Genomic DNA, 117,897 nt, shown 5'->3' with positions numbered 1-117,897 from the left:
GCTCTTTACTGGCCTCTCCACCAGGGAGGGCAAAGAGGGAAGGTGCTGGAAGAGAAGCCAATCTCTTTGTATTTGCTGGGTGCTATTTATCTTCTCTCTTGGCTAAAGACGCCCTTATGTGTAGCAGATACTCCACTGCCAGCTTTGCATTGGGTGCCTTAGAGTCCCAACTGTCCTCCATATCATAGAGTCCCTAAGTAGCGCATGGACTCTCTGGCTGACCTCTTGCCCGCCCCCAGCTCACTCTCACAGGGTACATTTGCAGCCTGTGGCTGCTGAGGTCCCCTCCCTTCTGCAGTGAGGTCCCATGATGCAGCTTATGTCTAATCCCTTCAGGATGGCCACCCAGCCCTCAGGAGACTCATATCCTGGTACTGCACCCCACTCTGGCCATGCCGACTGCCCTCTGCTGTCCCCACCATCACAGCTGCTCCCCCAAATCCAGGGACACGTTTCCAGCAGGTGTATAACATGTTGGTCCGGAGTACAGTCTTCTGAAGGTTTGGGTCTCAGCTCTAATACACTCCTCTGGAACCTAGAGCAAATTACACAACTTGTCTGTGCCTCTCTTACTCTATTGTAATACGAGAACAGTATTAATTTCGATTCCATGGGATGACTGAGAATGTTTTTTGTTCATAGGTGAAAAGCTCTTAGAACAACTGAGTCCATAACTATCAAGCTCTATAAAGTATGTGATAAATATGCAAATGGCACAGTCCTCCTCAGCACTGTCCAACCCACCTGGACTCTTGGCCCGAGAAGGAGACGCCATTCTCCCCTCCTTTTTTTTTAAAGTTTGTTTATTTTGAGGTGGGGAGGAGCAGAGAGAGAATCCCAAGCAGGCTCTGAACCATCAGCACACAGTCGGACGCGGGGACTCAAAACCACAAACAGTGAGATCACCACCTGAGCCGAAATCAAGAGTCAAACACTCAACCCACTGAGCCACCCAGGGACCCCAACAGGTATCCAACTTTCACACCTTGGGTCTTCTGGACCCTCCTCACTTAGCGCTCTGAGATGGAGAGTTCCTCCTGCCTTCCCCAGGGAAGGAGAGCGAATCACGATGGAAATCCTCACCAAGCAACAGCCCTCTTGCTACCTTAAAGCTCCTTGATAGTCAGTGAACACCCACATACCTTCCCCTAGGACCTTGGATAGCTAACATTTGCCATATCTACTGTCTCTCCTCTCTATATGCATACACCCAGAGACATACATTTTTTCCCATTTTCTTTTTAATGTTTATTTCTTTATTTTGAGAGAGATACTGCATAAACAGGGGAGGGGCAGAGAGACGATCCCAAGCAGACTCCTTGATGTGAACACAGAGCTCAAGGTGGGGTTCAGTCCCACAAACCATGTGAGATCATGACCTAAGCCAAAATCAAGAGTTGGAAACTTAACCGACTGAGCCACCCAGAGGCCCCTTAGACATTTTTTAACAGAATTATTTAAAAGTTGAAAAAATCAGGGGCGCCTGGGTGGTTCAGTTGGTTAAGTGTCTGACTTGACCTTAGGTCATGGTCTCAAGGCTTGTGAGTTTGAGCGCCACATCGGGCTCTGTGCTGACAGCTCAAAGCCTGGAGCCTGCTTCGGATTCTGTGTCTCCTTCTCTCTCTGCCCCTCCCCGACTTGTGCTCTGTCTCTCTATATCAAAAATAAATGTTAAAAAAAAAGTTTGGGGCGCCTGGGTGGCTCAGTCGGTTGAGCGGCCGACTTCGGCTCAGGTCATGATCTCACGGTCCGTGAGTTCAAGCCCTGCGTCGGGCTCTGTGCTGACAGCTCGGAGCCTGGAGCCTGTTTCAGATTCTGTGTCTCCCTCCCTCTGACCCTCCCCCGTTCATGCTCTGTCTCTGTCTCAAAAATAAATAAACGTTAAAAAAATTATTTAAAAAAAAATGTTTTAAGTTGCAAAAATCATGACACTTCACCCCCAAACACCATAACATTAATCTCTTAAGAAAATTTCCTACAATACCCTGCCACATAACCACGATGCTACATTCACACCTAAGAAAATTAACGTTGATTCCTTAATATCTTCTAATCTCCAATCTATGTTCATGTGCCTCCGGTTGTCCCAAAAATGTCTTCTGTAGCTTTAAAAAATTTTTTCTTGGAGCGCCTGTGTAGCTCAGACGGTTGAGTGTCTGACTCTTGATTTCTGCTTGGGTCATGATCCCAGGGTCATGGGATCGAGCCCCCCATCAGGCTTTGCACTGAAGTGGAGCCGGAACGTGGAGCCTGTTTGGATTCTCTCTCTCTCTCTCTCTCTCTCTCTCTCTCTCTCTCTCTCTTTCCCTCTGCCCCTCTTCCCAACTCACACACTCTCTGTAAAATTTTTAAAAAATGTTTTTTTCCTTTAAATCCAGGGTCCAGTGAAATTTTACATATTGCATTTTTTTTGTTTTTTAAAAAAGTATTTATTTACTTTTGAGAAAGCACAAGTGGGGGAAGCGCAGAGAGAGGGGGACAGAAGATCCAAAGCAGGTTCTACACTGACAGGCTGACAACAGTGAGCCCAATGTGGGGTTCAAACTCATGAACCGCAAGATCATGACCTGAACTGAAGTTGGACACTCAACCAACTGAGCCGCCCAGATGCCCCTACATATTGAATTTGGTTGCTTTGTCTCTTCAGGTTCTTCACTCTAGAAAAGGACCTTTTTTTTAAATGGCGTTGACTGTTTTGAAGCCAGTTGCCATGAGGAACTGCCCACAGCATGGATATTCTTCATTTGATTTTAAATTTCTTATCATCTCTTACCAGGAGGGAGGAGGGCAAAGGGGTCACCCTTCAGAATGCAGGGTCCTAAATGTTTTTCAGATTAAAGATTTGGGCTGAAACTCGGAGTTGGCCGGAACACGGCCATTTCTTACGGGGTTTTGCAGCTTGTTGGAAGGGTGCTACAGATCACCATTCCTGAGAAGAGCAGATCAGCCTGGACCAAGTGCCCAGGCAGGGTGCCTCCTCATGGGTGCAGTGGGAGAGGAGACTGAAACAGCCCAGGGGTCTTTTGCTCCTAGACCCTGACCTGCCCTTGAGAGAAAAAAGCGTTTTGACCCTGGAGCCTGAAAAGAGCTGGACATTCCACCCCAGGGACATGACAAGACCTGCCTTGGGCCCTGGGTAGTCGGTGCAGCTGAGGGATCCTTGCCCAAGGTCAAGGGCTGACCGTTCTGACTTCATTTGATGACATTGATATCAGGTGACCAGGATGGCCAGGCCAATCTGACAGAGGGTGATGTTTATAAAAGGCCCTTCACCCAGAGACAGAAGCTCCGTGCCAGACTCCATAACCCTGCTGATCTCAAGCACCTGCCTCTACAGGTACCTTTCTTGGGCTCATTTCTCAGTTCCTGGGAAATATCTTGGGAATGAATGGAGAGGAATAGACCCTGAGTTAGGTGTAGGAGGCCTGAGTTCTGGTCCACCCTGACCAGTTCCAGACCTCAGTTTCCACTTATTTATTTATTTATCTTTAGAGAGAGAGAGAGAGTGGGGGAGAGGTACAGAGGAAGAGAGAGAGAGAGAGAGAGAGAGAGAGAATCCAAAGCAGACTCCATTCTCAGTGTGGAGTCCAACACGGGGCTCAATCCCACGACCCTGGGATCATGAGCTGAGCTGAAATCAAGAGTTGGAAGCTTAACCAACTGAGCCACCCAAAAGCCCCTCTCCATTTTTATTTTTAAATTTTCTTTCTGTCTCCATTTTTAAATTAGCAACTTGGACTGGGCCATCTCTGATTAGAATGGAGAGATGGGGAGGGGTCCCCACCTGGCACGAGGGCAGCCCTGGCTGTGGCTTGGTTGCAGCCCAATCTCAGTCTCCAAGACTGTGAGAGGGTGGGGACTCATCCTCAGAGGAAGGACTCTCCTTGATCTGGTAAAGAATGCCCCAGGGGAGGAAGCATCACCAGTCATTTGCATGAGCCCTGGGACCCTGGCCCCCTCAGTGTTTGTTGCTGGGTGGGAGCTGTTCCCCTTTCCCTGGGTAGGAGGAGGTATTGGCAGGAAGTCAGCATCGGCAGGGACCCTTTGGCATAATGTCCAGCATAACCTTGAACTGGGGGCTGGCAAGGGTGCTTCCCTGTTTTGAAGTCGTCAATTGCCTCCACTCCAGCCTCAGAATTGGAAATTGAGGTGATGGGCAGATGGGAGCATCAGGGGTAAGAGTTCAGACACTTAGGTTGGGAATTTTGAGTCTCCTTTCCAGGCCTCAGATTCGGTGATGCTCTAAGAGTGAGCTCTTGGGACACGGGACCTACGGTGGATACACTTAAGTCTTTCTGGCATCTAGCTAGGAGCCAAGTACCAATCATGTGCCAGTGTTTATTGACTGAGTGAGTGAATGAACGAGTGAATGGCTCCATCTTGATGCTCAACCTGGCGCCTCCTTCTTCCCCAGTAGTTGATACAGATGGCAATATCCCCAATGGCCACAGAGCTTCTCCTGGCCTCCTTTGTCTTCTGCCTGGTGTTCTGGGTGGTCAGGGCCTGGCAGCCTCGGGTTCCCAAAGGCCTGAAGAGTCCACCAGGGCCCTGGGGCTGGCCTCTGCTCGGGCACATGCTGACCTTGCGGAAGAACCCACATCTGGTGCTGGCAAGGCTGAGCCAGCGTTACGGGGACGTGCTGCAAATCCGCATTGGCTCCACACCCGTGCTGGTGCTCAGCGGCCTGGACACCATCCGGCAGGCCCTGGTGCAGCAGGGTGATGACTTCAAGGGCCGGCCCGACCTCTACACCTTCAGTCTGGTCACTGATGGCCACAGCATGACCTTCAGCCCAGACTCTGGACCGGTGTGGGCCGCCCGCAAGCGCCTGGCCCAGAACGCTCTCAACACCTTCTCCATTGCCTCAGACCCGGCTTCTGCATCCTCCTGCTACCTGGAAGACCACGTGAGCAAGGAGGCCGAGGCCCTCCTCAGCAGGTTGCAGGAACAGATGGCAGAGGTCGGGAGCTTCGATCCCCATAGCCAAGTGGTGCTGTCAGTGGCCAATGTCATTGGTGCCATGTGCTTTAGGCAGCACTTTCCTCAGGACAGTGAGGAGAAGCTCAGCCTCATACACAGCAGCAATATATTCGTGGAGAATGCGTCCTTTGGGAACCCTGTGGACTTCTTCCCCATCCTTCAATATATCCCCATCCCTGGCCTGCAGAGATTCAAGGCCTTCAACCAGAAGTTGGTACAGTTCCTGCAGAAAATTATCCAGGAGCACTACCAGGACTTTGACGAGGTGAGCCCAGGGTTTTGGAGCTGCAGGGCCTGGGTGCCGTCCCTCTCACTCAGCTTCAAGGTACACACGCGGCTGATATGCTGCTGCCAAGGCCTAGGAAGGCTCTGGAACACCCTGGACTAGCTGTGGGACCTGGAAACAATCCCTTTCCCTCTCTGGCCTCAGTTTCCTCATCCCTCCTGCCTCTCTTTCAGGGTGGCTTGAAGCCCCAGAGATATTTGGCTGTGAATGGGCCCCTGGCAGAGTCCTGCAATGTGGGGGGTTGTTGTCTTAAGAAGGCTTTTGTTCTGCAGGAATCTGAACGCTGACAGAGGCTAATCCCCAGCTCAGGTGGCACTTTGCTTCCCAGTACTCACCCCAGCCTCCTCCTTGGAAACTGGACCCTTGGGGTTATTGGGAGGAAGGGTCCCCAGGGCTGCCACCAGCTCCCACTGTAAGCCCAGCTTACTGCCTAGAGGCCGGGGGAGGAGGTGCCATGTGGGATGGGGCAAGGTTCAGTGGTTGGCCCTGGAAATGCCAGGGTTGTCCCTACGCTTGTGTCCTCACAGAACAACATCCAGGACATCGCAGGCGCCCTGTTGAAGCACTGTAAGAAGGGCTCCAGAGCTAATGGTGGCCGCATCCCTCACGAGAAGATTGTCAGCCTTATCAACGACATTTTTGGGGCTGGTAGGAGTCAGACCCTTGCTCCTCCATCCATCACTGCCTGCTGTCCACCCACAGACTTGTTCAGCCCCTGAGTCCATCAGATAACTTGCCAACCACATACCAGATGGGTGCAGGACACGCAGACACCTGGCCCATGTTCAGGGTCTGAGTCCAGGCCATGCCAACAACTGTCAGTGGAAATTCAACCAAACCCCTCTCTGCCTCTGGGCCTCAGTTTCCCTACCTGAATAATAAAGGGTTCTCTAGCCTGGAAGTCTGGGCCCCTGTAATTCCAGAAACGAATTCTAAAACCAGTGACCAAATTTGCGGTGAGAAGATCTGTCTCTGCCCTCAGAAAACTCATGGAGGGGGTGGAGAAGGTAGGGGGGAAGAAGGCAGAGAAAGCAATGCTTGGTACATTCATGCTGGGTGTTTGGGGAATGCCGGTTTCTTGTTCTTGGCTTTCTTACTTCCTTACCTTGCACCATGCTGCCCAGGATTTGACACTGTCACAGCAGCCATCTCCTGGAGCCTTATGTACCTTGTGAGAAATCCTGAGACACAGAGAAAGATCCAGGAGGAGCTGGGTACGTGGCAGAGATGCATTGGCTGAGAGAAGCCTTGGGATCCCCAGATGATTTGTTCGATCTACACGTGGCCGTTATGGGCCTAACAGGGGATGTAACAGGGGACATAATAGGGGACGCAGATGCTATGGAGCAATCAGGACGGCCCTAAGCCCTGTTTTGTCTTCCGTGTTCTACAGACACAGTGGTTGGCAGGGCACGGTGGCCCCGGTTGTCTGACAGACTCCAGCTGCCCTACCTGGAGGCCTCCATCTTGGAGGTCTTCCGACACTCCTCCTTCATCCCCTTCACTGTCCCCCACAGGTAAGATCTGTTTATTCTGCCCTGCCGCCTTTGAAGTCCTCACCATGTCTCTTCTTCCCATCTTCTCAGCCCTGGCCCTGGCTCAGATCTCGGCATCTCATTTCTGGCCATGTCACCAGTTCCTCACAGACCCTCAGCCTCTAGTCTGTCCCCCAGCCAGTCCAAGCCGGATCAAACTACCCCACTTTCAGGAGAAAGTCACATTCTTGACCTCAGCTCTCACTCACCTCTGCTCACATTCCCTCCCTGCAAGTCCTCTCAGCCCAGCCAGGCTGGCCTCACTGTACCTCACCAGCACAATGAAGCCAACCTCCAATCCTGCTGATGCTGGACCTTCTGCCGGGAATGCCATCTACCCTCTTCTCTGGCTACCAGAATCCTGTGCTTGCCCCAGGTCCATCCTGACACAAACTTCCCCTTCGCTAGCAGGCTTTCTTGACTCAACTGGCTGGCACAGATTCATTCTCTGATATCTTGCAGAACTTTCAGCCGTTTGTCTTTGATAATGTCCTGGGATTTTTCACAATGTCAAGAGAGTTAGTGAACATTTACTTCTACCCATATATTGGTCTAGTCATTCCTGGAGCAAGAGGTCTGACTCCTCAGCCAAGCTGGGAACTCCCACAGGGCTGGCCCAGACTGCCTTCTTCTTGGCTCCAGAGGATGGCCAAGTGCACAGCCAGATGCACAAAAAAGTTTAGTAAACACTTGCTCGGCTGAAGGTGAAAAACAGGCGCTGAGGAAGGGGAAGGATAACTTCACCGCTTCCCTGCACCCGACATTCCCTCCCAGTGTGGGGTATGGAGACTGTGGCGAGCAAGCTATTGGGCTGGGGCGGAAGTAGGAGAGAATAGTTCCCAAAGACATGCCCCAGTTTTCCTGCCCTGAGCCTGTCTGCCCCCTCTTCCTTCCTCAGCACAACGAGGGACACGACACTGAATGGCTTCTACATCCCAGAGAAACACCTTGTCTTCATAAACCAGTGGCAGGTCAATCATGACCAGTGAGTATACATCTCCCACTAAAAGATACGTGAGGCTCAGCAGTCAGGAAGGCTGTCTGTCTCCCTGGGAACTGGTTATATAATAGAGGAATGGGGCCTTGATTGCTATACATAGTCTGTTCTAAGTAACAGACTTTAGGTCCATGTTTCTCAAACTATAGTGCACATAGGAAATGACCAGCAGGTTGGTTAGATTAGGGTGCCTCATCCCCCAAGATTCCACTTTGGTAGGTAAAATGAAGTACCTCAGGTGATTCTGATGGCAATGGCCTGGTGACCTCTCTTTAGAAAATCCCACTCTAGCCTGTAGGTAGGGGGACCATATAATTTACCATCTAAACGGGGGGGGGCGCTCCTGAGTGTGAAAAGGGATACTGCCAACAATTCCTCCAAAGCAATAAGCATAAACCAGGATGTACTGTTGATTCCCCTTATATATTGAGTAGGATGGAGACAACATTTTCCTTCTTTTAATTTCTTGTAATTGAAGCATTATTTCTTTAAAATAACAAACTAATATTAAAAAGCACCATTTGCAAGGCCAATCATTTTAGAGAGAGATTTGTAAAAGAAATGAGCATCAAAATACGGTTTGGCCGCTTTCTCCACTCTCTTCTCATTACTTTCAACCTATTCTAACACTTGTACCATCAACAGAAGTCTCCCCCAGGTCTTTCCTCCCAGGGTCTCCCCCACCCAGAAATCCCATCTCCTCTGTTCCTCTTGCAGAAAGGTGTGGGGAGATCCATTTGAGTTCCGGCCAGAACGATTCCTCACTGCTGATGGCACTGCCATCAACAAGATCTTAAGTGAGAAGGTGATGATCTTTGGCCTGGGCAAGCGCCGGTGTATAGGGGAGGTCCTGGCCAAGTGGGAGGTCTTCCTCTTCCTAGCCATCTTGCTGCAGCAGCTGGAGTTCAGCGTGCCAGCGGGTGTGAAAGTAGACCTAACTCCCATCTATGGACTGATCATGAGGCACGTCCGTTGTGAGCACATCCAGGCCCGGCCACGTTTCTCCATCAAGTGAAGACACCAGCATGCCAAGGCAGAGGGAGGGGTGAGGATCACCCATGGGTCCCCAAGCCCTTGTTTTTTGCCTTTTTCTTAAATGAAAGCTTTATTGAGGTATAATATACATACCATACAATTCACTTTCTTAAAAGTAGACAATCCAATGGCTTTTAGTATATTCACAGATCTCAGGGCGTTCCTGGATCCAGTTTCAACATGGGGGGTCCCCACACATCCAACACCAAGCAATTCTTGGACACCAACAGGGTGTCCAAGAATTCAACTCAATTCTAACACTGTCTACCCAGAGATAGCATTACACTTCACAGGTTAAGGGCTCAATCCTACAGGACTGCCCCCCACCCCCCACTCCTGACTTTAGTTGCTAGTCACAAGCCCCAGGCTGCTACTTGTGCTTCTGACCAACCAGCTTCAGACTGGGGGTTCCAATGACCTCCCCCTCCTTAGGTTCTTTAATTTGCTAGAGTGGCCCACAGAACTCAGGGAGACACTTACTTATGTTTACCAGTTTATTAAAAGATATGATGAGGGGCGCCTGGGTGGCGCAGTCGGTTAAGCGTCCGACTTCAGCCAGGTCACGATCTCGCGGTCCGTGAGTTCGAGCCCCGCGTCGGGCTCTGGGCTGATGGCTTGGAGCCTGGAGCCTGTTTCCGATTCTGTGTCTGCCTCTCTCTCTGCCCCTCCCCCGTTCATGCTCTGTCTCTCTCTGTCCCAAAAATAAATAAACGTTGAAAAAAAAAAAAAAAAAAAGATATGATGAAAGATAGGAATCAGCAGCCAGACAAAGAGATATACAGGGCAAGGTCTGGGGAAGGGGTATAGAACTTCCATGCCCTCTCCAGGCACATCATTCTCCCCAATCTCTGGGTGTTCACCAACATGGAAGCTTTTGATCCCAGTCCTTTTGGGATTTTATGGAAGTTTCATTGCATACTCAGGACTGACTAAGTCCTTGACCACTGTCTCATTGAACCATCAGCCCCTTTCCCCTCCCCAGAGATCAGGGAGTGAGACTGATCCAACACTCTAATCACATGGTTGGACCTCCTGGAAACCATCTCCCAAAGTTACCTTCATGAATGCAACAAAAGATGGAGTGCCTGGGTAGCTCAGTCGGCTCAGGTCACGATCCCAGGGTTGAGCCCACACTGAGCACGGAGCCTGCTTAAGATTCTCCCTCTCTTGGGGCGCCTGGGTGGCGCAGTCGGTTAAGCGTCCGACTTCAGCCAGGTCACGATCTCGCGGTCCGTGAGTTCGAGCCCCGCGTTGGGCTCTGGGCTGATGGCTCAGAGCCTGGAGCCTGTTTCCGATTCTGTGTCTCCCTCTCTCTCTGCCCCTCCCCCGTTCATGCTCTGTCTCTCTCTGTCCCAAAAATAAATAAACGTTGAAAAAAAAAATTAAAAAAAAAAAGATTCTCCCTCTCTCTCTCTCTCTCTCTGCCCCTCTCCCCTACTCACTCACTCTCTCTAAAATACATATATACTGGGGCGCCTGGGTGGCGCAGTCGGTTAAGCGTCCGACTTCAGCCAGGTCACGATCTCACGGTCCGTGAGTTCGAGCCCCGCGTCGGGCTCTGGGCTGATGGCTCAGAGCCTGGAGCCTGTTTCCGATGCTGTGTCTCCCTCTCTCTCTGCCCCTCCCCCGTTCATGCTCTGTATCTCTCTGTCCCAAAAATAAATAAACGTTGAAAAAAAAATATATAAAATACATATATACTTTTTATATATATTAAATATATATTAATATATATTATATATAATAATAATATATATATACATTTAATATATACATATATATAAACAAAAGACACCTTCATCACTCTCAACACTTAGGAAATTCCAAGGGTTTGAGAAGCTGTGAGCCAGGATCTGTGGACAAAGACCAAATATATATGAGAAATATGTTTGGTCATTCATATGACCAACATCTATTTCTCATAAACCACAAATTGCAACAGAGTTGTACTACCATACCATAATCAATTTTAGAAACTTCTTATTGACTGGAAAAGAAAGCTCATACCCACTGGCAGTCACTCCCCATTTTCCCCAACCCTCCTCCGAGTCCCACCAGTTCTAGGCAAATACTAATCTACTTTCTGTCTCTATAGATTTTCCTACTTTGCACATTTCATATAAATGCAATTATACAACAAGAGGTCTTTTGTGACTTTTGTGACAAGTGGTCTTTTGTGACTGGCTTCTTCACTTTACTATGCATTACTAGTGTAATGTTTTCAAGGTTCATCCATGTTATAGCATGTATCAGTATCAAATGTCTTGAGTACTATGAGTAGGCCCAGGTTTGTTTCCTCCATCATTGAGGGTACATTGTTCACTGCTCTCTTCTCTCCTTTCCTGTTTGACCCAAGTCTTTGAACACTTGAAGGGAATATGAAGGAAGGGACCCAGGTTTGTGGACCAAACCCAGATGGCTGAATGGGGGGAACTTCATGTCCCATCCTCAAAACATCTGACTTCTCACAAGACCTTCATTTGTTCATCTACAGCTAGGGGAGGACAAGTTCCCCAGAAGTCCTCAGGTTATCTGCAAGAGCCCAGGTCTCATCAAAGGGAATTATCAAAGAGTAAAAACATAAGCCATAGAATGGGAAAAAAGATTTGCAAATCACATTTGCAAATCATATATCTGATAAGGGATTAATATCCAGAATACACAAGGAAATCCTACAAATCAACAAGAAAACAAACAACCCAATTTAAAAATGGGAGAAAGACTGGAATAAAGGTCTCTAAAGCAAACATGCAAATGAACAATAGGTACATGAAAAGATGCTGAACATCATTAATTATTACAGAAATGCAAATCAAAGCCACAGTGAGATACCACTTCATACATACTAGAAGGGCTATAATAATGATTTTTAAAAACCTAGATGGTTATAAAAATAATTTGTTATATAAATATAAATGGTCATTCCATTGTAACCATAAAGCAAAACCCTATGGTAGATACACAAAAGATAAAGAGAAAGGAATCTAAACACTCCACAACCAGATGCACACACATACAACATACATTTTTTATAAGTAAAAAAAAAAAATACAGAAAATGAGTAATTGTGGTAAGTACTACAAACAAGACTGTCCACTCACTGTTAGCTGTGTTAATACCTATAAATGGATAAATAATTGAAAGGAACTTCACATGGTAGGCATTTTTGTTGCAATTTATCTAGTATCAGATGTGGTACTGGTCTCACACTGTTTAATTTTGTTAATATATAAATTCTGCCAGTAATATATCTTGGTCCAAATCTGTAATGATAGAATATAGAGTTTGGAGAGTAGCAGACATTCGAATGTTTGTCCACAAGTACATTAGTAAGACCAGACAATAGAAAGGTACAGGCTGGGGCACCTCAATGGCTCAGTAGGTTAAGTGTCCAACTTCAGCTCATGCTGTGACCTCCCAGTTCACGAGTTCCAGCCCCATGTCAAGCTCTAGGCTGATAGCTCAGAGCCTGGAGCCTGCTTCAGATTCTGCATCTCCCTCTTTTTCTGCCCCTTCCCTGCTCACACTCTGTCTCTCTCTGTCTCTCAAAAGTAAATTTAAAAAAACATTTAAAAAAAGAAAGGTACAGGCCAATTTCTTTTCATACAATCTAGTTTAATGGGGGTATTGAGCCCTTAAAATGTGGCTAATCCAAATTGATATGTGCTGTCAGTGTAAGATACACTCAAGATTTTGAAGATGTACAAAAAATGTAAAATATCTCAATTTTGTATATTGGTGAAATTATATTTTTGGTGTAGCGTGTTAAATAAAATGTTATATTCAAAATTAAAACAAAAACAAAAACAAAAGGGGCACCAGTAGAACATCCAACTCTTGATCTCAGGTCTTAATCTCAGGATTGTGAGTTCAAGCCCCATGTTAGGTGTGGAACCTATTTAAAAACAAAACAAAAACAAAAATAAATACACCACTACAGAAAATAATCAAATCACAAAGGAAGAGAGCAAAAGAAGAAGAGGAGCAGGAGAAATACAAAAGAGACACAAAACAATTAACAAAATGGCAATCACTACATATCAATAATTATTTTAAATGTAAATGGACTAAATTCTCCTATCAAAAAACATAGAGTGGATGAACAGATTAAAAAAAAAAACAATAACTATCTATATGCTGCCTCCAAGAAACTCATTTCAGATGTAAGGACACACAGACTGAAAGTGAAGGGATGAAAAAAAGATATTCCATACAAATGGAAACCAAAAGAAAGTTGGGATCACATCAGACAAAAAAGAGCTTAAAACAAAGACCATAATGAGACAAAGAAGGTCATTACATAATGATAAAGAAGTCAATCCGACAAAAGGATATGACACTTGTAAATATTTATGCAGCCAACATAGAGACCCCTAAATATATAAATACTAACAGACCTAAAGAGAAAAATAGACAGTAATACAATACTAGGGGACTTTAATTTTTTTTAAATGTTTTATTTATTTTTAAGAAAGAGAGAGAGGCAGAGAGAGACAGAGCACAAGCAGGGGAGGAGCAGAGAGAGAGGGAGACACAGAACTCGAAGCAGGCTCCAGGTTCTGTGCTGACAGCACGTGGGGCTCAAACTCAGGAACCATGAGATCATGACCTGAGCTGAAGTTGGACACTTAACCGACTGAGCCACCCAGGCACTCCTACCACAATTTTTCTAAAAAGCAAGTAACACAATGAAATATTGCGTGCAGTAAAAAGAAATAAGCTACCAAAGTGACAAAAAGACAGGGAGGAAGCTTAAATGCCTATCACTAAGAGAGAGAAGCAAATCTGAAAAGGTGACCTACTTTATGATTCCAATTGTATGATATCCTGGGAAAGGAAAAATGGTGGAGACAGAGAAAAGATCCGTGGTTTCCAGGAGTTTAGGGATGAGGTGTGGGGGTGGGGGAGAGATGAACAGGTAGAACACAGCACTTTTAGGGCAGTGAAGCTATTCCATGTGATACTATGATGGCGGATACATGGCATTATACATTTGTCAAAACTCACAGAATGTACAACATAAAGTGAATCCTAATGTAAACTATGGACTTTAGTTAATAATAAGAATCAATACTGGTTCATTAATTGCAAAATATGTGCCTACTCATGCAAGATGTTAATAATAGGGAAACTGGAAGCAGGGCAAGCAGGTATGTGGGAACTCTCCATGCTTTCTGCTCATTTTCTAAACCTAAAACTGCTTTAATCAATTAATTAATTAATTAAAGCCTATCTGGGGCGCGCCTGGGTGGCTCAATTGGTTGGGCTTCCAACCTTGATTTCAGCTCAGGTCATGATCCCAGGCTTATCCCAGATTGAGCCCTGCGTTGGGCTCAGTGCAGAGCATGGAGCCTGGTTAAGATTCTCTCTCTCTCTCTCTCTCTCTCTCTCTCTCTCTTTCTCTCTCTCTCTCTCTCTCCTCTCTCTCGGCGCCTGGCTGGCTCGGTCGGTTAAGCGTCCGACTTTGGCTCAGGTCATAATCTCATGGTTTGTGAGTTCAAGCCCCGTGGCTGGCTCTGTGCTGACAGCTCAGAGCCTGGAGCCTGCTCCAGATTCTGTCTCCCCCTCTCTCTCCCCTCCCCTACTCATGTTCTGTCTTTCTCTCTCAAAAATAAACATTTAAAGAAAAAAAAAAGATTCTCTGCCCCTCTCAGCTCTCTCTCTGAAATAAAAAAATGAAAGTTTATCAATTAAAAAAAGACAACACAATAATATATTGCCAGAACATTAAACAAAGGTCCAGGCCTTTCCATCTCTCCACATAGCTCTGGGGGTGGAGCCCCCATTTTCCACTCCGGTGCCCCCTGATTTCACCACCAGTGTTTCCACCTGCAGAATGGAGGCAGCGTTGGATTAGTTGATCTCATAAGAGCCCTAGGTTCTAAGTGTATAAGAAGTTTGCTTTGTTCTTTACAAAAAGAGAAAGCTGTTGATCATCTCTTATCCCCTCCCCATTGAAAAACAGAAACAGGAAACTAGGGGATGCTGAGATTTGGGCTTCCCCCCTTCCCCCACACACCTGAATGGCCACCTGACTCTTTAATGCCCCTCTGGCCCCAGGCTCTTTCCAGGGACACGCCTTTATGCCTGAAGGGACCAACTGACTCCAGAGTACCCACCCAGGTGTGAGTGGGATGGAAGAGAGAAAATCATGGAGGAATCCTCAGGGCGGGCCCTTGAAGGAGGTCGGACACAGAAAGAATGGCTGTGCCCCTCCAGCTATTATGACCCCCTGCTTTCTGGAATAAACTCAGCCTCATCTGTCCTACAAATTACAATTCTCCGAGATGAGACGAAATGAAAATGAGCCAGACCTTCATTTCTGAAGTGTTCATCCAATGGCACAACGGCCCCCAACGTTCTGGAAACAATTGTGGTCATCTGTAGCTTTGAAAAGGTTAATACATTTTAAGAAGGAAAATCAGCTGGAGTCTGTGCTAAAAGCCTGAAGGGAGGATGCACCCCACCTGGGTTCCAGCCAACTGTGCCCACACCTGTCCTCAAACCTAAAGCAAACTCTCCAAGGAACCTCCATCTGAGAGAAAACTCAGTTCACCTATCAGATGGAAGAGGCACAGCTCTGCCCTAGGGAACACCAGCCTGAGGAGGACTACAAAGTCCTGCCCTGGGGACTTGAGACTTTTCTGGACATCCCAAACTGAGGGGAGAAGACACAGCCCTGGGGGGGGGGCAGGGGTGGGGGGGGCGCTCCACTCTGAGGGGGAAATGAGCCTGCCCTGAGAGTCCAGGTCTGAGGATGGGGGTGGAGCCCAGCCCTGGAATCTCAAGAAGCATGGCTTTGTCTGAAGAAGGAAACATTGCCTTGTTCTGGGAGCCCCAGTCTGAGGGGAACATGGTCCAATCCTTCAGATCCTCTCCCTCGTGGAAAACTCCATGGATGCACCCTTGTGGCACACATGAAGACCCCATCAAGCAACAAACAGTGCCATACTTTGCCAATCTGAGACTCCAGCCAGGTCCCAGCTGACTTTCAGGTTCACAGGTCACTCAGCGGTCACCACCCTGTCCTGCTCCCTGTGGTCAGGAGTTGGCCTGAGCTTCTCACGCATGCCTGGCCAATCTTTAACTCACCCAGGCTGGCCTAGGGCTCACCTCTGGCCAGAGCCAAAGTTGGAGGAATTAGACATAGAGACTCCACAACCCCTCACCCCTGCTAATCATCCCTGCCCCCCACAGCAGGCTGGAGGCCGATTGGAACAGTCATGTCCTGCCCCTTCCTGGGCAGGTGTGGGACACACATCACCGCAGGGTGTTCTCTCAACCCTAGGAGGTAGGCACCATTATACCCTGCTTGGAGACAAGGAGTCCACGCCTGGGAAAGCATGTGCTGGAACCGGTGGGGGAGGAACTCAGGGCTGTGTCACCTGTGCAGAGCCTCTTTCCCTGCCTGCTCCTCCCCCCCCCCCCCCCCCCCACTTAGCCAGGACTGTCTGGCTGGAACAGGGTGGCTCTCGAAATGCAGTTTGATCAGTGAACCCCGTGGAGAGTTGGAAAGGGCACTCAGTGGGACGGTTGGGAGCCCTGAGCTCAGGTTCCAGGTGTGGGTGACCTTGGGCACGTCCCTCCCCATCTCTGGGCCTCAGACCCCTGTCTTCAACCACCTCTGATGTCTTCTCCAGCACCGTAAACCTGAAGCCAGGGCCAAGAACAATATCCCTGCTCTGCCAGCCTCACTTCAGGCTGTGGGCAAAATCCCATGAGGCTCCGGCACACCTGGAGGGGCAGTGCACAGGGGAGGGCTAATTCTGGTGAACACAGTGGGAACACCGCCTCTGCCTCAGGGGGAAAATGAAATGACTCCTCGGCCTCCCAGCATGTCCAGTCAGATCCCCAACTCCTTTTATCTCAAGTATCATCCACCTACTAGGTCTTAGTTCATGTTCTTGGAGAGGAATGTGATGGGCTCAAGCCATCTTTTCCACCGAGGCCTTATGGGTGAGAGGTCACAGGTTAGCCAGTGACTGGGTCACCTTGGAGCAATTGCTCACGTCTGATCCAAGTGGTCACAGCACGCTGGAGAGACGATGGCACAAGAACTCCCATCTGTCACTTTCCTGCCTGGCCCACCCCTCCTCACACCCTCAGTGCAGAACAACCATATTCTCCTTGATACTCCAAGACTGGGCCTTCTGATTAGGAAAGGAGAAGGACCATCCCTGTTCTTACTCCAAGGCAGCTCAACCCATCTCTGAAGGGGCTATAGTGATGCTGAGCCAGGTGGTCCTACCTTGATCCTTTTGTCAGCAGGGTGACCTCTCTCCCAGGATCCCCTCCGTCCCGATGCAAATGAACCCAGATCTGCCCAGATAAGTCTCAGTCCTAAGGCAACTTGCTCCCCAAGGAAAGATTTTCCAGTTGACAAAGAAATCTGAGGGACAGGGCACACTGAAACCAGGGTGGTGGGTGCGCGTCTGGGAAACCAAGCAGAGGCTAGATTTTCCTACTCCAAAGTTTATCTGGCTCAGAAAGTCAGTCCCTGAGTCTGTCCTCTGCCTCATCCTTGCTATTGGCTCTTGTGCCCGAGAGGGGGCTGCCAGCAGAGTTCATCACACCCTCACCTGAGTGCCCCACCTTGCAATGATGCCCTCCCTCAAAATTAGCCCCCAAGCCCCTGCACTTTTGTTATGCCTCTACCATGACATAACACCAGGTTCGCAGGGTCCCCCCGGAGTTGGGGCCAAAATTCAAAGATGTGCAAGGGTAGGAGAACTTTGGGGGAAGGAGACTGCCCTGTGCAAAGCCCTCACCTTGCACTAACGAGGGGGGCCATCTCTGGTCCTCTCTGAGGCCACCTGCACTCTCCCTGGGGGCCCTGGGGGCCAGCAGATTTCTCTGGTTTTAGAAGGATAACACAGTGATACTCGATACGTTTCCCCACACTGCCCCTTCATGTCTGCACCTCCCACTTCCTTCTGGGCAGGTAATTGACGATGGGAGTCCAATCCCCAGCAGGGCCTGGGAAAGGGAAAGGAGATAAGGCAGGAGGCTGGCTCACAAGGAGAGGTCCAAATCCCAGCTCACCCCTGGGCCAGTTGTATAACCTTTCTGAGTGTAGCTTTTCCCATGGTGCGACTGGGGATGACAATCCTACCCCACAGGGCTGCTGGGAGGCTTGATGAGATACAGTGGGTAAAGTGCCAGGTATTATTTAGGTCAATGCTCAGCACACACACACACACACACACACACACCAGGAATGCTGGGAAGTGAGGTCTCGGGGCAAGACCAAAACCATGACACGCATGCTGCATTTGCAGCTGTGCGTATGCCAGGCACACGTGTGAGCCAGCGTTCCCGGGACCCTACACCCTCTCACTGGGGTCTTGCCAGGGTCTGGGCTCAGCCCACTTCCTTCCATTGCTCCCCCCCCTCCCCGCCCAGAAGCTGGGAAGGGCTGGGGGTGCTGGCGTGCCAGGGAACAATAGGCCCCCAACCCCTTCCGGCCCATTGCGTGAGAAGGAGCTGCCGGAAGGAAACTCACCTCCCGGTGGGACAAGCCGCCACCACCCTGACGCCTGCTCCAGGGAAGCCTGGAGACCCCCGTGCTGCTCAAGGGGAGGGCCTCTGTGTGCTCCAGGCCTCTTCCTCTGGGTGCATTCTGTCCCTACCACCTGGACTGGCTTCCTGTACTGCTCTGGCCAAGGCATCCCTGCCCCCCTCCACAGGAGCCCAGGACTCCGTTGTCATTCATCCCTGTGTCCCTTAGTGTGTGGCCCGGCTGGAGCAGTCTCCATGAGTGTTGACCAACTAAGTGAGCGACCGAGTGCAGGAAGCCAGTCCAGGGACAGTTGGGGGCCCAGGGCTGAGCCAGGAAAGATGAGAGAGAGAAGGATCCAGCTCGGCCAGAACTTACACTGCAGATAGCGATGAGGCCAGGGCCCCAGAAATCCCTCGAGAGAGCATAGGGCCCACTGCTGGGGGCCAAGGGTGCTCTCGCTCTCCCTCAAAAGTCCTTCCACCATACAGGGTTTCATTTGTAGAGCAGTTCCTTCACCTACAACCCCAACTTTCTCACGCACATCCCCCTCATTCCGGGCGGGTCCAGTGCCTCCTCCTTCAGACTAGGGGCTCTCTAAGGCCAGGGAGGAGGGTGGAGGGAAGGGGGGCGCTCTTCTCCCACTCTGCCTGTCCATACCCAGCATACCCTCTGGTGTCAGAGGGTTCACACCAGGGGGGCTAGCCACCTGAGGCTCTGGACAGCACCCCCATCTAGGCACCGGTTTCCCCACCGAGAAGCCGTGTGTGCATGAGGTGTGGACTGGATGAGACCATCCCTGCGGCGGGGCCCTCCTGGCCTGGGTGTGCGGATGCTGCGGCCCAGAGCGCAGCCTTGTCTGATGTGCGATGGAACCTGGATCTCGCCCCAGCTACTTGTTTTCCCCATGTCGCCCCCGCCCAGAGCTCTGGGCAGGGTCTCAGCTCCCCTGGCCAACAGGTCCAGGTCTCCAGGTTCTCAGGTGCGACCACTGCCTGTGAGCAGGAGGAGCAAACACATACTTCCCAAACCTGCCTAATTACCCTGCCAGCCACCTCCCCACGGCCACCCCCCCTGCGGAGGAAGCGCTAATCTGGGGACTGAGAGATTCCGGATTCTCACGATTCTCAAGGCAAGGACTCAGGCACGCGAGCGGGCAGCTCCCGTGGCCCGGAGGGCACAGGAGATGGCAGGCACACCTGCGAACACACGCCTGGCTGCAAGCACGCACACACTTGGCTGGTGTGCAGATTCACCTGAACACACACCTGGCAAACTCACGCACGCAAATCTACCTGGCCACTCCAGGCCCACACTCGCCCGCGTGCACCCACCCACCGAGAGCAGGTGCCCCCCACCCCATCCGCAGCCTCTTACACACCCCCCCAGGACTAGCGCTCGATAGGCGTGCCCACGCCTACCGCCACTCCCCACTGGCCCACTGGTGCTCTTGGGCCACCCCCGGATCTACATCTTCTTGTGGACCCCACACTATGTCCACTTTGAAGGTTCAGAGGACACTAGGGGCGTAAAAGGGCTTTGGAGATGAACCCCAGACAGAGCCAAGGGATAATGGCGGAGGTCTAGCGCTGTGTAGCAAGTGATATACAACAATGAGTTTTTGCTTTCAGCAATACTACCGATTCACTCATTCATACAAGTTATTACAAAGCATCGTTTCCAACCAGTGTGGGAATCAATGGTTCAACCATTGAATCAATGATGTTGAAAAAAACCAGATACCTCCCTCTGTCCTAACACCAAAATAAATTCAAACGGATCAAAAATTTACATGTTGGTAATAAAACCGTAAAAGGCCGAAAGAAAATGGAATTAATGGATTCTTGAAAATAATCTGAGAGTGGAAAAAGCCTTTCTAAATTTGACACAAGTCCAAAAGCTCTAAAAGATTGATTCTGCTACAATAAAGATAAATCATTTCTTTTTAAAAATTTTTTTTAATGTTTATTTATTTTTGACAGAGAGAGGGAGACAGAACGTGAGCGGAGGAGGGGCAGAGAGAGAGCGAGGGAGGCGCAGAATCCAAAGCAGGCTCCAGGCTCCGAGCTGTCAGCACAGAGCCCGATGCGGGGCTCGAACCCATGAACTGTGAGGTCGTGACCTGAGCCGAAGTCAGACGCTTCACTGAATGAGCCACCCAGGCGCCCCCAAAGTAAATCATTTCTGCATGTAAATGAATCATAAAGTCAAAAGACATGCAATGAATGTGTCTTCCATTTTGCCCCTGCAGATCCCCCTCTCTACCTTTCTCTATGCTGCTCTTTGTCATGGGAAGGCGACCTGCAGGAGCCTCCCCCACAGGCTCTCTTGCCCTCTACTTTCTAGCTGCATACATGGAAATTAAGCTCTAATGGAAGGTGGGGAATGTGTCCTCTCAGACCTCCCTCCCCATGCAGCTCTCTCCCTGGGGCTCAGCTGTTCCCTCCAGCAGCGTCCTTCAGACAACTGAACTATCCCTCTAGCTCCTCCCTATTCCCTGCCTATGCCCTTGTAAATAATCCCTGTATTAAACCTTCCTCAAATTAAACTTATTTAAGAATGCCATCTGGGGGCATCTGGGTGGCTCAGTCAGTTAAGCGTCTAATGCCCGATTTCAGCTCAGGTCATGATCTCACCGTTTGTGAGTTCAAGCCCCACATCAGGCTCCACCCTGACAGTGTGGAGCTTGCTTGGGGTTCTCTCTCTCCCTATCTGCCCCTCCGCCCTCCCTCCCTGTCTCTCTCTGTCTCTCTCTCTTTATATATATATATAGATCTATAGATATCTATTTATATAAATAAAAAAAAAGAATGCCATCTGTTTCCTGTCGGAACCCTGCATGATACATAGGTACATGATACCTAGGTACATACATGATACATAGGTAAAAGGTTAATTTCCTTAATATGCAAAGAGTTCCTACAGAAAAACAACAATCTAATAAAAATGGACAAAGAACATGAAATGTTAACAGAACAGGAAAATACAAATGAATTTTAAACTATAAAGAGATACTTGGCCTCACTTGTAATATAACTTTTTTTTTACTTGAGAGAGAGAAAAAATGCAAGCGGGAGACAGGGGTTGAGGGAAAGAGAGAGAATCTCAAGCAGGCTCTATGATCAGCACAGAGCCCACTGCGGGGCTTGATCCCACAACCCTGGGATCGTGACTTGAGCCAAAATCAAGAGGTGGACGCTAACTGACTTGGCTACCCAGGTGCCCCCAAAAATATAACTTAAAACAAAAATGACAGAGGGGCACGTGGCTGGTTCAGTCGGAAGAGTATGTGACTCTTGATCTTTGGGTTGTGAATTTGAGCCCCACATTGAAGGCAGAGATTACTTAAGTAAATAAAACTTCAAAAAAACCCTAAAATGACAGACATTTTTTCCCCAATCATATTGGCAAACATGAAATATTTGATAACACTGTGTTGGCCACGGGATTAAAAACCAGTCACTCATATTCATTACTGGTGAAAGTGAATTTTAGTTAAAAAATAAATCTCCAAAAATGAATTTTGACAGTATTTGTCAAAAATTTTAAAGCATAAGGCCACCTGGCTGGCTCAGTTGGTGGAACATGCAACTCTTGATCTCAGGGTTGTAAATTCGAGCCCCACATTGGGCGGAGAGATTACAAAAAAAAAAAGTCTTAAAAAAAATTTTTAAGTATATACTTTTGGAGGTACCTGGCTAGCTCAGTCAACAGAGCAAGCAACTCTTGATCTTGGGGTTGTAAGTCTGAGCCCCACATTGGGTGTAGAGATAACTTAAAAAATAAATTAAAACAAATTAAATTAAATTAAAATAAAGTAAAATCTTTAGGGAAAAAAGTGTATACCTTTGACCCAGAAATGCCACTTCTAGAAACTCATGCTTCAGTTAAGCTGACACAAATGACAGTATGTTCAGTGATTTTTTTTGCAGCATCTCATTAATCCCAATAACCTGGAAATGACTACATAAATTATAATAGACCCATACAAGACAATATGCATGATATGGAAGATTCTCCAAGACAGAATATCTAGTTTTGTTATCATTTATGTTTTTAAAAACCATATACGGGGGCGCCTGGGTGGCTCAGTCGGTTGAGCGTCCGACTTCGGCTCAGGTCACGATCTCGCGGTCCGTGAGTTCGAGCCCCGCGTCAGGCTCTGGGCTGATGGCTCAGAGCCTGGAGCCTGTTTCCACTTCTGTGTCTCCCTCTCTCTGCCCCTCCCCCGTTCATGATCTGTCTCTGTCTCAAAAATAAATAAAACGTTAAAAAAAATTTAAAAAAAAAACACGTATACTGGGGTGCCTGGGTGGCTCAGTCAGTTGAGCATCCAACTTCAGCTCAGGTCATGATTTCACAGTTCATGAGCTCGAGCCCCACATCGGGCTCTGTGCTGGCAGCCTGGAGCCTCCTTTGGATTCTGTGTGTCCCTCTCTCTCTGCCCCTCTCCCTCTTGCTCTCTGTCTCCCTCTCAAAAAAAATAAATTAAAATAAAAAAAATAAACTAAAATAATTTAAAAAATTAAAATAAATAAAATAAAAACCGTCTACTAATATGTGCAGAGAGTGTCCTGCAAAGATGTAAAAGAACAAGTAAGGCTCTTCTCTAAAGAAGGTAACACACATCTAGAGGACATGGGTTTGAGAGATTTCATCCTTTTGTAACTTTTGATTTCGTACCATGTATATAGATTTCCTATTTCAAAAAAAAGGAATTTATGTTATATTGATTGAACGTCTATTATGTACTACTAGGTGCTGTGCTGGCTGGTAGAGAGACCACAATAGACGAGATTAGCATGGTTATCTTCTGCTTTCATGGAATTTATTATCTACTAAAAAGGCAGATACTAAAAAAGGAAACATACAAATAAATACCCAGTTATAAATTATAATGAGTGTTATGAAGAAGCAAGCGTGCTATAAAAAGACAAACAGGGATGACTTTTTTTGTTTATGTATTTATTTTCAAGAAAGAGAAAGAAAGAGTAGGAGAGGGACAGAGGGAGAGAAAGAGAGAGAGAGAGAGAGAGAGAGAGAGAGAGAGAGAGAGAGTCCCAAGCAGGCTCTGTGCTGTCAGTGTAGAGCCCGAATCCACAAACTGTGAGATCATGACCTGAGCCGAAATCAGGAGTCAGATGCTTAACCGACTGAGCCACCCAGGTGCCCCCAGGGATGATGACTTTAGATGGATTGATCAAGGCAGGCTTCTCAGAGGAGGTAGGTAGAGTAAAATAGGAAGAGCTGAGGAAAGACGTTGTGGGCCGAGGGACCAATGTGTGCAAAAGTCCTGAGGCAGGAAAGGGTTTACTCTATTCCTATGGGCAAATTACGCTACCACTCCTCTCAGAAAAGGCATAGTGTGACCCGTAGACTATCATTTTAGAGATGGAGAGACAGAGGCTCAGAGAGGGGAAAACAGCTTCCCCCGAAAAGTTGATGAGCAGAACTAGCACCTAGATGTTTGAGTCCATAAACTCAGTACTATTCTGGCCATGCATTTGAGGACCTTTTGCAGGATCACAGAACCAGGAGCAGAGATCAAGAGGGGAAGAAGTTTGCCACTCCCCTGGCTCTGCCCTGCCTTCCCACCGCCACCCTGGACCATCCCAGGGACTGAGGGAGGAACAATGACAGGCATGTATGCACAAGCATATATACGCATGTCATGAGCACTGACCACAGCCCTCAGACAGCTAAGCTGCTGACTTACTATGGCCATCTTAGGCCCGGAGTTGGATCCTCCCCCACTTTGCCCCAGTCTCTGAAATGTGCCTCTATTAAAATGCTGCCTGGGGCACCCGGGGGGTTCAGTCGGTTAAGCCTCCGACTTCAGCTCAGGTCATGACCTGAGTTCCAGTCCCGCGTCAGGGTCTGTGCTGACAGCTCAGAGCCTGGAGCCTGCTTCAGATTCTGCATCTCCCTCTCTCTCTGCCCCTTCCCCACTCTATCTTTCTCTGTCTCTATCTCTCAAAAATAAGTAGATGAAAAAAAAAATTTTAGGTGTTGCTTATTTTGTACATAAACCTCAGTTCACATGAGTGATCGCTATGCAAATTCATGTGCACAGCCCTCTGTATTTATACTGAGGACAGCAACCAGTCCCCATTTTTCTCATTGGCTAATAATAATCCTATGAGGCACACACTATTATTTACCCCTTTTTACAGATGAGGAAACTGAGGCCCAGGAGACATCACATAAATTGCCCAGCAAGTAAAGCGGCAAAGGAAAGAGTCAAACAGAGGGAGGTAGGATGGCAAATCCCCTGTCCTTAATTGAACATTAAATAAACGTGCCATGAATAAGTTAAGGCACAGATAAGGAAACAGATAAGGAAACTGAGGTCTAGATAGGCACCCAGGAAGCTGGCGTTTGGGCAAGGTTTAAAACCTGGATTTTAATCGGCCCAGCATAGCCCCCTCTCAGCGCCGGCGATGCCAGCTCCGGTCCTGCTCCTGCCAGTCTCCCCCAGCTGGGACTGGGCAAGTTCTCCTATTTGCCATCCTGGGGTCTGGCTGGACTCTTTGGCCCCTGCCCTGCACCCCCAACTTGGAGCCCAAGAAGGTCCTGGCCCTCTCTGACCTATACTTGGTGAATCTGACAAGGAGCTGCCTTCTCCTCAAGCTACTCACCGCCCCCCCTGCCCCGCCACCTCCTTTCCCAGAGAGGGTCCCAGCCCCACCCTCAGGGGGAGGTGGAATCCTGAGGCCTTACCCACTGCTGTGCCTGTGCTAATAGGGGAGGAGCGCCCTGGGAAGACCAGTCCCGCACACCAGCACCGCTTCCAGCCTCCTTTCTCTGCAAGGTGTCTGCAAGCCAGATATGCAAGCCCGGGAGACTGGAAAGCCAGCACCATGGTCTGCCCACCCAGGGGATGATGAGAGGCACTCCAGGCACTCCCCACCAGCTCACCACTGTGCCTGCTGTCCCCCTCCTCTATGCTTCCCACCTGGGTGTGGGCACTGCCCTGGTTGGGGGGGGGGTCCTCTCCTCCTGTGCCCCACTCCCAGCAGCCACACTCTCCTGTTCTCCCTGCCACACAGGAAGGGTAATCCATTCCTAGATGCCCAGGCTTCCTTGAAGCTTGCCACAACAGTGGTCTTCAAAATTTGTTAACTTTTTCCAGCACTAGGGCTCATTGTTCAAAGATCTTCCCACCTGCCCCGCCCCCAAAAGTCAGCCTTGTGAGCTGCGGGAAGGCGAGTGGCCCTTTCTTGCACCCCCGCATAGGCAGCTGTCCAACTCTGTAGCCCTCTTCCTGCCCCCAGCCAGGTTCTCAGCTCTCAGGCTTCGATCCGACCCCCTCACCCCTGCCGGGAGCTGCCGCAGCGAGAATGCAGTCTGGGCCGCCCCCTCGTGGCCACTCGGAGAAGAACAGGCGTCCCGAAGCCGCGGAAGGTAGGGGGCAGCCCTGCCGACCCCGTCCGGGATGGACAAGCGAAGGAAAAGCAAGTTTATATTGCAAACGCAGCCTCAAGACAAGTCTCAAGCGCTTCCCACTCAGAAATTCTGGAGAAGCCACTAAGAATGGCCAGAGGCAAACGGATGGTTGCCAGAGGGGGAGATGGATGGGCAAAATGGGTGAGGTTTGGGAACGGGAGATACAGACCTACAGGCAGGGAGTAAGTCACGAGAATAAAATACATGGCATGAGGAATATAGTCAGTGATATCGTAGTCGTGTTGTAGGTGACATTTGTGAGCACAGCATAATGTATGAACTTGTCAAATCACCATGCTGTACACCTGAAACTAACGTAGCATTGTTTGTCAGCAATACTCAAATTTAGAAATTTTTTCTAGAAAAAAAGAATGGTCAGAGGATGCTCTCCCCCTACCCCCCTCCTCCATCATTCCTGGCACGATCTACATAGATCTGCCTGAAGTAGAAATTCCTCGTCCAACTCCCTGCCAGGAGTTCAATTCTGTTCTCTTCCAGGTTCGGGGAATCATTACCCCCAAGGCTGACCCATCATCTTTCCCGTGCTGGGGACACCAGGAACACTGATGGTGTAGACCCTTCCTGACTTCCAGGGACTCACACTGCTACTTACTGGAGCAACAGGTGAGCAAATGAGGGTTACAGGTGCACTGACAGGCCCAGAGACGGGAGCGGCCTGTTCTACAGGGACCTACACCTTCACCTACCTCTTCTCAGAGATCTTCTATCCAAAGGGGTTAAATGCTAGAATCTGGAAGATGTCCAGATGCTCCCCTGATTCTGCTTGAGAATCCGCCTGAGTTTCCTGAGCACTTGTTTTCTGCCAGGTCCCTCCTGCTGCTTTCTTTGCCCACTTGGTCCTCACGGCACTCTGTGAGGGCAGGGTGCTCATGCCCGCTGGGTGCAGAAGAGGAGATCCCTTGCCCAGGATGACACCACTAGCCATCTACAGAGTCAGACTTGACCTCAGCTTTGCTTGTGACTCTTGCAGCTCCTGCAGAAGTCCTTGCACCAAAGCATGCCCCCGGGGCCCACGCCAGGCATGCTAAGAAAGCTCACGAGTGACCCCCGTCTGCCCCCTCATGCCCTCCATCCCAGCCCTGCCTCCACCAGTGTCCCAGCTCTGCCTCCCATCTCGGGGTCCAGGACCATTCAACCCAGACACTCCTACCTGGACTGTTTCTGGCAGGAGATGGCTCTGAAGCGGCAGCTTCCCCTCTTCCTCAAGGGAGGCCTGGCAGGCGGGTGCAAACATCTCCCCCAGCTCACTGCCAAACAAACCTAGGACGTGGGGCCGGCCTCTGGAACCGCTGTCTGAGAGCCTCTCATGGGGTAGAAGAGAGAGCCCAGGCTTTAGGATGGTTCTGCAAATCACCTCTGTGAGCCTCTCTTTTGCTGTACAGGTAACATCGAGATGCTACTATTTCCCTTGAGGGGAAATGAGATCGCGTGTACAAACACCCAGCACACGATAGGTGTTCCAGAAACGGTGCCTTCCTTCTGTCTCACCCTCCCTTGCTCCTGTTTTGTTTTGTTTTTTAAGATTTTATTTTTAAGTCATCTCTATCCTCAACGTGGGGCTCGAACTCACAACCCCGAGATCAAGAGTCGCATGCTCTTCCGACTGAGCCAGCCAGGCACCCCTGCTCCTGTTATTCAGGAGAATTCCAGTGATGTCAGCAATGCTGAGGCCAGGCCAGATGCCCTGAGAGCCAGTGTGGTGGTGGCCTTGGAATCAGACAGCAGCCCGAGGTCGGGGACCCTGGGGAGTCCTAGCAGCCTGGTGCTGATCTGGCTGTCCTTCACTAGCACCCCATCTGGAAAAAGGCCTTCCAGAGCCAGATGGAGAACGGCTAGGAGTGGTTCTCTGAAGGGCTGACTTCTGCCTCTCTGTGAAGGGATGACCAACCCACCCATGTTTTCCGGAAGTCACCTTATCTCTTCCCCTTCCGGCTGCCCTTGGTTCCCTTCCCTCATCTACACGGGCCAGCCTTGCCCAGAACCTGCCTTGCAACACTCCCAATTGGAGAGGGTCAGCTCTGGCTCTGGCCCTAGTTGAGTCCGGGACAGGGTCCTCTCCAGGCTTCTAGCACACAACTATTTCCAGACATGCACCTGCTCTCCAGACGTGGCTCTGGGGCTGCTGGCCAGAGCCCTGTGACTCTGCCCTGCCCCTCCAGCCCCTCCACCTTCCCCTTCCCTTGGGATCTCCTCTCTGGCCGCCAGGAGGCGCTGTTCCCTCTCAGACCTGATGAGACCACAGGCCAGCACCATCAGAGACCAAACTCATTCTAAAAGAGAACAGAAGGCAAGTCATTGTGAGGAGTGCAAGGGGAAGAAAATGACCTTTGTCTGATTACTGTTATGAATCTGACACTTCCCACACAGGACCTTACCTCATACTCCTGCCACAACAACGGGTATGGGCTCAGGGTGACTGCGGAGGGTTCTAGGTGACAAACGGAAACTGACCTCTGGCTCACATAAGCAAAAAATAAACGTACTGTTCACAAAAGTAGCAGAAGAGACAGAACACGCAGGGGAAATGGCAGTCATCCAAGGAAGACGGCCACAAGGAGACAGCTAAGATCAGGCTCTCAGTGCGGTTTGAACAGGATGCTGCCCCCGGCCTCTCGGCTCCCAGCTGCCACTGAAAATAATCTCCAAGGGTTGCTGGTGTTTGTGGCACTGCATCCTTCTGTCACACACCCTCACCCTAGCTGACATGAGGTCTGGTGTTCTCTGCACCACAGCTCAGGGGAGCAACCAGCTCCTGCCAAGCTTTGGTCACTTTCACCCCAAGCTTAATCCTTCACTCATTCAACCACCACTAGGTCCCTTGTCAACATCAAGCACCAAGGACCTTGGCTCCCAGACTCAGGCAGGCCTGACTTCTCTCTAAAGCTGCCACTCTCACTGCTGACTGGCCAGTGGAGCTGGGGATTGAGGTCTGGAGACACCCTAGCTGCTGAGGAACTGGAGTCGCATGGCCCCCTGGGGCGGGGGGAGGTCTTTGGGGAATAAGAGGGCCATCTTTCCAACCAGAACTGGCCTGCCATGGGCCCTGTGGCCCCCCCCGCCATGGACAGACAGAGGGAAAGAAGCCAGCCCCTGTCCTCAGAGAGCTCACCCGTCCCCAAGACACCCACAACCCAGAACTCAACTCTGGGGGGCTTAACAACCAGAGGGAAGGAATACTTTCCTCCGGGCTCCCTGAAGCCCACTGAAGAAGGGCCCTCCAGGCCTCATTCCTGACTCAGGTGGCTTCTAGAGCCTCCTTCAGCTCAAGGAGGGTCCCCTCCCTGCCCAGCTCCACTCCACTCCCAACCAAAAGAGGGGTCTTTTCAAAGCTCCCCTAATCTCCCACAGGGACAGGTGTTGACACACAGGTGTATTCACAGTTGCAACAGGGCAGGAGGATTTGCATGTGATTTGCAAAACCTTGACCCCCAGCTGCTCTCACCTTGCTGCCCAAGCCAGGCAAACCTCCTGCTCCTTCTCCTTGCCAGTCCCCACCCTGGGCGTTTCCAACCTTTGCACCTCAGAGAACCCCAGGATGCTTTTTCTTGCTTTCCCCCAAACAGTTCCCATGAAGAAGCCCCAACAGCACCAACTGGGGCTTCCAATCTGCGAGGCAGAGCCTGGGCACTTCTGGGTGGGGGTTGGTTCAGCTCAAAGATGACCCCTGGCAGGTGAAGCTCTCTGGGCAGCACTGAGGGCAGGCATCAACCTGTAAGAGGGTTTGTGAGGTCAGCACTCCAGGAAGCTTTGGCCCTGCCCAACCCCAGGGGCTCCAGGGCCTGGAGAGGAGTAAATACACCCTCAATATTTGGTGAATGGATGAAGGAGGGTTTGAATGTATCAGCCACTCTGTAGCCAACCGTAGGGACAGGCACAGACAAAAGCCTCAGGGAGGTGCACTGAATACTCACAGGACAACAGGACAACAGGAGAGGGCCAGGACTACACAGCCTGTTTTGGGACTCAGAGCAAAAACTCTCTTCTGCCTGCCAGTGAGCGAAAGCATGTTTTGTGCCAAAGCACTGTGCTAAATGATCAGCTTTACATCGTCTCCCGTTAGCATCACAAGTACCCTGTGAGGTGGGCCTCTCATCCCCATTTTAGAGATGAGGAAACTGAGGCTAGGAAAGGTTAAGTGACCTTTACTTACAGTCACACAGCTGGGCAGGAGTGAGGCCAGGACTCTAACCCAGACTTGTTAAAATAAATTGGGTGATAATGATGCGGTGGCATTCTGGGTCCTTCCTCCCCTACCCAGGATCTGGTGACTGAGTTCCCTGACAGAATCCCTCTTAAGTTTCTGTATCTGCAAAACAGAGATAATGATGATACTTACTTCAAGAGTATATTGCAAGGATTAAATGACTATTAGGACACGTAAAGTGCTTAGGATATTGTCTGGCACATTGTCAGCCCCATATTAGTGTTGCCTCATTATTGTTTTTTTTAATTATTATTGATTGAAATTCACGTTATTCATCCCACCAACATCTGAGAACACTGCATTTCAGCCTCCAAGAGCAGATCAGGAAATCCCCACCGAGGGGCAGTCAGTGAGTGCTGACAGGGCCTGTTGAGGGGCCCAGCAGAGGGGAGTGGTCTAGCCTCGGGATCTGGAGAAGGTCATTGCAGGACAGAAAGCAAATTCTCCACCTATAAGCAGGAGTATCTCTATCTTTTTTTTTTTAAGTTTATTTACTTACTTATTTGGAGAGATCAAGAGTGCACGTGAGAGCAGGGGAGGGGGCAGAGAGAGAGGGAGAAAGAGAGAATCCCAAGTAAACTCTACACTGTCAGTGCAGATGTGTGGTTTGAACTCACGAACCATGAACCATGAGATCACAACATGAGCCGAAACCAAGAGTCAGAAGTTTAACTGACTGAGCCACCCAGGCACCCCAGGAGTGTCGTTTAAAAATTCAAATGCAGGGGTGCCTGGGTGGCTCAGTGGGTTGAGCGTCTGACTTTGGTTCGAGTCATGATCTCGTGGCTCGTGGGTTCCAACCCCGCATCGGGCTCTGCTGACAGCTCGGAGCCTGGCGCCTACTTTGGATTCTGTGTCTCCTTCTCTCTCTCCACCTCTCCCCTGCTCATGCTCTCTCTAGACTTCAAAAATAAGTAAACATTTAAAAAATGTAATAAGTAAATTTTAAAAAATTCAAAGGCAGAGAGGCGCCTGGGTGGCTCAGTGGGCTAAGTGCCCGACTCTTGATCTCTGCTCAGGTCTTGATCTCAGGGTTGGGAGTTCGAGCCCCACACTGGGCTCCGCACTGGGCCTGAAGTCTACTTAAAAATAATAATAATAGGGGCGCCTGGGTGGCTCAGTCAGTTAAGCGTCCGACTTCGGCTCAGGTCATGATCTCACGCTCCGTGAGTTCGAGCCCCGCGTCGGGCTCTGTGCTGACAGCTCAGAGCCTGGAGCCTGTTTCAGATTCTGTGTCTCCCTCTCTCTGACCCTCCCCCGTTCATGCTCTGTCTCTCCCTGTCTCAAAAATAAATAAAACGTTAAAAAAATTTAAAAAAAAAAATAATAATAATAGGGGCACCTGGGTGGCTCGGTTGAGTGTCCGACTTCAGCTCAGGTCACGATCTCACAGCTCCTGGGTTCGAGCCCTGAGTCAGGCTCTGTGCTGACAGCTGACAGCTCAGAGCCTGGAGCCTGCTTCGGATCTGTGTCTCCTTCTCTCTCTGCCCCTCCCATGCTCACACTCTATCACTCTCTCTCTCTCTCAAAAATAAACATTAAAAAAAAATTTTTTTAAGAACAATAAATAAATAAATAAATAATAAAATATTCAGAAACACACAAATGCACAGCTGGACCATGGTAAAACCCTCAAAGAGCCCAGTGTCTCTACCTGGGGAGGAGCTGCACAGACTCTCAAGGTCTGCTCTGCTTCAGGGCTCGGCCACCCTGCCCTGCCCCTCACGCCATCCTGGCCTCCTTCCCCTCCTCTCAAGTTCAATTCCTTCCAGCTCCAGTGCCTTTGCTCCTGTCATCCCCTCTGTCTCCCCCCAGGCTGGGTCTGAACACAGGTGAGGAGGGCTCCTCTGCGCTGAACCCACGGCACACCTGCACATCCTCTTGGTAACGCTCATCACCTTGCTCAACATGTGTGCCCCCCCAACCAGAACATTCCAAGAAGACAGGGACCGAGGAGGAGAGAAATCTGTGCCATGAGGGCGGCACCAAGACGGCTTGCAGGGATGACAGGTATCTTGACCAGTTCATGTCATGGACTTAGCTCTGCATTCTCCCACTTCAGGGAGGTTCTAAATCAGGCAGCCCAGGGGCGCCTGGGTGGCTCAGTCGGTTGAGCATCTGACTTCAGCTCAGGTCACGATCTCGCGGTCCGTGAGTTCGAGCCCCGCGTCGGGCTCTGGGCTGATGGCTCGGAGCCTGGAGCCTGCTTCCGATTCTGTGTCTCCCTCTCTCTCTGCCCCTGCCCCGTTCATGCTCTGTCTCTCTCTGTCTCAAAAATAAATAAAACGTTAAAAAAAATTTTTTAAATCAGGCAGCCCAGTACCTGTGACCTTTGCGGTCAGGGGACTGGCCAGTTAAGCCCTGTATAGCGGGGGAGGACCTGTGTGTGGGTGGACTCAGGTCACAAGAGTGGGGTCCTCCAACTCCCCAGCGGCCTTTCAGTTGGCCAAAGCCACAAAGCCACCAAACTGCCACCACCAAGACTTCTACCACCATCATGTCAGAAACAAAGACTAACTTCCTAGGACATTTCCCTTGAGCAAACTGGTGCCGTGAAAGGAAGAGACCTTAATCTGACATCAGTAATGCTTGTGCATAGTAAGTGCTCAGTAAATTTTAGCTGTCATCATCAGTAATGATAATGAAGTGCCTGGCACATAGTAGGTGCTCGGTAGTTCTCTGGTCCCAGGGAGTCACCAGTTGGAGGCAATCGGCAGCCACCTCCCCTCATCCTCAGGGCCTACACTTTTGCACAAGGAGTCAGACCTGTAGGAGACCCCCAAATGTAGCCCTTCAGCACATAGGTGGGGAAACTGAGGCCTAGACAGGGAGGACTTGCCCAAAGTCGCAAGCAAGATCTGTCCCTAGAGCTTGGGTTTCCCAGGCTAGCACCTCATCCTCATGATAAACTCTGCAGCCCAAGGATGGAGGTTTTCAACGTGTGACACCTCTAGATTCAAGTGGACACTGCTTACTCTCAAGGACAGCTTTGTAAGGGTGGGAATTCAGGTTCAGGCACAAGGGCTTATCTGGAAAGCCAAGGCTTCAGGCCTACATGAGGCAGGTGCAGCTTTGTGACTTGATGGAGCCCATGGAAGCCTGCTCCCCTGTGGGTCAGGAAGGGAAAGAGGCCACAGGAGAGGCGCATCCTGGTCCCTGGTTCCCTGAGCTTCTAGCAGCTATGGATATCAGCTTCGCCATCTGGCCAAGCAGCCCCTGGCTTTGAGATATCAGAGGCCACTGTGGCTTCTTGCTTTCTCCTGGTTTCTGCCCTTCTCTAGGTACTCCCAGCCGCTGCCATTGGTCTGGTCTCCCTGGTCACTTTCCCTCAAGCCCCCCTGTCTACTGCTTCCACCCCTCAACCCAGCCCTCGGGTCTGCGAGACCCTGCAGCAGGGCAGTGGCATTCACACCAGGCCTGAGTGACCCCAAAGCCATGCCTTTTCCACCTGGTCTCATTGCTGCCCAGGTGTCCCCAGGTGCTATTTCCTGTTGGTGCCACTCGGCCTCTTTCCCAGTGACCTCCCCTTCCACCTTCCACAGCCTCCTTCTGGAGGAGGCTCATTCCCCAAGGGCCTAGCAGGACCTCCCCAGTGGGGGTGGTGATGACAAGGCCGAAGCATATTCCCGAAGCAGGAGGCCACCTGAGGTGCTGTCAAGCAAGGGCAGCTGCTCACAGTCAGCTTGGCCTGAGCACCTGCTCCGCAGGAAGTGCAAGGGGACTTTGCTGGAAATCTGCCTTTAATCTTGGCTTCCTGTTTTCTGCCCTGTGGGACCGCCCAGAAGTTCTGAGTTTCAAACTATTTCACACCAGCTTCTCTAAACTGTCATCTCAGAGCAAAGAGGCTGGGGGAGGGGAGGAGGCAGGACGGAGGGAAGAGAGACCCTTCCCTTCCCAAGGGACCGACCCTGGGAACACAGCGAAGTCCGCCCATAAAGGTGGTTAAGCTCTGGACTTCTGGCAACCAATGACCTACCCATCTGTGCATAGCGCTGGTCTAGCTCATACTGTTCAGTGCAGCCCAAAGTCCTGACCTCCATCCTCCACATCCAGGAGTCTCCAGCCTCTCTTCTCTGGACTCCCTCCAGGGTGGCGACAAGTAGCCCATCCTGGGACAGCTAGCAGGAGCCTCCCTGGCTATTTGCCCAGATGCTCCAGCCACACCCAAAGATCAGGCCTGCTTTCTCCTGTGGCCTTACTCCCCACAAACAGCACCTAAACAAGAGCTGTCCCATGGCTCACCTTTGTCCACAGGAGCCCAAGCCCATCACCACTGGCTCCCCATTGGCCATATAGTAAAATCCAAACTCATGTCATAAAACACCTGGCCCCCAAGGGCCCCCAGGATCTGACCCCTTCCCTGAATACCTCCCTCCCCGACCTGCAGGCCTCACCACCTTGGCCTCCTGACTGTTCCTGAAGCTGCCGGGCCTGTGTGCCTGGCTCCCGTAGCCTGCTCTCCTCCATCCAGAATTCACTGCCTTCCTGCCACAGTGTCTGATCGCCCTGTTTGTTTATCCTGCTGGGCAAGAACCGCGGTGGCCTTGCCTACACCTTCATCTCCAGCATCCAGGACGGCGGCTAGCACTTAGTAGGTGCTCAATAAGTGTTTGTTGAGTGAGTCTGTGAATGAATAAGTGACTGAACATTGACTGGCTCTTCCACTAGAGAGGACACCTAGTAGGGCAGAGTACTTATTGATCTGCCTCCTGGGCCTAGGGTTCAGGGAAGTTAAAACACGTATTTCACTGTGCTATGGAGAGGTGGAGCCAGGATTCAAATGCAACTCTGTTTGACTCCAAAGTTCACACTCCTTGCCACAGCAAACCAGGGGAAGAAGTCAAATGTGTTGGAGGCAAAGGAAGATGGGTCGGTAACCAGACTGGGACAGGAATCAGAGCATTTCCCCCAAATGCCCACAGTCCCTTCCCCTTTTGCCAGCCGACTCCATCAGAGGAGGGGAGATGTCAACTTCTCCCTTTCAGAAGCCTTTGCAGAGCTATTGAAGGGCCTTCCTTTAGGCTGAGAGAAGGCCCCATCAGGCACTATTTTATCATTCCATCTTGACCTCAGAGGAAAGAAAGGGAAACCAACTGAGCTGAGAACCCTCCCCAACCCCACCCCTAGAGCTGTTATCTTGCTGAATCTGCAGCATCTCTCATGAGCAGAAGTATATTTTGAGCCTGATCTTACAAAAGAGGAAACTGAGCTCAGAGACCTTAAGTAACTAGCCCAAGGTCACACAGCTAGTAAGTGGCCCAGCTGAGATTGAACTTTGAGATCTGAACCCCCAATCCATGCTTTTTTTGCATTACACCATAGCAATCCCTGGGACCTGATGTCTCCTCAAAGGGTAGGAGTGGGACTACTTCTTCCCTCCTTTGAGGAGCTAGTCCCTCACTGGGAAGCTGGCCCAGGGGTGCACTGCGTCACAGAGCCAGCCTGTGGTTTGTCTGGGGAGTCACACCCAACTCCTGCTCCTGACATTTGAGGCTCTATGCAAACTGCAGCCACACTCTCTCCAGCCCACTCTCCGACGGGCCCGTTACTGTCCCTCCCATTCCGTAGGTCTGGGTGGACTAGCCTTTGTCAGTATACCTCATTTCCCCCACCAGACAGTGCCCCTCCTCTCTGCCCACCCAGCCCCGTCCCTAAGAAGTGCCTTGATGCCTCCGACCTACACCGAGTCTCTGGTCTCTCCTCCATCACTAACCTCCCCCCACACCACCGCCACACACACACACACACACACACACACACACACACACACACACACACACACACGGTCTGCTCCTGCAGCTGAGAGCAGACCACTTCCCTGCTCCTCATTAACCATGATATGTAACAGTGATACTTAACTGAGGGCTGATCAGGTGCCAGCCGCTGCATACTAAGCACCTTAGATGAATTAACTCATTTCCTCACCACAGAACCTTAAGAAATTGGTGCTATTATTTTCCCCATTTGGTAACCATAGGACAGAGTTTAAATAGCTTTCCCAAGGTCACAAAGCTACTGACGACTTCCTCATTGCCTCCAGGCTGAAAACAAAGCACAAGAAAGTCCCACAAAGTTCTTTGGATCTCTCTCGTCCCTGCACCTTGCAGGGACCCCGTCTCCCACCACTCTCCTGAGGCCACACCGCAATTTGCAGCCATACTGAGCTATTTTCAGTTCCCAGAGCCGTCAAGGCTCTCACCATTCTCTGCCTTTGTTCATGCAGTTCTCCTGCCTGGGGTCCCAGTTCTATGAAGTCTTCCCATTAGCCCTCTCCTCTTTTCTGCTTTCTGTGGACCTTGTACACCACGTCTCCACGTTTATCAGTTGTTTCTTTGCACTTGTGTGTTGGCCTGTGAGTTATCCCACGGAGAACTCCCTGACAGTAACCAAGTGGCCCAACTCGTAGACTTCAGAGCCCGTCACGCTGTCAGAGCCAGGAAATGTTTTTGAATGAATGCTTACTGCTGCGAAGGAGGCCCACTCTCCACAAAGAGATCCGAGGAGACAGGCCCAGGTCAGGCCTCAATTGCTGCTACATCGGGGGAGTCTGCGCCCAGAGAAAGCTCGGAGCAGGCTCCACGGCGGCCGGGTCAGCCCTCTGGGAGGGACCTTGGGGAGACTTGAGCGCTGGCCGGCAGGTGGGGGCAGGGCGTGGGCGCGGACACACCCCCCGCAGTGCCCCCGGCGCCCGGCAGGGGGCGCCGCTCCTCCGGCCCACGCCCCGCCGCGCGCCGGGCAGGCCCCCTCGCGCAGGCGCGCTGCCGCGGGCGGAGGATCCGGGCCGCGCTTCCTCTCGCCAGGCCTGCGAGCTTCCTCCCAGCGGAGCCCCGGGCAAACGGAGCTTGGCCGCCGCCGCAGACACCGCCGCCGTCCTCCCGCTCCCGCCCCACCCCGCACCCTGCCCGGGGGGCCTGCCGGGGTGGGGTCCGAGCGGGGCGACCGCCCGGCCGCGCCGCCGTCGGGGCCGTCCCCCGGCCAGCCGTCCCTCCCGCCCCAGCCAGCCTGTGGCCGCCAGAGCCTCCGGGGCGTGGAGCTCGGGGAGCCCCCGCGGCCCCCGATCCAGCGTCCGGGGCAGCCCCCCGGCAGCCGGCGCGACGTTCCAAACTCGAACCTCGGTGGCGGCGTTCGGAAGCGGAACTCTGCCGGGGCCGCGCCGGCTACATTGTTTCCTCCCCCCGACTCCCTCCCGCCCCCCTTCCCCCGCCTTTCTTCCCTCCCCGACCCGGGCCGCGCGGCCATCCCCCTGCCTCTGTCTGGCCGTCCCTCCTCCCCCTCTTTTCGCACCAATACCTCTTTGTACCGCACCCCCCGGGGACCCCTGCGCCCCTCCCCTCCCCCCTGGCCGCATGGACCGTCCCGCAGGCCGCTGATGCTGCCCGCAGCGAGGTGGCCCGGACCGCAGTGCCCCGAGAGAGGTGAGTGCCTGGAGGGCCTGGAGGAGGTGGGCGTCCAAGTGCTTCTCGAGGGGATGAGGGTGGAGGTCGCGCGTCCCGCTTCTGTTGCTTCCGTTGCAGCTGCGGTCACGTCCACTCCCATCCCCCACCTCCCTTACCCCCTCCTTCCCGGGTTCGAATTCTCCCGGGAGTCGATGTCAGCCCGACTGGGAGGGGAGCTCACCAGGGAGGTACTGCCCTGTGAGCCCCACAGACTTGTCTCAGGCCACTCCGAGTCTGTCCCCTCCTTTCCCCGCCGTGTTGGGGCTGGCTGGAGCCTGGAAGGAGGGGCAGCATGGGCCAGGGCCCTGGAGAGTGGGCACTTTGCCATTCCCTGCCCGGGCCCTCCCTGCAGGTTCCCTGGCCTGCCTTATCCTGCACCTTCCCTCATCCCCCTACTGAGAGGAGCCGGCTGGCTCTATGAAGTCCAGGGCCCAGCCACCTCCCTGGAGCCAGCCAGAGGTTGAGCCTGTCTGCCTCCCAGAAGACAAGGCCTAAGCCAAGGGACCTGTGACCCTTGGGTGGGGAGACTGGGCAGGGCCTCTGTGTGGGTGGACGTGACACTGGGCATCAGGACCATGCTCCCACCTCCTGGCAGCCTAGTCAACTCATTCTCCCAGGCTTCTCAGGGCCCAGGCCAGGTGTCAGGAAGAGGCGTGTCCAGCCACCAGATCCTTGGAGCTTAACTGGGGGTTCACCTCCCCTCCCATTTTGTGGACCAGGGTACTGAAGCTCAAAGGGGGAAGTTGCTACCTTAGGCCTCTAGCAGGGCCGGGCTGTCTGTCCTCTGCTGTACAGAGCTGGACTCCTGTGGATGGAGGGAAACCAGGCAGGGACCTTCACCCACCAAGGACCCAGGCCCCCAGCCTGACCCAAGGGACTTTGTGGGGTGAACACGTGCTTCCCTGCAGAGGGCTTCCGGCCCCAGCTCTGCCTGGGTCTGGGCTCAGGCAGCATCAGCACTGTCCATGGGATTTCCCCTTGGTGCCTGAGGCTGGGTCCCACTGACAGGATGTGGTGGGAGAGGGGCACCTTGTCTGGTGTGGCCCTGGCGCTAAGTTGAAACAACCTGGTAGTCAGTCCTGACCCAAGCCTCCCACACATGTGGTCTAGCTGGCACAGAAGCAGCCAAGTTCAGAACATGAATGGGATCCAGATGGGGAAGGTGAGAGCCCTGTTTCCACAGCCTTGGCATAGGAGCATTGTCAGAGTGGGGACACCCAGGGGGCCTGTTTGAGCCCCCCACACTTTGGTGATCCCAGTGTCTTTTCTTGGAGGGGCCCCGGCAGGAACAGGGCAAAGGCAGCAGGAGGAAGGTTGGGAGTGTGGCAGGATCCTCTTGCTCCCTGGAGGGATAGGAGGTTCCTTGGAGGATGCTGAGCTGTGTCTGGGCCCCCTTGGGGCTGCCGGTGGTTTCGTCCTGTTCAGGACGCTGCTCTTGATGTAGGGTTTTTTAACGGTTACCCCAACATGCTTGGTGGAAGGGACCCAGATGTGGTGGGCCTGAGAGACTCCCGTCACCCAGCCCCCCACCCAGCCCTAACTTCCTTTGCAGCCTGAGGGCCTGGGGCTGAGGCCTGACTGTTGGGCACTTTATACCAACCGTGAGCTGTGTGGGTGCAGCTCCAGGGTCCCAAGGCCTTTGTAGAAAAGGGTTCTGGCTTCAGGCTAGCACATGTGCAGAGATGTGTTTTTTATCTGGTGAGCCTAGTGCCTTCCTCCCTCTCAGAAGTGGCTGCTCTTTTCTCTGTGTTGGGTCAGGGGCAAGGAAGGACCAGATGACAGTCTCTGGGGCCACTGCCGAGGGCGCCAGGCCCCAAGAGGTTGAGCTACCATTGAGCAGCCCAGAGTACAGGCAGGGGCTGAGGCCCAGGATACACAGTGTGATCCAGCCACCCAAACAAGCTGCCAGCTGGCCTGATTGGGCAGAACGGCCTGCGTCCAGTTCTGGGCCCTACCTTTTGAGGCATTTGAAAGCCTTGACACATAGTCCCCAAAGAAAGAGGTGTTCGGTCTGGGAAAGAGAAGGTAGGGAGAGACCCTGAGGTGCCTGAGGGGCTGTTCCATATCAGAAAGGCCATCCCACGGTAGATGATGTTCCAGACATCAGGGCCAGAGCTGGGGGCCAGATGGGTCCCAGGGAACCAAGTCTGATCTCATGGGAAAACTACATACGGATTACTTTCTTAATGCATAAAGTAACAAAGCAGCACTATAGGAAGACTTAGAAAACAAAACAGAAATCACAATTTCTTCACCAGCAGTGACCGTTTGCATTTTAGAGTTCCCTGCCTGTCTCTTCCTGATTCCACCCCCCCCCCCCACTTCATCTCTGTTGTCATTTGAGTATGCGCGCCATGACACCTTTTTTCGCTTCATTCTGTGTTTCTGGGCATTTTCTCAGTCTGTGTAACTTCACCTCTAAGAAGCTACACCGCATTCCAAGTAGCTCTGCTGCAGCAGCGTCGCCCAAACCCTCGTACTAAGCGCGCGCATTGTTGTTCCCATCTGTCGCTGGTATAGCTGTTGTTACTACAGGCCCCAAAGCAGCCTGGGGTATTGGAAAGAGTGGGCAGCTTGGCACCCATCCGATGTTCCCCGCCCAGTTGCGCGATTTAGGCCAGCACGGAGGGGCCTTGGACAGGTCACCCTCTGAGATGGGGTTCTTTTATGTACACAAAAGGATGGCTTTACCTGGGCCAGACAGGAATCTGAGGAGAGTGTGCATGAACTAACCGAAGTACTTAGAACGTACCTGGTGCAGCCCCGGGCCCCCAATAAGCACTTTGTAAGGGAAGGTTAGCGTTCACAGGGGACCCAAGTGCAGGCTGCCTTAACGTGTGGGGATGACACCTGGGCCAGAGTTGGCTGGTAGGTCCACCCAGCAGGGCGAGGCTTTGCCCATGGAACCCTTCTGAAACTCTCTGTTCCTGAGGTACTGGGCTATGGTTGGGCATGGACCTGACCCTGGGAAGATGGGCTGCTGGTTGGTTTCTGGGGCCTGACCCTCCCCATCCCCCTTTGCCAGCACCAGAGCTGACCGGACAAGGTCTATCCTCTGAGAAACCGGCCGCTGCCTGCCCCTGGTTTCGGCTGCTTCCTAGGCCACCCCTGAATTCCCCCCAGTGGAGACAGAGGCCTACTTTCCCTGGGAAAACCAAAACTTGGGCAAGGAGCCCAGGCATCCTGAGCCCCAACCCAGGGACAGCATGCCAGCCTCGTCTCCCTACCCTTTCCCAGTGGTGGGGGGAAGGGAAGAAAACTGGAGGTGGGGGTAGGGCAGGGATTCCAGTCTCCCAGATGGGAGTTGGAAGGGAACCTGGATGGTCCACAAATCACTGGGAAAGTTTCGTGCATTAGCGGCCTCCTCTTCGGCAGGTGTTCCGGGTCTGACCTGAGCACACCCCCTGCTTCCCCTTGTTCTGCTTCTGTGGAGACCAGAGTAACTGGGAATACCCTCCTGGGGCCACCCCATGGGCAGTAGGAGGAAATCAGTCTCAACCTGGCACTCCTGGGCCTAAGAGACCATAGCTCCAGATGACCCTAAGGCAGCCCGATACTCACGGGAGGCCCTCCCCCAGGTGAGCCATTCAATACAGAGATCCCCAGGCACATGACCTCAGATTCTAGCCACTAGACTTTTGCCTGTGGAATGTCTCCCTCCACCCCGGTCTTGGCTCAGGGGAAGTGGGCATTACAACTGCCCTCCTGTCCCACAGTTTGGGCTGGGATGAGGTCACAGGGTGGGGTCCCCTGCAAGATGCTGGCCTGGCTGGGGCAAACCCTTTGGGTGTTTCTCATTCCCCCCTGCCTTGGTTGGGGACAGGATGGGTGGAGGAACAGGCTGCCCCCCATGCCAGGCAGGGAGCACTGCCTCCCTTCCTCCTCTCCTGTGGGTCCCTTCATTCGAGGGCTGGAAATAGAATCCGCTAAGTAATGATTAAAGTCAAATTCAGACCTAAAAATAAAGAGCTGGTGAAGGAAGAGCTAGTGTGCTCCCTGTGTGGCTGAGGGGAGAAGTGAGCAGGGCGAGGCTAGCTTCAGAGGCCAAGCCCCTGCTTCCCAGGAGAGGCCAGAGCCCACTGGGGGATCAGGAGTCCTCCACCAACCGGGGGGCGTCTGTCTTATCGGCATGATGCAGCCTGCACCAATCAGGCAGGCTGGCAGGACCAGGGAGAGAATCTCCTTTTTCCTGTGGGGAGACTGAGGCCCAGAAGGGGAAATGTTTTGTCCAGCCACTGTCCCGGAACGCCCCTTGGCAGCCCCCCAGGGACCTGAGGGCCCCACACAGCCTAGCTTGCCCTTTCTGCCTGCTCAGTTTCTCTTCCTGGTTTTGAGGTACTGTGATGAGAGGAGCTTCTCATCACACACTAGCTGTGTACGCCTCAGCGGGGCTGGGCCTCCAACCGCAGCTTCCCTCCGTCCCCCTGCTCCCCCCCACACCCGCCCCTTCCGTGTGATCTGGGCCCAGAGCTGCAGGAACAAGCAGAAGAGAGGCGCCCCCCTGCCTGTGCTGCTCTCTGCACAGTTGGAAGCCTTGTGGGCGGGTGAGAACCTGGGTGTCATCTGACGCCTGCCCACCCTGGCTGTTGCTTCTCAGCCCTGTCCAGCCCCACACCTGCTCTTTACCCAGGCCCCGTCATCCTATGCTGTCATCCTGTGCTGTCCACGCTGCAGGGAGACTGGAGGGCAGAATGAAGAAAACCCTGAGAGCCCCCCTGCTGGCCAGTAGAGACGCAGAGAGGAGTGAGGGGAGGCCTGTGGTTCCACTTCCTGGCAGGGCTGGTGGGAGCTCGGAAGCCGGGGAGCTGCGTAGGCTGCAGCAGCCAGGAGGGCTTCCTAGAAGGGAAAGGCCATGAAAATCAAGAAGTGTTTGAGTTCCTCGCTTGGAGCTTCTGCCTTCCCTAGAGTTGTTGGCTTCTCTAGTTGCTTTGTGGCTATGGACAGACTGTTGGCCTCTCTGTGCGATGCAGGATATGGCAGACGAGCAAGGATTGGGCACCCATGTAACTTCTGCTTCCCAGAGCAGGAGGGCCAAGCTCTAGGCAGACCTGCCTTCAGCCGCCCGCTCTCACCTAGCTGCCCTTTTTCCGAGTGTCATCCGTCCTACCCAAGGAAAGGCTGGAGGTTTCTCTCTTGACCAAGTTCAGACAGATCTTAGTTGAAATCCCTGCTCTACCCCTTGAAAGGTGGGTGTCCTGTCAGCCTGGTTCCTCCTCTATCAAACAGAGATCAACAGTAAAACTTCACGGGGGTTTTTGAGGATTAAGTAAGTAACATAGGGTTGGGTCAGTGGGCTCTCATCCCATACTTTCATTTTTACAGCCCATCCTGCTAGGGGAGGAGGTTCCTCCCTCAGGTGGGTAGCAAGACTGGAAGTCCTTCGCGTTGGGCCCCCATAGCTTTACCTTCTGAGTTCTGTGTTCTGTGGGTCCCAGTTCTGAGATGGAGAGACCAAGAATCTGGGGGCCAAAGTTGTTAGTTCATGGGCCTCTGGCCCTCAGTCCCCCCCACCTGTAATGTGTATAGGAGGCTTCAAGGTAGGGGCCAACACTCATCTTTTTTTTTTTATCGTTTTTATTTATTTTGGGGGGAGGGGGGAGTCAGAGACAGAGTGCTAGTTGGGGAGGGGCAGAGAGAGAGGGATACACAGAATCTGAAGCAGGCTTCAGGCTCTGAGCTGTCAGCACAGAGCCCAACGCAGGACTCAGACCCACGAACCGTGAGATCATGACCTGAGCCAAAGTCGGACGCTTAACCGACTGAGCCACCCAGGGGCCCCTAACACTCATCATTGTTAAGTGTCTGTTGGAGGTCAGTGCTGAGAGGCTATACGTAAATGTAGGCAAATGGACACGCAAAGGCTATAGCCTGTGCTGGGGGCAGGAGAACAGAGGCCTGTGTTAGGGCCCTGGGGAAGCCCCAAGTCCCTGCTGCCCAGTGCATGTAGGTAATTAGGCTCCTGAGCGGTAATTAGAAACCTTTCTGGGCCAGGAGTGTCAGCCTCAGGCCGCAGTGGTGCCTGGGGGAGGAGGCTCCCCATTAGCCTTCTGTGACTCCAGCCCCCACCTCTCCCAAACCACTAGATGGGATTTCCGGTCCCACAAGCCACTGGAGGCAGGAAAAAGCCAGTGAGTTGCTGTAATTTAGTTTTAAACATTTGTCAGCCGTTAAACTCACCCCTACCCTTGGGGCAGGGGTGCTGAAGGCTGAGGGAGGCCCGTGGCTGGCAGAGGGAGGGTCAGGCAGCACACTCTGGAGTCGAAGTGGAGCCATCCTTTCAGCCCTTTCCTGACCCCCAGGAGGTTTAGGCATCTCCAAGGGTCTTGTGCCCAATTCTGCAGTGCCTGACCCTGAGACGTGCAGTGGGTATGCTGAGCGCTCTGGACTGCCTGCCTGGGTCAGTGGGAGCCCTCCAGCCCCACAGCCTGGTGTGTGACAGGGGGTGGGAGGGGGAGAGCATCACAGTGCCTTCAGCCCAAGTGTCCTTTGCAGAACTAGAGGTGGGGCTGATTTTACTGCTGCCAAACCAGCCTGACTGCTGGCGGTGCCCCACCCTCCTCAGGTGCACTGCTCTTTCAGAGGGGCGTGCCCACATCGGAAATTCAGTTTTACTTATTATCTGTCCTGTGACCGATCAGAACTTCCGGGCTGGTTCAGAGCCTATGTGGACCCCCACCCTGAGCCTTTTTCTGCCTTAATTAACTCCCTCCGTATCCCAGTTTTGGAAGCTTAATTCTGGTCTGGTCTAGCACACCCCCCTCCCAATTGCTTTCACTGAAATCCTCCCACTTCCCCTCCCCTTCTTTCTGGAAGCCTTCCCGGGTTGCCCCTGTCTCTCCTGTCTGTTGGGTCACTGAGCATACCTGGCCGTGATCATCTGGTAGCCAAGAGGACGGAAGCAGGACTGCATTTTGGTGGTGACCCTGGGCCGGGCACAGAAGAGAGACAGATGAGTGGAGTTCTCAGAGCCCCCCTGGCGTCTCATGGGCCCTTTCCTCCTCCTGTCCATCCTGGCCCACCAAGCAAGGGGCTGATTGCACAGGGAGGCTCCTGAAACACTGGCTCAAAGAATGAGAAGGCATAGTGAACATGCCTGTTGCTCTGGTGGCCACCCCTGCCCCCCCCAGACACTCCAGCTGGGTCCTGTGGCAGGACCGAAGTCTCTGGGGGCCACAGGGTCCCTTGTGCACTTCCCTTTTCGGTGGGTATTTTTAGATGGGTGTAAACAGTTACTGAAGGCTCCCACGCCCCATTAGGCAGTGGAGTTTTGGTGAGGGGGGCAGGGTAAGGAGCCCCTTGACCTGCCCCGGCCTTGGACACATGATAGACTGTGAGGGCTACAGCTGCCCCCAGGGCAGGGAAAGGGCAACCGAGGAGTTTCTGGGCTCCCAGTTCTCCTTTCTTCTCCCCTCCCCACCAGCCTGGGCGACCAAGAAAGGCCTGCCTGAGGCTGCAGCCGCTGACCTCAGTGCTTGGGCATAATGCCCGGCCTGTTCCCGGGACCCCGGCACAAGGACTGCCGGGAGCAGGGTTTGGGGCAGGAAGTCAGAGTGAAACGCTGACTTCACAGAGTTCCAAGCCCCCTGTCCCCTAGTCCTCTGTGGGTGTGGTGACAGCTGCTGTCCCTTTGGGGTTAAATATAGTCCCGTCAGTTATGGGACCTCGGTGTGATGCAGCCGGCCTTGCTTCCTCCTTTCCTTTGTTGGTTCATTCATTCATTCAGCACTCATTCACTGAGCTGCCACTCTGGGCTCAGCCCTTGCTGGGGACATGAGTCAGCTCCCGGCCTTCCCCCTGCAGAGCTCCCAGGCCAGGATCAGTGAGTTTCTCACTGGAGCGCAGGGATGTGTGAGAGGCTGCAGAGGCCTGGAGCAGCCAGCACAGCCAGGGAACTAAGGAATGCTCCTGGCAGGGGTGGTTTTCAAAAAGTGATTTATTTTCAATCTTCCTTTTAGGGGGAAGTTAGTAATAGATACATGTGGTTTAAAAAAAAAAAATCAAGAAGGACAAAATAGCAAATGCACCGTAAAAGTAATTTTCCCTTAAACTTGACTCCCCCCTTCCTACCCCAGAGGCAACTGCTGTTGCCCGTTTTCTCTTTCAAAGATAATCTGTGCATGTCTGAGTTACAGAATGACTTATGTGTCCCCTTAAAAAACACAACTTTTAACATAACATGGAAGATGGGTTTCCTGCCCCTTGCCTTTTGTCACAGCCTTTAAACGTGGAGTGTTCCAAACCTACTAAAAAGCTGAAGTAGGGGCCCCAGGCCAGCTCAGTCAGTAGAGCACGCGACCCTTGATCCCGGGATTGCGAGTTCGAGCCCCACGTTGGGGGTAGGGAAGACTTAACAAAAACACAATAATAATAAAAGAAAAGGCTGAAATAATAGTATAACGAATACCCATGTATCCTTTACCCAGATTCACCAAGTCTTAACATTTTGCTGTGCTCGGTACCTCTTTTGTATACCTACACATGTGAGTATATGTGGTTTTTTGCCAGTTTGAGCATTAGCGTGAGCATCATCTTTCATTTCTAAGTACTTGAGCGTGCACCTCTTACATAATCACAGCACCATGATCACACTTAAGAAAATTAACATTAAAATTCCATAATATTACCTAACATTTCCATTTTCCTAACTGTCCTCAAATGATTTTTATAGCTACTATTTTTTCCCTCTGAGCCAGAATCCAGTTCAGGATCATTCATTGAATCTTGTTGTCGTGTTCCTTTCTCCTTTTTTTCCAGCTTTACTGAGGTGTAACTGACTTAAGATGTTGCATAAGTTTAAGGTGTGCAGTGTGGTGATTTGGTGTACCTGTATTGCTAACCAGTTAACCACAGTAAGGTTAGTTAACACCTCCTTCACCTCACATGAATACCATTTTGTTGTTTTGTCCCATTTCTTTAGTGTTCTGTTTAATCTAGAACATTCCCCAGCCTCTGTTTGTTTGTTTTGTCTTTTGCAACATTTACTTCAAGAGTCCAAGCCAGTTGCTGGGGCTGTGCCTGACTGCACCTTCCTGATGTGAGTCGTGTTAGCCGGCTCTGCCAGAACACCGCCCAGGGACCCTGTGCCCTCCTCCGTTCGTCGTAGCAGGGGGCGCTTCACTGTGTTGTTCCTCTCACTGTGGGTGATGCTTATTAATTCGATCGCATGGTTAACAAGGTGTCTGTCAGACCTACCTGTTGTGCAGGTGCTTTTCCTTTCGATTAATCTGCGGAGTGGTCTTTGGAAGCAGCAGTGTCACTGTCTCGCTCTCCCCAGCAGCTTTTCCTTCGGCGACTTGAACTGGGGGGTGCTCTATGTCAGCACCTGAAACTCTGTTTGGGCCCTGTCACCGCTGGAATTTTCGTTACGTTTTAGGGATATCGGGCCATTTATTACTTGATCCCTTACTGATGAACATGAAAGGTTGTCTCCCAGTCTCTTGCTACCACAAACGGTTCCACAGGGATTTTTAGGCACATGTGAAAGAGAAGCGATTCCTCAACTGCATCCCGGAGGTTGAGAGGAGGTCCTTGGGCAAAGAAGAGAGAAAGAGTAGAGAGGGAGCAATAGGCAGGGAGGTGGAAACAGCAGGTGGGACACAGGTCTGGCGGAGGTGCTGGAGAGCCAGCAAGTCCCAGAAAAGCCAGGTGACTCCCCCAAGGTCACACACACAGCAAATTGGTGGCAGAGCCAGGACCAGGACTCAGAGCCTCTGACTCCACAAAGTAGCTTGAAAGCAGGTTCACATAACCCAGAAAGGACCCCTGTGTGCCCGGCCCAGGCCAGACTAGAAGCCTAGGTTCCTTATGGTTCCTCCAGCCCTTCTGGCTCTTAGTCTCTAACCTGGAGGAGGATGGCCCCTGGACCCTCGGGGCCTTAAGGAGGGAGATTACTGAGCCACCCTGGGCTTGTGACTTCACCAGAGAGGAGCTGTCAGAGAGAGCCCACGGCTTGCAGTGGGCTCCCGGCAGCTCCAGTCCTCAGAGCAGCCCCAGGTGTTGCAGGGTTATCACTACCCCAGTACAGGGATGGAAAAACTGGTCCCAAAGTCATTGCCAGTAGAAAAGGGGAGAGGAGTCAGTTCCTCCCCCTGCTTTCCCGATCTGTGGTTGTCATAGCCCAGCCCCTCAAGGAAGCCCCGCCCCCCGCCCCCAACCACTCTAGGTGGGCTCGTCCCCACTCTGGGCACCGCTTGCTTCTCTTCTGCCCTGCATTGTCCTTTTTCTAGGCCAATGTGGCCCCGGGGCATGGTGCTCCCGGGGCATGATGCTCCCAGGGCATGGTGCAGGGGCTCAGGCATCTGACACCTGAGCAGAGCAGGATGCTTACTGGAGGTATAAACCTCAGGCAAGGCCACTTTGCCTCTTGACCTCGCTCAGGGTCCTCGTAGGTAAGATGAGGGTAAGAATAGCGTCAGTTGTTAGAGGATTTGATGAGCCATTACGTGCCAAGGGCAGGGCCTGGCACAGAATAAGTGCTCAGAAAACAGGGCCTGTTATTATTTTTATTATTATCATCAAGTCAGTGGGGAGGCGGCAGCAGCAGCTGCAGGCCGGGAAGGGAGTGTTTGCAAACTGACAGCAGGGAGGGTGACTAACGGTGCCACAGTCTCCACACCCTCTGTGGTGGCGTAGTGGTGGCGAGTTTGGAGGGGGGGTGGGGTGGGGAGAGGAGGCATGGGAATGTGGAAAGCTAGCAGAGCCCGTGTTCAGAAATCCTGAAGGTCGAGGACCCAGCCAACCCCAGTGGAACCCTGTCGCCTGTAGCCGTGTGACTTCACACAAGGTGTTCAACCTTGTGAGCCTCAGTTTCCGCTTTTATAGAACGGGGGTAAGACAAGCTCACAGCTCACCACCGCTTGTGGAGCCCAGCGGGTGGTTCCTGACCCCAGCCCAGTCACCTGAACGTGTTTGATGGTGGGGGGAGGTGTCTAGGCTCAGCCTTGGTGGGCCCCCGTCTCCCTGTGCTGACAGCAGAGGTTGACGGGCTGGCGTCCGGGGACAAGAAGCACTGTGTACCCTGGGAGGAAGGGAAGCCGTTTTGTCTGGAGGAGAGGGAGGGGGTTTATGGCACGCCCTGTGCCAGACCCTCCCAGTCCAGGGCTCTCCTTCTCTCCCTCCACAGCCTGCTTGCAGGGGAGGCCTTTCAGGGCGAGGGATCTGAGGCTCAGAAGGGTTGAGTCATTCTTCTGAGTTGCACACTCCACAGAGCCAGGTCTGCCTGACTTGAAGCAGGAGTGAGGCCTGGGAGTGGTGGTGGCACTCCCTGGCTTCTGCTCTCCTCAGCCGCGCGCTTCTTGGCTGAGGTCCCCAGAAGCAAACCCCGGTTCCTCACATTGTCATTTGAAGCTCCTGCCACCCTGCAGGGTTTATGCCAGGCAGGCCCACCTCCAAACCGTCCCCTGACAGCAGACTGGTAGGGTGCTCAGATGGTCAGGGTCTGCTTCCCACCCTCCCTCCCCACGAGCTTGCAGCCAGGCCAGTTCCTCACGGCTGTCCCTGTCTGCCTGGACACCCTTGCTCAGCTGTCACACCAAGGAGGGGTGCCTTCTCCGGCCAGCCTTCTTGCCATCTAAGCCCTCCGCTCTTTAGGGCTCGGCTCTGGGGCTCCAAGAAACCCGCCTACACCCTGCAGGCCTTGCCTCACACCCCAACCCCTCTAAGATGTGTGCATGCTGGCGTCTCTTCCCACTGCCTGGCCTGGGGAAGGTGGTATTACAGCCGGCCCTAGACCTGGTCCATCCTGTCGAATGAGCCTGGGAACAGGGCTCATGGAGTTCTTCTTCTAACACACTGTACCCACGGAGAAGTCACTGGCCCTGTCTACACCTCAGTTGCCTCAGTTTCCCCATCTGTAAAAAGAGAACAGGAGCCCTAGCCTGTCTACTTCCTGAGACAGGTACACAAGGGCTCTGGGCTTTGGGAAAATGCCAGCAGTCCAGGGAGCTTGGAGCAGGGGCCGCAAAGTATGTGCGGGACGGATTGGCTTACTGCCCTTGGGGTATGCATTGGCTGGGGTAGCTTTTTTGGAGGGGCTTGACTGTATTGAAGTAAACCTACACACCAAAAAGTGCGCCAATCATAAAGGTGCCACAGAGCGAACCCCCCTCCCCCACTCCCAGTCACGCCGCCCCCTCCCGAGGGCACTCGCCATGGTGCACCGTGGATGTGGCATATGCATTGTGAACGGGGTCACACGGTCTGTCCTCTTCAGTCTGGTGTTTCGGTTACTACTACTCGGGAGTTTGTCCTTGTGCTCTTGAACATCCACGTCCACTGCTATGCGGCGCCCCACTCGTGACCGTGCCACAGTTTACCCATCTGACTCTTGATGGGCATCTGGGCAGTTCCCAGCGTGAGATTGGTTACAGTCATCCTGCGTGAGCGCTCTCGTGCCCATCTCAGAGGACACAGCCCTGTTTTCTCTTGTGGGTGCACCTAGATGTGGGGCGACTGGGATGTACATTTGGCTGTAGACGTACTGCCCGGGCACGTTTTTATAGGCAGAGGAACTATGAGGCCCACAGAGAACAAGTGACTTTCCCAGGTTGCACTGCACCTTCCCCAGGTTCACACAGCTGCCCTGGGCTCCCTTCCCCCACAGACCACATAAGTCACATCCGGGCCTGGGGCTCATGGGGTGGGTGGCACTGGTGCTGCTCACCTCTGAGCTTCCTTTGCCTGTGTTGGCCATTCAGTTGGGCTGTGAGGCCCCTGTGGGCTTAGGGTCGGTGACCCCTCTGTCCCTGAGGATCCTCTGCCTTTGTGCTCCTGCTTCCTCCCTATCCAGTGCACTCAGCCTGCTGAGACTGGAGAGGATGGCCCTGGCCCAGCTTCCGGCTCTGGGGGCCTTTGGTACCTGTTCACATTGCTGCAGGGAAGGAGTGGGAGCTCCGTGAGTCGGGGAGACCGGCTCCTCACACCCCTCCTCAATCTTCCCTTTCTCCCTGCAGCTCTCATGGTACCAAGTGACAGGTTGGCCTTCCTGTGACACGGGGACGCCAGATCTTCTGAGAAGATGTCAGCAATACAGGTACCATGGGGGCAGGGGTCTAGGGCAGTTGAGGGGGTGCTGAGCAGAAGAGAGAGAATGAGGGCTCACATAGACCTGCTCCCCTTTTCCCAACCCTGGCTTTCAACAAGGGAAGATTCTAGGGTGCGCTGTTAGACCCAGGACCCTGAAGATGGGAATACAGATCTGGGAGAGATGGGGGAATCTCAGCTGGAAGGCCCCCCGAGTTCTCATGGGGAGGAGCACCTCACTCAGGCTCACAGAGGCCAACCAGGAGGCTGTGACTTCAAGAGTGGGTGGGCAAGTGGGTGGAGGTGGGCCCCGGGCTGCATCCACCCGCCCACCTGCCGCCTGCCCCGCAGGCCGCCTGGCCGTCCGGTACAGAATGTATTGCCAAGTACAACTTCCACGGCACTGCTGAGCAGGACCTTCCCTTCTGCAAAGGAGACGTGCTCACCATTGTGGCCGTCACCAAGGTAATGAGGGACCTCACGTGCCCACACCTACCCCCTCCCACCTCCGGGTGTTCCTGCTGGGTCCGGGCTCCCCTGCAGGGTACGGTGGGCCTGAGAGTGTGTCTGGGCTTCCATCTCCCCAGGACCCAAACTGGTACAAAGCCAAGAACAAGGTGGGCCGTGAGGGCATCATCCCAGCCAACTACGTCCAGAAGCGGGAGGGTGTGAAGGCAGGCACCAAGCTCAGCCTCATGCCGTGAGTACTGCTGAGGAGCAGTTGGGGTCTCCCAGTCTGGGGAGGAAAGAGGACAAGAAGGCCTGGTTCCCCTAGAAGACTCACAAAAACAGAGGCAAGAGTTGGGGGGGGGGGAGGAAATGTGTGAAGGCTTCTCAAGATGAGGGGAAGGGTGTGGGTACTGGACCTCAAAGGCGGGGGGCAGGCCCAGGAGGAGGACTGAAGGAAGAAGGGTGGGAGGCAGGACATAAGGGCCTCTGATACCTGACTGAGCCGGTGGGGGCCGTGGTGCGGTGTCAGCCAGAGCCGGGGACCTTCAGAAAGTGGAGCCCGGCAGATGTGTGGGGCAGGGGTCAGTACCCTTGAGCCACCACGAGCCCTGGCCTGGCCTCCCGCAGCTGGTTCCATGGCAAGATCACACGGGAGCAGGCAGAGCGGCTGCTGTGCCCACCGGAGACAGGTCTGTTCCTGGTGCGGGAGAGCACCAACTACCCCGGGGACTACACGCTGTGCGTGAGCTGTGACGGCAAGGTGGAGCACTACCGCATCATGTACCATGCCAGCAAGCTCAGCATTGACGAGGAGGTGTACTTCGAGAATCTCATGCAGCTGGTGGAGGTGAGCCAGGGCACCCGGCACAGCACCACCGCTTCTGGCCACGTGGCCTCGGCACGTGCAGCCTCTGAGAGCCTGTGTTTCCTCACGCCTTGATGAAGCACCTGCTACGATGCCACCACAGGGAGAGTGGCACTGTCCCCACTTCACAGGCTGGGAAACAAAGGGTCAGAGCAGTTAAGGGACCTGCTTTGGGTCACGTGGTTATAAATCAGAGGTGCCAGGACTAGAATCTGAGTCTGTCTAATCCCAGAACTCGGCCTCTTTCCAGGCAGTCCGAACTACATGCCCAAGTATGTGTATGTAAGCATGTCCTCATGAGCTACACCTTGATGGCTAGGGTCCGCCAGGCTCCTACACCTACATGGATGTGCCCACGTGTCCCTGCAACTCCCAAGGCCCACTCTGCTAGCCCTGTTCAGGCCACAGCTCGCTTCTGGTAGCCCCAGAAGTCTCCCAGATGTCTCCTGCGTGCACTCTCAGCTCCCTTCCCCCTGCTAGACTGGCTTGGCCTGTGGCTGGGAGGGTCCTGGCCACATCTGGCTAGAGGCTAGTGTATGTATGGACTGAGCCAGGGCTTACCTTCTGCCTCGGGATGCTGGTGAGGCCCGGAGTGGTAGCAGCAGCCCGCTATCTGTCCAGCACCTGGATGTGAGGTGGCATGGGAAATGGGTCAGGGATCTGAGCCTGGGCCGCCCTCGTCCCTTCCCCTGTGGGAAATGAGGAGCCCTCCCAGCGCAAAGCCGCTCCAGGCTGGGTGGGATCGGCCTCCGCCGCCCTCTGGTGGTCAGAGCCGGGCAGTGCATGTGAGCTGTTGGCGCTCGGTGGGCTGGCCCTCGAGTGCCTGTCCTGCCCTCCACAGCACTACACCTCAGACGCAGATGGACTCTGTACTCGTCTCATCAAGCCAAAAGTCATGGAGGGCACGGTGGCGGCCCAGGATGAGTTCTTCCGCAGTGAGTGCCATCCCTGCCCCCAGTCCTCGCTGGCCTGCCTGCCTCCTCCCACCCGGGCTCCCTGGCACTGCCCCCATCCCAGAGGCTCTGGATACCTCCAGGGCACTCCACACACGTAGTCCCACCTGTGTCTGCCGTGGGCCCTGCCCTGGCTTCACCTCTCACCGACACCCTTCCCCCCACCAGGCGGCTGGGCACTGAACATGAAGGACCTGAAGCTGCTCCAGACCATTGGGAAGGGGGAGTTTGGAGGTGAGCGGGAGGGGGTGGCAGCCCTGGGAGGGCCAAGGGCCCGTGGAGAGTCTGGGGGACAAGCTCCAACCTTCCTCCCCCAGATGTGATGCTCGGTGATTACCGAGGGAACAAAGTTGCTGTCAAGTGCATTAAAAACGACGCCACCGCCCAGGCCTTCCTGGCTGAAGCCTCGGTCATGACGTGAGTCGGGGCCGAGGGTGGGTGCGGAGGTCACCTCCCCGGGATGGGGAAGAGATGGGGAGGCTTGACTGGCAGGCTCTGAGCACGCCATCCTGCCCTAGGCAACTTCGGCATAGCAACCTGGTACAGCTCCTGGGCGTGATCGTGGAAGAGAAGGGCGGGCTCTACATCGTCACTGAGTATATGGCCAAGGTGTGCACCTGCCCCGAGATCCCATCCCCACTCCGGAGCTGAACACTTGGGCTTTCCAACTGCCCCAAACCCCTCACCACGTCCTCTGGTCCCTGCTCCCCCAGGCCCCTCTCCACAGCTGAGCTCTGAAGTCACCAGGCAGGGCTCAGCTTTTGTCCTGACTCATCATTTATTCCCTATGACCTTGGACAAGTTGTGTCACCTCTCCAAGCCTCAATTTCCTCATCTGTGAAGTGGAGATCGTAACACAGCCGTAACACTTACCTTAGAGATTTATGCATGAAAACTGCTGAGTGCAGTGTCCAGCTTATAGAATCTGATGTTCAGAAGTGATACCCCAACCCCTCCTTGCTCCTTCCCTCCCCTTGTATATCCCTCAAGTGCTTACTCAGCCCCAGCCCACAATGCCAGAGGGCTGGAGGGCAAGTCTGACCTGTGGGGCCGGTTGGTCTGTCTGTCCCGCCCCAGGGAAGCCTAGTGGACTATCTGAGGTCAAGAGGTCGGTCGGTGCTGGGCGGAGACTGTCTCCTCAAGTTCTCACTGTGAGTGAAGCAGCACCCTTTGGGGGGGTGGGGGGCAGACCCCGTGCTGCCGTGGGAGCCCTGTCTGAGGGGACATGTGGCTGGCTCTGTCCCAGAGATGTCTGTGAGGCCATGGAATACCTGGAGGGCAACAACTTCGTGCACCGGGATCTGGCTGCCCGCAACGTGCTGGTGTCTGAGGACAACGTGGCCAAGGTCAGCGACTTTGGCCTCACCAAGGAGGCCTCCAGCACCCAGGACACGGGCAAGCTACCAGTCAAGTGGACAGCCCCAGAGGCCCTGAGAGAGAAGGTGAAGCGGGCCTCTCCCCAGAGCCTGAGGAGCGGTGGACGGGGGTCCTGGGTCACCCCTTCCCCCCACAGCCTCCCAGGGTCTGACACTGCTTCTCCCATCTATGTGGCAGAAATTCTCCACGAAGTCTGACGTGTGGAGCTTCGGAATCCTTCTCTGGGAAATCTACTCCTTTGGGCGAGTGCCTTACCCAAGAATTGTGAGTTGGGCGCTGGGGCCAGGGCATGGCTGGGGCTGAGGGTGAGGCTTAGAGCAAGGGAGGGGGTGGCAGGGGAGGGGGCCCTTTCCGGGCCCTGCCTCCCATTCTGAGGCCTAGAAGCCACAGGCCTGCCCTTGGGACCTTCCAGGTGACCTCCTGGGCCAGGCTCTGAGGCCCAGGTCTGAAAGGGATCCCCGAAGCTGAGTAGGGGTCCTCTTGGGGGTGAGGCCCCGTGTGGACTTATACCACCCACCCGCCCACAGCCCCTGAAGGACGTCGTCCCTCGGGTGGAGAAGGGCTACAAGATGGACGCCCCGGACGGCTGCCCGCCCGCGGTCTACGAGGTCATGAAGAGCTGCTGGCACCTGGACGCCGCCACGCGGCCCTCCTTCCTGCAGCTCCGGGAGCAGCTCGAGCACATCAAAACCCATGAGCTGCACCTGTGACCGCCAGCCGCCGCCCAGGTCTCGGGCCTGCGGGGACTGAACCTGGATAGATTGTGGACCCGGTGCCCCCACTTGCCGGGCCCGAGCCTGAACTGAGCCCAGCGGGCTCTGACCCAGCCTGCGCCCCCTCTGGCCTCCCAGAGACCCCGCCTGGGCCTGGCACCTTTTCTCATGGACCCACCTGTGGGGCTCAGGAGCCCCACTGAAGGGGCCAAGAAGGGAGGGGGCAGAGGAGCGTGAGGCAGACGCCCCCCGTACCGCGGTCAGGCTCCCCCTGGCCTCCCATCTCTCGCCTTCTTAGAGTTTTATCCCTTTCCTTTTTTGAGATTTTTTTCCTGCGTGTTTATTTTTTATTATTTTTCAAGATAAGGAGAAAGAAAGTACCCAGCAAATGGGCATTTTACAAGAAGTACGAATCTTATTTTTCCTGTCTTGCCCACGAGGGTTGGGGAGACCAGGCCCCTCTCTGGGGACCCATCGCCCCAGCCTCGTTCCCCATTCCGTGTGCCGTGTCCCGTGTCGCCTCGGTCGCCCGTGTTTGCGCTTGACCATGTTGCACTGTTTGCATGCGCCCGAGGCAGACGTCTGTCAGGGGCTTGGAGTTCGTTCATGTGCCGCTGCCGCCCACCCACCTGCCTTGTGAGATGGAATCGTAATAAACCACTCCATGAGGACTCCGCTGCCCGGCCTCGGCGCTTCCTCCGCCGAGCCTGCCCGTCCCGCCCGGCCCCCTGTCCCCGTGCCATCTTGTCCATCCCCCTGTCTCTGTGAGCGGGGCTGTGCTTGCCCTGGGAGTGGAGGGGGGTGGGGAGCACGGCCGGGAGATGTAGCCGCCGCTTTGTGTCAGCTGCACGAGCGAGTGTCCTGTGTCTGCCGTGGGGGAGCTGTCGCCACCCGCCCTCCCCCACCGTCCTGCTGGGACCCGGTCCACAGGGTAAGGTCTGAGGGTCCCAGCCACCTTGGCTGCCACGTTGTTCAAGCACAAGGAGGGCGGAAGCCGAGCCTGACTGGATGGAAGTGGGGTCCCCCTGGTAGGAGGCAACATACGTGTCTCCTGCATCAAATGTCTCCTGACCCTGGAGAGTGAGGAGGGGGAGGCTCTGAGCTGCCGGTGGTTCTCACGACTCACCTACGATGTAATAGCGCTGCCCTGTCCCCTCACGTGTGCCCAGCCCCGTGCCTGAGGATACAGAGGTTGGGGGGGGGGGGCTTCCCCACCCCACCTGGGGGACCACAGATGGAGAGTGAGCACCAGCCACCGTATTTCCTCCCCTTACTCAGGTTCCCCGGGTGCTGTGGTCAGTGCGGAAGCTATAATGGTTGGGGAGGCTCATTTCATTCCCTGAGACTGGCAGCTGAGGCTCTGACCCTGTCTCAGCCCTGTCCCAGCCAGCAGGACCTGAAATCCAGGGAGTTCTGACTTTGTAGTGTGCCTCCTGTCTGCTCCTCAGCCCCCTGCAGCCCAGCTGCCAGTGTCTGCCCCCACCCCTGCCCTCCAGCCCAGAGCAGGAGCCTCCTCACCTCCCCCAGTCCGTCCCTTCTGCACACTGCGAGGCTCGTTTTTCTAAGACCAGACCATTCGTTCAGTGACATTTGAATACCTGCTTTGTGCCAGGACTGGGATGCAGCAATGAGCAAAATAGACCTGGTGGAGTTTCCAGTTGGGAAGACAATCACTCAGACAACTACAAACTGATAGCGTGCTATGGAAAAAGACATGTATAACGTGGGGGTCAGATCTTGTCTGTAGGTCAGGAAGGGCTTCCCGGAAGGGGCAGCACGTAAGCTGAGATCAGAAGGATGATCAAGCGGTGGGGGGTGGGGGGGGGTGGGCAGCAGCATTCCAGGAAGAGAGGCTGGGACAGGAGGCAGGACAGCTTGTTCTGAGGTCTCCGGGAAGATGGTGAAGATGGGCGGTGAGCCTTGAGGTAGACAGGGAGGCTGGGGCAAGGGTTTGGCTTTTATCACACTGAGAGCCATGGGGAGCCCGTGACAGTTCTGAGCTCCTGGTGAAGTTCCTGGGAGCACAGTGAGGACTGATCAGTGTAGGAGAGGACGGTGGGAGTGGATGGCCTCCAGAGCGATATAAGGGAAAGCTGAGCGAACTTGCCAATGGATTCATAATGTAGGCGAAGGAGGGAGAGGAGCCACTGTGACCCCTGATAAGCAGGATGGCTGGGGGTGGGGGGTGCACCAGGAAACTCCTCTTCTGGAGGAAACATCTTGAGTTCTGTTAAGGACGTGCTGAGTTTCAGGCGTGCCTGTGAACTGCCAAGAGGCAATGAGCAAGTTGTTGGAACCCAGAGGCTGGAGAGGGGAATCTGAGAGTTATCAGCGTGTGGCTTGGATCTAAAGCCATGGACAAGGAGGAGGTCACTGTGGGAGGACGTGCAGAAGAGGAGAGGTCCCAGGACCATGCCTGGGGGAGCGCTTAACATTCAAAGGCCTAGGAGAGGAGGCTGACCAGGCCAGATACCGAGAGGAAGGCAGCAGAGTGCCCTGTGACAGGTGAGCGACAAGCCAGCAGGTCCCCTCTTCCCAGAAGACCGGAGCCCGCTGCCGGTGTTAGCCATGAGGAGGTTGCCGGTGACTTCAGCAAAACCTGAGTTTGCAGGGGTGTAGATTTGAGGCCTCACTAGAGGAGGGTGCGAGCGATGTGGGAAGGTCGCCAGTTTTGGGAGATCCAGCTGTAAGAAGAGGAAAGATGATGAGGTAGAAGATTGGAAGGAGGCAGAGGCGTGGGCAGATCCGATGCCAAAGGAAATGACATTTACCTTCTGGCCGCACCCATGTGCTGAGCAGACAGGGAAGATAGAGGTGCAGGGATGGTGATGATCGAAGGGGAGCCTTCCTTAGAGCACAAGGGCGTGTGCCTGCAATGGGAGCCCGTGTCCTGATGAAGGACAGAGGGACCCATGGGCGACGCCCCGGTGACAATAATAATCAGGGAGTGGCGTGGCAGGGAGTTCTGGTTTGGAGTTTGCTGATCCCCATGGCGTACTCTCACCACGGCCAATGTCAAGCTCCCAACCTGACTTCACTGGAGGCACATTTGACCGTTGGCTCGGGTTCAGAAACCTGCAATGGGCCACGGGATCAGGAGCAGGAAGCAGGGAGGGGCAGGAAGGGGCAGTGTCCAGCAGATGATGGGCTGCGGGAACGCAGGCCCAGGTAGCCCGGTGCTCCCAAGCTTTCCGCCTGGTGGTATGAGTCCTCCCCATCCCTTCCTTACTTCCTTTCTCTCTCTTGGTTTATGGCTTTTTTGTTCCCTCCTTTCTTTTCTCCCATCCTTCTCTTCCGCTCTGTGCTGGACGCTGGCGTATCATAGATGGGCAAAATGGAGTTCTTACCCTCAAGTTGTTCGTGACTAATAGGGATCCCACTCAGGCTCAACTTGGTGCCCAGAGGTCTGGTGAGGTGGAGGAGGCGAGAGGCGTTAGGTGGCTTCTCAGACATGCAGAGGTCAGGCAGGGACAGAGAATGAGGTGTTTCTGGCAAATGAGGGGCACTGCCCAGGCCAAGGTGCTGAGGTGCCCTGGCCAGATGACGTGCTTCAGCGTGGCTGGGCCCAAGGAGCCAATGAGGGTCTTTTGGGAGGAAGTAAGTCTGGAGAGAGAACAGGGCCCAGGCCCACCTGGCTTTGCAGGCCCCATGAATTTAACTTCATACAAAGGTGGCCAGGAGCAATTGTGTTCAGGGACAAGCAAGGAGTGGTGTGGTCAGATCTGCATTTTAGAAAAATAATTCTGGTTATAATCTGGCCCTGGGGGTGGGAGCGTCCAGAGGGGGGACAGGGAGACAGCGAGGAGACTATGGTGGCCAGGCAGGAGGGGACTGGTGGTGGCCTGGACTGGGGAAGCCATAGGAGGTGGAAGGAAGGTGAACACAGCTGACGTTTTACTGAGCTGAGTGCTCAGTGTCTGCCAGGCCCTGTGTTCTAAGCACATTAGACATATCGTCTCGCGTACCCCTCCAGTCGACTCTCGGGGCCCCATTGTACAGATAAAGAAAAGGCTTGGGGATTAGAGGATCAGGTAAGGCAATATAAGAGTAGCAAGAACAAATTGAAGAGCTTGCTCAGGCTTGACAAGGTGGGGGTTGCCATCCATGAGACCCTAGCCCTGGACCAGGATGGGCCAGAGGCTGGAGAACACGAGTTTCATTTGGACATGTTGTCTGGGGGCCTTTGTGACATCCAAGCAGAGAGGTCCCCTGCAGAGTTAGACATTCATTCAGGCCTGAGGCTCTGGGAGAAGCCGGGTTGACTGTAAGGTTTGGGGATCCATGGCTAGAAGCCATGGACGCAGGTGAACTTGGCCAGGGAGCACGTGGAGAGTGAAGAGAGGTGCAAACACAGGGAGCCCCGGTGTGTGGGGCCAGGAAGGAAGAGCAGTGGCAAAGGAGCAGCTAAGGGGGCCGTCAGAGGTAGGGGAGTCCTGCGGGGCACGAGGAGGCTTCTCAGAGCACAGGGGAGGGGAGACAAGGAAGCAGATGTTCACGTCATCCCTCATTGCAGAGACAGGTTGAGAAGTATGCACTAGAAACAACAGGGTCACCGTCAGGCCTGCTGGAGTGGTTTTCATGGGGCAGTGGGGGCCAGAGCCAGAAGGGGACCGAGTGACAGGCGAGGGAGCGGGACCAGACTGGGGCCTGCCTGTCCGCAGCATGGCCATGGAGGTGAGGGGCGAGCGGAGGGAGGCAGCTGAGGGCTTACTTACTGTTGAGAAATGAAGGTTTGCCTTTAGCATGTCCTAAAATTTTCCATTTACAGCCTTGATTTTAATTAATTGGTAGAGCTTCGGTAACTCCATCCTACTGGGAACTTACAAAGTACAGTAAAACTTCAGCTAGCCAGAATTCTTGGCAAACGAGCCACTCAGGAAAACGAACATTTATTGGCGTGAAAAGATTTGAAATATAGGATTTCTTTTTAAAAACATTTTTCGTATGGATATAATCACATAAACATATGCAGTAGGGAGAAGACTGTAATGAACCCCCACATCCTCACCATCCCACGTGAACAGTAGCTCCAGACCAGTCCTGTGCCCTCCACACCCCGCTGCCCCCAAACTCTGGGACACTTGGAAGCAAACCCTAGACATTTTATCACTTTGTTTGTACAGCTTTGGTACGTTTCTCTAAGAGACAAAACCCTTTTTTTAAATTTTTTTTCAACGTTTTTTTATTTATTTTTGGGACAGAGAGAGACAGAGCATGAACGGGAGAGGGGCAGAGAGAGAGGGAGACACAGAATCGGAAACAGGCTCCAGGCTCCGAGCCATCAGCCCAGAGCCTGACGCGGGGCTCGAACTCACGGACCGCGAGATCGTGACCTGGCTGAAGTAGGACGCCTAACCGACTGCGCCACCCAGGCGCCCCCAAAACCCTTTTTTAAAAACTGTGACCACAATACCATTATCACGCCTAAAATCTTTAACAATAATTCCTTAATTTAATCAAGCATTCATTGTTCGGATTCCCCAACAGTCTCGTTTCCCCCCCCCCCGCCCAGTTGGTGGGTTAAAATTAGGCTCCAAACAAGTCCACACATGGCATTTATTTGCTCTGTTAAGACTCCCCTTCTTCTCTTCGTGTCATTTGCATGTTGAGGAAACCGGGCTGCCCGGAGGCATGTGTGTTTGGGAATGTGGGACAGAGCTGGTCACCACAGCGGAGCGAGCAGGACGGGGAAGTCCGGGGTTGGCAGGATGATGACCAGATAGTCGGGGCACCTAGCTGCGGGAAGGAGGCAGGATGTGGAGGCCCGTCCTGAGCAAGGGGAGAGGCCAGGGCTGCTGAGGGCTGGGGCCTGTCCTCATGATCCCTGAGGCCTTACGGCTGCCAGAGCTGAAGAGAGGTGGAAAGATGGCCAGGGCCCAGGAATGGGGCAGAGCCAGGTGGGCGACAGGTCAGGGGTCAGGCTGGAGATGAGGAAGGGGCTGGGCCTGAGGTCAGGCCTAGAAGGAACAGGATGTCTGTTGGGGCTGAAGGGAGAGAGGGGAGTGCCAACAGAAACCAGCTCCTCCCCACCTGGCCCCGTCCCCAGGGCCCCTCCCCTGGCCTCCCAGCTGCGGCTCCACTCAGGGGCCCAGACACCAGTTCCCTTCACAATGCTGGTGATCAGGGGCCCTGATCCCTTGTTCTGCCTTCTCCTCCTCCTGCTCGTGGGCCCCCACAACCCCGTGGGGGCCAGTCCTCCTCAGAGAAGGTTTGAGTATAAGCTCAGCTTCAAAGGACCAAGACTGGCGTTGCCTGGGGCTGGAATACCCTTCTGGAGCCATCATGGAGGTGAGGGGTGGGGTGGGGACCAGCCATGCCCAGGGTCCCTCATAGTGCTGGAGGGGCTGACCAGCTCTGGGTGGCTGTGACTTGGGGAAGAGTGGGCCTGCCGGTACCAGCCTCTGCCCAAGACGGAGCCAGGCCTGGGGCAGGCAGGACCTTCGCCCCGGGACCCCTCCCAGGCTTGTCTCCCGTTCCACCCACCACAATCCCACCCCATCTACCGGCCTCCGTTTCTCCTCTCTGCCTCTCTCGTTCTCTGCCCTAGGATTTCTCTCTTTTCCTTTTGCCTCTCCTTGGACCCCCTCTCCTTCCTCTGCCCCTTGGACCCGTAAACACACACATGCTCATGTGTTGAGTCCCAGACATGCAGACGCAAGGCAGCTGGGACCAGCACCAACCTCCCTTCTCCCTGCTCCTTGCTGCCCACGAGAATGGGGGGACTGCCCGAAGGGAGGCACCCTCGCGGCCAGCTGCTTTGCCAGAGAGGGCACCAGCTCTGCCCTGTGTGTGTGCTGGGTGGAAGCAGGCACGAGAGCATCTTAACTTCAGGAACTTCCAAACCCAGACCTACAAGGAGTCTGTCTTCTACTTGATCTTGTTCATTAAGGATTTTTGAGGACTTACAAGGACCTATGCAGTAGAGAGGAGCTTAAATTAGGAATGAGCAAGAAGAATGAGATTTAGGGTTAGGGCCGGAGGCATGAAATGAATCCAGGAACAGGGCTTGTGGCCAAAATATGCTGTGAGGTCTGCCCACCCTTCAGAGTTGGGCCATGGATCTGGTTCAGAGCCACCTAGCGGGCAAAACAAGAAGAGAAAGCAGATTCGTTATGTGTTTCTGTGTCTGTGAGATGTAAGTTCTGAGAACGGCATGATTTCTGATTGGGTCTTGGCCCAATCTTCCCTCACAGAGGCACAGGAGGTAAACAAAGGAAGGGGCTGATTCTCACAGCACCAAGCCAGGCCCTGCCTCAAGCGTAGGATGGCAGGGCCTGTACAGCACTCACTGCCGGGGGCCTTGTCAAGTCTGGCGTGTCACAGACCACAGCGGGGAGCAGAGGCACGTTCTCCAAGATCACGCAGTGATATGCTTACCGTCCATTCATTCATTCCTTCACTCACTCATTCACTCACCCTTTTGTCGGAATTCTACCACCATGCCCCTCTGTGCCCAGGCCAGAGACACAGGGCTGAGTCAGACTCAGGGAGCCCACACTTTGGGGTGAGGCCTCATGAACGATCCACATAGAGCTGAATGCGTAAGTGTAGTATACAGTGGGCAATCCTTGCCTCCCACAAGTCACTTCGGAGGCAGTGGTGGCTTCTAAGGCCCCCCAGGACTCCTGGCCTTGCAGCCTCCGAGCCTCCCTGCCCCCAACCCTGGCCTTTGCTGAGCAAACAGCCTGGATTAGCAGTCTCCGGAAAGTCCTGGCAGGGACTGGGCCTTGGGCCAGGTTCCAGGCTGGCACCAGAGGGGTGGGAAGCCAGCTGGGGTGAAGCCTCTGATCTCCCCTCTGATTCCTGCCAAACCTGCCTCAGTTTCTCTCCCCTTTCCTTCGCCTCCCCCACCCCCGGCCTCTGTGAATTCTCTCTCACACACACTCCCTTTCCTCACAGTCCTGTCAGCCAGTTGTCACCTTTGCTTTCAGGCTTTGGAATGCCCCCTGGGGACCTGCACCCGGAGCCCCACCCCACGCCCCCGCCTCAATGGGCCACGCTGGAGTCTCTCCATGCTTCCACAGCCTGGAGTCCTAAACCCCAACGTGGTTGTTCTCACAAAGTACTCTCCTGTGTCTGGTGGCCTCGGGCGTGTCCTATTCCCTCACGGGGCCTGTTTCCTCCCCTGAGAAACAGAAAGGGGTGGACGCAAATGTCTCTTGTTGGAGAAACGTGTTACAGCTGACACCCGAACAACGCAGGGGTTAGGGGCGCCGACCCCACACACAGTGGAAAATTCGAGCATAATAATAACCCGGCTCCCCCAGAGCTTAACCGCTAACAACCTGCTGTCGACCAAAGCCTTACCAATAACATAGACCGTCGAGTAACACGTTTTTTTTTTATGTTGTATGTATTATATTTGGTATAAAGTAAGCCGGAGAAGAAAGGAAAATGTTATTAAGAAAATCCTAAGAAAGAGAAAATACATTTACGCTATCGTACTGTATTTCTCGAAAAAAAACTCCACATGTGGGGCGCCTGGGTGGCTCCGTCGGTCGAGCGTCCAACCTCGGCTCAGGTCATGATCTCACGGTCCGTGAGTTTGAGCCCCGCGTCGGGCTCTGTGCTGACAGCTCAGAGCCTGGGGCCTGCTTCGGATTCTGTCTCCTTCTCTCTCTGCCCCTCCCCACTTGGGCTCTGTCTCTCTGTCTCTCAAAAATAAATAAAGGTAAAAAAAAATTTTTTTTTAACGAAACAAACAAAAAAAAAAAACTCCTCATGGAAGTGGACCCGTGCCATTCAAAGCTATGGAATCAGATGGAGCTGAGTTCCAATCCACTCAGTTCCTTAACTTCTCTGAGCCTCAGTTTCCTCATGTGTCAGGTGGGGTCTTAGAAAAGCAGGCGGCACGGATTTGTGGTGAGGCTTATGTGAGAAGGCATCCGCCTCCTGGCAAAGGCCCTGCCAGCCCTGCTGGGCTCCGTGTCCCACTTCTCCTGCGTCTGACTGCCCACCTCTTAATGGCAAGCCTTGATGTTACTTCCTTCCTACCCCAGAGCCCAGCCCAGGCCAGTGAGTGAGACTGCTGGGGGCGTAAGGGATGGTGGGGCCCTGGTCCTGAGCTGCCCCCGTCCACAGATGCCATACTGGGCCTGGAGGCAGTGCGGCTGGCCCCATCCATGCGGAACCGCAGCGGCGCCGTGTGGAGCAGGGCCCCTGTCCCCTTCTCTGCCTGGGAGGTGCATGTGCAGATGAGGGTGACCGGGCCAGGGCGGCGGGGAGCCCAGGGCATGGTGAGTGGCCCCAAACCACACTCGGCAGAGGGGGTGAGTCAGGGAGGTGGGTGGTGAGCCCGAGGTTCAGTGTCCTGCAGGCCCCCCCTCCCCGGGCTGAGCAGCTGGGGACCCACAGGCCGTGTGGTACACCAGGGGCAGGGGCCAAGTAGGCTCTGTCCTGGAGGGGCTGGCCTCGTGGGACGGCATCGGGATCCTCTTCGATTCCTCCACCGAGGATACCCAGGTGAGTAGTGATCTCCTGTCCCCCTCCCCCCCTTCCCCCTCCCCCTCCACCCCGTGCCCACGGCTCAGGTTGCTCGTCACCTCCCATGCAGAACAGCCCCATCATCCGTGTACTGGCCAGTGATGCGCACACTCGCTACGAGCCGCGTGGGTAAGGGCCTGTCCGGACACACCCCTACCCCATTCCTGGGCCCCAAGGGCCTCAGCGGTGACCCACACTGTGTACACAAGCCCCTGCCCCAGCCTCTGACGGGGACTCATCTGAACTAATGGCTGCTGCCCTGGAACCGCCTCTCGCTTGTCCCAGCTGTGCCTCCTCTAGGACAGGGACCAGAGTCTGCGTGCTCTTCCCAGGAACTGCCCCACTGAGTCCTCAATTCATTCAACCTAACGCCCCAGGTTGGGGGGCGGGACATGAAACGACACAGGGCGTAGCCTGCACTGAGTGTTGCCACTCACACCTTCTCATCTGATCAGCAACACTCTTGAGAAGGGGAGATCATTAGTCCCCAACTACAGGTGAGGGCATTGAGGCCCAGAGAGGTGGAGTGAATGGCCCAAGGTCACACAGCCGTTGGCAGAGCTGAGCTTTGAGGTCAGATGGTCCCCGCCCTTCCCCTGAGCCAGCCGCCTGCCTGCCAGAGCCTTCCCTTTCTCCCCGATGACGATGACGAGGCTTCCCATCCGACCCAGGCCCGTCGTCAGTGTCTCCCAGCACGCATCCCTTAGCTCATAACAATTAGAATAATTGCTAGCATTTATGGAGTAGAGCTTACCTGTCTGCGGGGCACAGCGCCAAGCACTTTACATTCATTGTCTTAGCTAACCCTCATAACAATGTTATGAGCTAGTTCCAATTATTATCCTCATTTTAAAGACGGGGGAGCTCGGGTTTGGAAAGATGTGGTCATTTGCCCAAGGTCACACAGTTAGAGTGCAAATCGCAGAGCTGGCTTCTCCCTGCTCTGTGCGGCCTCCCTCTTAGCCGCAGGTGGAAGCGCTGTCTGTGTGCCCAGAGAAACCTGGGACCTCTCGGGCCCACAGAACGCGGCTCCCGTCCTCTGTCCTGAGTCTGTCTGCTGCAGTCTGAGCCTGGCAGAAAAAAGAGGAAAGAGGAGCCCTCCCCAGAGGCACAGGGGAACGAGGAGTCTGGGTGGGGGGGGGGGGACAGTGGGGGAGGTGGTGGGCCTGGGGGGTTGAGGGCAGAGATCCAGTGCTGCTCCAGGCTCTGTCCCCCTAGGGAAGAGTCACAGAAAGGCCCTGGCGTCTTTCTGCCAGGCAAGGCTTGCTTTCCAGCTCCCCTCTCTCCTGCTAAAGAAGCAAGGGAGACTCATGCTAGACAACAGGGACACGTTCCATCCCGGGTGACCCGTGGGGCGGGGGGGGGGGGGTGGGGTGGGGGCGTGCTGTAGGCCTGGGCAGAAAGGCCCCTGGGACGACCCCCACTGTCCAGGCCTTGCGTCCTGTGTGGCCTGGCTGAACTCCAAGTGCCCACAGGGATGCAGCCAGCGGGGTGCTGGGCTCCTGCCGCCGGGACTTCCGTAACCTGCCGAACCCCCTCAGAGTTCGGATCACCTACTGGGGGCAGAGGCTGCGGGTGAGTAGCCCTTCCTGCTTTCTCAGATTCCCTGGGCAGGGAGTGCAAACTATAGGACTCAGAGCTACAGAGTTGCTATGTGAGTGCCCATGGTCCCAACACACCCGTGCCTGTGACACCACACAGGGGCCCGACACATACAGGTGGCACCCACACGGGACCCTCCTCCCTGCACAGACTCCTAATCCCAGAGCACATACTGACGAGGGCTAGCGTGAGACCAGGCAAGCGTGCCCCTCCATGCCATGCTGACACCAAGCTGGGTGGCCGCTTGCCCACCTTTAGAACCCAGGGAAGCCAGTGAATCAAAGGTGGGGATGACAACCCGCTGCCGGGGTCAGGGGAGAGGTGGGGCGTTCCAGCCGCGAGGGGCTCACTCCTCTGTGCCCCTCAGGTGTCCTTGAACAGTGGCCTCGCTCCCAACGACTTAGATGAGGTCTGTGTTGACGTGGGTCCACTGCTTTTGGCTCCTGGAGGTTTCTTTGGGGTCTCGGCAGCCACTGGCACCCTGGCAGGTGAGGGCCTTCCTTCTGAGCGGGTGAGAGCAGAGGAATGGTACCTAAGGAAACACCCTGAGCACACCTTCTAAAGAGCTCTGGGTGTGGGGCCAGCCACTTCCTCTCTGTGTGGTCTGGGCAAGTCATGAGCCCTCTCTGGGCCTCTGTTACCGTCGGGGCAAGGTCATGTCTGCCTTGCAGAGTTGCTGAAAGTCTCAAATAGGATAAAGCACAAGAAGCTTTTATTCCAGTGATGGCCCCATAAGTGCCCCAAGCTGGGAACTGTGGGGCAAGTAGAAGGGGGACAGCCATGAGGACATTGAGGAAACCGCAAAGGGGTGTAACATAATGAAGAGTCCACGGAGGGACCCACCGCTGGCAAGCAGGGTGCAGTCTGAGGGTGGGAGTTCTTGAAGGCTCGGACTTTAGTCTTTAGACTCTGAGCACTAGGGAGCAGTGGAAGGTTTCCAAGGAGGAAAGTGACACGGTCTCAGAGCCATGCTGAGGAGGTGGCCGTCATATGGTTGCTTCTGCCACTCTGGGGCCTGAGGGTGTCACTCATTCTGTTGCCATGGCTGTAGCCCAGGACTGTCCAGTTTTCCCAGTCAGTGTGGGCCCACCCTTGGCTCTGCGTGTGGGTCAACCCTCACAGTCCACCCATCTGCTTGTCTGCCCCTCACACCTTTCCCATGAAGTGAGCAAGACGAAGGTTAGAGAGGCCCAGAGTCACCCAGATCTCCTGCCTGCCTGGAATATAATAGAGCCGGGCAGGGGGACCGGGGGGCGGGGGGGTGAGGGCTGAGTGAGTGGGCTGCTGGGCAAGGGCGGGGGTCTTACCTTCCCTTCTCTGCACCCCCTTCCAGATGACCATGACATCCTGTCCTTCCTGACCTTCAGTCTGAGTGAGCCGGATCCAAAGGTGATGCCACCCCTGGGTCAGCCTTCAGGGATTGCTGGGGGAGACAGTCCAGGGACCCCTTCCTGCCCCAGATGCTTCTATGTCATGGTGTATTCAGCCCTGTCATTCGAGCTGCTATCTCTACTGATCTCTCTCTCTCTCTCTCTCTCTCTCTCTCTCTCTCTGAGTTGCTCAGACCAGGCCTTGTGCTGGGCAGTGTGGGGGGCCAGAGGTGACCTAGAGCTAGGCCCCGTTCCTGAAGCACCTCCCAGGCCGTCAGGGGGCTGTGGGAGCACAGAGGACGGGTCCTGACCAGCCAGGGGAGCAGGGAAAGCCACCTGGAAGGCATGAGCTTGAAAGGGCAGAGAGAGTAGCTGAGTGGAGGAGCAGCAACAAAGGTCTGAGTCCTGGGCGAGCCGCTGGGGCCTGGGCGGCAGCTGGAGACATAAGCGTGGGGGATCGGCAGCAGCAGAGCCTGAAACCACAGGGCTTGGTGGCCGGGGTGCTTCTTCCCTGGGTGGGATGCGTGTTTGGTCCGGGAGCGGGACTAGACTTGTGGAGGCCCCGTGGGAAGGCTCCCCTCACCCGCAGCTCTCCCACGGGTCTCAGGCCTGAGTTAGGTCTTCTTTCTCCAGCCTCCCCCACCGCCCTTTCTGGAGATGGAGCAGCTCCGGCTGGTGAAGCAGCTGGCAGGGCTTCGGGCAAGGCTGGCCCTGGGCACCAGGGAGGATGTGATCCCAAAGCTGAGCTCCGAAGTCCAGGAAGAGGGTAGGGACCCAGGGAGCAGGCAGGGGAAGTAGGGGTCCATTTGAGCATCACAGGATCCTCTTCCCTTGGAATCAGGGGTGCTTTAACCAATCGGGAGACGAAGGTTCGAGGAGGCCATATCTAGCGGACCCCGGGGCCCAGGCTCTGTCCGATCCCCACCCCACCACCCAGACACAACTTTCTGGGGGAGAGCTGGAGGCAGAAGCCATGTCTTTCTGCCCCTCCTCTCCAATAAGCCCCAAAGATAGGATCTGCTACCCCACTGCAGTGGGCTACCGGGCCCAGCTCTGCCCCAATCTCCAGGAAAAAGGATCCTTGGCCTGGAAGAGATGCTGGGCAGACACCGCCAGATCCTGCAGGCTCTCCAGGGTCTCTCCAGACAGTTGGCCCAGGCCGAGAGGCAGTGGAAGAAGCACCTGGGGACCCCAGGCCATGCCAGGCCTGAGGGAGCCTGGGTGAGTGGCCCCTTGGGCACCCAAGGCCCTGCCTGCAGGCCTGGAAAAGCAAGCTCCCTAGCCACTGGGTTCCTGGCACCGGTGAGCTCCCTCTGTCCAGAAAGAGGAGCAAGCACTATACTTAGGATCTAGTCTCCCCCAAGGTCTGGAGGGAAAGGAGGGCAGGGGTGCAGTGCTGCAGGTTGCAGGAGGGGGTAGACCTGCCAGGCGGGGGAGCATACAGGAGGGTAGCCCTGCACGAGCAAATGCCCACGGATCCACGCGGCCGGGGCTGGGGAGAGGAGATGCCAGGTATTTGGACACGGGTCTGTAGACAAGCGCCAGAAATAGACTGGGTGCTAATTTGCATGTAGCTCCACATGTGATTTGGTTCCCATACGGCTTGCTTAATGCTCAGACGCACCAGAATCCTCGTTTTTATCTCCACTGCCATCCTGGCTTCTCTTCCAAACAGTCATGCCCCGTGGCACGCCCAGCCTGGGGCCCGAGAGCTGAACTCAGTCAAGCTGTTAGATGCCAGGCAGAAGAGGCCGGCGGCTCCTGTGGGCTTTGCTGGGCTCTGGCGGCTCAGGGTTTACATCTCGTGTCCTCAGGCCAGAGCAGCTGAGGCTGGGCTGCTGGAGTGGGGGAGTGGGGACGGGGCCACACTCCAAGGCTAGGCCTCTATGATCCTACTTCCAGGCCCAGAACTCTTGCTGCCAGATTCTCTCCACCCCAGAGAGGGGCAGCCACTTCTCCAGGCCACTCACCGAGACAGAGGTCTAAGCATTGAGAGTTGCTCGGCACTGGCCCCATCCTGGACTGTGCCCTGCGGTTGGGGTCGGGGAGAGGGGGGCGGTAGGTAGAAGACTGGACTGGGCCTCTGCCTCCTTTAAGGGCAGAACCACTTCTGAAAGGGGGAGGAAGCCCATGACCCTCAGGGGGAGGGATTTGAGAAGAGGGGGAATCCAGAAGCCCAGATGCACAGGGGATAAACTCAACGTGTCAGATAATATCCAAACTGAGGAAGGGCCAGGTGAGGTGGTAAGGCGTTCCAGAAGGAAGAGGGCTACAGTGTCCTCGGGAAGGTAGACTCTGAGAAGAGAAGGGCTGTGGCCTGGGCCCTGGAGAACAGGCTGGCCCTGCTACAGGATTCTGCCAAGGTCAGCGCCCTGCTCCGTGGACAGAGGACTCTGCTCCGGGACCTGCAAGAGATGAGGTAAGGGCACCTGCGAGGAGGGGTTCTGGGGGAGGGGCAGAGAAGTCCGGCTCCACCCACTTGCTCAGCCTCAAGTTCCTCCATTGGCCCCCTATTCCTTTCCTCACTTCCTGAGCATCCAGCACAAAGCCTGGCACACAGGGAGGGGCGGGGGCAGAGTTAAGTCTGTCCAGTTGACCTGAATTTAATTGAATCAAGTTTAAAGTTTTGAAAATCCTAATTTAAAAGTAACGCTCCCTGGGGAGGGACACAAACCCCCTCCCCAGGGAGAGTTAGTAAATCTGAGCCTTCCTTCAGGGACGGCTCCTGGAATGAGGGGATGTTTTGATGGCGTTCTTGGAGGAACCATAACCAAGATCAGGCCGAGCTGAAGAGGGCAGTCCCTGACTTCTTTTTGCCCCCCTCCAGCCTCCCAGCACCCCACCCTAGGCCAAGCCCAGGGAGCTACCCATGGGGCTCTGGGGACAGGGAAGTCACCCTGATGCTACAGAGCAGGGAAGCTTCAGGCTGGGTGCTGGATTCTGGGTCCGTCACCCACATCTAGATGCTTGGGGATGGGAAGATGGGAAGAGGGAGAGGAACCAAATCCCCTGGGGCCTGGGGATGGAAAACAAAGCCCAGGGAGCCTGGAGTTGAAACAGACAACGTTAGGAAGACCCTTCTCTGAGCTAAAGCTGTCTGAGGATATAGGAAGAAGGTTTGGGGTAAGACCAGCCCCTAAGAAGGAGCCCTATGGATGGTGCCTGTTTCCCACCAGGTGCTGCCGTTAGGGATTGTGAGAAATGGTTAGGAGGCCTGGGTACAACCAGAAGAGATAATGAGTCATCTCCCTTGGTTTCCACCCCCCACCAGGGATGCAGCTGCCCACGTGGTCTCAAAAGCCCAGCTCTTCTATCTGCCTGTGGGCACCAAGCATCATTTCTCAGAGCTGGCCCAGATCCTGGGCCTCCTGCAGAAGGACCTTCGGGGCCCACTGGTAAGGGGGAAGGAAGGGGTGCCATGGGGGCCCCATCCTTGAGGTTCTGGCTCAGCCCCCTTCTTCCAGCACTTCTGCGTCCCCAGGCCCCTTCTGCCCTTGCACTCCCCTCCCGGGACTGCTGACAGGCACACCTGTATCTGTGCCTGTGTCTGTGATACAGATCTCACCTTCTCTCTGCCCTCTCTGCACTCTGGAGAGTCCCACAGACTCTCAATGGCAGCAGGGCCCTGGGGACCACTTGGTCCAACCCCTTCAGTGACCAGAAGGGAAATGGCAGTACTAGAGATCGATGGTGGAACCTTCTCTTCCCTGCGTCCCTGGCCCATCTTGCTCCTACCTTGGCCCTCACCATCACCTTGTCTTTCACTCTATTTCTTTCTCATCTCTAGAGCCTTCAGACCCCTGGTGATCCCTGGCCCCAGTCCTTCCCAGCCGTCCCCACAGATGGAGCCAGGGGAGCTAGGGTTGGGGAAGTAGCTCCCTGGATGAGAACCAGGGTGCCCCAAGCCTGGGGGAGGGAACTAGAGCCCACACATGGCCCAGATTCCAGGTCCCCTTTTTCCTTCTGGGTAAGAAGCCGATCCAGGACCTTAGAATGTCCCCTTTCAGAAAGCGGCAGCCAAGAACCGCCGCCCACCTGGCCAACCCCCAGGAGCCTCCTCGTGCCTGCGGCCCAGCATCTTCTTGTTCTTCCTCCTCATTCAGACTATAGGCTTCTTCTGTTACGTGCACTTCAGGTGCGTCTTCCCATGACTGAGACATGCTATACTACTTGACATCTCTTGATTCTGGGTCATAGCCATTCGATTGGGACATGGGGCACTGAGGCCCAGGGGTAACATGCCTGGTCTACCAGGGGCAAGGAGCAGCACCCAGGCTAGGACCCATTTTTCCAACAAGCTCTACTGGCCGCCTGCTCAACCGCTTGTCCCATCTAAGTCCTGCCCTCACAAAACTCACTTGCTAATGTGAGAAACCGATGAGTAACTGATAGTCACACCCTATCTGGTCAGTGCCATAATGGCAGGGAGCTCAGGGGCTGTAACAGTATGGGAAAAAAGCACTTGACCCAGCTTAGGGAGATCAAGGAATTGACTAGAAGGGACATTGGATGTGGGTCAAGATAACTAGGAGTTTTCTAGCCTGACAAGATAAGTAAAGGCATCAATACAGAGGAACAGGATAAGAAAAGGCATGGAAGCATGAAAAAAAGCACAATATTCTGGAGAAAAAGTGTCAAGTTCAGCGTCAAAGCAAAAGGTGGGACCAGTTTGTGAAACTGGGCAAAGAGAATTTAAAAGAGAATTTAAAAGAGAATAAAAAGGAGGTCACTAATTCTGCTTGACGGGTGTTTGTTGAATGAATGAAACATTTAGAGATGGTGAGTGTGCTAAGGTGCTCAGAAATCGGACTGACAGTCCTTATTGGTGGAATGTCAAGACAAGAAGAATCAGTGTGGTCTGGGATGCTCCTGGAGGAGTGAAGCGTGCTGAGCTTTAAAAGCAGAGTAGAAGGAGGCACAGCCTCCAGGTAAAAATAGCAAAGGTACCAAGTGGAAATGATGACAAGCTTATGCATTATGTACGAGTTCGATGGTGGCCATAAGGCTGGAGCCACCTAGACAGGCCTTGAATGCCAAGGAAAGAGTCTGGTCCTGATGGGGCAGGCCAAGGGAGCCATAGAAGGTCTTAGAACAAGGGAGGCTGTAATGGAGAGATGGTAGAGAGGTGAATGTAGAAGCCTGGTCTCAAGAGCCCTGAAGGAAGAGATCCAAGTAACCTTCTTCTCCTTTCCCTGGCAGTAGGCAGGAGCTGGACAAGAGCCTTCAGGACTGTTTGTCCACAGGCAGCCCTCCTCTGTGTCCTGCACCACGCATTCCTGGGGCCCTGGGGATTCTGAGGAGGCAGCCTCTCTCCTCCAGCATACACGCATGACTCACCTCAAAGCCCTGAAGGAATCTCCCCAGGAAGTGGATGGTGTCCAGGGGGTGAGGGTTTGGCCCGTACTTCTCCTTCTGGGTGCCCAGCTCCTGCCCACACCTTAGCTTTTGGGTAGCTCCAATCTTATTAAAGATGATTTCCATCTCCCCACGTTTTGTTTAATATGCTCCTTTACCTTCTGGCTTTACCTTAATTTCTCTGAAGGCTTTCACCTTCTCTGGATAGGTAGCTGGGAGTGGGCTCCAAGCGGGCAAGGACATCAAGGACTGGTCTGATTGCCAAAAGACCAGATACCCCACAAGCCTCGAGCCCTGGACTGTGGATCGAGAGGGAGCCACAACTGTGGTAATTCTGTCCCCAGAACAAAGAGTGGAATCTCCAGGTGCCCCTCTTGGCCCAGCCCAGCCAGCATCACCATGAACAACTCTCTCCCTCCCCACTTCCTGTAGCTCTAGGGGTCAGCAGAGCTGGCATAGGAGGGAGAACTCTGAGGCAACCCATGGAGACATAACTGGGATTCCCGCTTTCTGGTCTCCCTTTCCCAGCGTCCAGCTCTTTGGGCAGCTGCTGGGGCAGCGGGGTGGGGAGGATGGTGTAGGGCCCAGGGCTGGATCTTTGCCCCTTGCTGCCACTTGGATCTGCCAGCTGAAATCCTGGCTATCAGCGACCTGGGAGAGGAGGAAGTGGGGGGAGAGTAGGAAACAGGGTTCTGGACGCGCATCAGTGCAGCCCCTTTCCCTGGGGAGCGACCCCACCCCGCGCAGGCCCTAATCCGTTGTTAGCAATGCCCAGGCGGAGCTTGGCGTTGAAGGAGGCACGTGGGGGAGGCGGGAGTGCGGAGCGGGCACGTGGTCCAGCCTCCTCAGCCCCGTGCATGCCCCCCGCCCCCCGTGAGGAGGGGTTTGGGGAGGTGGGGGCGGGCCTGGGCGGGGGCGGGCGGCGGGAGGCTCAGAGCGTGGGGCGCGGGCCGGCGGCAGGAGCTGTCCGCGAGACCTAGTGCTGAAGTAGGTGCGGACGTGCCTGGCGCCCGGCGCCCGGTGCCAGGGCCAGCGAAGACCATGGCGTTCATGGTGAAGACTATGGTGGGCGGCCAGCTGAAGAACCTCACCGGGAGCCTGGGGGGCGGCGAGGACAAGGGGGACGGGGACAAATCGGCGGCCGAAGCGCAAGGCATGAGCCGAGAAGAGTATGAGGAGTATCAGAAGCAACTGGTGGAAGAGAAGTGAGTGGGATCCCTTCCTGGCTCCAACGACCTTCCCCCCGCCCCCACCCCCTCCAGCTACCTGGCCCACCTCTAGGGCGGTTTCAGACCCCGAGCCCTCTCACCCTACTTTTCTAGATGCGGTAGGAGGCTGGGTTGTGCTTTCTAGGCTGCCCCCAGAGCCGCCCCATCTCAGACCCAGGACCCGGCCCCAGCTTCGCACTCAGGGCTCAGAGGGAGTGGGGGCAAGGGCAATAGGGACCTGGGATGGGGTGGGGGCACGTGCATTTCTGACGAAACAAGTAATCCCTTAATCCGATCTGGTCCTAACCGTCTGCATCTTCCAACTGGAGCTCCTCTAAGCCTGAGGCTCCGAGAAAAGTAATGAATCTGAGGGGGCTCAAAATCACGGAGACAGATCTTGAGATGGGGCACTCATAGATACTGAGCCTCAGTGTCTTCTTGTGTGCAGGCAGTGCTGGGACAGAGAGGCAGCTGGGGTGGGATAAGGAGCTGGACCCCAGAGTTAGGTTGCTTAGGTTTAGATCCAGGTTTCGTGTCTGTTTAGCTAGATGACTTTAAGCCAGTTACTTAAACCTTTCTGTGCCTCAGTTTCCTCTTCTGTAAAATGGTGATGGTAATCATAAAGCATGCCTTATATATGTATAAGAATTAAATTATTTAACGCATGTTAACTTCATAGCACAGTGCCTGGAACATAGTAAATCATTAAATGTTAGCTATTATTTTGCTTACTCCTGATAACAGTTTTTTTGTAAGTTGCAAAAGAGGAAAATAAGTGACTTATCCAAAGACATACCGAAAGTGGTAGTGCAGCCAGGACGCAAACCCAAGCCTGCCCCGAATACTTTCCCCCACAAGACACAATCTATCAGGAAGGGAAAAGACAGACGGAGTTGGAGGCCGCGAGAGACACCCATTAGGGTCTGCAGAGTGAGCCAGACCAGCTGACTCTCCAGCCCCATAGTCCAGTGGCCGGTGCAGAGGCAACAAAGGACAGTTATGATGGGAGAGAGGCAGCAAAGACTGACGGAGGCCCGCCAGGTCAGACACACAGGCTAACAGGCTGGAGCAAAGCGGTCGGCGCCGGGACACGGAGACCCCGCCGGCCCTTTCCTCGCAGACCCCGCCCATTCTCTCAGCCCTTGAGATGACTCCGCCCCGGTGCCCCCGCAGGATGGAGCGGGATGCGCAGTTCACGCAGAGGAAGGCAGAGCGGGCCACGCTGCGGAGCCACTTCCGAGATAAATACCGACTGCCCAAGGTAAGCTTACGAGCCTGGGCTGGCAGGTACATCTGGGATTCTGAGCTTGGGGCTCCCCACTCTTTCTCCCAGCACAGCTGGGCACCACAACTTTCAGCTCCTAAAACTCATGGAGACGAGTTCTTGGTTGGATCCTTCCTTCTTGGACTCAAAGCCCAGTCTTCCCAAGGCTGATAGGTTTGTGTTTCTGGAGCCAGTTCAGGCCCCTTCTCTCCCCCACCTACCACTCTCCCAACCCCCAGTCAAGCCCAGGCAGATGAAGAAGTGGAAGGCAGTAGATTTTACCCCAGGGTTGAGTACACTCTGAGCTCCTGAACACCCATGGAGGGTGGGGTGGGGTAGAGAATGCATACCCTCTGTGTGCCAGGCCCTTGACCTTCATGCCCTTATGTAACCCCTCAATAACACTTCCAGGTAGCTATCACCCACACTACAATAAGGAAACTGAGATTCAGAGAGGTTGAGGGACTTGTCAAGGCCATACAACCAGCTAGTAATGGAGCTGGGGTCAGAGCTCAAGCCTGTGAATACTGAACCTCAGCTTGCTCCAGGACTCCTGGCTGGCTTCCAGGGTGTGGTGTCTGTCTGCAGAGAGCAAAATGCCCCTTGGTTGGCCAAGCAGCCAGGAAGACGTCTCCCATAGGCACTACAGCAGTACATGGGCATGTAAGTGTTGCCTAAGGAGAGAACTGAGGCACAAGCTACTCCCAGTGCCTAGAATCTTCCACTTGAATTGAAAGATCAGACATGTGAACATTACATTCACTCATTCAACAAATGTTTACTGATCCCCTGGCTGCCTCTGACGTTCCACAGGACACCAGCCTTCTGGAAGTCTCTCAGAAGGAAAACCACTCCAGAAAGCCTAGAAAGCTACTGAGTTAAACCCAGCTAAGAATGGAGTCATAAAAAAAAGAAAAAAAAAACAACAAACAACCAGGAATGGAGTCATTCCTCAAATGCTTGCACGAGCCACATTAAGAGAAACAACTCCTGCCACCAGGAAACTCTGAGTCTAGTAGAAGAGGGAAGACTTGGCGGTAACCGAGTAGGACATAAAGTGGAAAGCCCCAGGGTTCCCAAAGGGAAAGAGAAATGCAATGGCAGTCAGTAGGTGTTGTGCAAAGAGAGCACAGATGTTGGAATCCATGATGTAGGTTTAAAACGAGCGTCTGTGCTTCCTAGTTGTGTGACCTTGCCCAAGTTGCTTACTTGAGTAATTTACTTAAACTGCACCTCAATTTCCTTACTTGTAAAATACAGATAAAAATACCCACCTCACAGGGTTATTTTGAATGTCAGCCATACAGTAGGCATTTGATAAATGGTACCCATCACTATTATCAGTAACGTCCTCCAGTGTAGTTAATGATAGTCAGCATGTGACTTGGCTGATTAGCACAGTTTGACTCCTAAGTATTTTCATTTTGCTTTATTCACTATGCTGGTGTCTTCAATATCTCAGAGTGAAGTAAGGTGGTATAAAAGTGCAAGGTCTCCATGTCCAAGTGTCAAAAGCTTGATCCTGGGATGGGGGTGGGGGAATGGGTGGCTGAACTCACCAGAGTGAGTTCTCATGCGGCTCGAGAATCTAGGGGCTGGGAGCCCAGTCCAGGCCTCCTCCCTGTCCCTTCAACTCTGGGTCTTCATGGACCTCCAACCACACTCCACCCTCCCCTCTTCCCTTCAGAACGAGACAGATGAGAGCCAGATTCAGATGGCAGGTGGAGACGTGGAGCTGCCCCGGGAGCTGGCCAAGATGATTGAGGAGGACACAGAGGAGGAGGAGGAGAAGGCCTCCGTCCTCGGGCAGTTGGCCAGTCTCCCTGGCCTAGACCTCGGCTCACTCAAGGACAAGGCCCAGGCCACATTGGGGGACCTCAAGCAATCAGCTGAGAAGTGCTACATCATGTGACTACTTCCTCTGGGGCTGCCCGCTGGGGTGACCAGAGGGCTGGGCCCACATGAGGGCTAAGAGCATGTCCCAGTGTTCAGGGACCCATACCCCATCTTAGTTTTGTTCCCCCTGTCCCATGCTAGCTCAGGACCCTTCCCATCTGTGGCCCAAGTCTGCCTTCTGGTCTTTCTCTTTCCACTAGGAACAAAGTCCCCATTCCTCACCCTTCTCCTCAGGACCCACCCTCTCTACTCAGCCTGGAGAAGCCTCCTAAGATTGTAGGAATAGGCCCATCCCTCTCTGGCCATTGCCCTAAGTTCCTGCACACAGGATCATGCATAGAGAGACCCACAGAGGGACATAGAAGCTGTGGTATGTGCAGAGGCGTATGCCACAGCTGCATCCTGGCACACCCTGGCACACCCTGGCACAGACGCACATACACAGGGTCTGTGGGCAGATACCCTCAGGAGACAAGAGGCCCAAGGTTGAGCCTCCACGTTCATTCTCCTTGAAAGCCACTGCTCTTTCTGGGTCTCATTTCATCATCTCTAAAATGGCGATGGACTGGCTAACTTCTAAGACTTTCTGGCTTGGCCTCCCTGGCCTTCGGAGCCAACCCCACACCACTCCTTGGGCAGGACAGCAGCTGTAGCCGTAGCCTCTACTGTGGGCTCTGGCTCTCAGGAGCTGAGCGATGCTGTGTGAGGGGCCGAGTGCCAAGGACGAAGCTGGCACTGAACGGTAGCCCAGGCGGCTCTAGGCCTTTTCTGGACCCAGGCCCAGGCAATTTCTGTTCTGTTCCCATAGAACTCTCTCCGGATTCCATAGCTGGATCTCTTCTCTCCGCTCAGCGAAAAATAAAAATTTGAAAAGATGTACCTATCCTCCCACTTCTTATGGACCTCCAGGAGTCTTGGGGTTCACAGCCCCACAACCCTCCTCAACCATAGCTTCATAGGAATGCCAGCAAGCTCTACCCTCTGGGGGCCCTGGGCAAGAGCGGGGTCCCCACACTGCCCAAGCACCAAGTCCAGCCCGGGGCCAGAATAGGTCTGGGCTTTGAGGAGGATGTGGCAGCCAGCCGGATGGGGATGCACCTGGAGAAGGTCAGGCCTCCGGGCCACTACTTGGAACCACAGGAGGGGCTGTGGCTCAATCACAGCTGTCTCTGGCACCTGCGCCTATACCCCCTTCTCACCTCGGAGATGGAAGGTATAACAAAAAGAAGGCAGGGCAACCGCTTTCCAGTCCTGGCACTGCTGTGTGACTTAGAGTAGGCCCCTTTCCCTCTCGGAGCCTATTGTCCCTGCTGTGACATGAAGAACTACCGCCTCCCTAAATAATAATACATGTTTTAAAGCCGTCTGGAAAGCCTTTGGCACATGGTAGACCATCAATAAATGACAACTCATTCCTTAACAAAGAAATGAGGAGTCCAAATCTCATGCTACTTACTTGTGGGGGGTCCAGGAAACCAACCAGGCGGCCCCACAAGCAGACCTCCCAAGGGGCCTGAGCCCCAACATGCTACAGGCTAACCCCAAGTGTCCTTGCTTGCACCAGCCCGTGGGGAAGCTAGTCAAGATTTAGAGACCGAACAGCCGTCTGAGGGTTTGGTTTCAAGGGCAGTTTCCATTAGGTGTCCTTTGTAAAATAAGGACAAGAAACATAAAACCTGTTCAGTAGGTAATGTGGGGAGAAGCAGGTGGGAGAGAGAGAAGAAAGGGAGGATGAGGAATTAGGAGGGTGGGGGAGGGAGGGACGCAGGCTCAGGACAGGGAGGCTTGGGCTGTCACGCTGGGCCTTCCCTCCTGAGCATCTCCGGGTAAGGGGCCTGGGCCCCGGGGGCAGTCTCTGGACAAAAACCGATCCTGACCTTCCGAGAGCTGGAGGAGACCCAAGCTGGGGCCCCAGGCTGGATGTAGGGCGGGGGGGCCTCCTCAGCAGCATCAGCAGCCAGGCCCACGTCAGCACTCCACCCTCCAGGGGCCTTCTGCCTAATGGGATTGGACAGACCCCTTTTCCCTCAGTGGTTTGCAGGACCCAGAATGAAAGAGGCAGGGAGGCAGGCCTTGCGGAGGTGGGCAGTTAGCACTCACTGAACCCTCACAAAATGAGCTGGTTGGGGCCTAGGGTCAGGGAGCGGGAGGGGGCTCAGCCCTCACACTGGTTTCTTATTCACGCCTGGGAACCCCAGGAAGCCCTGACGTGTCTGTGTATCCCTGGAATGGGGGCAGAAGGCTCTGGAGCTAAAGGAGCCAGCTCTGGGGCTCAGGCAGAGACAGACGAGGAGGACAGGCTAAGGGGTCCCCAGGCGCTGCTAGCCTCTCCCTGCCTCCCCACTTCCCTCCCCTGTTCTCAGGGTTTCTCTGTCAGTTCCATGTCCCTTTCATTTCTGTCTTCCCCATCTTCTGCCTCATTCCTGGCTCATACCTGTCTATACCCATGCCCTCAGCTGGGGGCTAACAGCCACACTGGGGCCTCCTCTGTACCTGCCGGCACTCCCAAGCCCTCAGCGCCTGTCTACGTGACTACTCTCTTCCCAGCCTGCTTCTTCCACCTGTTCACTTGGTCCATGACCGGTCTGCCCACCTGGTGTGATGTGAGGGCCACAAAGAAAGCCACTTGCCCCCCAAACTTCCCTGTTCATGGCAAGCAAATCCCTGCCATTATGGCACCATCATTTAGTGTAAACCATTTACCTCTCTGGGCCTTTTTCTTTCTCCTTTCTTCCCTCCTTCTTTCCTCTCATGCTTGTAGGCAGTCTGAGGATACAGGAGATGTTGAAAGGGGACGAGACAGCCCCTGCCACCCCCCTGCACGCTTTCAGGAAGAAAGCAATGGCAAAGATGGCCGGCCTGCTCCCCTCACCCTGACTCCTGATTCTGGCCCCATAATACTGGAGATTTCAGGAAGATTGGTGACCCCTGCCCAACTCCAGTCCCTTTCTTCTGCCTTCTACCCACCCAGACAGCTCAGGCCTAGCTCTCAGAGGGAGAGTGGTACAGAAGGAAGCAGTGACTTTCCAGAGGCCAGCTGGTCTCCAGGGAGAAGTTGGGAGGGTGAGGGGGTTTGGAGTTCAGAGGACCTCCCCTTCCCCCATTGGCCAGATGGTACCTCCTCAGACATGGAGGCCCCCGGGCACGCACTGGGGACATCTGGCGGAATGTTCACTTGCTGAGCCTGAGAGGCTGGCCGTGCCTACTGACCCAGCTGATGCCTGAGGCTGGGTTGGGGGTGGGGAGCTGTGCAAGGGGAGCAGGAGGGAGCCACAGAGCCTGCTCCCCTCCCTCTAACCCTGTGCCTGCCAGGCCTAGCTGTTCCTGGAATCCTATGGGGCAAGACAGGGGAGCAAGGGGGCCAGGGTGGGCTGATCTGGGGGAGCAGTGGCACTGAGGCTGCCTCAGCCTTATTCAGCAGGAACTATGCCTCTGTGTGCGTGATCATGAGCATAAATCCATGTCAGGTCTGCATGGTTCTGTGAACCTGAACATGGCTTTGTTGTTTTTGTATGCTGCCTGTGGCCTGTTAGGGTCTGTGTCTGTGTGTTTGTGTGTCTGTGGGATTTCAAGTGTGGGTATGAGTTACTGTAGAGAAAGTGATATGGCCCTTCCCTCATGTCGCAGCCTCAGGGTTGGGCTCCCAGGTGGGGGGGTGGGCGGCTGGGACAGCAGTTGGCTTCTGGGGACAAGAGCTTTTCTCGATGACCTCCTGCAAGGACCAAGGTTCGATGTCCTGCCCTATGTCCCTGCTTAACAAAAGACAGGGCAGGCTGGGCCCAGGGACACCTGGGTCCCTCAGTCTGCTCCAGTGGCCCACCTGCTTCTCCCAGGGCTGGTTCCTTGGGAAACAGGGGTCCAGGCTCAGGTGCTCCCCCAGCTTGGCCTGGTGCTGGCTCTGGGCTCGGGGGACTAAGTGGAGGTGGGAGGACAGGGCAAAGTGAGGCACGCAGACACTGGTGCATGTCTGCCCTGCTTTGCACACTTTCAAACTGATAAAGGTGAGAAGTGGAAACTTGCTCCTAGGAGGAAAAAAAAAATTATATATATATATATATACACACATATATACATATGTATTGTGTGTCTCCTCCTCTGGTCTCCCTCTGAAGGTCTCCCCACTGCCGTCTCTGTCCTTTGCACTTGTGCATAGGACAGATTAGCATATTTCCCATAGGTCTCTGCCAAAGAGAACCCTAGAGAGTGAGCCCCACCTCCTCTGGCTGGGCTGCCTCCCTCCTTGGCAGGTAGCTTAGACAAAGGACAGCCAGGAGGTCATCTACACGTTTTGCTCAGGAAGGGCCCTTCCCCAGGGCCTCCTCGCTGGCCTCAGCCTCCCGGGCCTTTGCTATACCCAAAGTGGGGCCACTCCTCTCCACACCCACACATGTGACAGTTTTGGGCTCTGTTCTTGCACAGCCAATGCAGATATTGTGGGCCAACCCTCCAGCCCATAATCCTTCTGTTCAACTGTCCTTTGAATCCCATCCTTCCTCATTCCCACTGTCTCCCCCATCCAGTCTTCTCCATTCACCTGCCCACTGGGTCCGGTCATTCTTCTTCCTTCCCCTCATTTTTCTCATTGAAGCTTTCTTGTGCAGCCCATCCCGAGATAACCCAGAGTGCATTCCTCTCCCTAAATCTAAAAATTAACATTATTGAACTTGTACCATGTGTCAGGCTCACAGTAACTCAATCCTTACAAATTGCCACAAGGCGCTTATCTTTACCCTCATTTTACCAAGAAACTGGCTAATCTATGGGTCCCGAGCTTCAGGGCCAAATGGCAGAGCTGAGACCTTAGCCAGGCCTTCTGCCCTCTGGACTACTGCTCTACACTGCCCCCCAACGGCCAGGCCAAGGGTTTTGGGGAAATCCGATCCCTCTGAGCCCTTCCAGTATGGAAGGCTGAGCATCTTGGTGGTATCTGAGCTAGGCAACTGCTGCCTTGGTTGCTGCCCCAGGGGTTGGGCTTTAAGTCCCCAAAGATGCTCCTGAGACCTGGTAGGGGGAGAGTGTGGGGCCCTGGAGAGCTGGGTATGAGCACAAGACACCCTAGAGGATGCCCTGTGTCCCAGTCTGGCTCACTGCTCACTCACCGGTGCAGGGAAAGGGGGGATAGGGTGGCCAGGGGTTCTGTCTGGGACCTTCCCCCGCCCTCCCTGAGGTTTCCCAGCTTTTCCTGGGGCCTCTCCAGCCCCAGCCTGAGAACAGGTGCTACCTCTCTTGTTTTTCCCAGGGCAAGAAGAGAGGCACAAGTTCAGAAAATAATTTAATAGAGAAACCATGAATTATATTCTTTACACCTAGCCTCCTGCAAGGAAGACAGACTCCTCTTGCCCCAAGGAGGCACTGAAGGGCACAAAGGTTAGAGATCGTCAACACCCTTGTGCAGTTTTTAAAAAGAATCCCCCAAGTAACTCCACGTGTGTACATTCTTCTCCAGATTAAAGTCACTTAGCTCACGTGGCGAGCTGAGGAGGTATTAACAGCGCCATTAGAGAGATGGGCGGATCCAGGCCCAGAAAAGGGAAGGGATGCACCCAGGGTCACACACTGGGGTAGCAGCAACATCAGACCTCCTGGATCGCCGGGTCCTCTGCAGCCTGATGGGTCAGGCAGCCCCCATGCGGGCCCCTTCCAGGCCAGAACCAGCTCTGTGGCTAGTAGGGGCCAAGGATGAAGGCTGAGGACCCCTCCCCTCGTGCCCCCTGGGCCAGAGCAGGAACAAGGCATGGCTTTCTTAAATTTGCCCCACCCATATGAAGTACATTATTTTCACGTCTGAAGGATTATCTTAAAATATTGAGAGGGTGGGCAGGGGTCAGCTCCCACGAAGACTGGTGAGCTCTGTGGGGTGCATACCGTGGGGTGGGTGGTCCCTGAGGGGTCTTGGAGAGCCCCATTCCAGTGCAAGGAGTGAAGGGAGTTGCAATAAGGGCTCCCAGGAAGGGCAGGGGTGGGCACAGGCACAGCTGCCTGCTGACAGAGAAGGGCAAGAGCAGAGGGCTCCCTGTCCTGTTCCCAGAACAAAAACAGAAGCCCGATGCCCCAGAAGTGACAGGCTCAGGGTCCAGCAACCACCAAATAACAGAAGTCATATGAAGGAAACTTCTCCCAGAGTCCTGCTCCCCTTCCCTCAGGGGCCAAGGCCTAGTGTTCCCAACACAAACACGGGCCATCAGGGTCTGGGAAGTGCAGAGTATCCTGAGGGGAGCTGGGGATCCTCGGATGTGGGGGGTCGCAGAGTTGCCCATCCAGGAAGCCTGTTCCACAGCACTGCAGAGGACCACAGAATTCTGGGCAGCAGTCTAGGTGAGTGTGTCCCCCATTTCAGGTGGCTTATGGTCTGTCCAGTCATCCTTCTGGGGTTACTGCAGGGTGCAAGCTGTGGAGGGGAAAAGGAGAAAGCCAGTCTTAAGTCTCTGGCCAAGAGGCAGAATCCAGGGCTGCCCCCAGCCCTCACCCCTCCTTCGTAGAGGGTCAGACCCCAGGGCAGGACTCACAGCTACGAACAGACTCCGACAGCCCCTCTTTGTCCAGGCTCTCGGCTGCCCAGCGGGACTCCCTCATCTGTGGAGCATAAAGGCGGCACAGGGGTGAGAGGCAGCCAGAGGCAGGCACCGAGCCACTGAGAGCACAAGGGCAAAGGACAGAGACGCAGTGGGGAGACCTTCAGAGGGAGACCAGAGGGGGAGACACACAAAGGGGCACAGGGGACAGCCAGCCAGGAGCAGAACTCATCCGGCCCGTGTGCCCACCTTGACCTGTTCCTTCAGGTATTCAGCTCGAGCCATGAGGTTCTGAACCTGCCAAGGGAAGACGTGCCCATGGGGTGTGGGTCAAAGGGGCCTTCAAATTGCTTGCCTCCTCACTCCTGAAACTCTCCACAGCCCTCTACCCCATCAGAACAACCTCCCCCTGACTTCGTCATCCCTCCCTTCTCCAGAAAGCCTTTCCACCTGAAGCAGCCCAGCCCACTTCCTGCTGCTGGGTTCCCAGATCCGTCTGTTCCATTGCCCTGACCCCCAGCACCCGTGCCCCCTATGGAGTGCACGGGGCTACTGATTTACCAAGTCTGTGAGGACTGACTCGCAGACTTGGAACACCCCGAGGGAAGCTGAGGAGGTCCCCCATGCAGGAGCAGGGTAAGAAGACAAGAGGAAGCCCCCCAGTGCTCCCAACCCCAGTGGGCACCTCAGCGTGAAGCAGTTCCCGCCTCCGGCCTGGGGGCTCCGCTACAAAGAGAAGGAGGACACGTGGTGAGGGCCGGACAGCCCAGGGCCTGGGGAGTGTGGTGATAGGGGGCCTCACCTGCCAGCAGCACCAATAACTCCCCCAGGCCGTGCTGGTACAGGTCCAGGGCATCCTGCTCCCCACCAGCTTCCTCCTCCTGCAGCCACGGGGACACCAGGTCATTTCGGGTCATGACCCGGACTCTTCCTGCCCCACCAGGACCCCTTGCACTGGGCACAAACCTTGGCCATGGCAGCCGAAGCCACGTCCAGGGCAGCGAGGAGGCGAGGTTTGTCTCGGGCCATCTCTGGGATGAGGGCAAGGGTGCAGGGTGAGGAGAGCAGCCTGTTTTTCATCTCAGGGAGACCACCCCATGTTGCCTCCCCCTCGGGCTGGTGGGACGCTGCTGGGGGCCGAGGCCAGGAACCAGGCCTACCTCTGAGCAGGTCTCGGGCCGAGGTCCCCTGCCTCAGCAGGGCCTGATTGGAGGAGGAGACGATGGCTTTGAGCTCCTCAGCCCGGGACACGTACTGCCCCACCTGCAGAAGGCGAGGGGCTGAAGAGGGGCCGTCCCACCCCACCTCCCTCACCAGCACCCACCTCCAAGTTCTCCCTCTGGGTCCTCAGTGACTACTCCAAGCTGTAATGTCAGGGGGTCGACTGAGGCTCAACTAGGAGAGGAAGTTCTGTTTCTAAATTCTAAGGAACCAGTCTGCAGAGGCCCCAGGCTCCCTCACCTGCTTCCCTCCGGAGACTCCCTCACCCACCTTTGCCTTGATTGCCTCCTTCCGCTGGGCATCCACTTCATCTGTAGAAGGGGGGGGTTCACATGAGGAGTCTGCCCTGCCCCACACCAAATTCTCTGGAATCCTCAAAAGGACCAAGTTCCAGATTTACCCTCTGCTTTGTCTCCCACAAAATTCTGGGTGGGGAGCTGCTTCTGGAATCCATCCACCGCAGCTGTGGCTGCCCCACCCCTGCTGCACCCAGGGGCTCCAGGCACTCACAGTGCAGGGCGGGCACGAAGAAGTCCAGAGCTTTGCAGTAGAGAGACAGAGCGGCCGCGGCGTCCCCGTCCTGGTCCTTCTTCACTGCCTGCACCACGAGGGCGGTCTGGGGGACAGATCGGGAGTCATGTCCGCCTCCCATGCTCACCAGGAACAGAGAAGGGCAGGTCCCCCGTTCGCCACCGAATGGGGTAGATGAGCCAGCTCCCCAACCTGCCCTCACCCCACCCCATCCCACCAGCCTGCTCACCGCTCGTGCCAGGCTCTCCCCACTGGGCACATGCTCCAGGTCCACCCAGGGGTGGGCGAAGAAGTCCTGGAAGGAGATGCGACGGTTGGGGTCCCGCTCTAGGAGCCGCTGCAGCAGGTCCCGGCAGTCTCGGGAGAGCGGGGGCCGCAGGGGGAGCTGCAGGGAGGATGGAGGACAGATCACATGGGCTTCCAGCACTTCAACCCCACCCAGGGGTCCGTCAGGACTGGGGGGCGCCAAGCTGGGCCTGCGCATGCGCCTGCCTGGCTTTCCTCCCAAAGGGGCCTGCACAACAATCCCTGGGGCCAGCCCTTTGCTGCCTGCTGTGAGCTGGTCTGGGTTTCCAGAACCATACGGAACTTCAACTTCCCCTCTAGAGCATGCCCCAGCACCACAGAGCTGGCCCAGAGCCCACACCCCAATCTGCGCAGCTGGCAGTGAGGTCTCCAAACTCAGGGCCCTGAATCCCTCTGCCCAACAAGTGTCCAAGGCCCTTCAAGACTCACCTCGATAACCCGGTTGCTCCGGATCTTCTCTTCCAGCTCCGCAAACGACCTGGAGGCAAAGGGGGGCTGCCCGAAGAGGGCTTCTGTGGAAGGGAGGCAGATGGCAGGCTGGGAGGGGATAGGGTCAAGCCTGGCCTGGCCCACCTTTGGAAGATACCCCCAGAGCAAGGTCCCTGGGCCCGCAGAGTCACATTCCTTAGACCCCTTCAGGAGTGGCCCAGAGAGGCCCGGTGTGAGGACACGTGATGTAGGATGCAGGCCCCGGGGTAGGGCCGGGGACAGAGTTCTCACCGTACAGGATGACCCCCACGGACCAGAGGTCCACACGGGCGTCGTACTGCCGCTGACACACCATCTCAGGGGCCATGTAGAGAGGGGAGCCACGCAGTACATGCTTCTCGTCCCAGGGGGACATGTGCTGTGCGAAGCCGAAGTCTGCAGGCAAGAGGCAAGGCAGCAGAGCTCCACTTGTAGCTGCTTCTACTCCAGACCTTTAAAGCCTCACCCTGGGCTCCAGGGCAGGGCTCCTCCCCACCCTCCAGGCTCACCAGGATCAATCCTACCCTGCAGCCTCTGCTCACAGCCCCTCACTCCAGATCAGCCTAGAACACCCTCCTACATCCTCCTCTGGGAGCCAGAAGAAATCCCACTCACCCTGCACAGCCTCCTCAGGCTTCCTTTTCCAGGAAGCCCACCCTGATCGCGTGAGCTACAAGGATAAGGGCCCACTAGGGGTTAGAAGCTCAGGTTATACCTGGCTTTCTGGCCTCCAGCCTCAAGTCCATTCTTTTCCAAGTGCCATCAGGGGCCACAGCCACGTTCTCCCCCACCTCCCACCCTCCAACACTGCCACATACCGAGTTATAGGCTGAGCCCTAATCCTGGTGACAGACCAATTCCTGACCCTGCTCACACACTGAGCCTCGTCACACACTGAGTCTTGACCCTGACACTAGACTGAGCCCTGGCCCAATCCAGTCCACTTCTGGAGTCGAGTGTGAGTAGCCTGAGAAAAGTCCTGCCTTTTGGTGGTGGGGCTGCACTCCCCAGCCCATCATTGTGTGATGACTCAACAGAGGGTGCATGAGAACCAGGGCTGCTGAATGTGCCCAGGCAGAGGGAGGCCTCTGCACACCCACCCTCCAAACTGCATCCCTGCTCTTCTGGACACACCTGCCAATTTAAGGTGGGGCTTCTCTAAGGAGCTCAGCAGAATGTTCTGTGGCTTCAGATCCAGGTGAGAGATATTCCGTTCATGCAGGAACTGCAAGGCACTAGCTGGGGAACAAGACCCACATGAAGCAACAGGTCAGAAGAGCCCATCTCCCACCTGCCTCTCGCCTCCCCATCTGACTCTTCAAGCTTTAATACTTAAGTATCAGGTTCCTGCCACTTCTAAGAATTTGCCCCTTATGCTCTTGGACCCCTTCACAAGTTCCCCCTCCCGGCAGGCTCCCCAGCCCTTTAGGTTCTTGTTATGTTCCTTGGCAAAGCACTTGGGTCCTACCCCTGGGCCCTGGAACATTCTATGAGTTCCTTATATTATGGAAACCTGGACTCCCCACAGATGGGGACTCCTCTCTGTCTCTCATGGCATCCTTAAGTCAGGGATAGGCACATGAGAAAGAGGGGGCCCTAAAAATCCAAGCTGGAACAGAGGCAACTGCTAAGAAGGGCTCTAAGCCTGGGGAGGGGGACTGAGCGGGGGCAGAGATCATGGGAAGGGGTGTCAGGCTGGGGTCAGAGGCTTTTACCCAACTGCTGCATGAAGACACGAGCCACCTTCTCAGGCAGAATCCTGCGGGTATGAATGAAGCGAGACAGGTCACCCCCTGCACAGAACTCCATGATGAGGTAGATGTTGTCGCTGTCCCACTGTGATTATACAAGCAGACAAACAGCTTGAAGAGAACCGCCCTTCTCCAGGTCCCTTTAGGGGTGGCCCCACCCCAGGCCCGCACCTGGAAGTCTTTCAGCTGTACAATGTGGGGGTGTCGAATGCCCTTGAGGATCTCAATCTCTGTCAGTAGATTCTCCACGGATGCCTTGTTCAGACTCTTCTTGGCCACGCACTTTATGGCTACCACCTCACGAGTGTCCTTCTATGGGGACAGGAGATGAGATGATTCTGCCTTGAAGGGGCCAGAGGGCTCTGGTTCCCTCTGCCCCTCTTCCCCCATCAACTGGGCCTACCGGCTTCCCATCTTCCCCTTCTCAGGACAGGGAGACATCGGATTCTGGAATCCCCCCCGTCCCCCCCCCCCGCTTCCCCACCCACTCTGATGCTCACCAACCCTGTTCCATAATCTGTTCCATTGTATTCTAGACTGCCCCCACTGAGGCATGTCATTCAGCGTTCTAGACCGACGCACTCCGCTTCCTAACTGGGTTCAGCCTTCTAGAACCCTGTCCCAGGGTTTTCCCAGCCCCTCAAGTATCCTCCCTCTTTTGCGCCTGTTCTTCGGCCAGTGACACCGAGCTCCACCGAGGTCTCCACCGGCCTCTCCGGAGAAAACAGGGCTGCGTGGGCGTGTGTTTGTGTTTAAGACCTAAGGGTGGCAGTCGGCTCTCAGCAACCACCTCACCCACCGAAGGACACACGGACGCTGCCGGCCGCCCGCGGGCCCCTCCCTGCTCGCACGCCGCGTCTCACCTCTCGGACGGGCGCCCACCGGGGCTAGCTCGGGGTCTGGCGGGCACAGGGGCCCGGCCCTCGACGCTTCCCCGGCCCCGGGGATGCACCGCCCCGCACCCACCTTGGCGTAGGCTTTGTACACTGTGGCGTACGTGCCACTGCCCAGGCGCTCGGTGAGGATGAAGCCGTCCAGCCGCGGGGGGCCCCAACCCGGCCCCGCCATCCCCGCCGCCCCGCTCCCGCCGTTTCCTGCTTTCAGGCGCGGGGTTCCGGCGCGCAGCCCAGCGGGCAGAACGCGCGGCCGCGGGGAGCACTCCACGCTGCCCCCAGCGCCGCCCGCCGGGACTGCAGCGCGGTGGGCGGGGCGCTGGCTTCGCACCAGGTTCCCCAGGTGCAGTTCCCGGGCGCCTGGTGATTGCGTGATCCGCCAGGGTCCGCAAGGGTCCTTTGGGAACACTGAGGTCCTTGAGGGCCGAAGCCAGCAGACAAGGTCACTAGGAGGAATCCCATCCAGGCTTTATGGCTCACGTGAGGGGCAACAGGGGAGGCGCCAGGCTGAGCAGGTGTGTGGAGTGGGGGTTAAGTCAAAGAGGCTCCAGAGGGTCCCCCTCCGACCTAGACCAACAGCTCTGAACTAGAGGTACTGGGACAAGAAGGTGCCTTTGGAAGAGACCAATAGTCTCAGGAAGGGGTTTGGCCCCTCCTAGACCAGCCAAAACAGGGTGGCCAGATGCAGAATCACAGAATCTTAACTGTCCCCTCATCACTGGAGCACCTCCGTTCAGGGTCCGTAGGCCACCCCCATCCTCCGAAGTCCACAAGACATTAGGACCAGGGTTGTCTGAAAATGTCATTTTTATTTAAAGCACAAAAATTGAGACATAACATATACATTTATACATGAAGAAAAAACACCAGAAAGTTTACAAAACCTTGGTCACTACCACTGTCATTCAGTGGCTCTGGGGCTGGTGAGCTGGCGGTCTGCAGGCTGCCTCGGGGTGGGATCCGGGTCCCAGAGGCAGGCAATTGGCCAGCTTTTTGAGAGGTCCCCTCAGTCCACACACCCACCCCTACAGCCTTTGGAGGACAGGGTACAGGTTTTACCTGGGGACTCCCGGGTGCCCATCACACTGACACACCTGAAGAATCCCCAGGAACAGTGAAAGGTGACCTGGGTTCTACTCAGCGTATGGAGCCTGGAACCCTCAGAAAAAATGGCTCATCAGTCCAGCATGAAGGGGTGCAGTTCTGGACTGATTCTTCCTGCCCTCCCTAAGAGTCATACAGACAACTTATTGCTGATAGTGGAAGGCAGAGTGGGGTAGAATCTGAGGCCACGGTAAAGGGCTGCTATCCCTCAGGAGGACAGGAAATCAAACAAACAGGGCCAAACCACACCAGGACAACCAGACTCCACCCTCCTAGAAAACCGCCAAAGGCTGGGCAAGACAACTTGGGGTCAATGTCTTTTATCCCTCCCCACCCCACTCCCAAATCCCAACAATCCCATTGCACATTCAGTAAGTCTAAAAAGGGAAGAGCTCAGAGAGGGCCCCAGAGGGCACAGGCGCTGCCCATACCAGGAAGGTGCAGGGGGCACTAAAGGTCTATGAATCTGTGAGAAACGTTAAGGCAGGGAAGAGCCTGGGGCGACCACGCCAGAGGCTCTGGAAGCTCAGAGACCACCCCAGAGTGCTCTGGGGAACAGAGCCTGCCATCCACCTGGACTGCAGTTCACCTAAAGGGCAGCCCTTGGGAGACTACCCCAGCCTGGGAGGGAAGGAAAGGGAGGACTGTGGAAGCCACAGGCTTTGTGTGTGGAGCCATATTTGGGCCAGGCCTGCTAGCGGAGAAGTGAAGTCCCAGGACCCTGGAGAAGTAAGACTCCACCTGGGATAGGCCCAGGTCAGCTGCTGATCCCAAGTACGTACGTGTATGTGCATGTGTACGTGGGTACGGGGAAGTGAACTTCAGTCCCACAGCTTCGAATCCTACCAAACCACCACCAGAGAAGGAAAGACTGTTTTGGTTTTTTGTGGGTTTTTTTTTTTCCTGTTATGTAAAAAATAAGTCCCTGTCCCTCCCTCCCCTTCTCGGACAGAACGGAGAGCTGGTTGCTGAGGAAGGAGGAAGAACTCCAGCAAGACCCTCCCCCGGTCTGTGCTGGGCATAACCACTGTTTAAGGCACCCACGGAAAGTGCAGCTAGAAGGCAGGCAAGAGAAAAGGCTGGGGCAGAGGAAGGACAGTCAGGGGGACTAGTTCCCCTGGAAGGCTCCTCGGGCAGCATTTGAGGCAGCGCTGCGGAAGGTCCTGTTGCTGAAGATGCCCTGGGAAAACTCCTCCTGGGCCTGCTGGAAGCTGGCCCCCGTCCGGCGGTATAGGGAGTGCACCTGGGGAAAGAGGCTGGGGTGAGAAGGCCGCCCTGGGGTCCCACCTGACCTCCCATCCAGAGCCTTGGTGACAGCCGCTGGACCTCTGGGACTCGGGAAGCCCAAATGTTCTAGTGATGGGCTCGAGGCAAAGGCAGGAGAGAGGTGCCGGCTTCCTTGGGCTGCTGTTGGGCCAGCACCCAGCACTCACCCGCTTCAGAAGGAAGAGTGAGAGCACGGCACATAGGGTGAAGAAGCCAGCCACCACCATCATGATGATTGACACAGCCAAGTGGTCTTTCTTCAGTGTAGACAGGGCTGCGATCCAACCACTGCAAAGGGAGGAGGCAGCCAGAAGGGACACAGTGGGAATGGGCCCCAGAGGTCCCTGTGAGGTGTTCTTCTCTAGGTGGCCGCTGTATGCTGACCAGCCACCACCCAGGCACCTCCCTCCAGCACAGAGCCCAGGGGCCCACGAGCCCTTGGCCTGGGAGAGGCCAGGCCTCTGTGAAGGCTGAAGGGAAGGGCCCCACACGGCCCTCACAGTCAGGAGTAGCATGGGGGAGGGCCTTTTCCTGCTCTTCTAGGGGACATGGAAAGCCTGGCTGCTTGCTTCCAAGGACCCCCCTCTGGGAAGGAGGACCACTGGCCAAGCCATCGCATCCATCCTGTCACCTCAGCTCCTCCTGCTGGGGCCCAGGGCAGCCCCTCTGCCTCCAGCACCACCTTCCTGGCCCCACTGTCCTTATCTATAAAAGGGGATATCCTCACACTGCCTGAATTAAATAAGAACTTACCACAAAGCCACAGTTCTCAAAATAGTGCAGTACTGGTATAAGGACAGACATACAGATCAATGGAATAGAACTGAGAGTCCAGAAACAAACCGATACTTCTATCATCAACTGATTTTTGACAGGGATGCCAAGACCAGTAAATGGGGAAAGAATCCACATGGAAAACAATGAAGCTGGTCCTTCCCTTCAACCATACACAAAAATTAACTCCAGATGGATCAGAGACCTGGGGCGCCTGGGTGGCTCAGTCGGTTAAGCGGCTGATTCTTGGTCTTGACTCAGGTCACGATCTCATGATTCAGGAGTTTGAGCCCTGCGTTGGGCTCTGTGTTGGTGGTGCAGAACCTGCTTGAGATTCTGTCTCTCCCTCTCTCTGCCCCTTCCCGGCTCCCTCTCTCTCTCAAAATAAATAAACTTTAAAAAACAAACAAAAGGGGTGCCTGGGTGGCTCAGTGCGTTGAGCGTCGGACTTCGGCTCAGGTCATGACCTCACGGTGACTTCCAGCCCCGCGTCAGGCTCTGTGCTGACAGTTCAGAGCCTGGAGCCTGCTTCAGATTCTGTGTCTCCCTCTCTCTCTGCCCTCCCCGCTCATGCTCTCTGTCTCTCAAAAATAAATAAATGTAAAAAAAAAAATTTTTTTTTAAAAACAAAAAACTTTGTGCGTCAAAGGACACTATCACAAGAATGAGAAAAATAATACACAGTGGGGAGAAAATGTGTTCACTACATATCTGATAGGGAGCTGGTATCCAGAATATATAAAGAACTCAACAACAAAAAGACAACCCAATTACTAGAGAAAGACTTGAATAGACATTTCTCCAAAGATACACAAATGGCCAACATCATTAGTCATTCAGGAAATGTCAATCAAAAAACAGGGAGGGGGGGTGCCTGGGTGGCTCAGTCGGTTAAGCGTCTGACTTCAGCCCAGGTCATGATCTCGCAGTTTGTGGGTTTGAGCCCTGTGTTGGGCTCCGTGCTGACAGCTCAGAGCCTGGAGCCTGCTTCGAATTCCATGTCTCCCTCTCTCTGCCCCTCCCCCACCCGTGCTGTCTCTCTCAAAAATAAATGTTAAAGTTTAAAAACAAAAACAAAAACAAAACAAAACAAAGAACAGTGAGGTATCTTACCTCTAGGCTGGGAAAAAAAAACAAACCAAACCAGAGTTGGTGAGAATGTGGAAAAACCAGAGCCCTCACACACCACCAATGGAATGGTACAGACTTCCATCTGACCCCGCAATTCCACTCCTACGTACATACCCAAAAGAACTGAAAATAGGTGTTCAACAGCTCATACAAAAACGTTCATAGCAGCAGTATTCACAACAGCAAAAAGGTTTCGGAAAAAACCCCAGGGTCTATCAATTGATGAGTGGATAAGCAGATGGATGGGATATGATTCAGCCATAAAAAGGGATGAAATACTAATCCATGTTACAACATGAGCCTTAAAAACATTATGCTGAGGGGCGCCTGGGTGGCTCAGTCGGTTAAGCGTCCGACTTCGGCTCAGGTCACGATCTTGCGGTCCGTGGGTTCGAGCCCCGCATCGGGCTCTGTGCTGACCGCTCGGAGCCTGGAGCCTGTTTCAGATTCTGTGTCTCCCTCTCTCTCTGCCCCTCCCCCATTCATGCTCTGTCTCAAAAATAAATAAACGTTAAAAAAAATTAAAAAAAAAAATTAAAAAAAAAAAACATTATGCTGAGAGAAGCCAGACACAAAAAGCCACCTACTGTATGGTTCCATTTATATGAAATGTCCAGAATAGGCTGATCCAGAGACAGACAGCAGCTTAACAGCTGCCAGGGGCTCGGGGAAGGAGGGATTAAGTATAGCGTTTCCTTTGGGGTGATAACAAACGTCCTGGAACTAGACAGTAGTGAGGGCTGCACAACACTGTGGATCTACTACACACCACTGAATGTTCTGCTTTAAGACGGTTTAAGTAGTAAATAAAACAAATGTTATGGGTATTTCACAATCAGTAACAAGAAAGGAGGATTACATCCACCCAGCTGTGGGGGGCCGGAGGTGAGGTGAGGAAGGCACTGGGAAACTGGGGGCTGCAGGGCTCGAGAGGGAAGCCCAGGCAGGTCATGGGGGCAGGGGGGCGGCGGAGGGGAGTCCGGTCCAGAACTCGAGCCTTCTGACTCCGAGTCCAGAAGCAAACAGCAGTTAGGCCACAGCCTGTCTTCCAGGATCTCACTAAGAGTAGTGAGTAATGAAACCGGGTCACCAATCAAAGAGAAAGGGGCCAGATTAGAAACAGCAAGGTGAGGGGCGCCTGGGTGGCTCAGTTAAGCATCCAACTTCAGCTCAGGTCATGATCTCACCATTACTGAATTCGAGCCCCAGGTCGGACTCTGTGCTGGCAGCTCAGAGCCTGGAGCCTCCTTTGGACTCTGTGACTCCCTCTCTCTCTGTCCCTCCCCTGCTCACGCTCTCTTTCTGTCTCTTAATAAATAAACGTTAAAAAAAATTTTTTTTTTTTTAAAAAGAAACAGCAAGGTGAGAGGGAAGAGGGGGTGGTGGGAGGGCAGCGGGGACGTGCTCGGAGTGCAAGGTGAGTCAGCCCCTCCCTCCTCTCTGGATCAGCTGCACTGGAGGGAGGGGACCAAAATAGTGCAGCCCTTCCAGGCCCAGGCTTTCAGCCAAGTGTCAGCCTGACCATTCTGTGATGTTCCCTGTGCACTGGGGCGGAAAGGAAAACATCAGCCATCAGGTTTTCTTTCTAAAGCTAATTCTGAACTGAGGACTACAGCGCCCAGGAAACTCAAGCCAGTTATATGCTCAAAGCAAGAAGGAGGCAATCCAGGAGAGAGGCTAGGGCTCCATCTCCTGACATTACAGGGCCTCTGGGAAAAGTCACAGCAGAGTCTGCAAAAGCCAGGGCATCTGTCAGCAGCTGCCCAAATCCAAGAGCTTGTCTGGGGCCTGGAGAAGTAGCCCTAGCCTCTGGGAGGGCGTGGCCGGAGAAAAGGAATAAATGCAGTCCTCCATAGGACTTAGGCCAGGTAGCCTAAGGATTCAGGGCAAGTCCACTTACAACGCCCCAGGAAGTGGTGGATAAGGCAAGGCAGTGAGTTGCTGAGCGGTGAAGAACTGGGGGCAGTGCACGGAGGCAGATGCAAGTCCACCCAACCCCTCTCCCAGCTAGGGTAGAAGACGGGTCATCTGCGAGGGCCCTCTGGGAATGAGGATAGCAGAGCGAGAGAGGCCAAGCCACCTCTAAAATGTAATTCCATCGTGCTGCCCCAGGTCTCACCTGTCCCCCAGGCCAGGGATGCCAACCAGTTGGATGATGTAGATCCCTATTTGACAAAAAAATACGAAGAAGAATACAAAGAAGCTGAAAGAGTTGTCAGACCTGTGGAGAGAGGGGGAAATCCGAAGTCACAAGAGGGCTTGGGGCTCATTCCTCAGGTTCCTCACTTGGCATGGCATCGGTCCTCATTAGGAGCCAGGAGGCAGGATGGGAGCACAGACAGCTCCAGGGGACCAGCCACATTGTCCATAAGGACACAGACACCCACAACCATAATCAAAACAGGCTTGCCCCTCCTTGCCTTCCAGTTTAAGGGGTCAATGCTTGACCCCTTACTCAAAGAGCTAATAAAGTTGCTCACTCAAAAAAACAATATAAAGAGCCTAACAGTCCATTTCCTGGTGTATGTGTTTGCATTTCATAGAAGGCAAGGAAATCTAAGCCAAAGGTATAAATATCTAATAATAAAACTGTAGGCCTGGGTGGAAGAAAAGGTATTTGGGGAGCACAGAACCCTAGACCAGACCTCCAGCTCCATGTCCTTGAGGGCTAGAATAGATTGAGGCCGCAGGTCTCCTCTGCAGAGTACATGGGAGGGTTCAGCCATTGCCCCCCAACTTCCCGGGGCCTGCTAGGCTCCCAGGCCTGAAAGCATCAACTCCGAGGCACAACTGCACAAGCCCTAGGGGTCTGTGAGGTAGCTCCACTCAGGTCCACAGTATTTATTCTAGGTCAACTGCTTTGGCACTCAGCAGGCTCAAGAGAGCTTGGAGTGATAAGCCATGGAGAGCTTATCAAAGTCAGACTTTCTGAGAGTAGCTAATGCTTCAGAAGGGGGTTGAGCAGCCCCTCCCTCTACCCAGCATCTGAAATCCTAATGCACCAGACAGAATGGGAGCAGTGAGAACACAGGGAAGAGCTGCAGACCCCTCCCTAGATCTCCCATGCCTAACTCAGGGACAGTGTCCAGAGCAGACCCCAGGCACAACAACTTAGGAAAATGGCTCCTGATCCGTGTCTGCTCTCACTGTGGGTGGGAATGGGAAAGTGGATTTCCCCACCAACCTATTCTGCTCTAAGACTAGGATGGGGCCCCTGGGCTTAAGGCCCTTGGCCTGCTACCTGGGATGCCAGTCATACACTGACCCCTTGTCCAAGCCCCACTCACCTGAAGGCTTTATAGATGGGTCGGTACCAACACAGGAAGGCACAGGGGGTGAAGATGATAAACCACAGGATCGAAAGGCCAAAGTTCACTCCGTTGGTGCTGTCAACTAAGAACCAGGCCAGGCAGGCAAGCAGGTTCAGAAACAGAGTCACCGAGTGCACTGGGGAGGGGGAGGAGAGAGAGATACGGGCTCGTGCCAAGGTGACTGAAGGATTCCCAGGCATGGTGAACCACCCCCTGGGAGGACGTGAGGTCCATACAGTGAGGGGAGCTGCAGAAATACTACAGGACCTTCGTCTGCACCTAGGTGCAGTGAGCTCCCAGATCCTGATTTTCTGGGGCAGCAAAACCAGGGACCAAACCACGTTCCTAAGAGGTGAAGGGACGGCCCAGATATACGATGGGGGTGGGGAGTGGCAGTAAAGGGAAGGTGCAGACTCAAGGGCTGATCCTTGAGGGAAAGAAGCCCTTGGAGACTCCTGTCCCTGTCCCTAGATGGCCCACGCTGGAGCTACAGGGAGTAGCTGGGCTACTTGTGTAGAGGGAGGCCTTCACCTAAGGGTGGCCTTTCAATGCAACGAGCCCCACAGGAACTCTGAAGCCTCCCATTTGTCTCACTCTACGTGATCCATGGTGTGAACTGGCCCTTCTGGGGAGGTTCCCAGCACAGGGAGTAGACTGTGGAGGGCCAATTAGGGGGGCAGAAGGTACCTTCTATCCCGGCCCAGCGCTGAGGAAGGCTGGAGTCTGCGGGAGGAGCAGCCAGAGCACAGAAAGGGCCCTGGAGTCACACCCATTTCACCCGTAAGCTCAAGAGGGCCGGGGCGGGACTCACACATCCAGAGATAGTAGAGCATCTTGCATATCCGCTGGTAGTCAGCAGGGATTTCTACCGAGAAATCCTGATAGAAGCAGGGCTTGACAGGGCACCAGAAGGGCAGGGGCGGCCAGTTGTTCTCTCTCACTGTGTAGAAAGACACGACGAGGTGAGGCCCAGCCTCCACAGCAGCATGGCGAGGTGCACACTCCAGCAGTTTACGGGCCAAACCAGGGCTCCAGAAGGGCACTGGTAAGTGGGGCTCAGGGTCTCCAAGGGTAGGGAGTGGGATGGGAAAAGGGTGATGGGACACGAACACACACAAGCCTGCTCCAAGGTTAACAGATCCCAAATGCACTGACAAACAGAGCAAAATGGCCTATGTGATTATTTTTATGAACAACCAACCCATAAGCACAAGGGGTCATCTTCGTGAAGATGAAGGGGAATCGCAGGACCAGTGTCCCTACTTCAGCAAAAATTTCAGGGCTGGGAAGGAGTGCAGAAATAACCCACACCCACTAGGTCCACACTGCAGGTCTCCTGGCCTCCATCTCCCTGCCCTGCCTGGCACTAGCACCAGGGCTGCTCTAAGATGATCAAAAGCCCGACAGGGGTCCAGGGCTGCCCCAGGACAAGCAGGCTCAGGAAGACCTCCCGTGCCAGGCCTGGCAGCCCAGGGCCCGGCAGCCTCCCTTACCATGTAAGTTGGCCACAGTGTTCTGTAGCTCCCGCTCCTTGCGCTCCAGCTCGGCTGCTTTCCTGTCCAGTTCTTCCTGCTGCCGGAGCAGGCTCGCCTGGGCTGCGGAGGCCACGGCCTGGGGGGCACGGAAGTGGAGCAGCCGGACACGGGAGACGGAGGGGCAATGTCAGTCATCAGTGTGAGAAGAAAGTCAGAAGGGCCTTGCCCCATGCAGGGAGAGACAGTCCCAGCTCCATGCTGTCTTGGGTACCAGAGGCCACCACAGACAGGCCAAGGTGACCTGTCTCCTACTGCCTCGACACCACCTCTGTCCCCTTAGCCGTTAACCAGCCTTAATCTGGGATCAGGGATGAAGGGGAGACCCCTGAGCTGGAGACGAGAGAACATTCCCCCATTCTGGAATGCAGGCAAAGTTCAGTTACACTGACCTCTGGGGTAACAGCGAAGGGAAAACGGCATCACAAGAGACTAAGCTGTAGCCAGAAACCCAGAGAGCTGCACCTCATCTGAAGAGCCTGGAGGGTGCATGTGTGCAGGGGAAACAGTGCAACCTGCTAGCAGTGAGTGCGGAGGGGACACGTGAGGACAGATCACGTGCACCTGGAGCCTCATGGATCCATAGTTAAGTACCACCCCACCCCACCCCCAGGAGCTGACCCCTTGAGGTCCACCTGAAAATGTGACCGGCTACACCCCAGCGCAGCCCCCTAGGCTTGGCCCTGCTCTGCCCGGCTTTGATGATATGCGGAGTCCAAGCTTCATCCCCTGTCCAGAAAGAGCCTCTGAGTGAGGCACCTAGGGAACGTGAGGCCGAGCAGAGCTGGCCCTGGCGTTTCAGCCCAGGGCCCCACTCCTTCCAGGGGCTACAGCTGTTAGGGCCTGGTTATTCCCGAAGTCTACAGTCGTTTTAGGAAACAGGTATCAGACCAGTCACCTCGCAGAACGGTAAGCCAGACATATGTGTATATATGTGTGCGCGCGTGCACGCGCGCATGTGCACACACACACCCTCGCTCTCTCACTCTCTCCAAAAGGCGTTCTCCAAAGAGCCAAGGCTGACTTTAGCAGGTCAATTTCAGGCACTGGGGGCCAAAGCAGGACCCGAATGGACCATCCTGGACCATGCTGAACATCTCAGCCTTCCCTCCCAAGTCTGGTCAGAAGGCGAGAGCCTCTTGGGGCCCACGAGAGCCCAAAGACCGGCTTGGGCCTTGCCCTCCCTCATGCTCATCTACACTTCGCCTACCTTCGGAAGCTTTTGCATGTAGCTGTCTCTGAGAATACTATCTCCTCCTAGTAGCATCTGCCTCTCTGAGAGCTCGCTCACTGCCAGGAATCTGGTAGGCAGGAACCTGCTGGCCTGTCTACGCAGGAGCTGCAACATACAACTCCACTGTGGGTCACGCTCACTGGGGTGGTGAGGCGCACAGGGCAGGACGGTGAGGTGATGGGGAGTCGAGTGTCAGACACAAAGCAGACAAGATTCACGGTATTTGGTGAAGGGACAAAGGAAAATAGGAAGGAAGGCAGAAATAAAAGAGGCTAAAAAAAGAAAAGAGAGACAGAGAGACAGAGGGAGGAAGGCCAGGAAAATGGATGAATGGATGGATAGATCGACTGATTCGGGGCCCTGAGTAAGAGAGGACAAACCAAAGGCCCCACGAGGATCTGGAATGGCACAACAGAGGCAAATGCTCTCTCTGAAGGCACCAACGACCCTAGCCTGGTTATTGTTTGGTGGTGGTAATGGGGTGGGGGTGAGGATATAGGCTGGCTGAGCAGACCCTCCATGTGCAAGTGACCAGCTCCAAAGAGATTATCAAAAGGGCCCTTAAAGGGCAGCCAGGAATTAAGGCCCTCTGTCCACCTCCTCCCCCAATCTCAGGGCTCAGCTACTGGTGCTACCCTCTCAGGAAAGAAGAGGCAAAGGGATTTTTGTCAACAATACCTGGGGGGTTGGCTGGGTTGGTTCCACTGAGGGCTGGAGAACCGCCGGCTGCGAGGGCCCAGGGAGCTGTGTGACAGGAACTGTTGTCGCTGCATTTGTCTGCGTGGGACACACCAAAGGAGGCAGATGAGTAGGGCTCCACTAGTTGGCCACACGGGGGCAGACCCACAGCGGGGTGAGTGCTGTGCCCCTGCCTGTGAGGGACATTCCCTCTGGGGCAGGCCTCAGCCTGGCCCTGCAGATTCTTAGCCTTTGAGCCTCAGGCTCTGGGCAATGTGATGCTTTACCTGGCCTCCCTGGCCTTGCTGGAGCCACAGCTCCCCAGCACTGTCCTGTCCTCTTCAGGGAGGGGCCCAGATGACAAATCCCAAGGGGAGAACTGCTGACTTCTTCATCCTTATCCCCACCCCAAGTTCACGTTAGGACTGCAGTTTCTCAGAGCTGTCTCTGCCTCTGCCAAGGCTCCTTGCCTCAGAAACCTGGCACCACCCAGGGGACCCAGGGACTCAGAAAGAGGGCATGCTCACCAACCTCGGAGAAGGGGTTGAATTCAGCCAGGCCACTTTGCGGGGCATTGGTCAGCTGGGTCACAGAGGGATCCTGCAAAGGTAAAAAGCAAAACAAACAAAAACAGCCATGAGCCGCTGGGGAGAAGAGAGAACCATCTCTTGGCCCCTCCCAGGCCAGCAGGCCCCAGGGATACGGGGCTGAGGTGAGGCCCTTCCTGGTGGCCTGAAAAGCCTCTCCAGAAAGGCTCCTCTGCCCAGCCCCTGCCACACCAGAGCTGCAACCTCTTCTCCCTTTCTGGGAAAGGAGTTCAGCCCCAATGACTTCCCAGAAGAGACCCAGACCAAGCTTTACATTCTGAGACCTCAAAACAGACACTACCATGTCCTTGTTAGTGCCCTTTACAGATTCAAAAGAATTTACAATATTTACCTCCGGGGGGGAGGGAGTGCGTGGTAGGAATACTCGCTTTTTTAATTTATAACCTTGCTGTACTGTTTTATTATTTTACAGAAAGCATTTATTCCTATTTATTTTAAAAAGTTTATTTATTTATTTTGAGAGAGAGGGACAGCACGCAAGTGGGGAAGGAGCAGAGAGAGAGAGGGAGAGAGAAAATCCCAAGCAAGCTCCGCACCAGCAATGCAGAGCCCGATGAGGGGCTCGAACTTGCACACTACAATATCATGACCTGACCCAAAGTTGGACACTTAACTGACTGAGCCACTCAGGTGCCCCTTATTATTTTTTTTTTAAGCTTGTTTATTTATTTTAAGAGGGGGAGGGACAGAGAGAGTGGGCTTGGGCCCACATACACAGGGAGAGGCAGAAAGAGAGAGAGAATCCCAAGCAGGCTCTGCACTGTTAGTGCGGAACCTGACATGGGGCTCAAACTCACAAACCATGAGATCATGAACTAAACCGAAATCAAGAGTCAGACGCTTAACCGACTGAGCCACTCAGGCACCCTCTCCTCTTATTTTTTAAAGGACGGTTTAAGGTTCTGGAACAAAAACACACTGCGGGCTGCCAGTACTGATTTTGTGAAATCAGGCACACTTGCTAAGAACAGAGGCATGAAGGGCTCAGATGAAAAGCGGAGAGAATGTTTTTGGATTCATTTTTTTTTCCCCTTAAGAAAATGCAAAAATGTCCTTCAGAACGCAGTCTTTCCCTGAGTTTTCAATTTTCCCTTCTCCATCTGACCTCTTCCAAGGCCAGCCCTCCCGCCTAGGGCCTGCACAGCACTTCCTGTCATCTCCTCCACTGAGCACCTCCCTGATGGCCTGGGGCCACTTGGCCTCATCTCACCCCCTCCCAACACTCCATCATCCTTTCCCCTTCCCCTGTACGTAATAGGTATGGGGCTCAAGTCCAGCTCCACAGCACTGCCTGGGCTCTGGGAGGAGCAGCTGTGAAGGCTGGGCACACCACGGCTGGACTCTGCCAAGGCCCAGGTTACAAGGCCTCCCCTAGGCCCCACTCTGTGTACCTAACCCCCATCCCTCACTTCTGGTCCACAGGCTCCCATCCTGCTGTCCTGGCCTCACCTCCACCAAGAATCCACAGACTGGATTCTCAAACACAATATTAACATTAGACCCTCAGGGAACAACCCCCTCAATTCTTTAGATGTGGAAACAGATCCTACTGTGGTGCTGTACTTGTCCTAGGTCTCAAGATGGCTGGCTCCCTCTTCTGTACATTCACAGAATGTCAGCAGTGAGCGTGTTCTCTGATGTTTTTCACACATACTAACTCTCATCTTCCCACCTGGGTCTCCAGTTCCTGAAGAGTGAGACTGTGGCTGGCTGGCCCCTGGGCCCAGAGCCCCAACTCACTTCTCTCTAGACGTACCTCATCTCTGGACCCCCACCCAATTTCCTCTGCAAGGAGGCAATGTGGCTATGTCCATTCTGCTGGACAGCATTCCTGCCCGGTGGCCCCTGAAACTTGGATAAAGGGACAAGGTGAGGTTCAGAAGGCCACCTGAGATGGAGGAACTGGCCTTGAGGTTATTTATTGGCTGAATGATTTCTCCCAGAATTACTGGGCTGACTTTCTGCAAGGAAGATCTGGAGCTCAGGTTCCATTCCCCTTTCTGACTCAGCAAACACCAAGCTACAGCACAGTGAGTGAGATGAAGTCACTGAAATCAGATCCACCATGCAAGGAACTGGTTACCTGAGTGTGTGTCACAGGACAGAAGACAGAGGGGTGGCTCTGGTAGCTGTTTCGGGCGCTGACCCACATGTCTGGCTGAGGTGCGTGCGTTTAACAGGCAACCTTCAGACCCATGCAGAGATGTCATTTTCTTTACCAACGTCAGCCAGAAGAGGATTCTGGGGGTGGGCAAGCTGACTACTCTGTCCATAGTGATCTCTCCTTTTTCTAAAGTCTTAAAGCTTGGTCCTTTACCCCTCACCAGACTTGCCATAAACAAATACTGTCTCCACCAGCATGCTGTAACCTCCACAGCCAGATGCTTCTCTCTCAAGTTCATACTTCTGGCTCCTAGTGCTTGGGGAAGGGCCGATGCAGAGCAGAAGGTCAAACAGTATTTGACAGTATGTGCCACATGCTCTCCTCTACTTTCTCTGGGTGGTACTGCCCCAAAGCTGGAGGGTACCTGCATCACTGTGGTAGCCCCAGGGCCCACAAGCACCCTGCCTCGGAAGACGGTCCTGGAACATTCTGGGAGACCTGGGTGCTTTCTGAAAGATGAGAAGCTCAGGCCTGGTGAAAGAGGAAGGGAGCTGACATTTACTGAATGTCCTTATACAATGATGCGATTTTGAAGTTCTAGTCACCCCAGAACCGGCCACTGTGTCGAGGTGTCAGAAAAGAAGGTTCTACCAGCTTTCCTCAACCTGGTTCTTCAAAAGAATTAAGGCCCAGTGCCCTAAGGCATCCACTGTCTGAAATGACTTGACTTCTCTCCTGTGCATCTAGAATAATCCTGGTTCTATTCCATCCTTGAAAGAACAGAGATAAATCATCACTTCAACCAGCTTCTGAACCCTGTGGCTCAGCTGAGGTGTCCCCTCATTCAACCTCATGACCACCCCGTGAGGGATGTCTTTTTAGTTTGCAGCTGGAGAAAGCCCCACCTCAGAGAGGGGAAGTGGCTCGTCCAAGATCCCAGGGGTGGTGGCTGAGCCAGATTCTGAATTCAAGTTGTCTGTATCCAGGGACACGAGTGGTAAACCCGAGAGGGCAAGGTGAGGGTCTACCTTGTTCAGCAGCGTACCCCCAAAGCCTGGGGCACTTGACAAACGGAAGGTGCTCAATGTGTGGTTGAATGAACGAAGCCCCCTCCTGAGGAACACTGACGGGACACCATGAGTGACCAAGACAACTACTTCTGCTCAGTTTTTTATTCCTGGACTTCAGGGAAGTCCTTGGGGGAACACCTGTGTTAGGAGACATGCAGCGAGTCTTGCACTAAGGACCACACTGACTGGTCTGAATGAAGACCCTCAGCTTCTACTCTGAGTCACAAGTAACGAGTCAACAGCAGCAAGCTTCTTTCCCACTAAGCATCAGCTGGCTCGGAAGTGGGTCAAGTAGTCATTTCAAAGGATGGCAAGAGCTAAGTTTCACCTACAGACAGGTAACCCAAAACCCCCCTGGTACACAAAGGACTGAGCCTGGCTAATGCCCTTTACTGAATATATCACAAAGAAAATGCTCCTGCACTCGGTTCTTTTCATTCTGGGAAGAGTCACAAACAGTGTGAGTGACAAACCGAGATCAACAGGATGCAGCTCTTGACCTTCTGTAGCAGATGACTGTTGCAGAGACACGTGCACATAGTACAAGAGCCCAGGGCAGAGTGAAAAAGAGGGGAAGGGAGGCCGGGAAGCGGAGGAGAGGCTCACCACCGCTGGGGCAGGGGAACCCTTCGTGTGGCTGGGGTGTGAGGACCCAGAGGAAAAGAGGCAGGTGCTGGAGCTCTGCCGGGAAGGGCCTTGAAAAACACATTCGTTTCCAGTTTGGCAATCACTTTCCATGTCACAGGTGTCGGCTGTGCTTGAGCTGTGACTCTTTCTTGCTTTCGCCTCCTACACTCCACCCAAGCTCCCAGTGTGGGGTTTATTTCAGGCTCCAAATAAACACATTAAATAAATACCTCATGAGCTAAAAAAACTCGGCCATTCTCTCTGGGAGGCAGAGTTACCAATACTTTGGAACTCTTGGGAAGTCCTATTTGCTTTGGAGACAAGGCTGTGTGTCATAGGACAAAAAAGGGCAATCATCCCCCAACCAAGTGGCTGGGTCCCAAGTAAAAAGAGCCACGGATAACCTCAGTACTCTCTTACCTGAAAATCCATCCTAAGGAAATATGACACAAATATGTAAAAATCTGTACCTGCAAAGAGATTTATTGCACCAGTGCTTACAACAGGAGGAAAAAAATCAGGAAATGACTTAACTGTCCAACGACAGTGAGCACAAGAATGTTTTGGTACACATCCCCTCAATGGCCTGAACAGCCATTAAAAATCACAGCTATGGAGCACCTGCATGGCTCAGTTGGTTAGGCGTCCAACTCTCAGTTTTGGCTAAGGTCATAATCTCTCAGTTTGTGAGTTCAAGCCCCACATCGGGCTCTGTGCTGACAGAATGGGCTTGCTTGGGATTCTCTCTCTGCCCCTACCACCCCTCTCCAAATAAATAAATAAACTTTATTTTTAAAATAAATAAATAATCACAGCTATAAACATAGAGCAGCAATATGGAAAAGACTTTGTTATATGAATACCACATAACAATTTTGTCAAAAGCATTCATGTGAAAAGAGACTGGCAGGAAAACACATCAGAACAACAATGGTTGCAAAAGACTGGCAGAAATACAAATGATCTATTTTGTCTTCTGAATTTTCCACAATGTGATGTTATTTTTACCTTAAAAGCACACATACCCACACATTTTTAAAAAGAGCCTGAGGACCCATCAAATGAGCAACGTGCACTCAGGCCTCTCTCCTTGCCACAGCAGTGATGGACACAGTTGCCCAGAAAGTGAGGCTGACCCACCTGGCCTGGCGCCTGAGGCCCTCCCGGACCTGTTGCCAGCACCCTGGCGGCAGCCTGTCCTTGGTCAAACTGAGACACTTGTCATCTCCTTCCACCTTCGTTTACTCCCTAAGCTAACCGTCCCACGCCAAGTGCGGGGCTAGGACCCTGACCAAAAAGCCTTGGTTCCTGCCCTCAAGAAGTGGACAGTACAGAGAACAAGAAGCCAGGGCAGGAAGTGACGGCACGTGACTAGTGCAGGGCCAGGGCCGATGGGAGGGCTTCACAGAGGAGGGAGGGACTAAGCTGTCTGGGAGTCAGGGTAGGCTTCACGGAGATGGCACCTGAGTTGGATCTTGAGAGAGGACAAAAGTTTAGCAAGAACTAAGGAGGGAGGCAAGAGCAGCACTGCAGGGCGCCTGGGTGCCTCAGTCAGTTAAGCACCCGGCTCAGGTCATGATCTTACAGTTTGTGGGTTCAAGCCCCACACTGGGCTCTGCACTGATGACACAGAACCTGCTTGAGATTCTGGCTCTCCTCTCTGCCCCTCACCTGCTTGTGCTTTCTCTCAAAATAAATGAATAAACATTTAAAAAAAAAAAAAAGCAACATGTGCAAAGGCAAACACACCTCTATGTGTTCAGGGCACAGGATGTGGGGCGACTCAATAGGGTGGAGGCCGGAATTCACCCAAGACAGGAGGACAAAGGACACAGAAGTTTATTGAAAACACTGCAAGGGAGCAGTGGGCAGGACAGCAAAGGAGAGACTGTCAAGAGGCAGTGCTGGGGGCTGGAGTTATGGGGGGGAGGTGAGGAGGTATGGGAATGCACAAAATTTTCCTTTTTGGTACCTGTAGCCAATTGTCAGTAGTCCATTGGTCAGCCAGGACTAATGGCTATTTTGAGGTGGGTCGCCTAATGAGCCTGTTTGCATACAGCCCAGTGGTCACTCTGGGCCCTTTTACCTTACTCAGATTTCCACCACTGAGGTCTGTTGCTGAAAAGTGGCCTCTATACAGAAGGTTCCGGGGGCCGTGCAGTGAAGAGAGACAGAAGCCAGGAGTGCCAAGGAACCAGCCTAAACAAAGGGTTGAGCCAGACAGCAGGAGTTTGGACTCCACCCATGAGCGGTGGAGGACAACTAGAGACTGTCATCTCTGCCACGGTGAGGAGAGCACAGTGAGAGCGGAGGGAGGACTGGCTGGGACCACAGTCCACAGGGGTGATGGTGAGGACTGAACTAAAAGCATGATAACTGGGGGTGGAGAAGAGGCGACAGACTCCAGAGGCCCTGCTCAGGTAGATGCCACGGGCTCAAGCCACTCTCTAGGGCAAGAAAGGGGGAGGGGAAGGGAAGTTGAGGAACTCAGTGGCTAACTTGGGTGACCGGGGAACAGTGCCACCCCTGAGCAAGATTAGTGATCACGGGAGAGGAACAGGCTTTTCAGGAGCGGGTGTGTGAAAGCAGGTGTCCCATGTTTGTTTTTTTAAAGTAGGCTCCATGCCCAAAGTGGGACTTCAACTCACGACCCTGTGAGCAAGAGTTTCAAGACACCTGTGTGGCTTAGTTGATTAAGCATCTAACTCTCGATTTCAGCTCAGGTCATGATCTCATGGTTTCTGAGATCAAGCCCCAAGTCAGGCCCTGCACTGACAGTGAGGTGCCTGCTTGGGATTCTCTCTCTCTCTCTCTCTCTCTCTCTCTCTCTCTCTCTCTCTCTCTCTCTCTCTCTCTCTCTTTGCCCCGCCCCTGCTCATGCTTGCTTGCTCATGTGTGTGCTGTCTCTCCCTCTCTCAAAATAAATAAATAAACTTAAAAAAAAAAAAAAGAATTGCATGTTCTTAAAAAAAAAAAAGGTGGGGCGCCTGGGTGGCACAGTCGGTTAGGCGTCCGACTTCAGCCAGGTCACGATCTCGCGGTCCGTGAGTTCGAGCCCCGCGTCGGGCTCTGGGCTGATGGCTCAGAGCCTGGAGCCTGTTTCCGATTCTGTGTCTCCCTCTCTCTCTGCCCCTCCCCCGTTCATGCTCTGTCTCTCTCTGTCCCAAAAATAAACGTTGAAAAAAAAAATTAAAAAAAAAAAAAAAAAAGAAAAGGGTTACATGCCCTACTAACGGAGCCAGCCAGGAGCCCCTAGAGCAGCTCTAGATCTGGGATCGCTGGGATGTGGATGCTATTCTGAAGCCACAGTGAAAGACGACTTCAGTCGCCTCCATTGTGACCTCACGCTTTCTAGTTGGGTTCTTCTTTCCAGTTGGTCTCTGGGCTCAGGCTGAAGACCCTAAGGGCAGAGCGTCCCCTGATGAGAACAGGGAACTGAAATTACCCCCTCAAGCAACAAGAACTGCCCTGAGCCAGCAAGGCCCCACACCTGACTCCAAGACTACACTCGACTTGACCTTCACTGCCCACCTACATGTACACACCCACCACTGTCCCACATTTTCCTTATATAAACCTGAAGTATTTTCGGCACTTTGGAGACAGTCTGAGCCGCTAGTCCGCCGTCTTCCTGGTGTTGGCCTCGCTGAAATCAACTCCTTTCTTGTTCCACCACTGCTTGTCTCTCTGCCTCTGGATTCTGTCAGTGGCCACTGGCCGAACCTGGTCTGTATGGGACCCCTGTGCGCCTTGGCTATAGTGTAAATGGAAGACCTTACTCAGAGAGGTATACAGTGAGAACAAAGTCAAAGGACAGAACTGCAGCCTTCACAGCCTCAAAACGGGTGGAAGGAGGTGAGCGTCCCAGTGTTAAAGAGGCTGAGGGCAGAGAGAAGTACAGGAGAGACTGCCAGGCGAGCGAGTGTGCCACAAGCAGCAGACGTGTCCCAGGCCAGTGGCCAGAGAGGTGGCAGGCTCTAAGAGGGAGGAGGCGCCTGGGGCTGTGGGGCCACAGTATGCACAAGTGCCTTTCGCTTCTTGGTGCTCTGTCACCTGAAATATGAAATACCCTCTCTTCCCATCCGCTCTCGGCCTGAGCCTTTCTACCAAAGGACTCTGCTCTTCCTCCTCAGATCCCTCATAGTTCCTTCTGCCAAGTTTCGACTGCCTTCATCATACCCACGGTGTGTTATCATTGAACAGCTAGCATTTCTTGGCTCTCCTGCCAGATCAGAAGCTCTGGCAGGCGGTGTGCTCATTTACCTCAATCTCCTGCACGGGCCCTTGGAACAGCAGGAGCTCAGCGATGTGCATAAATGTGTAGGCACCTCAAAGGAGCACTGCTGGGCGGGTCACACCTTGGTAATGTGCACTAGCACTCTTCTCTGAAAGAGTGGCAAGGACCCCTTGTTTGTCCTGGTTAAATATTACCATTTCTCTGAACACAGGATTATCCTACTCCAAGTAGCTCCAAGGAAAACTTAACAGAATTGTAGGGTTAAAGTCCAGCTGTGTCTCTGGCCAAGTGCTTTTGAATCACCCAGCCTGGCTCCAGGTGCCAGCCATAAAGGCAGGGAGATAACTCCCATCCCCTTTACCCTCATCCCCACCCCCCGGATCTGGCAGCTGTCTGGACTCAAACTATATGAACTTCACCATTTTCAAATTTCTTGAGACAATGCTCCTGTTCCACAGGAAAGTTCTAACAGGCCCATCTGGTGGTTGTAAGAATTCCCAAAGCTACAGTCAAGCTGGAGCCCACCCTCTCTGGGAAGTGTCTGTGCAGGGAACTTTGTTCACACCCAAATCACGTTTCTGCCACCACTTTCTCCTCCCACAGGAGAGAAAAGTTTTAAATCCTCGGGAAGCAGCCACACCACCGAGATTATCTTTTAACTGCAAGGAGGCAACGTGTGAAAGTGATATTCTGCGATCTGGCAACTCATGGCACTGAAAGGCCTTCTCTGTTCAGCACCACCAGCTAGTTCACACCGCCCCCCACCCCCCCGCCTTGAAGAAATGCCCAGTAGGAAAGCAGGCCCAGCACTGGCCTGGGTGACCTTCTTGTTAGCTAAGCGCTGAAAACTCAAATGGGCACGATGCCCACCTTTAGCCCTCTACCTCTTCACCACCTGACAAGACTGCCTGAGAAATTTCTGGGATCAGACATGCTGGAATTGGTCCATAGTAGGACCCGAAGATCCAGAGAGTACAAAGCAGATGCACCATAATAAGCACAGGAATTAGGGAGTGCCAGGGGGAGGTTGTGAAATCGGCAACACTTGGCTTGCAGTTTCCTGCTTCCGCCTGGAAGTTTGGTAAAACCTCTGCTGCACTCTTGTGACAACTCTGCATTCACAGCTCTTGCTTTGCAGGAAGTTTGCTAAGAATCTCAAGTATAACTCCACGCAGAGAAGAGGTCATATAAGCCCACACCCACATTGCAGGGCAGGGAGGTGGGTGGAAGTAGGAGGTGGATAAAAAACAAGGGTAAAGGAGTCAATTTAAAGGCACACCAGAAGTTGCAGGGCAGATCACAAGAGTTAGCAGAAAAAGGATTCCATGGTTGGATAACTGAGAAATTCTGGGTCAGATCAAGTTGAGCTAGGGGTGCCTGGGTGGCTCAGTCGGTTGGGCATCCGACTTCGGCTCAGGTCATGATCTCACAGTTTGTGGGTTCGAGCCCCACGTCGGGCTCTGTGCTGACAGCTCAGAGCCTGGAGCCTGCTTTGGATTCTGTCTTCTTCTCTCTCTGCCCCTCCCCACTTGGGCTCTCTCTGTCTCTCAAAAATAAATAAATGAAACAAAAAATTTTTTTTAATTAAAAAAAAGTTGAGCAAATGTCTTTATTGCAGGATTGCTCAGAGCCTTTAACAAACAAGTCTTGCCAATCTTTAAGAAAAAAATAGTGATTCCCAAAATTATTTGACCACATAACCCTGAGCACCTTTCAGGACTGGTTATTACTCGGAACATAACTGCTATAAAGTACTATCCTGGGGCGCCTGGGTGGCTCAGTCGATTAGGCGTCCAACTCTTGGTTTCAGTTCAGGTCATGATCTCATGGTTCGTGGGACTGAGACTCGCTTGGGATTCTCTCTCTCCCTCTCTCTCTGCCCCTCCCCTGCTTGCACGCACAAGCATGAGCTCTCTCTCTCGAACTTGTAAAAAATAAATAAAGTACTATCTTAAAAAGCACAGTATAATCTGTATTATCCCAGCCCCACACACTGGGGAAAAAAACTTGCATAGCTAATACTAATTAGCAAATGGTAAAACTCACTTGGCTAGTACTAATCACCCCTACCAGTACTCTCATTTCAAGAATGGGGACAGTGATGACGAAGCTGGCCTAAATAACCCCAACGCAGTTTAAGACCAATATCTGAACTCCAAAAACCTTTAAAACAGCAAGGTCCTGAGAATGAGACCCAGATCTAGGCCCCTTCCCACTGCAAATTAGCTGGTGACTCTGGCAGGTACCATCCTCACTGGGTTCCTGGTTTCCTCCTCTCTAAACTGAGGGGTTAGAATAGATTCCTGAGGATGTTCCCAGCTCCAGTACTCCACTATGGACTCTGAACACTACACTTTCATGAACCACCACAGAGTGATGGAAAGCATGACTCTGCTCTGAAAGCTGGCTAGGTGTGACAGTTTCTGAGTCTGCTGCCTCTCCCCTTGTTTTCTCCTGAGCCCTGTGCTAACACCCTGGGTAAATGAAGCTGGGCTCACACCCAGTCACCCAAGGGCTGCACCCTTCCCATGTCCCAGCCCTGGCAGTCAAGAAAGCAGACACCAGCATCACAAAAAGGGAGGGCAGCTCTCCAGGCGAAAGAGCTTGGGGGGGGCATCACGTCCAAAGTTCCTTCTCCCCGAAGAACTGTGCACCAAGAGGAAAAACACGGCCCAGGGTAAGGAGGAGCAGAGTCCCAGCCAGCCAGCTCTTGTCTTCCCACACAGGATTCCCCCACCAGATGTTGTTCTTTAAAGGACCACAGCTGCTTCCTGTCCTGCCATATCCTGGGGCTGCCTGATGGACAGACTGTCTCGGTGAATGCAGAAGTTACTTCTACCACAGTTTGCACAATCATTCCTGGGGCTGGAGATGTGGTTTAAGACTAAGACTTTCAAGCTGCTATTAATCTTGGGCAGCACTCGGACCAACTGTCTCGCCCACTGCTAGCACTGGAGACAAGCTCTCCGCATCTCTGGATGGCTGACTGCCTCTGGCAGACAGACAGCAGCAGACATTTTATTTCCAATTCTGACAGGGGAGGGGGAAAAAAAAGCAAATCATTACACAGAACACACTCCAAAAGACTACTAGATCCCACTCTCTCTGCTCCTCCCCTGCTCATGCTGTGTCTCTCTCTCAAAAATAAAGATTAAAAAAAAAAAATTTTTTTTAAATGGGGTGCCTGGGTGGCTCAGTCGGTTAAGTGTCCCACTTCGGCTCAGGTCATGATCTCGCAGTTCGTGGGTTCGAGCCCCGCGTCGGGCTCTGTGCTGACAGGTCAAAGCCTGGAGCCTGCTTCGGATTCTGTGTTTCCTTCTCTCTCTGTTCCTCCCCTGCTCACCCTCTGTCTCTCTCTTAAAAATAAATAAAGATTAAAAAAAAATTTTTAAGACTACTAGATCCCAGCGTCATACAGCAGTTCTGTAATTAAACCAAACTGTTACCAGATGACACTGGCAGGGGAAAAAAAAATGCAAATGCTTTTTTCTTTACTTAACTAATAGAGATGACTGAATTACATAAGAAACAAGGTCTTTGCAAAGGTCTGTCAAGAAGCATTAAGTTGTAAGAGGAATGTTCAGGATGTTACAAAGACCAAGCTACCAAAATTTGCTTTGAGGGCTCCCTTTGACTAAGTACCTTGAGACCAAGAAAGAAACATAAAACGTTCACTCCCCTGAGAGTGTACAATTATTCCCTTCTAGTCTCCTTTGTCTTTGCACCGACCTTGAAGGAATTCAAGGGGAGAAACCTCATGCTGTGAGTCGCAGGAAAGATCCGTCAAAGTACTTTCCCCACACCTGCAGGAAACTCTGCAGCTGCCAATGACCAGATAAAGCACAAGCAAGATGAGTTAATGTGCCTAGTAACATACTGACAGAGCAGAAACCTCAGGGCTCATAAATCACCAGTCAGCACAATTAAGCTTCTCTAGAACCGGTTTTGAGCAGACATGAAAAGGAGGCACAGGAGATTTGGAGTTAACAGGAGCCCCAGCCTGTCACTGTGCAAAATATTACCCCTGGATTACCCCTGTATCCTAGCTCAGAGGCAGAAAGGTTTCCGCTTTAAGTAGGAAGACTTCTTCAGCTATCCTTTGTTCAAAAGGTCAAGCCAGCTCAAAGGTCAGCACATCTCAACTCCCTAGCCAACACACGCGTCCATCAGACCAACATTCCTTGTGTTTCAAGACCCTCAGAGCCCCCTCACTTTTCCTCCCTCCCTAACCTGGGCTCTCTCTCCTGTCTAGCCAAATCCCAGTCCAAAATAGACCCATGGCCAAAGTGTGGAATTCTTTTCAAGTCCGTATTTCAGCGTGCGTCGGTTATCTCCACACCCTCTTCCAACCTTCCTTTCCTAGCAAATCTCGGTGGGTCTCCTATACCTTGTAGGCTAGTTTGCCTGTTCCGAGAGTGGGGGGGAGAGTGGAACGTGGCATGTTCCCACATTTCTCTGTCCCACTAGAGGCTTCTACCTCTTCATTATGTTGTTGTCACCCCTCTCCTAACGTGACTCAAAGCAGGTGTCTCCCCAAGACTGCGGGATGTAGTAGCCACACTTCCCACACAGGTGAAGTCGCTTCTCTCCCCGACCGTATGCTTCCCCAGCAATGTCCGGCCAAAGGGGCTAGCTACATCCGGGGAGCTAGAGGGTCCTACCACTTCTTCCCAGGCTACAGCGTCCCGCCCCTCCGCAGTTCCACCTGCTGCTAGTCCCGCCCCCCAGACACTACGAAAGGCCAGCCCTCAGAGCCCATTCTCCCATTGGGCAGACAGGCCGTCTCCTACGCCACGTCTCTCTGCTCCAGCGAGGGGCCCGGGCGGTGGCCTTTGGCACCGGGGAGAAGTGAGCTGGGGGCTCTACCTGGAAGGGGTTTACGTCCACTGGGTCTGCGAAGGGATTGGTATCGAAGGACGACATGGCGGTCGGGGACTGACCGGCGAGCTCCGCGAGTGCTTCGGCCTCCGGGCACCCAGACCCAGCGGCGCTCTCCGTGCCAACCCACCACTTCCGGGAGCGAAGCAGCCGTTCTGGCGCAGGCGCAGCACCCTCCCAGAGGGGCGTGGTCCTGACGTCACAGAGGTCCGCCCTGCCCTCCTGTCGAGCCCACTACAGAGCGGCGGGTGGGCATTCCGTTTCCAGGCGCTCCTTTCGTATACCTGTGCCTCAAGGGTCTGGGTGGCTCAGAGGCACGAGAGAGCGGAAGGCGGGGCCGGAACCCTTCCCAGCAGCCTGTTCTCAGCAGCCTCTCGGTCTGATTGCTTCCAAATTTGTCTTGGAAAATTCCCAAGTAAACTCTGTTAAGTGGAGCCGGAAACTTAACCCCTTCATTTCCCTGGAGGGCAAGTTTGGGAAGTCCAACTGGTCCAGACAGGAGAACGAGCCTATTTTGGCCGGAGTGGGGAACGGAATTTCTGACCCGAGAGGACTTAGTCGAGCTAGGAGAGGACTTGGGGTAGGACCCAGCAGGGCAGAGGGGATTTTTTTCGGAAGAACCAACCATGCAGCTATCCCACATGATGGGGTTTTGGGGTGAGGGGGGGTTCAGAGCTGACGGCCAAGAAAGAATTTGGTGCAAAAGGTGATTTTATTAAAGCACCAGACAAGGCCCGTGGGCAGAAAGAGCTGCACTGTGGTTGTGATGGGTAACTGATTATATACCCTCAGGTTCGGAGGGGGTTAGGGATAAAGTCTCTAAGGTATTTTGGAAGCAAGGCTTCTATGATCTTGAGGCCTAGCTGCTGTTAGGAAAACGCCATTTATTACTGTTTAGTAAACCTCAGTCATGAGACCCTTCAGATGTGTATCACGGGGCCATAAGCTTGGAATATGGTTGCCAGCATATATCTTGGGGGAGTTGAGAAAGGAAGTTTCCAAAGGAATTTTTAGCAGTAGACTTACAGGATCAGGGAGGGGGGTGGGGGTGGTCAGGATAATGTTAAGCCAAGATTCCCTTTTGCCCCTAGCAAAGTGTCATCATCAAGGCAGCTGAGTTCCTAGAGGGAGGTCACTCTGCTGGTTTCAAGGACTTGTCAATGGGCTGTATACAGGGAATTTAATCTTTCATTTGCCTTAGTTTCTTCCTACATCACCATGGCAAGTACTTAAACCCCTTTCCTTTATTCTTGGATAGCCAAGAGTGTCCAAGGAATAGCACACATATTCCACCTGGGGATGGGGGCTGCTATTAGCCTGTACTTTGCTCTCAGCTTGCCTTAATCTCTCTCATCACCACACACATGCTGAGTCCTGACTCTTTTTAGGTCTTGCCCCCTGCTGTCAAGTTTTATGGTTTTAGGGATGAGGATCCCTGAGCCCAGAGACAGGTTTAGGACCTGCTCTGGGATTTGACTCAGGGCATCAAGCATGTGTTAGTGAATGAGGAATTTCAGCAATAGAGCCATCAGCCATGGGGGAGATGGCCGATTCACATCTCACTACCCTTATTTCTTCACACTTTCTGCTTTGTTCATCTTTGCTGCCACCAAATCCAGCCACTGTCATTCCTTCCCCTGGACTGGTACAGGGCTGCTAATTGGTCTACTGTTGTTCATGTTGTTACCCGAGATCTCTTTAAAGGGGACAAAATAGGGGCACCTGGGTGGCTCCGTCAGTTAAGTGTTGGACTTCAGCTCAGGTCATGATCTTGAAGTTCGTGAGTTTGAGCCCTGCATCAGGGTCTGCTGACAGCACAGAGCCTGGAAACTGCTTTGAATTCTGTGTCTTCCTCTTTCTCTGCTCCTCCCTCTACTCATTCTCTGTCTCTTTATTATAAGTAAATAAATAAACAAAATATTATTATACAAATATTCCTCTAAAACAATATCATATTATAAACGTTTCTGCTTAAAGTCATTCACTTATTTTCCATAAAGGCCCAAGTTCTTGGTGTGGCCTCTAGGTCCTATAGGATCTGCCCCCAACTATCTATTATTCCCACTCCTTCCTGTGCCCACCCTCATGCATTCGGGCCTTCCTAGTGGCTTTTCAGTTTCTCAAACATTCCTTGTTTCCTCCTGCCTGCGGGCCTTTGCCCATGATGTTCCCTCTTCCTGGTATGCTCTTTAGTCCATGCCTTCATCATCCTTGGCTAGTTAACCCCAATTTATCCTTTTACCCAAGCTCAGAAGCCTCTTCTTCAGGAGTTGCCTCTCTACTCAATAGGTTAGATCAGCTCCTTCCCCCACAACAAATGCTTATATTACCCTATAGTTTCGTTTCACAATACGTATTGCAGATTATAAGTATACACTTGTATAGGTGGTTATTTGTTTATTTCTCTCCCTCCCACTAGACTATAAGCTCCAGAAGGGCAGGAGTAGGGTCTGTTCTGCTCACTGTTGGTGTTCTGGCACTAGCAGTGTACTGAGCACATGATAGGCATTTAGTAAATATTTATTCTTACCATCATTCACTTTTCTTAACTTCCTCTTTCCTGTCTAAATTCCAACTATGCTTTACGGCCCTGTTCAGCTTTTCTCCAGGGAAATTTCCTCAAGCAAGAGAAAGCAAAGAAAGAGTCCACGTTTGTGTGCCCTTAGAAATTATCTACCTCTAACCCCCCACGACCACTCCTCTGAGGGCAGTGTAGAGAAACACTCTTGGGTTTCTCCTTTGATATTCACACCAAACACTTCTGTAACCAAACGTGGGTTTCCTTTTCCTCACATTAACCAATTTTCTGGCACTAGCTCAGTAGCATTCATTTCAGCTCGGACACTGTCTACCTGAAGTTAACATCAGAACCCACAGGTTAAGTAAGAGCTCATTCCACAAGATTGTCCCCACTTCAGATGCCAATACCAAGCCCCAGGTTGTCACCTGTACTTCTATAAACCAGGGTTCCCATGACCCCCTCTTTGGGTTCGATAACTGTCTAGACTGGCTTCCAGATCTCAGGGAACATTTACTGGTTTGTTGTATGATAAAGGATATACAGATGAGCAACCAGTTGAAGAGATACACAGGAGCTCCTCCCTGTGGAGTTGGGCGTGCCACCCTTCTGGCATATGGATGTGATCACCCACCCGGAAGCTCTCCAAGCCCTTTAGTTCAGGGATTTTTTTTTTTTTTAATGGAGGCTTCATCATGTAGGCATGATTGATTGTTAATTTAATCTCTCCCCTCTCCCTCCCCAGGGGACAGAGGATGGGAGAGGCAGGGCTGAAGTTCCCAAGCTTCTACTCATGGCTTGGCCTTGAAAGCTATCCAGGAGCCCACTAAGAGGTGCCTCCTTAGGACCAGAGTTGCTGTGGTCACCCAGGAAATTCCAAAGGATTTAGGAGCTCCATGTCAGGAACTGGGGTCAAAGGCCAAATATTGAAACAAAAGATGTCTCTAACACTTTGATTGCTTAGGACATTACAAAGGTTTTAGGGGCTCTGGCCAGGAACTCATTTTACCACAACATCATCGTAGGCAGCATAGAGATCTTTGCTGTCTGCAGCCTGAAAGAACAGGCCACAGAACATGAAGCAAGCCTGCTTCCTCCTTGTCTGCTCAGCCTAGTACAATGCTGGGCTGATGAAGAAAGAATGGAACTTGGTATCACCAATGTGGAGCTTGCCTACCCATCTGTCTCTAAAGACCTCTGGGATCTATCCACTTCTCTGTGAAAGAGACATCATGCAACTATTTACTCATTCACTTATTCAACAGGGGAAGAGGTATAGCATATTGGAACTCTGTACTCTTAGAGCAGTTACTTCACTTCTCCAAGACCTATCTTTCTCATCTCTAAAATGGGGCTAAGGGCACTACCTATCTCATAGGCTATGTTGAGAATGAAATGAGACAATTTTCGAAAAGGGCTTAGCACAGTATTTAGTACATAGCAAAATAAATGTCAGCTGCTGTTATAGCTTGAGCTATAGCTGGGTACTGGCATAAATATGAAGCTGAATTACATATAAGGTCTAGTAGGGAAAAGAGAAAAGAAAGCAGATCATCACTAGATAATAAAGCGTGATCAGTTCTACTAGAGAGACAAGCAAGACGTAAGGGTGAAAGGTTCTAGGGTCTCCAAACATACCAGTCTCCCTTGCAGATAGATTTTTCTGTGTATAAGGAAGGTAAGAGTGGAGTGGGGTGGGGCTCTATCTGCCCCAAAGATCTAAGTTCTTTCTTCCCTGTGTAGAGATACTATGAAGGAGTGACTCTAACTCTGGCTTCAGTGGTGGTAGTGGGGGAGGTGCTCCAAGAACACTGCCCACCCCACCTCCGTGCCTAAACTAATCCTTCATTCTTACACTGGAAGGTTCATAAAGCTGGAGGAGCTGGAACGAGGTAAAGGAAAGGTATTCAAAGGTAGGAGGTATGTGAGATGTGCTGTTAGTAGGATTCTTGTGTTTTCCATTTAATTATTCCTCAGTATATGGTGAAGCTTCTTTTGAAACGCAGGCTGATTTATCTGAGCCAGGGGACCCCAGGAGAGGTCAATGTCCACAGCTGGGCAGGGAAAAGAGCACCCCCTTTTCCCCCTAGGCATGTGAGGTACAAGCTGTGGGAATTAGTGGTGGGGTGGGGAAGCAGAGTCAGGACTGTA

General features: G+C 53.8%; 6 protein-coding genes across 17 annotated transcripts; 4 read left to right on the top strand and 2 right to left on the bottom strand.

The window, feature by feature from the left end:
* Positions 1 to 3,292: 3,292 nt before the first annotated feature.
* LOC124508017 (cytochrome P450 1A2) lies at positions 3,293 to 8,813 on the top strand. The gene is made up of 7 exons (XM_047074408.1): positions 3,293 to 3,337; positions 4,418 to 5,245; positions 5,794 to 5,914; positions 6,391 to 6,480; positions 6,660 to 6,783; positions 7,700 to 7,786; positions 8,516 to 8,813. Exons 2-7 carry the CDS (start codon positions 4,427 to 4,429, stop codon positions 8,811 to 8,813), a joined length of 1,539 nt encoding a protein of 512 aa, XP_046930364.1. The 5' UTR covers positions 3,293 to 3,337; positions 4,418 to 4,426.
* Positions 8,814 to 37,076: 28,263 nt separating this feature from the next.
* CSK (C-terminal Src kinase) lies at positions 37,077 to 55,485 on the top strand. The gene is made up of 13 exons (XM_047074804.1): positions 37,077 to 37,415; positions 50,387 to 50,466; positions 50,808 to 50,921; positions 51,044 to 51,156; positions 51,534 to 51,753; positions 52,613 to 52,706; positions 52,893 to 52,958; positions 53,042 to 53,141; positions 53,243 to 53,333; positions 53,802 to 53,875; positions 53,971 to 54,166; positions 54,279 to 54,365; positions 54,629 to 55,485. The coding sequence occupies exons 2-13, from the start codon at positions 50,452 to 50,454 to the stop codon at positions 54,809 to 54,811; spliced, it is 1,353 nt and encodes a 450-aa protein (XP_046930760.1). The 5' UTR covers positions 37,077 to 37,415; positions 50,387 to 50,451; the 3' UTR covers positions 54,812 to 55,485.
* Positions 55,486 to 60,200: 4,715 nt separating this feature from the next.
* LMAN1L (lectin, mannose binding 1 like) lies at positions 60,201 to 73,502 on the top strand. Of its 10 annotated transcripts, none has more exons than XR_006961222.1 (14): positions 60,201 to 61,102; positions 63,896 to 64,050; positions 64,169 to 64,276; positions 64,368 to 64,426; positions 65,773 to 65,872; positions 66,267 to 66,387; positions 67,233 to 67,288; positions 67,903 to 68,035; positions 68,339 to 68,490; positions 69,621 to 69,688; positions 70,541 to 70,664; positions 71,277 to 71,404; positions 72,469 to 72,654; positions 72,833 to 72,921. XR_006961222.1 is itself a non-coding variant. In XM_047074803.1 (14 exons), exons 1-14 carry the CDS (start codon positions 60,697 to 60,699, stop codon positions 72,599 to 72,601), a joined length of 1,818 nt encoding a protein of 605 aa, XP_046930759.1. In that variant the 5' UTR covers positions 60,201 to 60,696; the 3' UTR covers positions 72,602 to 72,699. The 10 variants fall into 10 exon arrangements, 9 of the variants coding, with proteins under 9 accessions (XP_046930759.1, XP_046930751.1, XP_046930753.1 ...); XM_047074803.1 differs by lacking the exon at positions 72,833 to 72,921 and adding an exon at positions 69,172 to 69,249 and having other exon boundaries at positions 72,472 to 72,699; XM_047074795.1 differs by lacking the exon at positions 68,339 to 68,490 and having other exon boundaries at positions 72,472 to 72,654; positions 72,833 to 73,502.
* On the top strand, positions 72,905 to 78,401 carry CPLX3 (complexin 3). Its single transcript, XM_047074806.1, has 4 exons — positions 72,905 to 72,952; positions 73,616 to 73,829; positions 75,006 to 75,093; positions 76,784 to 78,401. Exons 2-4 carry the CDS (start codon positions 73,666 to 73,668, stop codon positions 77,006 to 77,008), a joined length of 477 nt encoding a protein of 158 aa, XP_046930762.1. The 5' UTR covers positions 72,905 to 72,952; positions 73,616 to 73,665; the 3' UTR covers positions 77,009 to 78,401.
* A 3,850-nt stretch (positions 78,402 to 82,251) lies between these two features.
* On the bottom strand, positions 82,252 to 88,888 carry ULK3 (unc-51 like kinase 3). Of its 2 annotated transcripts, XM_047074793.1 has the most exons (16): positions 88,748 to 88,888; positions 87,953 to 88,093; positions 87,746 to 87,866; positions 87,165 to 87,269; positions 86,283 to 86,426; positions 85,992 to 86,074; positions 85,486 to 85,641; positions 85,236 to 85,341; positions 84,996 to 85,036; positions 84,665 to 84,767; positions 84,471 to 84,535; positions 84,307 to 84,385; positions 84,190 to 84,230; positions 83,754 to 83,801; positions 83,499 to 83,565; positions 82,252 to 83,380 (listed from the first exon to the last, which is right to left on the bottom strand). In XM_047074793.1, exons 1-16 carry the CDS (start codon positions 88,847 to 88,849, stop codon positions 83,364 to 83,366), a joined length of 1,419 nt encoding a protein of 472 aa, XP_046930749.1. In that variant the 5' UTR covers positions 88,850 to 88,888; the 3' UTR covers positions 82,252 to 83,363. The 2 variants fall into 2 exon arrangements, with proteins under 2 accessions (XP_046930749.1, XP_046930750.1); XM_047074794.1 differs by lacking the exon at positions 88,748 to 88,888 and having other exon boundaries at positions 87,746 to 87,789; positions 87,953 to 88,040.
* A 575-nt stretch (positions 88,889 to 89,463) lies between these two features.
* On the bottom strand, positions 89,464 to 113,380 carry SCAMP2 (secretory carrier membrane protein 2). 2 transcript variants are annotated; one of them, XM_047074792.1, is made up of 10 exons: positions 113,217 to 113,380; positions 100,236 to 100,304; positions 99,705 to 99,803; positions 99,003 to 99,131; positions 97,754 to 97,871; positions 97,072 to 97,200; positions 96,237 to 96,396; positions 95,069 to 95,170; positions 91,212 to 91,332; positions 89,464 to 91,021 (listed from the first exon to the last, which is right to left on the bottom strand). In XM_047074792.1, the coding sequence occupies exons 1-10, from the start codon at positions 113,271 to 113,273 to the stop codon at positions 90,887 to 90,889; spliced, it is 1,119 nt and encodes a 372-aa protein (XP_046930748.1). In that variant the 5' UTR covers positions 113,274 to 113,380; the 3' UTR covers positions 89,464 to 90,886. The 2 variants fall into 2 exon arrangements, with proteins under 2 accessions (XP_046930748.1, XP_046930746.1); XM_047074790.1 differs by lacking the exon at positions 99,003 to 99,131 and having other exon boundaries at positions 113,217 to 113,377.
* Positions 113,381 to 117,897: the final 4,517 nt, after the last annotated feature.

Source organism: Lynx rufus, unplaced genomic scaffold (genome assembly GCF_022079265.1).
Source record: "Lynx rufus isolate CCGP_SWC_20201006 ecotype Redwood Valley unplaced genomic scaffold, mLynRuf1.p SCAF_13, whole genome shotgun sequence".
In the NCBI taxonomy this organism is placed as follows: Eukaryota; Metazoa; Chordata; class Mammalia; order Carnivora; family Felidae; genus Lynx; species Lynx rufus.
This window is presented reverse-complemented; position numbering and strand designations above follow the sequence as displayed.

What these genes read in the sequence shown, in the direction of transcription:
- LOC124508017 (XM_047074408.1), top strand. Translation starts at nt 4,427, where the DNA reads ATGGCAATATCCCCAATGGCCACAGAGCTTCTCCTGGCCTCCTTTGTC. An exon ending in CAACGACATTTTTGGGGCTG is followed by an intron (nt 5,915 to 6,390) that starts GTAGGAGTCAGA and finishes CATGCTGCCCAG; the next exon opens with GATTTGACACTGTCACAGCA. An exon ending in CCCTTCACTGTCCCCCACAG is followed by an intron (nt 6,784 to 7,699) that starts GTAAGATCTGTT and finishes TTCCTTCCTCAG; the next exon opens with CACAACGAGGGACACGACAC.
- CSK (XM_047074804.1), top strand. An exon ending in CAGAGGCCCTGAGAGAGAAG is followed by an intron (nt 54,167 to 54,278) that starts GTGAAGCGGGCC and finishes TCTATGTGGCAG; the next exon opens with AAATTCTCCACGAAGTCTGA. An exon ending in GAGTGCCTTACCCAAGAATT is followed by an intron (nt 54,366 to 54,628) that starts GTGAGTTGGGCG and finishes ACCCGCCCACAG; the next exon opens with CCCCTGAAGGACGTCGTCCC.
- LMAN1L (XM_047074795.1), top strand. Translation starts at nt 60,697, where the DNA reads ATGGGGCAGAGCCAGGTGGGCGACAGGTCAGGGGTCAGGCTGGAGATG. An exon ending in CTTCTGGAGCCATCATGGAG is followed by an intron (nt 61,103 to 63,895) that starts GTGAGGGGTGGG and finishes CCCCGTCCACAG; the next exon opens with ATGCCATACTGGGCCTGGAG. An exon ending in CTCCGAAGTCCAGGAAGAGG is followed by an intron (nt 68,036 to 69,620) that starts GTAGGGACCCAG and finishes GCCCTGCTACAG; the next exon opens with GATTCTGCCAAGGTCAGCGC.
- CPLX3 (XM_047074806.1), top strand. Translation starts at nt 73,666, where the DNA reads ATGGCGTTCATGGTGAAGACTATGGTGGGCGGCCAGCTGAAGAACCTC. An exon ending in AAGCAACTGGTGGAAGAGAA is followed by an intron (nt 73,830 to 75,005) that starts GTGAGTGGGATC and finishes GTGCCCCCGCAG; the next exon opens with GATGGAGCGGGATGCGCAGT. An exon ending in ATAAATACCGACTGCCCAAG is followed by an intron (nt 75,094 to 76,783) that starts GTAAGCTTACGA and finishes TCTTCCCTTCAG; the next exon opens with AACGAGACAGATGAGAGCCA.
- ULK3 (XM_047074793.1), bottom strand. Translation starts at nt 88,849, where the DNA reads ATGGCGGGGCCGGGTTGGGGCCCCCCGCGGCTGGACGGCTTCATCCTC. An exon ending in TACAGCTGAAAGACTTCCAG is followed by an intron (nt 87,867 to 87,952) that starts GTGCGGGCCTGG and finishes GTATAATCACAG; the next exon opens with TGGGACAGCGACAACATCTA. An exon ending in AGGAGGCAATCAAGGCAAAG is followed by an intron (nt 84,768 to 84,995) that starts GTGGGTGAGGGA and finishes CGCCTTCTGCAG; the next exon opens with GTGGGGCAGTACGTGTCCCG.
- SCAMP2 (XM_047074792.1), bottom strand. Translation starts at nt 113,273, where the DNA reads ATGTCGTCCTTCGATACCAATCCCTTCGCAGACCCAGTGGACGTAAAC. An exon ending in GCTCTACTATCTCTGGATGT is followed by an intron (nt 96,397 to 97,071) that starts GTGAGTCCCGCC and finishes CCCCCTCCCCAG; the next exon opens with TGCACTCGGTGACTCTGTTT. An exon ending in CCCATCTATAAAGCCTTCAG is followed by an intron (nt 95,171 to 96,236) that starts GTGAGTGGGGCT and finishes CTCTCTCCACAG; the next exon opens with GTCTGACAACTCTTTCAGCT.